The 144,179-nt window shown below is 33.2% G+C and overlaps 1 pseudogene; it reads right to left on the reverse strand.

Moving 5' to 3' along the window:
* Window positions 1-19,547: 19,547 nt before the first annotated feature.
* Window positions 19,548-94,387, reverse strand: LOC105862350 (small ribosomal subunit protein uS3 pseudogene; annotated as a pseudogene).
* Window positions 94,388-144,179: the final 49,792 nt, after the last annotated feature.

A 144,179-nucleotide genomic window follows, 5' to 3' on the forward strand; every position in this document is an offset into this window, starting at 1 on the left:
GAGAAAATATTTGTTTACTACACATCCGATAAAGGGCTGATAACTAGAATCTATATAGCACTCAGGAAAAATAGCAAGAAAAAAATCAAACAACCTTATTAAAAAGTAGGAAAAGGACATGAACAGAAACTTCATGTTTCTGTTTCACTTGTTAAAAAATTCTCAACATCTCTAATCATCAGGGAAACGCAAATCTAAACCACAATGAGATATTGCTTAACTCCAGTGAGAATGGCCTTTATCAAAAAGTCCCAAAACAATGAATGTTGACATGGATGTGGAGACATAGAAACACTCATACATTGCTGATGGGACTAAAGATACCTCAAAGAGCTATAAATTGAACTACCATTTAATCCAGCAATCCCATTACTGGGCATCTACCCAAAGAAAAACAAGACATTCTATAAAAAAGACATCTGAACTAGAATGTTTATAGCAGCACAATTCACAATTACAAAGATGTGGAAAAAAACCAAGTGTCCATCAATTCAAGTGGATTAACAAAATGCGGTATATGTATACCATGGAGTTCTACTCAATCACAAAAAACAATGGTGTTATAGGACCTCTCGTATTACCCTGGATAGAGCTGGAGCCCATTCTACTTAGTGAAGTATCACAAGAATGGATAAACAAGCACTACATGTACTCACCATCAAAATGATATTAACTGATCCACACTTATGTGCATATATAGTAGTAACATTCATTGGGTGTTGGGCAGGTGGGAGGATGGAGGAGGGGATTGGTTTATTCACGCCTAACAGGTGCAGTGTGCACCTTCTGGGGGATGGACACTGTGGAAGCTCTGACTCGTGTGAGGTAAAGACAATACATGTAACCTAAACATTTGTACCCCTATAATATGCTAAAGTAAAAAAAAAGAGCAGACAAATATGCCAAGAAAACTTTATTGTTTTAGCACAGAGGATCAAAGCCCAGTTTTGCATTATTGTACTTTGATATAGTTCAATGTTTAAAAAAAACTTATAAATAATTTCCTTGTAATGTTGGCCAGCTTGATCACAGATACATTTTTTTGATGAGAATTATCTTCCACAAACCTTCTAAAATTTTTTTGTCCATGCAGTTATTGTTCTATTGTTATTCTCATTTTGGAACATTCATTCTACCTTAGGACAAATACTACTCTTTTTTTCTACTTAACAAAGCAAAATAGTCTGACATTTTATAGCTTTATCTTACCCAAAACACATCTTACTTTCCTTGTACAGTTGCATAGAGAATTTAATTTCCTTATTATTTCTAGTAATTTTATTACATCTATTAATCAGGATTCTTAACTCTAGTGACTAATTTTCAGTGAACACTAGGAATCAAGCAATTGTGAACTGTCATACCAGCAATTTATAAATTGGCAAAAGTATACATAATAATTTCTAGAAGCATGTGCTTTCTCAAGTATAATTTGTCAGTATGGCATAAAACACGTTCACTAATGGTCCTAAATATCTTAAGTTTCTCTGTAATAAGAAACTGTAGAGAAAGCAAAATTTTATCCTCTTAGCAAAATTCTATCATCTCAGATTTTTTTGGCCAGGAATGAGAATTAAATTATTTCTGTAGGTTTCCTCCATTCTTGATTATAAGAATGTTAAAACCTTCTGGTACATCTAAAGAAGACATCTTTCACATGGGAATTTTATCTTACCTACATCTATTTACCTCACTTGTTTTTAGTAATTATCCTTCAATTCTCATAAAGATAAGACATTAAAAACTCATTATCTTCTTAAGCTATTTTTCTTGCTGTCAAATTTTGTAATGTTGTGATAATGTAAGTATTTTACTAAAAAAAAACAAGGCAGAAAAAGTTATGCATCTGTATATATATAGTGCTAAAAACTCTGAACACATGCCTATTTTAATCAAACCAACAATATCCTTATTTTCCAAAAATTACCCAAGACATGTGAACTTGAAAAGCATTTGGGTTTGTTCGTATTTTTCTGAGTGAATACTTTATTTCCAAAAGAAGTTATTTTTTTGTAACTCAATTAAATAGAAGTCTTTTACAATTTAATTTTGATAATTTCATAAGGACATAGAAAAATAACACACATATGTATGATACCTACAGACATATATAAACATATAGACAGAAACAGATCTTGGGCTTTCATTCTAGCATTTTACATGTGTCAGGTAAAATAATACAGGCTCACTAATTAATATAATAAAATTTTAAAGCAATTGGATAAACAGAAAATTTAAATGTTAATACAATCAAATTTATCAGTATTTCTCTTTAAGCTGTGCTTTTGTGTGTGGTTTAGAATTTTTTCACATACAGGTTATAAAAATAATTTCAAATATTATCTCAGTGCTTTATTGATTTGAGTGCATGGTGTAGAAGAAGAATCTTTTTTTTTTCTATTTGAATCTCTATTTTTCTCGACTACATTTAATAAAATATGTGTGCTTTCCCAGTTGCTCTATAGTTTCATTTACCATAAATAATTTATCTGTATATTCATGAGGTTTTTCTTTCAGGTTATCAGTTTGGATCCATTAGTTGCTTTGTATATTTTTGTGCCAATACCATATTTTGTTAAATGTTGCATTTATACTATTTTTATTTTGGTATTTACATATCAATTGCATAATTAAAAAGACAAAGAAAACCCACAAATTGATGAGATTTTGATTTTGATTGGATTGTATCTCTACCACAGTGAGTTGTAACCTTAAATGTATTAATGAGGAAAAAAAAGGTATTTCTGAGCTGGAAGAATTGGAGTTTGTATTAAGAAAAAAATGAGATGTTTCATTTGAAACCATAGACTTGGAACAATTATCAGTAATGACCACATCCTGGATAGGACTGTTGGACTGAGTGGTTAGGGTGAAATTCAGGTAAAGGTAATTTGATTCCATATAAGCGTAAAATTATTTTTTCTATATCTGTGAAAAATGATGATGGTATTTTGATAGGGATTGCGTTGACTCTGTAGGTCACTTTGGGTAGTATAGACATTTTAACAATGTTGATTCTGCCGACCCATGAGCATGGTATATTCTTCCATCTGTTTACGTCCTCTGCTATTTCCTTCTTCAGTGTTTCATACTGCTCCTTGCAGAGGTCTTTTACCTCTTTAGTTAAATATATTCCAAGTTACTTTATTTTCTTTGTTGCTATTTTGAAGAGAATTGAGTCTTTAATTTGGTTCTCACTTTTACTATTGTTGGTGTATATGAATGCCTCTGATTTCTGTGTATTGATTTTGTATCCTGAGACTTTACCAAATTTATTTATCAGATCAAGGAGTCTCTTTGTTGAACCCTTGGGGTTTTCTAGGTATAATATCATGTCATCAGCGAAGAGTGAGAGTTTGATCTCTTCTGCTCCCATTTAGACAGCCTTAATTCCGCTCTCTTGTCGGATTGCTGTAGCGAGGACTTCCAGCACTATGTTGAACAGAAGTGGAGATAGTAGTGGGCAACTTTGTCTTGTTCCAGTTCTAAATGGGAATGCTTTCAATTTTTCCCCATTCAGTATGATATTGGCTGTGGGTTTGTCATATATGGCTTGTATCATTATTAGGTAAGCCCCGTCTATACCTATTCCACCTCTGGGCATTTACTCAAAAGATCAAAAGTCACTTTATGAAAAAGACACATGCACGCGAATGTTTATAGCAGCACAATTCACAGTTGCAAAGCTATGGAAACAACCCAAGTGCCCATCAATTTATGAGTGGATTAATAAAATGTGGTATATGTATACCATGGAATACTACTCAGCTTTAAGAAACAATGGTGATATAGCACCTCTTGTATATTCCTGGATACAGCTGGAACCCATTCTACTAAGTGAAGTATCTCAAGAATGGAAAAAACAGCACCACATGTACTCACCAGCAAATTGGTATTAACGGATCAACACCTAGGTGGACATATAGGAATAACATTTATCAGGTGTTGGGAAGGTGTGGGGGGGAGGAGAGGAGGAGTATATACAACCACAATGAGTAAGATGTGCAACGTTTGAGGGATGGACATGCTTGAAGCTCTTACTCGAGAGGGGAGGGGGCATGGGCAATATAAGTAACCTTAACACTTGTACCCCCATAATATGCTAAAATTAAAAAAAATAAAAAAATAAAGGTAATTTGAATTAAGGACTAGCAAAGCGAGAGATAGAAGGAGAGAGAATTTGAATTAATAGGTGGAATTTTTGTTGGAATATTATTTTTACCAAAGGAGATGGTAAATGGAATAAATGGTTTGGAAACAAATGAGCCAATTTCAAAGTATTTGGCAAATTATAAACTATGACTGGAAGATTTATAGTTTGTAATTACAAAAAGTGTTAGAAAGTGGATAGAGTTGGTCTGAAAGCAAAATGGTGTTTAAAAGAAGAATAAAAGTAGCATTTGGTCATAAGGACAATGAGCATCAAATGTGGAGCACAGAAAAGTAACAATTTCTTCAAATTCTGACTTCTTGTTCAGTAAGACAAAGAGACTACTCAGTTAAACATTTGAAGAGGTAGAAAATGTGTTTACCTTTGAATAAAGAACAAATTGGAAAGGTTTGTTGTGTGGAGGGGGTACTCTGGGAGTGGATCAGAAAGTAAGAAGGATTTTATAATAAGAGAAATGACAACTTGAATTTCAAGCAAGGACACCAGGGATGTGAGATATGTAGGGTGGAATCATCATGAACTCTCTGGTGAATATGGAAAGCCTTAGCTACTACAAGCTTTTTGCTATGGCTAGAATATTCGAGGTTTTGAGAAAGCCCTAATGTCAGTGAAAAAATCAGAAACTAGATTAGTTGCCAGGAGTAATATCATATTAAGGGAACTTCATGCCATTCTGCTAAATTTAAATTATAAATTCTGCAATGTTAAAGTTGTTTAAGGAATATTGTTGTGTTTATACTTTTTTTGTCAAAGTAAAATATTAATATATATTCAATTCTATTTTTAAAAATGTATTTTGAGTGTGTATGATTATTAATACAAAAACCAGCCTCCCAAAGATGAAGCTTCATATACAGTAAAACAGTATATTCAAACTAGATATCACATATTATAATTGAAAATTTAGAAAAATGTTTTAATGAGTGCTGCAATGTTAACTTTTAGTAAAACTAACAATTCTGACTACCCACAAACTTGAAGGTGCTGAAGCTCAAACTAAAAATAAAACTAGTATATTATGGTACAAATTGAAAAATAAAAATAAAGAGACGTGGGAAGAGCTTCAGATAGAAAGATAAATGTGGCATTTCGACACTGAGTCTATTCTTGAACAATAGAATAATTATACTAAAGTAAGCTACAGAACAAAAGGTACCAAGGGGCAATAGGGATAAAAATAATTGAGGGAAGGTTTAGAAGAAGTAATGGAGAAATGATGGAAATAGGCATTGAAATGGTTAGATTCCATAAAAGTAGATAAAAATTAAGAGTGCAAAAGCATAGAATATTAGTTTAAATTTTTTTAAATATAAGGATTCATTAAAATGAATATATAAAAGATAGAGAGGTGATAATAGCAATAGGCTGCTTATTTTTTTCCCCTATTAATTCAGATACCACGTTGTCCTCATTTGCAAGTTTCTAAATTTTAGTCATTTAACCTAAGTTCTGCCTAGTTCAATTTTTAGTTCTTTTTTTGAGACAGAGTCTCACTTTGTTGCCCAGGCTAGAGTGAGTGCCATGGCATCAGCCTAGCTCACAGCAACCTCAAACTCCTGGGCTCAAGCAATCCTGCTGCCTCAGCCTCTCAAGTAGCTGAGACTACAGGCATGTGCCACCATGCCCGGCTAATTTACATATATATATATATATATATATATATATATATATTTGTTGGCCAATTAATTTCTTTCTATTTATAGTAGAGACAGGGTCTCACTCTTGCTTAGGCTGGCTTTGAACTCCTGACCTCAAGCAATCTGCCCACCTCTGCCTCCCAGAGAGCTAGGATTACAGGAGTGAGCCACCGCGCCCGGCCAATTTCTAGTTCTTTTATCCAAAACTTCTGGTTCACTGAGGCTTTAAAGCAAATGTGTTTATACATATGCATGCACACACCACATAGATGCATCTTTAAAGAGTTCTAGAATTATTTTGATCAATTTCAGACCATCATTTAATAATATAAGATGGAAATAATAGAAGGTGGAACATATGATTAAAAGAGGCATTTAGTCATTTATTTAATGATGTAGAAATATAGTTACCTAAATTAAAAAGCTAATATATGGAAGACTTATTAGAAGGTCATTTTATTTACACAAATTTAATCATTCATTCGAAAAGGAGAAATAATATAAAAAAGGGAGAAAAAATGTTGATTTAAAGACTGTGAGATGCTAGTTTGTACTTAACCAAATAAATCTATGCTAAGATGGAATTTGAGGTAGGAGACCTATAATGGTCACACAACAGGGACAATGGTCCCTGTTGCTCTCAATTGCTTTCTCAATAACAGCTTATTATAATGTAAGCAGCATGATGATGCATGGTGCCTTTAAGGTGTATTTCAAGAATTCTAAACATCCATTGAGTAGCCTCCAGAGCCACCACAAGAAAAAAGGAGAAGACAGAAAAGATCTGACTTTTATTTTTTGTATGTCTGCTTCAATCAGAGTGCTTACTCTTTCATGTTTTTCACCTTATGATTTTGTTCTTTGAAAGAGTATTTCTACATTGAAAAAAAAAAAGAGTGGAAAGAGTACCAGATTTTTAATGAAGACATTTTTTTTCTGAACTCAGGTCTAGATTTTCTAAATGTATAAGTTTTCTAGCACTATTTTTTTAATATAGAAGTAAATGATTTTTAACAATTTTTTGTTTACTTTCCACATATAGCTTCAAATTTGTTTGGTAAGCAATGCAAAAGTAACCATTTATATATTTTCTTACCTTTTTCAGATGTGTAAGGCCTACTTTCATCTACATGTGCATTAGAAAACTTCTATACTGCTTGAACCCATGTCCTTACTTTGCTCACACCATCATAAAAACTGGTATTTTTGTTGCCTATAAGGTCTGCCTTCCACATTTATTTCTGGGATCCAATCTGTTCAGTTTCAAAAATCAAAGAGCTCTAGATTGATTATATCATTTTCTCAGAATTTCTGCCTTTTTCATGTTTTTATTATTCTCTTACAAATTCACAGATCCCTTGCCTTTGTCTTTTTTTTTTTTTTTTTTTTTTTGAGACAGAGTCTTGCTTTGTTGCCTAGGCTAGAGTGAGTGCCATGGCGTCAGCCTAGCTCACAGCAACCTCAAACTCCTGGGCTCAAGCGATCCTTCTGTCTCAGCCTCCCAAGTAGCTGAGACTACAGGCATGAGCCACCATGCCCGGCTAATTTTTTCTATATATATTAGTTGGCCAATTAGTTTCTTTCTATTTATAGTAGAGACGGGGTCTCGCTCTTGCTCAGGCTGGTTTCGAACTCCCGACCTCGAGCGATCCGCCCGCCTCAGCCTCCCAGAGAGCTAGGATTACAGGCGTGAGCCACCGCGCCCGGCCCCTTTGTCTTTTTAACACATTCCCAATATACTCCAATTTTCCTCTTTGCCTAAACCCTAAATTTGTCATATTCGTAAGTATTGCACTCTGTTGAGTGGGGACACTGATCATAAATTTATCCCTTTAAGTTGTTCTTTGAAAACTGACTAACTCTTTGCATCATATTCCTATAGTTACCTGCTTGGTCACCATGTGATGCTGACCACAAAACTCCCCAGGTCTCTCCTATATGCTACTCATAGAGACTCCAATTTCTCCATATAAAAATTCTTTTAGTGGGGTTGGGGGCTACATGCTAGAGTTTCCTAAAGACTTTTTTCCTGCTCTTTTGTATTTATGTAGTCTCTTTGTCTTAACACTCTCAATAACCCATGGCCCTGGTCTGGGAACTTGCTCTTAAATTTTCCCCCAATTTTATAGCATTTCTGAATTCTATGTGCACACCTATTAATCATTGTTAAGATTAATTTTACTGCTGATATCACTCTCTGTCTATTCATTTTCTTACCAACTTTGGGCCCTAATATTCTCTGCTTTTGAATTCAAGGAGCAAAGGTGAGTCCAAGAGTAAGAGAAGTGCCAAACTCAATCTGTTAACAATCTGAATAATCTACTTAGACCGTATGTACAGAATGCAACTCTTGCTTCTAGTTTAACTGCTGCTGTTCAGGTCCAATCTATCACTTCTGTTTTTGAATGAATTGAAACAATAGCTTCTTCTCTTTTTTTTTTCTTTTCTTTTTTTTCTGATGCTTATAAGTTACTTAGCAATACTTCCTCCTGGACAAAGTAATGTTATTATATGTTTATTAGTATTGATGAGTAAATTGGCTGCTGTTACAGAAAATCCTGAAAATCTTAAAGGTTTAATTCAATAAAGAGTATTTCTCAAATCCAACACAATGTAACATCCCACTTATCAATCTTAATATCACAGAAAGAGAACATAGGTATTATATTCTTCCTAAAGAGATCCAATGAGAAGTATATAATACTATCGACATTTTTTTCCTGAATTTGCTTTTTTTAAATTTCAGGATATTTTGGGGGTCCAAACATTTTGGTTACAAGTTATGATTTTTCCTCACTCAATCCGGAATTACAGGCATGTCCTTCCCACATACAATGCTCATGGCATCCATTAGTTATGAGTTTACACACCCCCTACCCCCCAACACCCAATGAATATTACTATCATGTGAGAACCTTGGTGTTGATCAGTTCATACCAATTTGATGGCGAGTACATGTGGTGCTTATTCTTCCATTCTTGTGATACCTCACTTCAGAGGATTGGCTCAAGCTCTATCCAGAATAATATAAGAAGTGCTAGATCACCATTGTTTTCCGTAACTGAGTAGTGTTCCATAGCATACATAAACCATATTTTATTAATCCACTCATGGATTGAAGGGTACTTGGGTTGTTTAAACATTCTTGCAATAGTGAATTGTGCTGCCATAAACGTTCAAGTGCAGGTATCTTTATTATAGAATACCTTTTGTTCCTTTGGGTAGATGTCCAGTAGTGTTGTTGCTGGATGAAATGATATTTCTATTTTTAGCCCTTTAAAGTATCTCCAATTACTTTTCCACAGAGGTTGTACTAATTTGCAGTCCCACCAGCAGTGTAAGAGTGCTCCTATCTCTCCACATCCTCACCAGCATTTGTTGTTTTGGGACTTTTTGATAAAGGCTATTCTCACTGGAGTTAGATGATATCTCACGGTAGTTTTGATTTGCATTTCCCTAATGATTAGAGATGTTGAGTACTTTTTTATATGTTTTTTGGCCATTATTCTGTGTTCTTTAGAAAAGTTTTTGTTCATGTCCTTTGCCCATTTATTGATGGGGATGTTTGATTTTTTCTTTTTGATTTTCTTAAGGTCTATATAATTCTTATTATTAGCCCTTTATCGGATGTGTAGAAAGCAAATATTTTCTCCCATTCTGTAGGCTGTCTATTCATTCTAATGATAGTTTTCTTGGCTGTGAAGAAGATTTTTAAGTTGATCAGGTCCCATTTATTTATTTTTTTTGCTGTTGTGATTGCTTTGAGGGTCTTATTCATAAATTATTTGCCTAGGCTGATGTCTGAAAGAGTCTTCCCTACATTTTCTTCTAGGATTATTAACATTGTAGAAGATGTAAACACATGGGAAAAATCTACCTTGCTCATGGATTGGCAGAATCAATATTGTTAAAAATGTCCATAGTACTCAAAATGATCCACAGAATTAATGCAATCCCTATCAAAGTACCATCATCATTCTTTACAGATCTAGAAAAAATAATTCTGTGCTTTGTATGGAACCAGAGAAGACCTCGTATAGCCAAAGCAATCTTAAGCTAAAAGAACAAACTGGGAAATATCACCAGAGGTCTACCAGACTTCAAGCTTTACTACTACACGTAGAAGACTGAAACTGGATCCCCATCTCTAACCTCTTACAAAAATCAATTTATGATGTAAACAATAGGTCCCTAACTGTTCTCCTTGCTTGTCTTCTTGTTTCATAGAGTTTATTCACAGTATAAGTAGAGAGATCTCATTATGAGTCAGATTGTGTTACACCTCTGTGTAAAACTCTCCAGTGTCTTCCCAACTCACTCAAAAGTAAAGTTCACAGTCCCTGATATGATTTATGATCTGCCTCCCCTGTTAACTCTCTGAACTCATCTTTCTAATTCCCACTTTCAGCCTCCCACTTCAGCCACACTGGCCTTCTTGATATTCCCCAAATATACCAGTTATTCTCATTGATAACTTCCTTGAGTGGAGGAATGTTAGCATATATTCATATTACTTAAAAAGTTGCATCATTATAAGATAATTACATAGCTACGTTGGCTCAAAATTTTACTACATGATTCAACCACTTTCAAAATTATATGAGAAAAGTAAAAATGACTCCAATTTTAGGCTACACCATATGTGTTTTTGACCTTTGTTTTCTCCCTATCATTTGGCAAGTATTTTGAGTAATAAAATTAATTTTAAAATATGCTTTAGCAAAGTTTAATAAAGATGGTAAAACTATTGCTGGAGGAAAAATTATAAAATCTGTTTCACAGACAGAAATTATTTTTATATTATCTACTGTCAGATTAATTCCAATCACTCATTTCATATGAAGTAAGAGGAGAATAAATGACACATATAATCACTTAAATGATACATTTTATTCTATTTGTATGGATAAAATCAGTGTTAGATAGATTGCCATAACTATTTAGTAACCAACTTTGTTAACATTCATAGATAAGACATTAATTTTCCATTTTCTATGTTATTCAGTTAAGAAGTAAATGAAAGAACAGGGTGTATGGGCTTTGTAGGAAATCTTCCCAATTCTTTTGAACAAATGGTGATTCTTAAACATTATAAATGAAAAGAATTACTTTTGTCAAAATCAAAAATTCTTTGCCTGCTTTCTGCAGGGGTTTTCAATGTCATTGCATTTATAGAATTATCCACTTATAAAATAAAAGGAACATTATCTCATCACAGGGTTATTATATGGTAGTAATTTTGTTTAAAAAGAAAAGTGTTCATATGTGAAGTGAATTTCCTTCAATAAAGTTTTAAAAATATATTTAAAACTTCATATTAAGATGTAAAAACATTATTCTATGCAACACTTTTTCTTCCAAAAATTTCTATCCTACTTCTCCCAGGAGATAATGAAAAATTTCAGAGGGCAGAAAAAATTTTTTATAGATGCTGCAATGTTATCTAAATAGCCAAAAAATGTATTCCATTCAGAAATGAAACCTTTTTCTCTGTGGTACTTTGGTGCCTTTTGTGACATATCACATACTCCTTTGAATTACAGTTCTGGAAGTGATTGTTTTTGCATAATAACTCATCTACATTATTCAATTCACACTGAATCTCATTATTCAATAGTGACACAATATTCCAGTATAAAACTATGCTTCCTTTATTGACAGCATAGCTGTCAACTGATTGGTCATTAAAATTTTTGCCTATATTTTTGTCATATAATTAACTATGTTGAACACACATTTACATATTAAAATACACACTGTTTTTGGTTTTGTAGTTTTAGAATAAGTATTAAGAATCAGAGTGATGTCACCAAAATGGCAGAGTAGATGTAGCTGACATTACTTCACCTGCCACCACAGTAAAGCAAAAACTAATATTCACCCGTTTTTTTTACAAGTCACTTTGTTTTATGTATTTCTCTAATATATACCTTATATTTAGGTTTTGTTTCAAGAGCAAAATTTAACTTTTTTTTTGTCCAATGGGAGAATTAAGCCCATTTACATTTAATATTATAAGTGATATGTTTGGTATGAACACTATCATACTGTTTCATAATTATGTATATTTTGTTTTATTTGCTATGATTTTTTCTTCCCAAGGTGTATTCTTTGATATTTTTTTAAATGTTGGTTTTTAAAAAAGTTAATAACACTATTCTATGAAATACCTTTGTACAATGTCATATTTAATGTACTTTTAAGTCTCTTTTACTTAACCGTTTCATTATTTACTGATAACAAGTTTATCAGTTTTTTCTTAGTGTTCTTTAACAGGCACTTATAGACTATGCAACAATAGCTTTTTTCTTTTCTATCTTCTTCTACCACATCCTTTAATTTTGTAGTTGCATTATTTCTAGTTTGATACACTGTTACTTTGTTACTTTTGCTATATTTGGACATTTGTTCTAAACTTTTATGCACATGCATAGTTTGAAATATTCACCATCAGTTCTTTTGTTGAATTTTTGTAAGCCATCATTGTGTTAGATAAATCTCATCTAGGAGACTAGTCAGGAAGGGCTGATTAATACTCAGTTTCAGATATTTTGTATGCCAATAACTTTTTGTCTATAGTTTTGATATTTGAAAATTAGTTTGGCTAGATTCAGCGTCTAATGGTTTAGTAACTGGTCCTGGAAATATTTTATTATGGTAAATGATTATTGCTATCTTTGGTTGCAAATGAGTGCAACATTTTTCTATTTAAAAGTACAATTAAAAATCAAAGTAAGCTATGAGAAATTACAAAATCATTAGTCTGGGCCTAATCATGTGAAGTATCCTTACAACCTGATTCCCAGGCTAAGCTACTACCAAATAATCTGTTCTCTTAATATATAATTTAGTAATTCATATATAAAAACCTTTAAAATCATTATGTATTATCAAATGTTTTACCTAAACTTAAATTGTATAATATAAGGGCATTTAAAAATGTACTGTAAAATTTGAGGGGATCATCCTGTATAATAAAAATATAAATAAAAAATCTATTCTACAATACCTTATATAAAGTGAAGATAAAATGAATACAGCAGGTGGTATTTACTTTCTTTAAAGACAAAGCATTTTATTTGGTCAAATAAGTCATGGACACATGAGAAAATAATTAAAAATTATAATAATTTAAAATATGTAGATTAAATTGTGATTCCTGATATTAAACTCTAACTCTCTAACTTAACTTTTGTTCCCAAAACTCTAGTACAATGTAGGCATGTGGCAAATTCTCAACACGTTTGTATATAAGATAGAGGGGCTGATAATCACTCTCTGAAGTTAAAGAAAAGCAAGAAAACCCAACTGAACAAGCAAGTCCAACTGAGGAAGATATGAGAAGCAGGTATTGCTCAAGTTGGATCATGAAAACTAGGTTAGAGTTAGAAAAATAAAGGAGGAAAAAGACATTCTTGGTATGGGAAAAATTGTGACAATGTTAGACAACACTAGTTTTCTATCAAAATCATTCTGTTTTTCTCTACAGTAATAAAATTATAACTGGCCATATAAAAACTCATATTGAAAGTACATTTTAACCTTTCTTGTAGGTAGATGCAGCCACATTACTATTTGTCATTGAAGTATAGACAGACATGAAGTGTTCCACTACCAATTTTGCCTGACACTGAATATAAGCTCCTCTGTATCCTCTTTTCACTTTCTTTTACTTAGATGCTTAAAAACCTTAATGTGACCATGAAAATCAGGACAAATATCCTACAAAATGGTAGAGGAACAAAATAGAAGGCAACTGGGTCATTGAGTGACCATGTGTATTACAAATGCCAAGCAAGCCCATTCAGTACATGTGAAAATAGCATCTTTAGGCCACTGTGTTTTGAGGTTTTATTTTTATAGTGCTTTAAATGCCATGTTAACTAATAAACTGAACATTTAAAAAAGGGGAAAGGAGCACAAAACTTTATATTCTATGATTAGATTAGTTGGCTATAGTCTTGAAAAAAAGAACATAAATGAGTTGAATGCATGCAAATAATCTGTCCCATCACTTCTGGCAAATATCCTTTCAAAAAATGGATGGCAAGTTGACTTTTCTAATTTATAAAACCTGTAGATTAAGGTAGAAGCTATAGATTAAACAAATGTATAGACTCTGAAACATTGACTAAAGATTTTTGAATTTCCCCCTTCAGACTTGAGTTCACAATCCTACAGGCATAAATGAAAGAGGTAGAGCTTACTTTGTAAATTAACAGCATAAAATTCTTATTCATTTCCATAAATTAACAAATGTAGCACATTAGTTTAAACAATAAAGCATTCTGGGTCTGCTTTTCTTTGTTTTCTCTCTTTGTATATAGACATAATTACAGAAAATATTTCACTTTGTTTCTAACATTTCCTAAGGAAAAACAATGAAGCAAATGTTAACTATGAGTATCGATTGACAGGCAACCTTATTGTTGAGATGACAGCACAGCAAACACATCCTCAAAGTGGGTAGCACCTTATTAGCATCAACTGACTCTTACCATGTAGGAACTCAGGCTCAAATCTCAATTTTATATTGCTTTTTTCTCCTAAAATAATACAGGAATATGGGCTTTCAAGTGTAAGATTTCCTTATCTTAAATATTGGCAACAATTTGTGTCCCATAATTTTGTATGAACCCTTACTATAAAGACCAAATTGGCCATGTCCATAAGCCACATTTGGTTCACAGTCCACAAGTCTATACTTTTTGAGAACATTCCAGGAAGGTAAAAGCAACAAAAATAAAATTCTAAAAAGGATGATTTGGAATAAGCAAATACCATTTAATATGGAAGAAGATAAATTGTATATCTTGTGCACAAACTATTTATTACACAAATACTTTACATAGTTCATTTAATACTTACAAAAATCCTCTAGTACAATATTTTATCTCCATGTTTTATGGTAAGTGAACTGAACCTTAAAAAGCTAAGTAACATGATGGTTTTAGATTGTGTTAACCAAGAAGTAGATGCCAAATAAAGATGTTTGAGTGTAATTTGTTAATTTGGGAAATATTGTTATGAAGCACTGGTAGGGATGTAAAGAAGTGAGACAGGGAAAGGAAGGAAAGGAAGTCATTAGAGAATGGGATAATGAGCAGATTATCTGAGTATACAACTGGATAGACTATGTAGCCTCAGAATTGATTCACTCTGTCCCTATCTTCCCAAAAGGAAAGGAAGCTGCAGTATTTATCCACCACACCTGCCTGCCATTGGTTAAGGGCTACTCCAAGAACTTTAATCACCTGGTACTTCTGATGTGCCATCATGCTGCTGCCAGAGAACATCTCTATGGGCAAAGATAATCTTCAGGAAGAGAGTTACAGGTTTCTGCAGAATAAAGTTATAGATATGTATGGATGTCCTGAGTGCCAAGGAAATACAGGGTCCAAACCACATCTGCTTCACTTGACCAAATTGGCATATGTGTTTATACCAGGGATGGGAACAAATCCAGGGTGTGAAGTGAAGGAAATTAATAATAAATACTAGACTATAGGTAGAAACTGGAATGATATGGTATTATAGAATTCAAGAGTGGGTAGAATAAGAGATTTATAAAAATTAATGAGATCAAATAAATTGTATTAATCCATTCAATGCATTATATTTTCTTTGGGAAAATATCAAAAATTAAAATATTCTATACTCACATTGGAATTTGCAACTATCTTGAGTGTTAGGTTTCAATGTGTGAGTTTTAGGGGAACATAAACATTTAGACAATAAAAATAGGCTTTGAAAGCAGAGTCTGATTGTACATTTTTAACTAGCTCGGAAGCAAATGACCCTTGGCAAGCAACAAAATAACTTGCTACTTGCGCACTCATTGGAGGGAACAGGTGACATTCGCGTAGAACATACAGAGGAGAACGAGAGGAAAAATAAGTCTAGTAAGTTCAGAACAGTTGAAAGGCTTTGAACTATTACTATGCCCACACTGCTACTCAAAAAGCAGGTAATGTACTTTTTGTCTACTTTATAAAGCTAGCTAATCCATAGTTTCTTGAATTTCAACTTGGTCTTTCCATTAGAAAGATCTTTTAATCGGAAAAAATATAACTTTGTCTCAAGTCTGGGTTGCATGACCCATGAAAAAGTATCTAAAAGAACCCTAGACCTGTCAGAGAGATAACTGTTGCTTAGTAGCACATATTGGAGGACCACTTTAGAAAAGAAAGATGTATTGATGTGTGGAGCTAGATTTCCCAGAGAAGCAGTTTACATCATGCTCTGAAAAGTATTTATCTGGCAGTCAATAAATGACACTGATGATGGTGATCTGTTGGACTTACAAGAGCACCTGGAGGAACTATCATGCCTGACTGATAAGCTGAGAGAATACAGTGAGAAATAGAATTGGAACCATGAGAGCTCCACTTGATAAATTGCCCGAAGTTCAGAGTCCATGAAAAAAGATTGAAGTTACTGTTGGTGATTGAATAATTGGAGATTGCAAATAATACTGGAATTTCTATTTTTTCCACTTACTATTAATAAAGAGATGCTCCTTAATGAATACTTAACGTTTTGCTTCTCAAAATCTTTACTCTTATTTAGCAAATGGTGAGAAAAAATCAACCAAAAGCAAACTCATCTTAGCATAAAATGTTACCAATATAAAATGACTAAAATCACTATATATTAATATTAAGATATGACATATTAATATATAAAATGTTTTAGTAGAATGTTTTGGGGTGGTCATCATGAATGAAAAACAAAATGCAAAACCAAAAATGAAGTTTCTTGGAAGAATTGAATGTGGTATTAAATTAAGATTCATGGGATCTATCTATAAATTAGAGTAGAAGGTCTGACTTAGTAGTTTATCCTATGTATTTGCTATAGGGGATACCCTCAGGTATACTACTCTCCCTGGTATAAGACCTCATCAATTTGCAACTTGAGGCTATGTTAAACTCACCAATCTCAACAGAAAGAAAGAGGAAAGTTCTCACAAAGGCAAATTACATAAAACTTCACTAGAAAAAGGAAGTGACATAAGTTCAAGATAAAGCAAAGAGCTCAGGGAACACAGTGGAGAAGAGATTCATCTATAAATAAAAGCAGAAATGCTAAGTTGCCCCAATTTATTTTGAAACACTATTCTTTGATGATTGCCTATAAGCAGCATCTAGGTTTGACTCTTAATAGATTTACAGAACATTCTTTGCACTTATTTTATTCTATGTCTAATGCTGAATTTCAAGTTGCTGGATAACCTAGAGAAGCTTATTGCCATGGATACAGTAAGAAGTGATTGTTAAAATAGACTCTGAATGTTTATTTTTCTAAGTATTTATTTTGAATACTTATTTACAGTTTTTTATTTTCAATTTGCTTATGTAGTACAATTTCACCTCTCCATTTCCCTTTGTTTTTGCCACTTACAACAAATCAGAGGTTTAGCTATTAGAACTGAAATTGTGTCACTTAAAGTAGATACTGTAAAGTACTACCACTCACATTGGTGACCTTCATTGTTACATGACTGTCAATTAGATTAACATTGACATTAGATTTAACAAGGTAATAGAGAAATATTATCACAATAACTATATCCACTCAAGTAAAGGTTTGCATCATGAAAAAATTAACTATTTTTGATGTTTTATTATTTTGTTGAATTGCACTATTATAAAAATGCAGAGCTCAGTAGCAAGAGTAAAGTGAAAGTAGTAGGGATATTTAAATTATCTTGGAAGACACTGCCTCAAGTGGATTCCCTTCACTTTCCCCCATTTGTTGGGTATTTTATTTTCTTTATAGTTATTGTGACTGGTATTGAGTGTTTCATTTGGCTCTCAGCTTGACTATTACTGGTATAAAGCTACCTACAAAGAAAATAAAGTCCTTAGGAATATTCTTAACCAAGGAGGTGAAAGATCTCTACAAGGAGAACTATGAAAGACTATGAAAGAAATTGAAGATGACACAAACAAAATGAAAAATAAATTATGCTCATGGATTGGTAGAATCAACATTGTTAAAATGCCACATTGCCCAAAATGACTTACGGATTCAATGCAATCACCATCAAAATACCAATGTCACATTTTACAGATATAACGAAAAAAATTTTATCCTTAATTTGGAACCAAAAAAAGAGTCTGAATAGCTGAATCAATCTTAAGCAAAAAGAACAAATCTGAAGGTATCACATTACGAGACTTCAAGGTATACTACAAGCCAATGGTAACAAAGAGGGCATGGTATTGGCACAAAAACAGAGATATAGACCAATGTAACAAAACAGAGAACCCAAATACAAAACCGTCTGTCTATAACCAACTGATATTTGACAAAGCAGACAGCAACATACACTGGGTAAAAGAAGCCCTATTCAATAAATGGTGCTGGAAAAATTGGATAACCACATGTAGAAAAACAAAACTGGACCCCTAACTCTCATGCCCTAAAAAATTAATTCAAAATTAATAAAAGACTTAAATGGAAGGCACATAACAATAAAAATTCTAGAAGAAAATGTAGGAAAAACTCTTCTAGACATTGGACTAGGCAGTGGATTTATGACTAAGCCCTCAAAGGAAATTTTTTTTTTTTTTTTTTTTTTGAGACAGTCTCACTTTGTTGCCCAGGCTAGAGTGAGTGCCGTGGCGTCAGCCTAGCTCACAGCAACCTCAAACTCCTGGGCTCGAGCGATCCTTCTGCCTCAGCCTCCCGGGTAGCTGGGACTACAGGCATGCGCCACCATGCCCGGCTAATTTTTTTTATATATATATATCAGTTGGCCAATTAATTTCTTTCTATTTATAGTAGAGACGGGGTCTCGCTCAGGCTGGTTTTGAACTCCTGACCTCGAGCAATCCGCCCGCCTCGGCCTCCCAAGAGCTAGGATTACAGCCACAGCGCCCGGCCCTCAAAGGAAATTGAATAAATAAATGAGACCTGATTAAATTAAAAGGTTTCTGCATAGCAAATGAAATAATCCACAGAGTAAATAGACAACTTACAGAATGGAAAAAAATATTCACAAACTATACATCTGATAAAGGGCTAATATCCAGAATCTACAAAGAACTCTAACAAATCATCAAGAAAAAAACAAACAAACACACAACCCCACTAAAAGTGGGCAAAAGACATGAACAGAAGTTTTCCAAAAAAAATTTACACAAGTGGCCAAAAAACATATGAAAAAATGCTCAACATCACTAATCATCAGGGAAAAGCAGATTACAACCATAATGAGAGATCATCTTACCCCTGTCTGAATGGCTATTATTAAAAAGTGAAAAAAAAAACAAAAAACAATAGATGCTGAGAGAAAGGAACACTTATACATTGTTGGTGAGAGTATAGATTAGTACAACCTCTGTGGAAAATAGTATAGATATTTCTCAAGGAATTAAAAGTAGATCTATGATTTGATCCAGTAATCCTACTACTGGCTATCTAGCCAAAGGGAAAGAAGTCATTTTATCAAAAAGACACCCACACTTGAATATTTTCTGTAGCAATTCACAATTGTAACAATGTCATGAATGAATTAACAGAATGTGGTGCATATATACGCCATGGATTACTATTCAGCCATAAAAATAAATGAATTAATGTCTTTTGCAGCAATTTGGATGGAACTGGAGACCATTATCCTAAGAGAATTATCTCAAGAATAGAAAAACAAACACCACATATACTCTCTACTAATCTGGAATTAATCGATGGGCACATATGGGCATAGGGCATTTCATTTTTTGTGTGTGTCTTTGTACAAGACTTTATTAAATGTCTTTACAGAGGAACATCCAGACTCCAGATACAGCTGCCAAGGAGACCCTGTTATGCCGTGGGGACTGGCTGGGGCATGGCAGGCAGCTCTGGCTTCCCACCCTTCTGTTCCAAGATGGGGGTGGTAGGCAGTATCTCATCTTTGGGTTCCACGATGCTCACATGGTCAGGCAGGGGTTTCTTAGGGCCAATCTTACCAGTAGGGTCTCAGGGCAGCATGATCTTCACCTTGATGCCCAGCACACCCTGTCTGAGTAGCACATGGCACACGGCAGTGTCAACATAATAGTTAACAGGGTCCCCACTGTGAATCATAAGGCCATCCACAACCTTCATGGACTTAGCCCTCTCTCCTCGGAGTTTCCCAGACACCACGACCTCTTTGTACTCACTTTGTACTCACCCTACTGAGTACAAAGTTATTCTCATTTGTATCCTTGATTGAACACATGGGCGTAGGAGAAGTAAAAGTCATTGGAATCAAGAAGGAAAAGAAGGAAGGGAAGGGTAAAAACCTATACACAGGCACAGTGGACACCATTCAGATGGTGGGCACACTAATAGCCCTGACTTAAGCATTAAAAAGCTTCCATATAACAAAACATTTATACTTACTTAATATTTTGAGATTAAAAAAAAATTCAAGCACATGAAGTATGATCCATTAGCACTATGCCAAAATCATTCAGAACTTGAGAAATGTGTTTCATTATTTACTAATACTAATGTTGATAAAATATATTCAGCATGTCACTACTTATATAAGAACTATATAAATAGTTCTTATAATCTATAGCATGACAATTAGGTGAAATAGATAGAAAATGTACAACTACATCTGTATTATAAATAAACTGAGTTGTCCAAGATTTCATGTTAATATATGTAAAATTCAGAATTAGAATCTTAACCAGAGTCAAGCAATACACTTGGTTTAAGCTAATGAGTAAAAATCATTTTACACATCATTTAGAATCTGACAATACAGGCAGTGATACACATACTGCAGGAATGGATGTTTAATAATAAAGGATCATCTCCTCTTCAAGTATGTCTTTTCACTAAAACAGTTTCAAAATGTTTGATTTATCTTCATAATATGATATGTTTTCATCATATTAGAGTTTAATGCTTTTAGTTTAATGTCTGGCACATAGTAAATATACATTTCTGAATAAATGGATGGTTAGATGGCTGAAAGAAAAGCTATTGAATTGCCTGTCCAGCTGGATAACTGTATTCAATAAAAAAAATCTTGAGACTGTGGTATGTGGAATTATTATTGGATTACATAAATGAATAACGAAACTAATAAATTATTTATTTCATCTAAAGAAATTATAATCAAATGTTACAATAGATAATGGTGACTGTTAAAATTATTCATTTCTGGACTCCATTTCTCATAAAAAATTCAATATACATAGGTTGGGATCTAGGAATATGCACTTTAACATGCTCAAATTTATGCTAATATGGAATGTCTTTAAATTATGTTTTGAGAAATACACTAACTTGGTAGATACCCTTTTAAAAATTTCTGAGTAAGTCTATTACAGAATGAAGCAGTTAAGCTTTATAGAGTGTATGCATCTAGAAGCACTCAGTTGATTTCTGTACCCCTGCCAGAAGTCTTCTAAAGCCATTCGAGTATTGCTATAACATACAGATACTAAGGACAAAACCTCAAACTTGTGTAGAGTATTTGACATGTACAGGGCTTCAGAGTGTAAAGTGTAGCTCTTGCTTTAAAATGCCAAGGTTAAAACCTGGCTATCTCTTTTAGTTGTAACTCCTTAGGCACATTACTTCTTTCTTCTTCTGTTGCTTTATTTGTACGAGGGGAAAAAATAATAATATCTCCTTTTTAAGATTTTTGGGATAATAAAATGCATTGATTCTTGTCAAGCTGACACATTATAAGCTCTTAATCAGCACCATTTTCTCTCCCCAAATCTATGTTCTTTTCCTCCATTCCTCTAATTCCTTGGAATGCTATGATTAGAGATACATGGAAACCTTAAAGCTTAATAGTATTATAGAATGGATTAGCAAATCCCGTTTATTTTAGAAATAAGATAACATCAACTAAAGAGGTTGCTCAAGATCACACAACTAACCTGAGAGAAATAGAACTAAAGCTCTAAATAATGATGATCCCTTGAATATATATTTCAAAATATCTTTGTGAACCATACTAATTTCCTGGGCTTAACTCCTGAGCTACATAGGACAAGCAATATTTTTTTCCTTGGGAAGTATGTGTGGAATCTTCAGGTTCTAGAGTGAGAATGAGTTTTTATGCACAATAAAGGTAAGAATGCACCATAAGCCACCATTCCCATTTTCTCTAATAAACAGATATTTTTGTGCATTTATTTACTAGGTAAATAATAATTAATAGGGTATATCTCAGCCATTCTACTGAGTACAAAGTTATTCTCATTTGTATCCTTGATTGAACAGATGGTACAATACAGAAATGATGAATTTTTTAAAAAAGAAAAATTCTCATGAGAGAGAACTAATGACTAAAAATTCTCTTTCAGAGTATAGAATAAAAAATATAGAAGTTTGCTGTTCTGCATTTTTTCAGTCATTAATCATTTTAAAAGCATCAATTAAGTCAAATTCATTGATTATCAATGGAAATGGATACACCTCTTATTTCGTCAAATACTTAAAACACGTGCTCACCAAGTGTTATAGGCAATGTAAAGTCAATACAACAAGGTGTTGTAGGCAATGTAATGTTTATATTTAATAATGGATAAGCCAAGAAAATTGCCAAAAGTAGATTTTTTTTCAAGAATCTCATATCTGTGTCCCATCAGACCTACAATAATGGACTTTCTCTACTAAATACTCTGAAGAGATTTTAATCCAAGTCTTAAAAAATCATAGAAAAAACTACATGTATGCATAGAAATACAACAAAATTTTATTGCAGTTTTATCCTTTTTATCACATTATGTGAGGAAATAAGAAGAAAAAGAAATAAAATTATTAGATTTGAAATTTGAAACAAAAGTCAAAATCCTTCTACTTATGCCATTTTATAGAGTGGTAATGAAAGAATACACATATAGATACAATAGCAACTAATGTATAAATATATGTCTAACACCATTATTCACAAGCATTACAATGGATATGCTAGCCTTTTATATAATGAACTTCAGATTTTAACCCAAGATATAATTATGCTTTTTTAATATATGAAGAATATACTGTCTTCTATATACAGTAAGTCCTCATTTAATGTCATTAACAGGTTCTTGGAAACTGACACTTTAAGCAAAATGACATATATCATTTTATCAATGTTTGCATCAGTAAACTTATACAAACAAGATCTAAGTTTCTGTAGCATATTTCTGGTTGCAAAATATCAACAAACTGCTAAATAAACACATAAGCAATTCTAATATTCAACATTGAAATAAATTGAGCTATTAATATGCATGCATTTAAGAAACATTAATAAAAACAAGTAAGATAATTATCTCCCCAATTATTCCAGTTCTGGGTCATGATGGCTGTTGCTCAAGACTCCAGGGGGAACCCTCCCTGGCCAGGACACCAACCCACTACAGGGTGCACTCACACCCACACCCACACTCACACTGGGACAGTTTAGGCATACTGATTAACCTAACACACACCTCTTTAGAGTGAAATAGGAAACTGGAGTCCCCAGAAAAAATCATGCAGACATGAGGAGAACATGCAAATCCCTCATAGACAGTTGCTCTAGCCTGTAATTGATTTTGCCTCTCATCAATGTTATAATAAAATGATGTTGAACAAAATGATATTATTCAGGATCTTATGTATTTGAATAATGTTTTTAACAAAAAATATATTAGTTTAATTTATGTATACTATATATGATCCACTATATATATATTTAGCAATAGAGTAATACACACAATAAGTCTGCTATTATTCTTTGACTGAAACAAATTTATCTTTAGCCAAACATTAATAGAATAATCCTGATACAAAAATTAAAATCTTATCACCAATCTTCAACATTAGTTTTTCCAATGAAACTTATTATTGACATTCTAGAGTTTATATGGAAAAGTAGAAGCCATAAGCCAACACCATATTGATATAGAAAAACAAAGTCAGAGGACTACACTACACAACTGCAAGACTTATTATAAAACTGAAGTAATCAATATAGGGTAGCATTGCCAAAAGAGTAGGCAAATGATCAATGCAACAGAATAGAGAGCCCAGAATTTGTCCCACATAGACATAGTTAACTGTTCTTTTACAAAGGAGTAAAAGCAATTCAAAAGAGAAAGGAGAGTCTTTTCAAAAACTGGTGCTAGAGCAACTGGAAATTCACATTCAATCAATTAATCAACAAATCTAGGCACAGACCTTATAGCTTTTACAAGAATTAATTCAAAATGAATCACAGACCTAATGTGAAATGCAAAAATATAAGTATCATAGGAGACATCTAGGAGACTTTCGATTTGGTGATGACTTTTCCAGATATAATACCAAATGCACTATCTAAGAAAGAAAAAATTGGCAATTTTCACTTCATTACTATTAAAAATTACTGCTCTGCAAAAGGAACTATGACAATGAAAAGGCAAGCCATTAGCCCAGGGAAAAATATTTGTTAAATGATTTGGATTTGGAATCCAAAATATACAAAGAACTCTTAAAACTCAACAATATGAAAACAAACAACTCAATTAAAAAGTGGGCAACAGATCTGAACAGACACCTCACCAAAGAAGAGACACAAATGGCAAATAATCATATGAAAGAATTCTTAATATCACTGGTCATTAGGGATTAGTACATTAAAATATTAATGAGATATCACTCACATCTAGTAGGAAAGCTAAAGTCCAGAGCACTGACTACACCAAATACTGGTGAGGATGTAGAGCAAAAGGAACACTTGTGCATTGCTGGTGGGAAAGAAAATTGGTACAGCCACTTAGAAAGATAGTTTGGCAGTTTCTTACAAAACAAAATATACTTTTGCAATACAATCCAGCAAATGCACTGCTTAGTATTTACCAAAATGAGTTGAAAAGTCATGTCCACTCAGAAACTGAACATGACTGTTTACAGAAGCTTTGTTTATAATTATAAAACTTGGAAGCAACCAAGATGTCCTTTAACAGGTGAATAAACAAACTGGGGTGTATCCATACAATGGAAATTATTCAGTGATAACAATAAATGAGTTATCAAGCCATTAGAAGACATGGTGGGATTTTAAATTCATACTACTAATTGAAAAAAACAATCAGAAAAAAATGATGCATATTGTATAATTTCAATTATATTATGTTCTGGAAAAAGGCAACACTATGAAGACAGTAAAAAGATCAGTGAATGCCAGGGGGTTGGGAGAAGGGAGGAGGCACAAAGAATAGTTTCATCCATAAAACAATTCTGTGTAGAACTGAAATGATAGTCACATGTCATTATACATATACCAAACCCCTAGGATGTACAGCACAGAGTGAATCCTAATATAAACTATGAACATTAGTAATAGTAATGATCAATACACTCTTCTATTGTAACAAATATACCACATTAATGAAGATACTAATAATAGAGAAAACTGGGAAATGAAATGGCAGTTAGGGGGTACATGGGAACTCTACTTTCCACTCAATTTTTCTGTAAACTTTAAAGTGTTCTAAAATATAGTCAATTAAGTAAAAGAACAAAAAAAGTAATGTGAGAACTATTTTTAAAGAGAAACAACTATTTTAATCCTAAATGATGACTCTTATTAAATTCCTTAATTATTATCTATAAAATTTAAACAAAAATTAAATGCTATGGAAAGATTTCTGAACTACAAAATTATTCCTAGTCCTCTATAAAACTATGGTTAATGAAGAATTTTAGAAGAATTTGGAAACACACACAAAGTACAACAACAATGAAGAATTTCAAGTTCGGAGAATTTTTTCTAACATTCAGTAGAGAATATTAAAAATATTCTCAAAATCACTAGGATAGTTTGAAGGGATTAGTATAATTAAGGAAGCTTAATCAGTGTTAGAAACTTAAAAAAACACCTTGCCTCCAAAAACCTGATCAAAATGAGATATTTTATTGTTTTTTTCCCACAATTTCTAAAACTTTTTTTGGCAGAAAGCACATTCTTTGGAAATGACTATTCTTACTTTAGTTTACTTATTGAAGATTTTATTTCTGTTGCTCTAGGCAAACCAAACATATCTTTCTTCTAGGATAGGATTTTGACTGGATATAATCAACAAAAATAAAGCCTTCAAAACTGACTTCTGAAGATATTATTTCCTCCTTTATTTTTTTTAATTAAAAATAAGTTCTTCACACTATAGGTTTATCATTTCAATTGTAGTTCTTTGGAAATCTGAGGTATTAGTTGTTGCTTTTACCTCTGGATTTTGGTTCAGGCAGGCTCCTCCAATTCCAGTATTTTGGTGATCTGAATGTTTGTTGACCTGCAAGTCACTGTAATGTGATTTTATTACTTTACAGACTAATATGTAGTACCATTATAATGCCTTTGGAGCAGAAAATAAACATTTGTCTAGCTCTTTGCTTTTACTGTTTGAAATATGGTTCAATTACCTTCAGACTCATTCATTTTCTGTGCTCTTCAATGAAATGGTGTCCCATGTAACACCTGAACAAGAGTGAATTATTTTACCTCAGAAGATGAAGAGAAATAGTTATGCCCTATTGAACTTTTAGTATAAACCAACTGCTCCTTGAAATGCTTAATGATTACAGAAAAGACATATAAGGAATCACTAGACTAGATATCTCTTAGAAGAATAAATAAAACGGACAGATAAAAGCAAATTCAGTTCCTGGTTTTGCTGCTCAGTACTTAGGCTCACTCTGGGTTTGCATATCAGACATAGGGATGCAGAACACTAAGCTGGTGATAGCCTTTATCTGATACAAGACATCCATAATGTGTTTTTCACTGCAAATATCTCAGCAGTTGAAAATCTTCCACCTTAACAGAAAATCCAATGCAAAGGTTCATCTCTGCCCAACTACTAAACTTTATGATAAATGTGAGTTTAAAATGATATGAAATTTGTGTAACTGTCAGTGTATGTGTGTTAAGCTTCTAATATATGAAAATATGTCAGAAATTTCCTAGGGGCAAATATTTGAAGATTAGCTTTTCTTCTTTTTAATTTTTCCTGAAATATCTAATAATTCCCAATCCCTAGCCACACATCAGTTTTATTTTCTATAAAACTAGTTGAACTTTTAAATTTCCCTCTTCTTTTTAAAAATGTACTGATTATAATTTTTGTCTTGTTCAAAGACTCATATATCATCCTTCTTTCACCCATGACAAATTTTACTAGAGGGAAAGTGAAAGTAATTTTGACTTTAATTTTTATTTAAATGAATCAATAGATTTGGAAGTGCCAATATGGTTATGTAGTTTGGTACTGCTGAACTCTGTAAGTACTATTTAGACCATATTCTAATTTAGTGCTCCCTTCCTCCTTACCCCCGAATTGTGCTATGTGTAATTTCTACATCTAAACATAGTTGTTTTCAATAGAATTCATTACATGGCGTCAGTGCGGATAGAGTTATAAATCATCAGACACTGGGATCTTATTGAACACAAACATGTTTATTGGCATTTGGGATATAAAGCACCTCTCCAGTATCCATTTTCTCTAAGTTCCCTGGAATCATAACTGATTGACTTATAGCCAGCTGTAAGCCTCATTTTCCTATGAAGATTGGTAAGATCAATGGGATATAAAGAGAATCACCAAATTAGCTCTCCAAGAAAGTTCTTTGGAGTAAGATAACTTTTCTTCATGACCCTTTGAAATCTCTTTCTTCTCTATTGCTGTTTGAAACAGAGAAAATGACTGAAGCTGTAAGAGAAAACAGGTAACCACAAGATGAACTTGACAATGGAAACAATGCAGTAAAAATGAAGGATGTGAGAGAAAGAAACTGGAACATTAATGATATCATAGAGCTTTCATAGCAGTTATGGACTCTATTTTGGAATATTTTTACATGAGAAAAATATAAACCTTTATCTTTTAATGCAATTTAAGTTACTTTTCTAGGTATCAAATATAATTACCGAATGCATACTGTATTTCATAAGTTTGAAATATCTGAATCAGTTCATTATTTAAATTGTAAAGTAGCCAACACATATTGGGGAACATATAGTTAATCAGTAAAAATGAATGCTGATGATAAAATTGGAGATGAAAATTATTTTCAAGTAATTGTCAGCATGAAAATTTCCATATCTTAGCATAATCAAGACAGTGCTATAAAATCATTTCTAGTGCTGCCGTATAAATGAAAAAATAAAATCAAAAATATGTTTAGGTCTTCTACTTTTAAAAATTATAAACAACAACAACAACAAAAAAAACACCCTGAAAATTCTTTCAATTTGCTCTATTGTAAATCCCAGAGAGGTAAATACCTTGTCTAGTATCAAAACCAGTAAAAAAGCTGCAGTTCAAACATTGACCTGAAGCATCCCTGATGCCCAGTTTCTTTTTGTCTAATAATTCTTTTTGTGTCTTTGCTATAGCTTAAAGATGAACAGAATTAATAATGCTAGACTATATGTTTGATAGCACCCAATAAATTACTTTTCTTAGGGAAAATAACAAATGACTTTTATGAGGAAGAAATGATGATGATGATGGTGGTGATGATTCAAAAAAATCAGAGATATATTCCAAAATTCACCCCAAAATGTAAAGTTATAAAAATTACTAACTTAGAAAACAAAATCATAAAGCCTTTACTGCTTTTATAGTCTTTGCTTTTGATAAAAATTGACTAATTATTTAACAAGAGTGAATGTCACTGCATAATTTTTAAGTGTTAAAAAGAAACTTGGAAATAAATGCCTTGAGGCATGGTAAAAGTGTGTCAGCTGTGATCGACTGATTGCCCCATTTTTCCACACAACACTTTTACATGCTTCTCACAGTATAACTTTGCAGTACCCCACCCCTCCTTATCAAAGGGCAGAGTCTATCTCTTCACCCTTTGAATCTGAAAGAGTCATATGATTTAACAATAATTTTATTGTCAGCATGACATTTCTTAACCCCCAGGCTTCAAGGGACTTTACAAGATTCCAAACCCCCTTCCGAACTCCTCTGCCTTAACCAGGAGAACAAGCCAAGTCTATCCTTCTAGATGATAGATAAATGCCACTTGGCAGAGAGCCAAGTGGGGGTACCCAATAACCCCCAGATGCAAAGTCACCTGGCTGATTTGCAGCCACTTAAGTGAGAACACCTGAAAGAAGATGGACCTCTTCCCCTTCATCAATTTTTGAGCAGTGAATTATTGTTTTAAATTACTCATTTTTGGAGTGCTTTGTTATGCAGCAATACTGTAGCAACAAAGAACTGACAAACAGCCTAAAATGACTATATTATTTTGAGTTATTATACCTATGTATAAACACATACATAGGCATAAACATATAATATGAAACCTGTTTTGTTACTTTGGAGTATAGGTACCTACAAATATAAGGGTAAAGCATGTGGGTAAGACCTTCACTCAGTATTTCCATGTCCTCCTATGATGCATAGAATAGAGTAGTGTAATTGATAATTAAATGCTAAATAAATGAACAAACAAAATAAATTATTTTGGAGGGATTCTGTCATCTAGAGATTGACTGATATAATCAAAAGAAGTTTAAGAAATAAGTCATTTTTTGTTTCAGTTAAGGTATCAAGAGTGTTAAAAAAAAGTAAAAACTTTGTATTTTAATTTAAAAAATTATTTTAAATGAAAAAAAGAAATAAGTTATTTTTCAAATGAACTTAGAATGCTTTTAACATAACATTGATTTGAGATTTTGTTATTTCTTTTGTTGTTGCCTATTATGAAATCCTCCAGACATTGATTTATTTGGTGACTCAAATCATTAAATATTGAACTCATGAGTGTTATTTTTATGACTATTTTAAGTATTATTCTTACACCAGATTTTTTTATTGACTTCTGAAGTTCCTTAAAATATTCATAAAAGTAAACTTTCTTAGGAAAACCAAATTTGAGAATTCTTATTTCCTAGTTAACAATATATAGTAAGAGTTTATCTGAATATTATAATTCTGGGATATATCTTCTATTATACTACATGTATTTCCTAAAATACAATTAATTGATCTTATTTACTGTGAATTGAATGTAGTTCTATCTCCTGGGAATTTTAATTTGTAGATAATAAATGGGAAATTCAGGTAGGAGGTTTGTTGGTTTCTTATTCTTCCCTCCATTATCTTTACTTGAATTAGCGGAAGTGGATATTTGGTTTTCTGGAAATGTTTATATAGCAAGATGTTCCTTTTATTATCTGTTGAAATTTTACATTCCAGTAGTTTAATATAAAAGCTAATTTGTTTCTAATTATGCAGATTTCCTTTTTACATCCTGTAGCTTTGATAAACAGGTACATAAATTCACAACATAGGTGAAGTTTTAAAAAAATTGAACAGATGCTAAGATTGCAAAGCTTGCTATTAGTAAAACATTTAGGAAAAACATGGACTGCGCAAAGAGTCTACAACAAAGACTGTATGCATACAAAATTGTCTAAAAATATAAAGTTTCATTTATTACCAGATATCCTTGTATATATGTCTAAATATCATTATAGAAACATAATTTTAAATGAATAGCAAGTAAACAATAAAATATAATGACTATAAGGATTTGAGAATGGTGCAAGCTGATCGGAGGGCATTGAGTTATAAAAAGTAAAAAGGAGAGTAACATCAGGAAGATGGTGGATTATGAGTTCCTGGTATTCATCTCCCCACAAAAACACTGATTTAACAACCATATATAAACCAGAAGACCTATGTGGAAACCCCAGAATTCCGGGAAGCAGTTGCAATACCCCAGAAGAACCCAGCGCCAAGAAGGGCTACATTGAAACAAGGAAGATGAACAGTATCACTTTGCCTGTGTCTCCCCTACCCCAAGTGAGCATGCTACAAAGCCAGAAGATACCCTTTCGGTCCATGATTTCTCCTGCAGAGTAAGAAGAAATGAGATGTGACCAATGTCCCCAGCCTTTTGGGGGACTAACTGAGACACCTGCTCCTGTCTTGTCTAACCCAGAGTGCTGCAAGACATAGCATAGTTGGAATGCCTAGAACTTAAAAGAATAAACAAGAAAAAAACATCAAAAAATCCCATCAAGAAATGGGCAATGGAAATGAACAGAAACTTCTCCAAAGAAGACAGAATAATGGCCTGCAAACATATAAAAAAAATGCTCAACATCTCTAATCATCAGAGAAACGCAAATCAAAACCACAATGAGATACCATCTAATGCCAGTGAGAATGGCTTGTATCAAGAAATCCCAAAACGACAAATGCTGGCGAGGATGTGGAGAGACAGGAATACTCCTACACTGCTGGTGGAACTGCAAATTAGTGCAACCTCTGTGGGAAAGAATTTGGAGATACCTCAAACAGCTAGATAAAGAAATACCATTCGACCCAGCAATAGCATGGTTGGGCATCTACTCAAAAGAGCATAAGACATTCTATTACAAAGATATCTGCACTCAAATGTTTATGGCAGTACAATTCACTATTGCAAGATCATGGAAACAACCAAAGTGTCCGTCAATTCATGAGTGGATAATTAAAATTTGGTATATGCTCACAATGGAATACTACTCAATTCTAAGAAACAACAGTGAGCTAGGACCGTTTATGCTATCCTGGATTAGCCTTAAGCCCGTTATCTAAAGTGAGGTGACACAAGATCAAGAAAATGGGCTTCACATCCATTCTCCATCAAATTGGTACTGACTGATTAAAACTATGGTGCTCAAATGGTGATAGTGCTCACCAGGGTTTAGGGGAGGGGGAGATACACATCTTAGGCTTGTGGAGAGCATTGTGTGGGTGGTGGGGGGGAGGGAATACCTCTAACCCTTCCTAGGGAAAGGCAAAGATATACAATGTAACCAAAAGGTCAAGAAAGAAAAAAAAAGAAAACTTTTATCCGGTGGTGGGCAGATGGGAGGGGGGAGGAGGGGAAGGATATATACTTACAAAATATGTGCGATGTGCACCACCTGGGGGTTGGACATGCTTGATGTTTTGGCAAGGCTGGGGGAGCGGGGAGGAATGGCAGGGGCAATATATGTAACCCTAACAATATTTGTACCCCCATAATATGATAAAATAAAAGGAAAAAAAGAAGAACTGAAGGGAAGTATGAGTGACACTTAGTGGCTGGTGGGGCACACAGCAGCTGGCACGAATTGCAGCTGTCCTTGTGTATCCCAGGGTCTGGAGCAGCCCATGGCAGGTAGTGTGGTCCCCAGTTACCAAAAGCAATCTATGCCTTCAAGCTATTCCTATAAAATCTCGATGGAATTTTTTTTCAGAGATAAGAAAAACAATCCTAAAATTTGTATGGAATAACAAAAGACCCAGAATAGCCAAAACAATGCTAGAAAAAAGAATAAAGCTGGAGTCATGCTTCCTGACTTCAAAATATATTACAAAGCTTCAGAAATTAAAACAGTATTGTACTGATATAAAATCAGACATACACCAATGATACAAAATAGAGAGTGCAGAAATCAACAAATGCATGTTGGTCAAATAATCTCCAACAAGGGTTCCAAGAATACACAAAGGGGAAAGGAAAATCTGTTCAACAAATGTTGTTGGGAAAATGGATATCCACATGCAAAGGAATGAAATTGGACACCTATATTATATTATACACAAAAATCAACTCAAAGAGGGTTAGGCTTAAATGTAAAATCTGAAACTGTACAACTCCTAGAAGAAAACATAGGGCAAAAGCTTCAGGACATTGATCTTGAAATGATTTTGTGGGTATGACACCAAAAAGTACAGATAACAAAAGTAAAAAATACAAGTAGGACTACATCAAACTAAAAAACTCCACAGTGAATGAAATAATTATTAGAGTGAAAAGGTACTATAGAAGACCTAATAAATGGGAGAAAATGTTGGAAACTATCTGATAAAGATTAGTATCCAAAATATGTAGGGAACTCCTATAACTCGATAGCAAGAAAAAAATAACTTGATTAAAAATGGGCAAAAGACTTGAATAGACATTTTATTAGATGGCATATGAATGGCCAAAGCTACATGAAAATGTGCTCAACATCTTTAATTAACAGAGAAGTAAAATTCAAAACTGCAGTGAAGTATCAACATATACCTGTCAGGATTATTATTATTTAAAACAAAGATTTTGACACCAGGTGTTGGTGAGAAATTAGAATCCTTGTGCATTGTTGGTAAGAATGTAAAATAGTGCAGCCACTATGGAAAATAGTAGGGAGGTTTCTCAAAAGACTAAAAAAAGAACTACTATATGATCCAGCAATCTCACTTCTGGGTTTAGAGTCAAAAGAACTGAAATCAAAATCTTGAAGAGATATGTGTACTCTCATGTTCAGTGCAGCATTATTCATTATGCATTTGTTGGTTGATAGATACTATTTTTAAGATAAAGGAAATCTTACTCTATTTTCAGTTTGTTAAAAATCTTAATCATAAATGAGTATTGAATTTTATTTTAAAAATGTGTATTTATTGACTTACATAGAGTTGTTGTTGTTTTAATCCTTTAGAATATTCCCTTCTTTTCCTTGAATCTAGCAGTGGTTGAATGTATGCTTACCATAATGCAAATTTTTTGTTTATTTATTTTTAAACTTTCTATTTTTAATCATTATGAATAAATACTAGTCATATATATTTATAGGGTACATGCAATGTTTTCAAGGAGAACATTATATAAGTGAAATAAGCCACAATGCAAAATTTTACTTCATTTTATTTTTTAATCTTTCCTTTTTTACAAGAATTTTGGTTTAGGCAAATAGATATCAGTTAACAATGGGTACAAAATAATAGTAGAAAATATAGTATTGAGTATGTGGTATTTTGTATGCATTATATCCTCAAAATATTTTTCTTAGATTATATTATTGTTATATAAGACAATAGAGAGTTTTTGAATCAATATCATTTAAATGAATTTAGGTGTTTTTTTTTTAAACCAACAAATATAAGTTGGAGAAATACCCACATTTGAAATGAAATAATTCTGCTTTTTTTTCTGATTATCTTCATTTTTCTGATATAGACCTAAAGACAGTACTGTAGCTGAGGGCTATGTAATAAATTTTGTTCAAACTGAATATTGTCATTTGGGCAACTAAAAAAAGGAATATCAGTCTTTCCTGAAACTTTAGTAATGCTTAACGGTTTTAGAGAAGTATTTGAGAACTTGAATATCTTCAGCAAATTATTTTCTTTACCAAAAGTCAAAGTGATCATTTCTACTGAGGATCTGTAACATTTGAAGAAATATTCATTTTTCATTTGGCTAAAACAAATATTTTTATTTTCTACTGACTAAATTCATTTGAAAACATGTTATGTTAGAATATGCTCATTTAGTCATTTATTGTTTTTCCAGACATAAAGCTGTCATTGATTGAATAAATTTACCAAAACCAGCCTTGTTTTGGATGCTATGCAAATTCTGTAGGTCAAAGAGAGAGAATTAAAAAATTTTCAAATCAAAATAGCTTTTTTTCTGTTTATATATGGACATTTGAAAGTTACAAATGAAACTACAGCTCTAAGGATAAATCTATCATGCTTTTCCTCATTTTTCAAGAGAATTTGGAACCGACTTTGAAGCCCTTGAAAGAGTATTCAATGGTATTTCTCTCTCTCTCTCTCTTTTTTTAAAATTTCTTTTTGTACCCCCATATGATGAGGGTACAAATGTTTAGGTTATATATATTGCCTTTGCCCCAGAGTCAGAGCTTCAAGCATGTCCATCCCCCAGAGGGTGCACACTGCACCCATTAAGTATGAATATACCCATCACCTCCTCACCCTCCCACCTGCTTAACACCTGATGAAAGTTACTACTATATGTGCACATAAGTGTTGATCAGTTAATATCAATTTGATGGTGAGTACATGTGGTGCTTGTTTTTCCATTCTTGTGATACTTCACTTAGTAGAATGGGTTCCAGCTCTACCCAGGATAATACAAGAGGTGCTAGATCACCATTGCTTTTTATGGCTGAGTAGAACTCCATGTTGTACACATACCACATTTTATTAATCCACTCATGTAAAAATCAAACAACCCCATTAATAAGTGGACAAAGGACAGGAATGGAAAGTTTTCAAAAGAAGACAAGACTAATGGCCAGCAAACATGAAAAAATGCTCAATATCTTTAATCATCAGGGAAATGTAAATCAAATCCTCTAGGAGATATCACTTAACTCCAGTGAGAATGACTTTTATTGAAAAGTCCCAAAACAATAAATGTTGGTGTGGATGCAGAGATATAGGAACACTCATACACTGCGGGTAAATATTTCATTTTTTACCTCTTTATTTTCCTTCAGAATTACATTTTGAGTCAGTGGAAAATAATCTATTTTCACTCTTTTATACTAACAGGAAACCATTGCTTTTCAAATAAATAAATATATCTGTCATTTAAACATATTTTTGAAAATAAATATTAATTCTAATATTAAGGACTGAGAATTCAGTAAATATATACTACATGGAAACACAAAATTGCCATCATTATTTATCTGATTGTCTGGAAATCCAAGGGTTATATGCAAAATAGCTTATCACAATGCTTTGTTTTATACACTTTCTACTCTATGGAGATTATTTTGCTTTCCCAATGTGATTCATATCTGCCAATACAACATTAAGAGTAGTGCTGTACACAGAAGCTTAAGAAATAGTATTTTTAAAACTATTTAAATGAATACCTGTCCACTTGTGGTTCTGAACACTAAACATTTATCTACTATTTTATTTTATTTTTATTTTTTTATTTTTTTTAATTCAGGATATTATGGATGTTAGTAAATTTTCTGGCACCACCCCAATTATTTGTTACACATATATTATCCATGATTACAGTGTTTTTAATCCAAAGCACAATTAAAATAAAATATACCATATCTATATTCTAATGCATCAAATATGGCTATTTTCTCAACTTTTAAAATAGTATATATATATATGGTGTACAGATTTGAAATATTATGATATAATGATATGATATTCATATATTCTTTAAGGTATTTATGAATTCAAAAATCGAGAGTTAACTCACATCACTATATACTATAAAACATTTGATTCATTGCTATTAAAGTCAAGATCAAGGCAAGAATGCTCCTCACCAACATTACTATTCAGTATTAAATGGGGATGTTAATGCAATAAAATAAGATAAATAAATGAGGCAATAAGCTAGCAATGAAGGTATATAGTCATCATTACTTATAGATTGTGTGAGCCTGATTATTTAGCAATAAGTTCCAACACAGTCAGCTAACCAAAGATTTTAAATAATGAAAAAAATCTATAAGTGGCAAGTTAAAAAAATCAATGCAAATACTCAATATAAAAAAGTCAGTAAAGCATATATGAATAAAATGAAAAAAGTTTGTTCACTGTCATTAAAGAAAGTCTGCATAAATATACAGCCTTAATATTTTCTGTGTCAATGATTTCCACATTATCCTAAATTTACCAAAAATCACAATTATATAATTTGTGTAACTCAACACATTAAGTAGCAAAAATTAGCCAAGGAAGTTATGACGAAGATACCAATTTTGTCATGAAATTAATCATATTTTAATCCATTTATTTTCTACTACATTGTTTTTAATACTGTTTACCATTTATTTCTATTCTAGTTTTTGTATTTCTTACTAATATCTAGAAATTTTTCATATAGTATCAATAAGATATTTTGTCTATTGTAGAGTACATATTTCCTTCTACTCTATTGTTTTTTACTTAAATTTATTATGTCTTTCCTCCTGCAGATGTCTTTGATTTTCCCATGAGATTTTTGGATAGATTTTGCATTTTGCTTGGAAAAAACTTTTCCACTCCATAATTACACTATATGATATTTGTTTACTTTTGTTTTGAAAATTAATAATAATATTTTGGCCTAATACACAGTCCAATTATATGACTATTATACAAGTCTTGCAAAATACTATTAAGTTGAGTTTAAAATATTATATAGGCTTATTTTTGTAATATCACTTTTTGATTTCTTTACAAAAATTCCTTACATACAATTTTTGTTTCGTATTCACTAAGCTAAACTGTTCAATATATGAAAGCTTAATGACTATAAAATTCTCTTCGCAATGTGTCACAGCAGTATCATAAAATTTTATATAAAACTATAAATTCATTCAATCTTAACTAGAATTTAATTTTTTGCTCTTGCTTCTTAAAATGCCATTCTCTTTTTTTAATTCATGTTTATATGGATGAATAAGACTATCAATATTTTTCAGATATAATTGAATAGTTTCCAATTTTTGTGTATTTAAAAACCATTTATTTTATTATTAGTTCATTTTTATTGAGGTATAATTGATATTATAAAATGCACAGATCTTCAGTGTGTGGTCCAATGAGATTTTACACATGCATTTCTATTATTCAAGAAATGTTCCTTCGGCCCTTTCTTCATTAGTTTCACTGTCATCACAAAGTGATCACTCTACTGATGGTTTTCACCATAGATTAATTTTGACTGTCTAGAATGTCATAGTACTCTTGTCTCTGATTTTTTCAACTAACATGGTTTTGAGATTGATCATATTGCTACATAAATCCATAGTTTTTACCTATTTATTTCTGAAAAGCATTCCTTTAATAAGAATAAAGCACCATTTGTCTATTCAGTTTCCAACCCAATGGATATTTGCATTTTTTCTAATTCATTCTGTTTATTGATTTATTTTTTTATTAATATTACAGGATAAATCTCTAGCTCACTGCTTTATATGTTCCTAATGAGGAACATGACTGGCCAGCTGCTTTTCAGGTAATAGTTTAATTACCCTGATATTTGTCTCATGGGTCTAATTATACACAGTGTTTTTGTTGTTGCAGTTGTTAATTTTACACTTTGAATTTTTTCTGGAACTCCGAAAAGCATATTTAATCCCTTACAAATCTTTTGAAATTTATGTTGGCCTTTGCTTTCTTTGACTGATTCCTCTTTTCCTTCTACTCTAAGTAATTTAACTGAGAGTATGTATCCAGAAACAACTTAACTTACTAAAGGTACCTTTTATTCTTTTCTAATAAAATGCATTTTAGTAGTTTTTCTGCATTTTAATAGCATTTTGGACATGAGGGAAAGATAAAAATGTTTATCCTATTTGCTTTTCTAAACCAATAAACCCCCTCTCCTTTCATAATACTTGTCACTTTGTATTGCAATTATCTATTAAATTGTCTTTAATTTTTATTATTTAAAGAACTTAATAAGAGAAAATAATATTTATCTTAATTAAGCTTACTACCTGCACTTAGTACCATCTTCGTGCCTACTCTGTGCTCAAAAAATACTTGTACAACGAATATAAGGCAACATATATATAAAACTCACTAAAACATTAATAATGGTTATAAATGTACAACATAATTACATATGTTTTTAAATGTTATTTTCATTTTGCTTTCTAAATAGTTCTAATGATCAGGCAATTTATTTAAAATTTGAGAAAAAAAGGAAGTAATTACATAAACATTGTGATCACTTCAATACTTAAATATATGGTACAAACATTCATGAGAGGTCATGAGGAAAGCAATTAACAGTAACCAGATCAAAGTAGTGGGACCTTGGATGATTTCACATTATTCTTTGTACTTCTCAATTAATTGTGAGTATTCAACAACAATCCTTTTCTCCTTTCACAATGACAATAATATAGAACATAGAAGAAAACTGGCAATAGTTTGGTTTTATGCTACATTTATCATGCTTTAATAGAAAAAAAGCATATTTTCAGAACTTAATCCTTCAAAAGACAATTGGGAACATTCAAATGGCAATTTCTTTGTAGTATAATTTATTGATTTAGAGCTTTCAAATTATTACAGAAGTCTTCTTACTAATATTTCCTACTGGAAGCTGTTGTAAAGTGTGTACCTATGATAGATATGTGGCAAGACCATTGTGTGTGATGTAAAAGTCTAAGTAATTGATTAAATCAAAATTCTATTGACTTAGTTCCTTTTTTTGGAGAATGCCTGAATACATATCTATGCATTTTATATTATCGAATTTATGACATGAACAGAATGAAGACACTGTATTTGGCATTAAACATAGTGAAGCATAATCCCAATAATGAGGTATAATCCTTGTGTCTGTGATGACAATGGCTAACCTGTAAATTATTCAATCAAGTTTTTAGAAAAGACTGTTTTGAAGGATATTAGTGGTATCAAGCTAAATCCTACTCTGGTCTCAGTATATGGAACCCTCCAAAATTTTCTGACAAGTAACCTTATTATTTATAAAAGAGTAGTAAAGTATCTCCTGAAGTAGCTGTTGCCAGTTTAATATTGTCTTGTCTTAAACTGAAATCTACCTCCCTTTAAGTATCATTCATTGATCCTTGCCATACTTCAACTCTTTGAAGTCTGTTATAATGAATTTCAGGGGGAAAAATCACCTCTCCTATAGTAAGTCTTAAAATTTTCCATTAATATAAATGCCTAGGGTGATTATTTTATTTCCATACATATCTTTTCTTTCAAATATGAGATATAACTGGTATTTTTGACTTCTTTATAAATCTACATGGAAATTCTCTGTAAGAAATGTTATTTGGTCTTTGTTTCACTAAATATATTTTGTTGTTTGGTTTACTGAGTAAACTTGGTAAAGATGATCAAAATGCATGTATTTGTATGATAAAATCAATTTGCAAAATTAAACTAAATTATATTCTATAGTCTTTGTGATATTACACTTATAAGGCCATTGGAACTTGGCTTATTCTTTATTGGATGAGGCCACTGTCAGTTATTATTTATTCACTGAAACATTGGTTTCTCTATTGTGTATAATATTTAGCTTGTGTAAATAAGTATCTGAGACATATTTACTCGTTTTTAGTAATTTTATCCAACTAGCTAAGATATCTTAGACAAATGTTAGGCTCTCTAAATATAGATTTTTCTTTATATATTCCAAAAATATGCAAAAATATTCATACATTTTTATTTACTAAGAGAAAAATAAAAATTACCTTGGCACTTACTTTGTGCCAGGAACTGTTCTAAAGCCTTGACCTATATGTTAACTGTTTAATCAACACAAGTTGTGTGAGGTAGATGCTATTATCACTAACTAGAGATGGAGAAAAATAGGTTAAGTGATTTGTCGTGCATCTAGTAAAGTTTACTCTCTAGCAGTCTGGGCTCAATGTCTAAGCTTTAACCACTTCACAATACTAAAGGTTTTCAGACTGATTCCTGTAAATAACAAACAAACCAATTATGACCATTGTATAATCTGTTCCCTTTAGTCCCAGTAATTGTTTTAAATTTGAGGGTAATGAAATTAATTAATATATTTTAGTATAATAAATGGAAATTCTATTAAATTATTAATTCCTGAAATCAGAAAACTCCTCTAGGCAAATATACAGCCTTTACATTGTGAGCTGTGTGTTTACCTGCTTTTTCTCCAATAGAGTTTGTTACATAGAATTGAAAAATAACCTTCATCACCAAAGATTTGCTTGACTGTTTCATGGAGAGGTTAGTGTATTTCTGACAGGAGAAGTAAAGGCTCATTCTATACTGAGTACCAAGTATGATAGATATTTATACTATCTATCCATTATCTAAAGTGGATACATATTATGTAGCTCATAGTCAAGAAGAGTTTTCTAACATGCATATTCAAGTCTGATGAAAGATATTAGGAAGTATATATAAAAACTTTGACAATATTAATAAATCTTACTTGATATCTTTTGTTCTAGATTCTGCCAGGTTCTAATGAGAGATGCCTAGTTTGTAGGATAAATACACATTTTGGGGATGGTCATGATGGAGACTCAGACTTTTGGGGGGAGGGGGGGAAATGGGCATTTATTGAAACCTTAAAATCTGTACCCCCATAATATGCCGAAATAAAAAAAATACAAATTTTTTCAACAAAATTTTAATATAGTTGAATATTAAGATTAAAGTTTTCCACTTTCAAAATCATCAGTCATACTTCATATTTTCTATCATCTGATACAGTGAAGAAGCAAAGCTTATAGCCCTTATATTAATCAATTATGTAAACTGGATACTAAAACTATTTCAAATGGTTTTCGTGGTAGACAATGCAAACACTTTCATCTCTTTATTTCTTTAAACATATTACCTCTTTCTTACTGATTCAAGGAATTTTTGTTAGTGTTTACATAGTATTTTTTTCATACTTTTAATTTCACACTATTTTTAAATTTAAGATACATCCCTAGTAAATAGCATACATTTGAAGTCTTTTTTTCTGTTTGACAATCTCTGCTCATTTGGTTCTTCTAAATTTCATGTAATTACTGACACTATGGAGTTTAACTCTACCATCTTGTTATTGATTTTTATTTGTCCATATGTTGTTTAGCTCTTTTGTTCCTCCTTTTCTGTATTTTAGATTGAGGTGAAATTCCTTTTGCTTTCATCTCCACTCTTTGCCAACAATTTCTTGTTCCAGTTTTTTTTTGACGTTAGTTTTATTTTGTAATTTTGGCCATTGTAATGGAGGTATATTGGTATTCCTATGTGGTTTTAATTTTCATTTCCCTGATGACTGATGATGTTGAATACTTTTTTAAAGACTATTCATAAGTCTTGCTTTGTAAACTACATGTTCACATTTGGCATGTATTTTTATTTATTTTTCCCCCTTCCCCGACTTTGTATGCATTTTTAATTATATGCTTGTCTTTTTGTTATTTCGTGGTAGAAGTTCTTTATATATTCTGAATGCAAGTAATTTTGGGGGAATATACATTGTTAATATTTTCTATGTGTATGCCTTTCCTTTTTACTTTCTTAATGTGTTTCAGTGAAAAGTTTTCAATTATGTTAAAGTCTAATTTATTATTTTTATTTTGAGAAATGTATGAACATTGCTGAGATGTTTTTTCTTCCAGAAGATTTATATTTTTAGCTATTATGCTTTGATACATGACATTTTTAAAATTAACTTTTTATATTATGTGAGGTAGGTATTGAAATTCATTTATTTAAATGAATTAGTTATCAAGTTCTAACTACAAGCATTGAAAAAGTTTTCTTTTCTCCTTGGATTGTTTTAATGCTTATGTGGAAAATTAATCAGTCATAAAAGTGCAGGTCTACTGTTACATGCTCTATTTTGTTCCTTCATTCCAATCTGATTATTTTTATGTTGATGACATACTGTTTTGATCATTTTAGCTTCATATTAAAATTTGAAGTAAGGTAATATAAAGTTGCTATTTTATTTTAAGACAATTTCAATGATTCTTGGTTTTTCTGTAAGTCTTAAAATCACTTGAGCATTTCCGTTAAAAATATCCTTAGAAATTTTGATCAGAATTGCATTAAAGTTATAGATTAATTTATGAGTAATTGACATTTTGATATTCCGACATTAGATCAATGAGCATTGTCTCTCTCAGTAAAGTTCTATAATTTTCAATACAGATGTATTACATATACTTTGCTAAATTAATCCTTATTTTATTTTTGTTACTATTGTATTAATAAATAAAATTTATTTATTTCTATTGGTATGCATAAATACAATTGCTGCTAGCTTATAGAAATACAATTGGTTTTGTATATTGATTTTCATCCCAATGGTCTTGATAAATTCACTTATTAGTTCTAATAGTCTGGTTGAAGAGCATTTAGAATTTTTTTACATATGCAGTTATGCCTTTTGCAAGTAATGACTATTTTATTTCTGCATTTTCTACCTTCATATCTTTCATTTCTTCTTCTTGCCTTATGACAGGTACAATGCAGATACAATGAGGAATAGAAGTGGTGAGTATGGACATTCTTACTTTGTTTTTGACCTTAGGGGGAAAGTGTTTAATATTTCACCATTTATATTTGATGTTAGAAGTAGATCTTTCAAATAGGCTCTTTATTGGATTTAAGAATATTTTTCATATTTTCAGCTGGCTGATAGTGTTTTTTTTTTTAAATCATGTATGGGTATTGAAGTATTGTCAAAGATGCTTTTGTGTTCATCTATTGAGATTTTTTTTTTTTGCATATACAGTGACTTTTATCATTTTATTTTCAAATATTAAACCAAACTTATACTCACAGGATAAACTCTACTTGGTTATATGCTATGTTATCCTTTTAATATATTGCTAGTTTTATTTTGCTAAATTTTTGAGAATTTTAGCATTTATATTCATGGGATAAACCCCCACTTTATCATGACATATTATCATTTCTATTTTGTGGTGGATTCAATTTGATAATGTTTTAGTAGAAGACTTTTGTATCTGTGTTGATGGTGGGTTTTGCTCTGTAACTTTTTTCTTATATTGTCATTGTTGAGTTTTGGTATCATAGTTACTTTGGCTTCAAAAATGAGTTGAAAATGATATCCTCTGCTTATACTTTTTAAAATTATATATTAACTTGATTTGGAGAGGAGAGTAGTGCACTTCTTAGAAGTTATAAGTAAAACTGTGTAACCCTAGAGTTTTCCTTGAGGGTTTTTTTGGTTGTTTTTATGAATTGTTTTTCAATGTTTGTGTCAATATTGTCTAAGTTACCTAATTTATTGACAAAGTTATTTATAAATTTCCTTTGCCCATTTTTAATGTCTGAAGTATACATATTTCTATTTTGTTCCTCTTATTAGTATTTTGTGTTTTTTTTCTCTTTTTTCCTTATGCTGGCTTGGTAAATTTACATTATTTTTATTGATCTTTTAAAATAATCAACCTCTTACCAATTATCTCTATCTTTTATCTGTTTTTCTCAATTTTTTTATTTCCAGTGTTAGTATAACTGTCTCTCCATGCACTACTTTATCACATTTTGATATGTTGCATAATCTTTATCATTCAGTGTAAATATTTTGCAGTCATCCCTGTGATGTTTTCTGTAAACAATGAGTTATTTAGATGTGTATTATTTAGCTGGTAATATTTGCTGAAATTTATGAAGAATTATTTTATGAGCCAGCATGTAATCTATCTTGGTGAACAGTTTATATGCACTTGAAAATATATTCTTCAAGTGTTGAGTAGAATATCGAGTGTCTCTAAGATTCAACTAAAGCAAGAATTTTGATATTGTTATTCAAGTATTATAAATCCTTACTTATTATTGTCCTTTTACTCTCAACTAATAAGAAAGACATACTAAAATTCCAAAGATTTGTGCATTTCTCTATTCCCTATCCTACTTATATCTTTATTGTTTTATTAATTTTCAATCTCTGTTAAGACACACAGACACACTTATTGTGATTGTTCTATCTGCCTGATTAGTTGACATTTAATTATTATGAAATTTCATTTTCTATTTATGGCAATAGTCCATAGTTAAAGTCTATTTTATCAGTTATTCATGAAGCCAATTCAATTTTCATATGCTTACTACTTACATGATACAATCTTTTCCCCCTTTAACTGTCAGTCTATCTAGATATGTATGTGTAATTTGTGTATATATTTAGTGTGGCTTTTGCTTGTTTTATTATCTGCTAATTTCAACCTTTAAGTACAGGCTTTTGTCTCTATGTCATGAAATGATTGATATGACTGAATTTAAGCCTACAATTTTTCTCTTGTTTTCTGTTTCTCTTCATAAATTTATTTTTTCATCTGGAGTTATTCCGGATTTGTATTAATCTTACAAAATGTGTTAACATTAACAATTCAGCTAGCTCCTCCTCATTTTAGTAACATATGTTTGCTTGTGTCAGCCCCACTCCTCCTTTCCCCTTTATCCAAACCAAGCAATAGCTCTCAGGCAAGGAAGTGCCCACCAGCTTTTTATCCACTAAAAATGGCCCATCCATATCTGATACTTAGTTTATTTAGCCATCTACTGTATCTACTGCTCTTCAATAACATAAAATGAAAGCATCATTTTGTAGATTATTTTGTATTTTTTTTAATTACAGGAGATATGGTCTTTGATGACTTTCTACATTATAATCAAGTGATGCACTGAACTGAATACATGTTAGAACACATGTTATCTGATATAATTATTTCTTTATTATCAGATAGGGAATATCTTCTCTAGAATTTTTAAAGGCAAGTTTTTTAAGTTATATAAACAAACAGAGTAAAATAGGATTTAGAGTCAGACAGTCCTAAGTATGGTTTTTATTTTTTTATTTTTTCATTTTTACCTGTGAGATACGGCAATGTTAATTAATTGCAACCTCATTTGGTATTTCCATAATTCTATTCCTTGAAACCAATCATATATTGTTATTATAAAAATCAAATAAGATCTTATGTGTAGAACAATAATAGTTTCTAGACTATGGTAGATACTAAATACCAATGGCCCTTTTCATATATATAAATTTAAATATTCTGCATAATTTTTTATATTAAGATAGATACAAAAATATTACCATTTGTATAACTTAAAATAAAGTTATTCAAATTAAAGACGGCAAATGATTAATAATAGCAACAAAACTAACAAATATTTTAAAAAATTATATCTTTCCACAGATGAAAACTTCTCAAATTGTGTGTTTAAAATATCATTGTGTGTTTAAAATATCATTATTTAAATGATAATTTAGGGATTCACAAAACACAGTGTTTTTTGTAGTGTTTCATTGTACTGTTAATGAAATAGAAAGCAAAGTGAGTTATTCAAAAAAACATATGAACATGTTTCCTTAAATCAGGAAGATTTTTTTATTTTTCCCCTAGAATTAGTAAAATATTCAAGAAATTTGAATGTGTTGAAACCATGTATGTAAAATTTGAAACCTTCTGATATTGTAAATATACTATAATTTTTTTTAATTTCCTGTTTCTTTACAGTATTTTATTTATTTATCTTTTAATGTTTTCCTTGCGTCCTTTTTTCTCTAAAAATCTAGGCACTATATATTAATTCTCTTTAATTGAGAAAGAAATTTCCCCGAAAATAAATTTTATGTTTTTGAAACCATCATTGAGATATAGTATTATCATTATGGTACAATATATCATTATTTCACATATCACTGTTCTTCCCTCAACCTGTATTAGAAATAGTATATTCTCATTTCCTAATCATAAAGTATTTTAACTCCTAATTGATAGCTATTATAACACACTAAAATATTTTCTTTTAATTCTTCAGGTTGAAAATTATATTTATTTTATAAAAAGAAAAACTAATACATTGCTATATTTAAGAAAAAACAAACAACAGTTAACATTTGCAATGAGGAAATCAATCAATTAACACATATAAATAAGGGCTTAGCACATACTTTTATTGGGAAGGCAGACACATGTACACTTAAATTCTATATTTGCCTTATTTGGCCGGGCGCCGTGGCTCACGCCTGTAATACTAGCACTCTGGGATGCTGAGGCGGGCAGATTGCTCGAGGTCAGGAGTTCGAAACCAGCCTGACCAAGAGCGAGACCCCGTCTCTATTATAAATAGAAAGAAATTAATTGGTCAACTAATATATATAGAAAAAATTAGCCAGGCATGGTGGCCCATGCCTGTAGTCCCAGCTACTTGGGAGGCTGAGGCAGAAGGATTGCTTGAGCCCAGGAGTTTGAGGTTGCTGTGAGCTAGGCTGACGCCACGGCACTCACTCTAGCCTGGGCAACAAAGTGAGACTCTGTCTCAAAAAAAAAAAAAAAATTCTATATTTGCCTTATTAAAGCTTTCAGTGGACCAAGTACTTGAAGAACATTTGAATTTTACACACCTACATTTTAGAGTAGATATATAGTTATAATAAAAATTGCTGTTGTATTAAACTAATGTAATATTGTTCTTCAAAATAGAAACATAAAAACTATTGAAATGTAGAACTGCAATTTTTTTCTTCTACTTTCAACTCAATATACATGTATGTGTGCATTTGCATGCAGACACACAGAGAAAACCCTATAGTCACATGCAATATATATGTTTAAGAGCTTTATGACATCAGTGTAATAGTGAAGCTAGGATTATTCACTCTTTAGAACTTAGTTCAATTATATTTCTTTAACAATTTTGGAAGTGTATATTGATTCAGAAATATCTAAGAATACACAATATTAAAAATAATAAGCATTGCAGAATTAAAACTATAACATTTACTAATTATTAAGTTATACATATATATTTGCATATGCATCTATATGTTTTGCAAATTATAGTAGATATGTATGTGTGACCAGGTAATTAAGAAGCCTTTCTTTCAACTAATGTACTGGTAACACCCTCTGCTAGACAACTCTGGCAACTGCAGACTACCCAGGTAGGGTAGCAAAGTATTTGGAAGAAAGGCACAGCAGTTTCTTGACTTATTTTAAAACTGTGATTGTATAGCATCCACAGACTCATTAATAGGATTATATGTTTAACTTTAGAATGAGACAGATGATACTATTTCATTTGGATCCTATTTTGCCACCACTCTCTCTGCACTGCTTAGAAGCCACCCATTTTGCAGCTAGTACAGACAAGTAGAGCCAGATTCTGGCTCCTCGTTCTGATTAAAATTTTATTTTTCTTAGTTCTCTTATTTGTACTGTTTCTTTCCAGATTCATTCTGATTTCACTGCTTCTTAATATTAGTGATAATGTTTTGCATTATTCTCTATAACACTTTAAACTTAGTCTTTAAAATATAGGTGTTGTGTCTTAGTTACAGTACACTTTAATAATCATATTTCTGATGCTACAGCTTTTTCAATTTCTAAACTGAGGTATTATATAAATCTCTGAAAGAACAACTTCGAGAGATTTATTTCAAATTCAACAAGCATTTATTAATCTGCTATCTGGGGAGAGCAGCCTCTTTTGTATATTATTTCATTTATTCTTTATAACACTCTGTGACAAAAGCATTGATAATCTTATTTTTCATATTAGATGTCACCCTACTCTCCTGAAATTCTCACTGTATCTGAAAATCTGTGAGTGCTTACTGCTATGCTGGTGAGTGCTTATGTGGCTTTATGATTGAAAAGGGATTTTTTTAAAAGCTAACCACTGTAAGAAAATCACTCCTTCATTACTGAAATCTTCATTCTAGATATTTTGTTAAATAACTCTTGCAGCAAGTTGTCCACTGCAAATAAGTTTCCTAGCTGGGCTATTTTAATTCCTAATAGCAGCACTGTACTGATACGCTAAGTATTGTAAGTCCCTACTCTCTCCCTCTGTAATGGCTTTGCTGGGTTTTCTTGTCAATTATGATATACACAACACACGTGGAAACGGTTCCTCGTGCATGTATACAGACATTTGCACATAATAAAGGCCACGTTCATGCATGCACACACACTTTTTTTAAAAAATCAAAACGATTTGGATATAATGAGCTAGATTAGGAAATATACTGTCTACCTTAGACAAAAGCTGGCAGGAACTTGAAAATGTGTGTAATTGAGTTCAAATAGTTTGGGATTTAGAAAACGTGAACCTAGTGCAGAGACAGGTTGATAAATACTACAAAAAAAATTTAAGTCAACACTTAGTTTAAAATGGAACATACTCTATCTAGTTGGAGCTTATGAACAACAGAGCCATAATAAACCATATTCCAGATTTGGCCTAACTGGCCTAACTGAAATTTCACTGACATCTTGTGGGAGAAAAGAGAGTAAACAATGTCTACAGATCTTATTGACTACAAACCAGAGAAACAGCATCATTTATTAAAATGCTGGGAGGATGATAATGATGATGATGATGATAAACAAAATGGATAATTGTTTCTGGGATTTTGGAGGTCTTCCACCTACATTTTCTGCATGTGTAAAGAGAAAAGCAAGCATCTGCCATGCCAGATGGTTTATATTTGTGATGCCCAAGGGGAAAAAAGAGTATAGAAGACAGAAAGACATGCTCCTACTGATACTAATAGTTTAGTATTCAAATTATGCTACAAGCATCTTTTCTCTATAGGACATTAATGTTAGTATGCATCAAAATGAAATTTTAAAAATGAACTCTTAGGAAAGAAGCAGACAGAATTAAATGGAATTTTCCTTGTAGAAAATTCAATCTCCTAATCACCTGAGGGGTTTTACCAGTTCTAAAATAGTGTTATTTTTCTCAACTTCTGGCCAACTGGGCTTCAGAAAGGAAAGGTTTCCTGTTTGTCTTCACTTTCTATGTGCGTCTTCCTGATTCAAAGCATGAAAATAAGTTGACTGCCCCCTTATTTATTGACTTATTAATATCTTTCTAAAGAAGGATTGGTTTCATAAAATAATCGGGTACTATGTCTTCTGGCATGTAATCAACTCGGTACATCTTTTAATTTAAGTCTTGTATTTTTTTAGTGCCCTTTACATAGCACAGGGCTTCTGTAAGGATCTTCTCAAACAATGCAGTATTGATTACAAATCTCTTAAGCCATCCAAGAATGCACATGATAAAGCATAACAAAATGGAACATGATATTTCTTTAAACACCTGATGAGAAGAAATTGAAAAGAACATTGACCGAACTTGGTGAAGTCAGAACTGGACTTAGTGTGGTATCTAAGCCAAATAAATCCAATTATTATTAGATAGATTATCATATTAGATATTAGATTATTGCATAATTGTTCTGTTAAAGTAATATGGTTAAATCATCATAAGTCATAGTAGGTTTTCCTCTTGAAAAAACTGATATCCACAGTGAGTCATCCAAAGAAGCAAGCTGCCCAGACTGAGGCAGAAAATAAGGGACCAAAGGGACCAAAAAGTGGATATAGTGCCAGGGACAGTTGGGCTAGGTACTCTGGCTTAGAGAAGTTTAAAATAATTGCAAAATAGGAGAGCAAACTTGCCTTGGATGCATGGAGATAAGTTGGTACTAAGGTAATAAGCTGGTCTTGAAAGACACCATAATGAAGTAGCAACTCTAAGTTAATCACTTAACTGTCTTTTCCTACCATTTCCTAATGTCTTGAAAACCCTTTTAGCTCAGTCTCTACCGTGTTGTGAATTAAGGAGAAATGCCCGTTCTCTATTTGGGGCCAAGTGAATTCTTATTTTTCTTCTACTTTGTCGGTCTTAATGCACTTATTATGATTTATTTATTAAAGTCATTTTCTCACATATTGTCTTCAGATGAGTTACTTTGTCATGGATTTTCTGTCTTTTTGATGATCCCATTTATCTCTCATTTACTCTATAAGATGGATGATGTCTTATCTGCATATGAGATTTTAGGGTTGCAATCTGTTTCTCAATAGTGTGTTGAATGCACTATATTGTTATCCAGCTTTCAGGATTGAAGATAAGAGGTATAATAATGTCTGTTTTTCTCTTATAAAAACTGCGTCTTCTGGCATAAGGATTAGGAAGTATTTTTTCATTATAAAGAGGTTAAAGAATTTTAACCAGAATATGCCTAAATGTCTGTTCTCAAAAGTACAGATTATAACTGTATAAACCTTTTAATTCCTTGGACTCAGGTCTATCCCTTACTCAAGCATATTTCTTTCCATTATATGTTCCAATTTTCCTCACTTTTATCTGCCTATTTTTTTTCTCCTTCTGGAAAACTTATTGTCACAAGTGAGATTCTTGGGACTCATTGGCCACACCACTATTCCTTTGCTCATAACTTTAGCTTTTTTTCTGATTTTTAAGATTTTTTTTCAAAATCTCCTATTCTAAATCATTAATTCCAGTTTCAACAATGTTATGTTTATTTTGATTAAATTACTGAATGTTATTTTAGTTGGAGCATATTTTTTTAACTTTCAGGGCTACATTTATTTCCCTGCATGTATGTCTTCTTAAATTTTACACACACACACAGTGGGCCCTTTGTATGCACAGGTTCCACATCTGTGGAATCAACCAACCACATATGAAAAATATTCATAAAAATAAATAACTAAATAAATAATAGCAATACAACAATTAAAATAGCGCAAATAAAAAACAATACAGTATAACAACTATTTATGTAGCATTTACATTGTATTGGGTATTATGAATAATAGAGGTGATTTAAGGTATGCAAGAGGATGTGTAGTAGGTTACATGTAAATATTATGCCATTTTCTACAATAGACTTGAGCATCCACAGATTTTGGTCTCCGTGGGGGTCTTGGAACCAATCTTCAGTGGATACAATGGGAAGATTCTATACAGAGAGAGAGAAAGAGGGGGGGTGGTATTGGACTCTTATAAATGTTATTCTTACATAGGAGAAAAAACAGCTAAATCCATTAATTCAAGATCCATTAAAAATGTTGTACTGTGGCCAAGATGAGTGTTCTGCAGAAAGCAGTTGTCTAAAGTATTTATGGGATAGATTCAGGAAAGTTCCATTTTGTTCTGAGAATTATTGTGTTCAACTTATGGAATGTATGGGAAGCAATGTTGTGTTAATTGTGAGACAGAATGCAGAGACAGTAAGACTCGGGTAAAATTTTTGCTAAGAGTCGATTTGGGCTTATTAAGAGGAGAGGGAATATATAATTTAGGATAAAATCTTTGCACATCAGCAGCAATTTTTCATTTATCAAGGCTATTTTACACTCAATTCCCTACATAATCATATTATTAATATAGGGAAGACTAAGTCATACATTCAGCACCATTGTGACATTCTAGACCTCAAGGAGACCTATTGAACATTCCTCTGAGTGACTACAGATCCCTAAATACCAACTCTTCCAGGGACTCCTCTTTTTAATCCTGGGTTTGATGGCTCTTTTCTCTTGAATTGCTCAGTTTGCATTGAAGGGAGCCCTCATCAGTTCTTTCCACAGAGATCTCAACAGAACCTAAGATTTTGTTAGTAAGTATTTATTCTCCTGGATTAAATTGGCAAGTATTTTGAAGATGGGTATGGTGGGGAAGAAATGCTCCTATTCACACCAGGTTTAATAATATTTTCGGATTCAAAAATTAAGAAGTATATATATATATGGATTTTTAAGTAGTCAGGAAATTATCAAATCCCTACTTTGCCACTTATCTGACAAGAAGGTTGGCAATTACTTGCAATTTTTCATTTTTGTTATTATAATGATTTAAAAGAACTTACCAGGTATTAGTAAATTGATAGCATATATCCCACAATGTTTAGCTATAGAGATAATTAAAAAATTAATAATGATAACATGATAGCTATTTCTAATCCAGGAAGAAAATATGATCAAGTCATAAATCACATATTTTGTTAAACATTCCTGAGTTTCTTTGTCATGTGAAAATATAAGTATTTACTTTAATAAAGTACATTGCTTAAAAAAATAAAAATAGCAATTTTCACAATGGTGTCAAAGGTCCTAAACATAATACTAATATTAAAAATGTAAGCCATGAAAATAGAAAAAATGAAGAGTAACAAAATAAAATAAAATCCATCTTCTTATTTATACTTAGCATGGTTAGTATACAGTGCATGACACCTTTTATTTTGTCACATTAATGTAAAGTTGTTTGTAATGAAATGCAGAGATTCTAACTTAATGGATTCATTCTAGATGGGTGTCCAAAAGCTTTTAAAATTAAAGGAATTTTTTTATGAGGACAAATATACTATTTTATCTGTACAAAAGAAAGCAATAGATATTTACCAGACTTTAAGTGGCTACAATGAATCACAATTAGAGACACAGAATATTATAGAGTTTTGCCTTGAATTAATAATAAAGTATTAGTATTATTTTGCTAAAAATATATTGATATTATAGAGTAAAGCAAAATTGTAGTTAACATAAAGTAATTTTTCAGATATTTAAAAGTATGAACCTATTATTTAAATTAAGTACACAGATTTTTAATAGAGTTAAGGCCACAAAGTTAGTATTGTCTAGATAGGTCAGTAATAAATGTTTCACTATCCCACATTAAGCCTGACAGATATTTGTGAGAAATATGTAATGACTTTAAGAACAAACGGGTCAGAGTGAGTAGATCAGTGCACATTCACTACAAATAGGACTGTGATGTCCTACAGGTAGGCTTTTGGTATTTTCTTGCATTTTATTTATTTCAGATTATATTATATATTTTCTTTTTGAGGGGTGATTCTCATGTTATACTTTTTTGTTTCCCCAAGTACATACCTCAGTGTCCTGCAAATATTACCATCTTTTGTGATAGGCTGAATAATGACCCCCAAAGATCCCCAGGTGCTAACTCACAGAATCTGTGGAAGGTACTTTATAGATGTTATTAAATTAATGCTTTGAAATGGAAAAATGATCTGTGTGGGCCCTAAATGTAATTATAAGTGACTTTGAAAAAGTGAGGCAGAGGGAGATTTGAACACAGTAGAGATGAAGGCCACATGACAAAGACAGTAGGAAGCAGAATCAGAGAGAAATGATACTATACTGCTAGCTTTGAAGATAGAGGAAGGAGCCATGAGCCAAGGAATAGTGGCAGCCATCAGACACTGGAAAAGTCAAGAAAACAGATTTTTTTCTCCTGAAGATTCTAGATGGAACACAGCCCTGCGAAAACTTTGATTTTGGCCCAGTGAAATTGACTTTTAAATTTCTGTCCACTAGAATTGCAAGATAATAAAGTTGCCAAGTTTGTAGTAATTTTTTACAGCAGTAGTAGGAAACTATTAAACCTCCATTAACGTATGTTGTCAGAAAGAGGGATAGGAGATAATAAATTACATTTTCCTAAATAATGAGGACCGACTTGTCTTAGTCAGCTTGGGCTGCCTAACAAAATACCAAAGACTGGGTGGCTCAAACAACAGAAATTTATTTTCTAATAGTTCTGGAGACTGAAAAGTCCAAGATCAAATTTCTAGCAGAGTTTGTTTCTTCTGAGGACTCTCTTCTTGACTTGAGATGGCTGTCTTCTTGGCATGTCCTTACACGATGGAGAGAGAAAGTTCTTGTCTATTCCTTTTCTTCTGAGGATGCCAGTCCACCCTTACAACCTCATTTAACCTTAATTACAGTCGGCTGTCTAGATACAGTCATGTTGGAGTTTAGGGCTTCAACATAGGGATTCTGGTGGTACAACAATTCAGTCCATAGCATACTTTAAAACACATATCTGAGATTTTAAAGGCAGACTGGCAATAGGATCCATAGTATTAGTTTATACATAGGCTATGGATTTATTTTTAAGTGAGTTCCAAATACTTTTATGTGTAGCTCAGCACAACTGTTGAATAAAACTCAAATCCAGTAGTTATAATGCAATAAGAAGTACTATATTAGTGTATGAACAGACTTCTATGGATTAAAGATTGTTATATGAATTTTATAAAAAAGAACCTTCTGCATTTTATCACATTTTAATGTAATGGAAGTTAACTAAAACATAAAACTATGATTTGGAGATTTCGCTATTTATTACAGATTAGATAGTTATCTCATTAATTTGGAATTTCCACAGATATATTTATGTGCAAACAAATAACTTTGTCTTAGTCTCAGGTTCAACTTCAGTCTTACTTACTAATACCTGTTTTCAACAGTTCCACCTCTTAAATTTAGATTTTGCTTATCTGCTTCTATTTATTCATTCATTCAAAAAAATAATTAATAGATATTACACAGAGTTGAATAAACAGATAAACAGCACATGCTGTTAAAAATTCAAAGCTGAGGCCTGTTGTGGTGGCTCACACCTGTAATCTAGCACTCTGGGAGGCCAAGGCGTTAGGACCGTTTGAGCCCAGGAGTTCGAGACTAGCCTGAGCAAGAGTGAGACCCCATCCCTACTAAAAAATAGAAAGAAATTAGCTGAACAACTAAAAGTATATATGTATAAAATTAGCCGGTTATGGTGGTGCATGCCTGTAGTCCCAGCTACTCGGGAGACTGAGGCAGGAGGATCGCTTGAGCCCAGGATTTTGAGGTTGCTGTGAGCTATGCTGACACCACAACACTCTAGCCCAGGCAACAGAGTGAGACTCTGTCTCAAAAAAAAAAAAAAAATCAAAGCTCAAAGTCTTATAGACAAATGAGAACAAGGGAATCTATGACTGACTACCATGTGATAAATGCTGTGACTATGGTCCCCAACCCCAACCCCACCTGCACACAACTGCTCCCTATCTTACTGCTCAAACCCCAACCAAGTCAGAGCATAAGCATCAGACCCTCACAGGAGCCCGAAACCCATAGCAAACTGAGCATGCAAGGGATCCAGGTTGGTGCTCCCCACGAGAATACCACACCTGAAGATCTGAGGTGGAGCCCTGTTGGCAATGAACCCTCCCCAATCCATGGAAAAACTGTCTTCCATGAAACTGGTTCCTGGTGTCAAAAAGGTTGGGGACTGCTATGCTATGAAAGAGGGTTTAGAATGCATAATGGAAGCCCTTTTAATATATTCATGGAAGACTTTAATGAGACAATAAGCATGGGGTGAGTCTTTAGGACACGTGGTTTATTAGGCAAAGGAAGTATTCTATACACTGACATGAAGGCTTAAGAGGGATGGTATTATTTGGGAGTCTGGTAGCATTATGAAGGATGGATTAAAGGATGCAGTAAAAAGGAGAATAAAAACAGGAGAGAATGTCACTCTTTCTAGATAGCATATGTTACTTGATTTTTCTATGCTATCAAAAGTGACTTCTTTCCAGCCATAATTTTTTGTCTGAATAGATTTATGACCTTGGTTAAATTTATCTGGTCAGATTCATGAATTCTAGCTCCTGTAGACTGCCCATTCTTTGGTACAACCTACGATTATATCAAATCATTTTATTTTGATGTACACCCTGCTAGTAAGGGCAGATACAGCCAGAAGTTCAAATCAGTGTGAAGGAACACGTTATGCCTGAGAGGGAGGGTTGAGACTTCAATAGCTTAGAATCAAAATCTTGGGAAATTCATTGGTCAAGACATAAATTCCAAGGGAAATTTTCTTTAAATAAGACCAAAAAAAAAAAAAAAAAAAAAAGGATCTGATCCCCAGAAATGTGATTGGCAGGAACTAGGTCAGAGAATCCAGCACATAGAGGAACATATGATATATTTGGTGCTAGAGAGAAAGAGGCAAGAAACAGGCAGGCTGAGACATTCTACCAGATCTGAAGCTCTAGGGACCACTAAAGAGGAAACAGACCCAATCTCCCCTGTTCTGTGACAGCTCTTTGGTGTAAATGAATGTAGCGTACTTTGCCAACTCCCCTATTACTGATCAAGAGATATTGTAATCTGAACGGACTGAGGTGTCACTTCTTTAGGACAGGGTAGCACCAGCTCTATGGTCTAATAAAATATATTTTGCTCTTGAAAAAAGTTTTGATACATGGGCGATTATAGTTTTCTTTTAATTTCCACCCAATAAAGCGATGTCTGTTTTATTTGCTCAGAATCTTTTCTTCCTTGATGTTCTAAAGATAATTCTGTCTTTTGCAGCCTATTTTATGGGTTCTTATAATATAAAGTCATGACATTGTTCAGAGATAGCATGAGACAACTGGATATTAGACAAAATATTTTTTTTAGATCTGGTAAAATATAATACTAGAGATGATAAAATATTAGAGGTATCTACAATCTACATCACAATAGACACATAAATAAATTCCAGGTAAGAATGAAACACCAAATTCCTAAATCTGTAGTAGAAAATATAAAATAACACTTTCTGGACCTCATGGAAAAAATCCTTACAGAGACATAAATACAACCCCTAAAATGACATAAATACAAGATACAGATATAAGAATATATAGTTATATAGATCAAATACATATATAATATAAAATACATATGCATGACATATACAACTTTGAATGAAAATTAACAACAATTTTTGTCTAAGCCACTGACTAGAAAATATTTGCTATATATGTGCCATACTATTAGTTACTATGATATCTTAGAAAAAAGTTATAAAGAAAGAAACCCCAGACAACAAAATTCTAAGTTAGATGAAGATATTTTCTTAATTTGGTTTCCCTTGGAAGCAAAACCAGAGCCAAGAACTTGGGTACAATAGACTATTTCGGAAGTAATCCCAAGAAACAAGGGGGAAGGATCAGGGAGAGTGATACAGGGAAGAAGGGAAAGTGGATATAGAGGTCTGTTATGCAGGTTGATGTTACAGACACAGGCTCCATACTTTTGGGACTTCTGAGAAGCAAAGAAAGAGCCTATCATTTTTTTTCTATCAAAAGTACAGTGGCAGAATAAATACTGTACTGCATGGTGATCACAGTTGATGATAATGTATTGTATATTAATACTTTAAATTTGCTAAAAGAATAGATTTTTAATATTCTCACCACAAAAATAATGATAAGTTGGTGAGGTGATGAATAGGTTAATTAGCACGATTGAATTTTTCTATGATGTACACATAGATCAAAACATTACATTGTATCTTATGAATACAAAATTATTATTTGTCAATTAAATAAAAGGAAAAGAACCTGGAGGATCCTATTTCCAGCACAGGTGCCTAAACTCTATGTTATGAGGATTAGCCCTCAAGGTTAACTACCACTTTAAGACAGTGCTTGAGAACCAGCTGAGCCAGCTCCTTTGGCCTTCCAGAAGGCCCAGAGGTAGGATGTAGAAAGGGTCTTATTGTAGATTTGATGCTGGCTGCTGGTTGTGTGACTTTGCACAGAAGTCTTCACTAAACTTGCCTCTGATTAAATCATAGATGAGCCAAGTGTTTCTGATTGCTACTAGAGATGTCTTCTAAAGATACAAAGAGCAAATTTCAGAGGTGGAATCCAAAATAACTAATAAGTACACTAATACAATATGTAAACTTACTGTAGTCAGAGAAATAAAAATTTAAAAGAAGAAAAGATAACATTTAGCTCTTCAATATTAGACAAAAATAAAGCTGGAAAGTAACGGTTGATAGGAAATTGTGGGAAAATAGTAACTCTCGTGCACAGATGGTAGAAACGTAAATTGGTATAAGTACTTCCATTAAGAATTTTAATGGGAAACTGAACATTAGCGTACCTTATGATCACAAAATTATCCTTTATGTATACCTGCAAAATAACGAAAACTGTTGTTACCAGAAAAATGTAAATTAAAATACCAGGATTTACTTTAACAGTTAAAATGAAATAACATGTTTAAAATCAGGGTAGATTTCAAAATTATACTGTGTAAAAGCAAGTTTGATAGCACATAAAATATTATATTAATTATAAAACACATGAAAATGTGTTTTATACCACATTTTTATGAATTAAAACACATGAAAAACAGTGTGGTCTGTGTATGTTGTGTGTGTGTGTGTGTATGTGTAGAATAACTATAAAAATATGGTCTGGAAGGACCACATGATGGAAAAAAGAGAACTAAAATTAAGGAGATAAAAAATGAATTTCAAAGTTATTAATATATATAAAGTTTTAGGTCTTTAATAAAGTAATAATTGGATTTTAAAATGAAGCCAGTGTATCTCTTTTTTTATAATCTTGGTGGTCAGTATATAGGTGATGCCATTAAAGGTTTAAAATTGCAGACAGCAGAACCCATTGTAGCTAATAGAAAATAGAAAATATATATGTTAAATAATGTGAGTCATAAGAACCTATGTAGCAGGATCACCAATGTAGAGAATAAGCTTCATGGTCTCCTCAGCCAAGAACAGGTCCCAAAACATTCTGCCAAGCAACTTCATTTGAGAATGTATTCCTGGCACCCCAACACAGGTATACTGTGAAACCACACCCTCTGTCTCTCTAAACTAGATGAAATTCCACAACCTTCCTAAGGATGGAATGCAGCAGCCTCTTTTCACCTTCCTCTCTTCCAATTAAAATTCACCAAAGGTTTACCTAATTGACAGAGTCTTGTGAGACAATTCTATGGGACTACATATTTTTAAATTTTTACCCCAGGGAAGTAAATATCTCAATTATAATAAGGATGTTTAAAATATGTTAGGGTCCACAGATTCTGAACGTGATCAATTTCATGTGTTGCTATATCAGGCTGCACCATTCAAACTTCTTAGATGCATGATAAAAATGCTTTGAATTATTTTTACCCTGTTAACTTGCAATTATTTTCCTTATTTAATTCTATTGTCTTGAAAATAAAAGAGTGTTTGTATTAGGGTTCTCTAGAGAAATAGAACCAGTAGGATATATGTGTTGTGTCTATGTGTGTAAAACTTTACTCATGTGTATATATATGTGTGTATATGCACACACAACCTATTTATTCTGTTTGTGTGTGTGTATGTATTAATATATAAAGAAAAGAATAAGATAGGTTGATTTATTATAAGGAATTGGCTCAAATGATTATAGAAGCTAAGATATCCCAAATTCTATAGTTGGCAGGCTGGAGACACAGGGGAAACAATGGTATATTTCCAGGGTAAGCCAAAAAGTTTGAGAACCAGAAAAACTGATAGTGTAAGTTAAAGTCTGAAAGATGGCAGTGATGAGACCTAAAAATCTCATGTTTTAGTTCGCGTCTGAAGGCCCAAGAAAACCCAATAGCCCACCTTAAATCAGCCAGGCAGCAGGAGTTCCCCCTTACTTAGCTATTTTGTCCTATTCAAGTCTTCAATTTGTTGGATGAGGTCCACTCACATTAGAGGGGGACAATCTGCTTTACTCTGTCTACCAGTTCAAATGTTAATCTCATCCAGAAACACCTTGAAAGACACACTCAGAATAGCCTCTGACCAAATGTCAGGGCATCCTGTGTCCCAGTCAAGTTGACACAGAAAAATTAACCAACACTGTCTTTTACATTTTATTCTCAATTTTTAAAATACGGAAGGAATTTTTTAAATTGTTCATTATAAAATAAAAAGCAAATAATAAAAAATATTTGAAATCCCTCAATCAATAATAAATATTAACTTTTAAAACTAATTCTGTAGATAAATATACAACACTTTCAACTGTAATTTATTAACGATTTTATTCTTTAATTATATTTTTAATAAAATAACATATCCTCCCAGTATAGCATCATTTTAAAACATAAACATAATTTATCTTATGTAGTCCATAGTATTTCAGTGTATAAGTCCACCATAATTTAGCTAATTGACTGATCATCAATAGACATTTAAGTTGTTTTTAAATTATCAATATCATTCGTGTACAGCTGCTTAAAGAATATCATGGTTATCTTTCTGGATTTTAATTGCAAACAATAATATGTATGGTAAAAATGGTAAATAGTTTAAGAAAAGTAATTGATCCAGAATCTCCAGCAGAACCAAAAAGCTAGGCTAGGAGGCTACACAGCAAGAAGCAATGTTAAATGCTAACATGCAATGACTCTGTTGGGAACTGACCATTTTGACAATGGGCACAAACCCAGCAGATCACATTGCACGTGCTGAACGCACAATACGTCACACCCAACCTCTGCTAACCCTGAAATCCAGATGCATTTGTTAAGATCCTTTGACCAAAAATTGCTTTTACAGGACACTGCTTTTTTCCATGTTTGTGAAATTCCATGTCTAGCATGGGAGCATCTGTCTAGCAAGGATAATTTCACATGACCATGCCCTAATTATAAGGCAGTATGAGAAAACAAATTCGTGGCTTCTCCTTTGGCCACTCAGTGTGGAGAATCCCCCCATCTCCCAGTCACCAAATAGCAAAGAGATAATGGGTGTCCACCCACATAACAAATGCACGCTTAATTCAACCTGTTCACTGACCCTCATCAACCTCCCATGTTCATCCATATTTAACTTCCAAACAACCCTATATGCCCCAGATCACCTAATATAATATTACTGTTCCAGAAATCTTCCCATCTACCCTGATCTCCTTTCTTCGCCCTGATCTCTGATCCAAATGGCTGACCTGCTTGGACCACAACTCCCTTGCCTCTGATTTTAGGTTAGTTTGGCTCAACAGGGAGCCCTGGCATATCAAAGTGAAGGGTGAGAGTAAGCCACTAGGGGTATAGTCTCCTTGGTCTCTCCCTGGGAAGTTGCCTCAGGCTGGCTGCAGGTTTCAATTGGAAGTTAACTCTTTACATTGAAACTGTAATTCAATTCTAAGTGTTATCTCCTGGGACCCAGTTATTGCTGTTTCTTCTCCTCCTTTTGGTCCTGAGGTACTTACTGCACTATACCTTGCCTTTTCCCTACTTTCTGTCATTTCTTTGTCAGTAGTCCCCTTTCTCAACATAAGAATGTGACAAAAGGTATTGGTAAAAGTTGGTTGCTGTTAAGCTTCTTAAAAGCAATTCAGTTCAATAAGCTGATCTGGGAGTAAATTGCTATAGTTTATGAAGAAAATTTGGATAAGGAAATGAAGATAGCTAAAGGCAGATTTATTGAGAAACTAATGAGGCTTGAATGTTAGGACTCTTCGCATGGCTGGTCCATGCCCTATCCTAGCTGTCTTTAATCATCTCCAAAAAATAGAAAATGTCCATTTATTTTATCTTTTGTATAACTTATAATACTAATCAAATCTGGTACTACAGCAACAGGTAGACTATTAAAAGTTATGTTTTCTTCCTTAATGCTTTTCCCAGAAAGCTTTGAACATAAGGTTTTAGGGAGATTGACATTTATTTAAATACGACTGCTCATGTAATAAAGCATTACCCTCACTTTTAATGCCTTTTTTTCAGTGATAAAAATGATTGTCCCTCAAAACCTGCTTAATCACCTATAACTTCTTCAGAGAAAAATAGCAAATGTTGACCTCAAAACTACTAAGCTGTTTTTCTAATCACATTTGACACTGTAAAAATGCTATTCCATTTTATGAATAAACCTATTTAAATACATTATCTCCAAATTCTATATAAAATATATCTGATATGCAAAATATATTCAATTATAGTGCAAAAATTTAGCACAACTCATTGTATACATCTTAAAATGAATATACTTATGTCATATAATAAATATGTCACATCTTCCCAGAAAAATTTTAAACTATGCTAGCTGTATCAGCAATTGCTTCAAAGACTCTAAAGCCAGTTATATGACATATTACATTATATGTTATTGTAACATATACAAATAATAAAATTTATAAAGATGTTGAAAAAGCTCTTTAAGTGCTTGAGAAAAATGAGTATGTAGAAAAAAATAAGAGAATGAAAAGGACACAGGTAATATAACTTAATGACTTATTCAATGTCATTCAATCATGGTTTATCCAGTATGACTGAATGTGTAGCATCATATCAGATGCTTTTGTGTTATTGTGCTATTTCCTTGGCTCTCAGAAAAATAGTAGCAGCAACAGCTTATCTTTTATGAATAACATATAAAACTAAGTAGAACAATCTTTTTTGGTATCTCCTTTCATGGATCTGTTTTCTTTTTCAAGTCAATTATTTAACAAATGTAAATAAAATAAAGCAAACTTAGGATTAGAGAGTCATTTGGAGAAATCACACCAACATAAATCAATATATACATACACAAATACATAAATTCTTATTTTAATATTTTCTTTTTCTTAGAAAAAAGAGTATTTTTTCAGTGAAAGATTGCATTTCAAGAAAGAAAATGTATCTTTTATATCTAAAGCCTAGACAAGTTCATTATACATATGAGATCCATCACAAATGGCTGTAGTGAATACTTTTAAACTGAAAGTGTAATATGTTAATATACTTCCTTTGCTGTAAAATAATTTGTTTTGCCATCTGTGAAGTAGCATTATTATAAAATTTATAATCACTTGTAGTATTTTTGCTTAAAATAATTCTAAGAATTTTATTAGAACTTATCTTCAAAAATCTAAAATAATTTCAAAATAAAAAGCTTAAATGAATAGAATCAAATTAATGTATACTTTATTATTGAACACTCTACATTAATGTCCACATGGTATTATAGGCACAAATCAATACAATGTTTCAGTAATAACCACAATCTTATTCTAATTCAAGTGGCTTCTGACCATGTGTGTGATCCAGAGGAAATCCAATCCTCTTCATATTATATTGCAGAGAAAGTAAGATATAACACATAAGGAAAAGGCACATATAAGGTTAGAAGTCTAATGGTATTTAACTGTACCATCTGATTAGCTAACTTCCTTCCTTTTCAACAGTGATATTCCCCTTTGGAGGAGACTTACAGGTACCTGGTTCTTTTTTTGCTTTCTACTACTTTTTTGCCAACCTCCATACCTTCAGTATTAGACTTAAAGACTTCACATTTTCTCTAGTAACAATTTTTTTTCTTGTGGACCAAATTTCTCCAGCACCTCCATTTCTACCTAGTTCCACATGGGTATAGACTTCAAAGCATCTTCAGTAATATCTATTTCAAGTTCATCTATGCCATATGAGGATTAATACTGAAGAACAATAGCATTACATACCTCAATTATTAATAGAATGCAAAGTGTTTTCTCAGCCGGGCTATGCGAGGTAATCACCAAAAGCAATGCTCCATATAGTTAGTAATTGTGCCAAATTCAGTGAACTGTCTGCCTCCTGTGTAATGCGGTAGTCAAGCTTTCTCCTCACTGTCACTGTATTCTGTTTCCTACTCTTACCAGCTTGATAGCAGCTGCAGCACTTTTGACTTTTCCACAGAATTGATAAGAATCCAAATTTGAGGTTCTTCTCATTTTACCTCTTAGTGAATAATCTAAGTATTTATTTTGTTGTTTTATTTCAGCATATTATGGGGGTACAAATATTTAGGTTACATATATTGCCTTTGCCCCATCAGAGTCAGAGCTTCAAGCGTGTCCTTCCACCAGATGCTGTGCACTGCACACATGAGGTGTGTATATACCCATCCTCTCCTTCCCTCTCCCACCTGCCTGATACCTGATGAATGTTACCACTATATATGCACATAAGTACATAAGTGTTGATCAGTTAATGCCAATTTGATGGTGAGTACATGTGGTGCTTGTTTTTCTATTCTTGTGATACTTCACTTAGTAGAATGGGTTTCAGCTCTATCCGGGATAATATAAGAGGTGCTAGATCACCATTGTATTGAAAACACCAGATACAAAAACATAATGTCTTTTGCATTAATTTGGACTATATCTCAATGTAGTTGAAGACTATGCTCTATTTTTTTTTTATTTAGCCCTTACAGAATGTTTTCTCTACCTATATTTTTTAACTGGTAAATACTTGGCATGCTGTATCTTTTCTTCTTTCAGAAGACACACTGTACTGTTTTGCATTATCATTGACAACAGGGTACATTAGTCAATAAATTCTATATCTTTAATAAGCTAGTGGAGCCACCAATAGCACAAAAGGACTGTCAGACATTTAGCTTTGTTGTTCAAACATGGTTTTACCTTATCCATTTGGTTATAGCAGCAAATATATTTTTTTCAAATTTTATATTATCACAGGAAAAACAAAACACAATAAAACAAAAGAAGTCACCGTCTTGTTTCTTCTGAGGGAAATTTACCTGTTATAGTTTTGATGAATCTAAGGCATTATCATATATATTATTTCTAGCAATACAAAGCAATTTCTAAAATCTCTACTACTTCTTCATCTTCTTATTTCTGAGAACCTAAGTTTTAATAATAGTCAGCTCCTCAATTTCCTTTTGCTGTCTCAAGTTTTTTTGTATATTACAATGGATTCTCTCACAATGAGTTTATTCAGGAACTGAAAGCACATTCATGACTAAAAACTAACCAACAGCTTACTTGCTGAATATTTGTAAATGTTCTTGAGGGGAAAATATGGTTGTGATTGAGTTGCCAAATTTATTGTTTCTCTTGCTGATTTGGGCTCTTTATTTTATTTTATTTTTTTCATCTGCTTCAAAAATATTGCAAAAACAAAAATAAGAAAGATTAAATTGTTCCCTCCTGCCAAAAAATATATATGGCACATAAGCTTCTAAATGTGTGAACTAAAATAAAATTTTAAGGTTCACCCCCACCCCCCAGGCTGGCTAAATGGACCCCAAGGAATATCCTTAAACTACATTGCCTGCCAGGAAGAAGGAGGTCAGACATGCCCCCCTCCCTTCTTGGGGACATCCTTTGTAAGCCATTAATAGGCCTAAGGATATGTGAGACAAACGTGCAGGTCCTCAATTTACACAACAAATCTATGTCCCATGGCTTATCTCTGAAAACAGCTCCTTATATTGAAACATTCCAACCCTTTAGACAAAGCTTCATGTCTTTAACCAATTACAAGCCAAAGAATCTTTAAACCCACTTATAACCTATAAGACCCTGCTTCAAGATGGCCCACCTTTTTGGGCTAAGCCAACGTATGCCTCCCATGTATTGATTTATGACTTTACCAGTAACCCCTGTCTCCCTAAAATGTATAAAATCAAACTGTAACCCAGTCACAGTGAGTCCACTTGCTCAACGCTTCTTGAGAGTGGCTCCAGGTCATGGACCTCAAATTTGGCTCAGGATAAACTTCTTTCAAATATTTCAGAGTTTGGATTTTTCCATCCACAAGTGTATGTATACAAGAGATACTTCATTAGGACACAGCTGGTTTCCAACTTTATCAGATTTTTTTCATTCTGGTTACTTTACTGATCTTTTATTTACTGGTTTCTCATATTTCAAGAATCATATTTTCTTAGTCATTTTTAAAGAAAAAGTATACTTGTTTTCCTAAATAATTCCAAAGGATATCTTTTAAAAATCTATGTTTCAAAGTTCCCAGGCCCTACTAAAATTACTATATAGCACAACCAAAGGATTTTTTCTGCATGAAGGTGAACAAGACACTGATGAGATGTGATCATGCCACAGGTATGAGTCCATAACAGAGTGTGTGCCTGGCCCCTGCTAACCTCAGTTGCCTTGGCCTTGGCTAGGCTGCTAGAAGGCTCCTATCAGGTCTGCCTAGAATGATTCTAGTTACTCCCACCAGCCCTGGGCTCAATGTACCACTGTCTTTCTTGTATTCTTCACTGACCTGCCACCACTATCTCACTCAGCAGAATAGTTACTCTCTCTGTTCTCTTTCATATCTTAACATTTTATATGATTCACATAAAGGAGAATGGGAAAACCTAAATTCTTTACCTCGAAAGTCCCATCAACATTTTAGAACACTAAGTAGGATAGGAGATTTAGTTTAACAAAGCCTTGTGTTAATAGTTTCTTTCCTAGCATGCATGTTAACTACATGAGGAATCCAGACAACTTTTTTCTATAAGAACTATACTCTTTACTAAGGGCAGTAATCTAGCAAATGTATTTCTAATTTAATATCATTCGAATAAGTGCATATATATAGACATTAAAGGATAACAAGGTTTAATAAGAACAGAAAAGCTAGGCATTTAACAGAAATGCTAGACAGAAATATTTGATTTCTTCCTGCCCCTAGCACTAAGCATTGGCTCATTTTATTAATTCCATTAAATTCAGGAAGCCTTTGAATCTTAATCCAAATCAAATTAAGAAAAAAAATTAATTCTCAGATTTAAGAGATCTGTCATACAATCCACCATCTAATTTCCTGATGTGCTTTTATAGAGCATTTGACCAATATTAGTATGAGACTGGCTGATAAACTTTATTTTTTATTTTTACTTTTTTTAGACAGAGCCTTACTCTGTTGCCCGGGCTAGAGTACTGTGGCATCAGCCTAGATAACAGCAACCTCAAACTCCTGAGCTCAAGCAATACTTTTGCCTCAACTTCCTGAGTAGCTGGGACTACAGGCATGTGCCACCATGCCCGGCTAATTTTTTCTATATATTTTTAGTTGGCCAATTAATTTATTTCTATTTTTTGGTAGAGACAGGGTCTCACTCTTGCTCAGGCTGGTTTCAAACTCCTGACCTTGAGGTATCCACCTGCCTCAGCCTCCCAGTGTGCTAGGATTGAACCTTCTAAGTTCGCGAGAGCATGGATGCCTATGCATAACCTTCCTGATTCCCTCATAAGTCTTTACCACTTGAGGCTTCAAACCAGGCTTGAATTTAGTCCCCTCAGGCTCTGCTTTAAATCAAATCAAATGCTACATTTTTCCTTTCCTTATTGAAATCAATTCTCCCTGAAGCTAGGGGAGGACAAAGTTCTTTTTGTCTTTGCTTCCTCAGTGTGTCTTTAGTGTCTCTAAAAGGAAAAGAGGAGTTTAAAGAAAGGCATGGTATTTTGCACTGACCCTAAAATGCCCAATGTGGGAAAATACGCTGACTTCTAGTTCCTTCTTGTTCATAACTACTACTTCTTGTAGTCTAAAAAAAAAAAAAAGTCTTGTTTCGCTAAAGTAGTCCATCATTCAATTAAGAAAAATAAAGTAGTCCTGCTTCTTCTTAAGGTGTAGAAAGTCACATGAGAACTTTGTCCCCAATCCAACAAGTAGGAGCCTGGTCACCTAACATTGTTTTGACTTTTATTTCACATGAGATGCCCTTGTGTTATTAATGGACATGTTTAACTATATTTTTCTTGCAAATATAAATTTATCAGCATATCAGTTCTCTTTCTGAACAGGAAAAGGACAGTTTCATATTTTATCCAATAAATACATGTTTCATTTTTCCAAAATACCTTGTATTTTTTTGAATTTTAATTCCAAAATATTTCTACAAAAATAGTTTTATTACTAACTTTGAATTACATACACCTATATAGTTTGCCCCATCATTGTGTATAACAAACCACTGCTTTTTCCTTCAGCAAGCAAGAAAACTACCTGTCATACCTCATGCATTTAAATGTGATTATGATGTTTACTCTGAAGGCCTAGGTCTAAAATATTCTGCTTATTCTTCCATACCTATGGTTAGAAGCAAAGAATTCCCATGTAGCAGTCATATGACAGAAAAAGCCCTAACACCTCTCTTGGAAGAGTCAGGTAGTAATGCTTCTTGGACTGCAAGAGTTTGTGATGTAAGCAAGAAAAACTAAAATGTTTGATTGAGTCACTAAGAATTGTTTGTTTTGTTCTTTTGAGTTACTAAGATTTGCCAGTTATCCATTAATTTCAACTACTCTACTGTTTAATATTTCCTATCTTATATTACCAGATAACAGGCCATGATGAATTAGACTGTTATTTTTATTATTATTTAAATGGTAGCAGTATTTACCAAACACTATAATTTTAAGGGCATCCAATTAATTTAAGACACTATTGTTTGCTTAATCAAGGAACATGCAAAGAAGTAAAAATCTAAGTACTGATTTCTATTCCCTGCTTTTCTCTGGGAAAAAAAATCACAAAACAAACAATAAAGAAATATAAATTTTAGTACTGATTTTGAGACTAACTACCTTTCTAGTCCTTAGATTTAATATGTAATAGAAGAACATTTAAATTATACTCTCTGACTGGCAACTAATTTCTAATCTCTTATATACTATAAACTATTTTAAGCACTCCATTTAATGGTATGGTAGTCCCAAAAAACTACTTTTTAAGATTATTACCCATAAATTTTAAATATTTTAAAAATATAACTGGCATAAATTGTAAAGTCTTTAAAATATACTCTCTTCACAAGATAAAAATATAAGACATCAATTTTAATCAATTTTAATTAGAAATTTAGCCTCATATGCCATATCTTAGTTACTAAAATCTCCAAATATCTTTTGTTCTTGTCTCTTGACTTTTCTTTTGAATATATGCAAATTTATAGTTGATTAATCACTGCCTAGTGTATCGCTCTATACACTGTTTTTGCTTACCTAAATTATTCCATTGTAAAAAAGAATTAGTTGAAAAAGTCACTTTGCCTGAAGAAATACAATTTGTGGGGCAGTGGGAGTTCAAGATTGATGCTACTAAAAGAGCAGGCAAGCAAAACATTAAAGAATACTTCTTGTCAAATGTTCCTTGAAAATAAACTCTATAGGATACATGGGAATGTAGTTAAACAAAGAGATGCTAAGGGTAATTTAGCAGATTCTTTGAAGGAATGAGAAGTAGGCACCATTCTTGCTTTGTCAATTGTGTGGAATAACATTTAACTTGAGCCCCTGCTGAAAATGAAACTATTTAATTACATTGAAAAAAAGAGGAGAAAAGTTTTTTCTTTCAAGTTTCAGACTTACTATTTTGTTTAGAAGATTCAAATTGAAGAAAATAACAAGATAAAGAACAGGCAAAACCTATTCCTAAAACATTAATAAACCAATTCAAAAGTTATATTTAATTAACTTGAAAAAAATCAGTAAATACTATGAAAGTATTGTAAAGGAAAAGACACTACAGAAAAATGTTTTTTAAAGTAAAAACAATAAAATATAGCCAATTCTAACTCAAAATTTGATAGCATACTAAACCTTTAAAATATCTTTGCTATGTTTCAAGTTTATGATATCACACATTAGAATATAAGATGAAATTCATGCCTCTTATTCTGTTTTAGGATTCTCCCAAATCCAAATTATGGCAGTAATGTTACCTATGTCCATTACTGTTATAGGATCCCTGTGCTATAACTATATTAGTGCAGTCATTGAGCCTAAATAAAGTTTGTGTTTTAATACCTTCACATTTTGGTTCAGGTTTTTGATCTTCCATGCATATGCATGGATTTAATGCTTTACACAGACTTGTTAGTTAGTACATTTATTCTTCACTTAATTACTTTAATTCAACCTGAAAACCCTGATGCTAAATAAAAAGTTCTTAAATGAAAAAAAAAGTGTATATTTTTTCACTAATTTTAATGGGAAAAATATTCTCCATTCCATGACAAACCAAAAACAATATTCACATATAAAAAAATTAAATACATTTAATAATAAAAACTATTTAAAATAAATATATAGAGTCTGTACATAAAACAATATAATAAAGGTTTGTTGTATTTGTCAAAAGTGGAAGAGAAGACTTAATAGTGTGTGGTGATGGATGGAGGATGGATACAAGTAAGGTACTCTTTGCAAGGAACATTCTTCTTTATGTACTATATTTTTCATCACTTTTACAATTGTAGGGCTCATATCTTTTTAATGCTCAACTTGCACTTAAAGATAAAAGGTCCAAGGTCTGGGCCTTAAGGTTCTCCAGGCTCAGATGTGTAACTGAGTAAGATGAGTAAGAACCAGACAAAGAAGTTGAGAAGAAATTGCAAGTAAAATAGGAGTAAAACAAGGAGAGCAGAATATATGCATAATATAATACTAAATGGGACCTTTAGGAATTCTCTGACCAGGTATTGGGTTGTCTAGGCAAGCTGGTTTTGTTGCCATGTGGCTGATTTTATGAAGGATGAAAAAAAGAAAGAGGGATACGAGTAATTTTAAGTGCCTTTAGAAAAATATCTGATAAAAAATCCTTGTCTACCTAAAAGTATGATGTTAAAACAGCACATTTTATAGGTTTATTTGTGTACTTTGGGTCATTTAAAAATGGTAAAACTTTTGGTCCAGGTATGTATTTCTTTGTAACAACTCTACAAAAAATAGTGGCATTAAATAACAAAATTTTACAATGATTCCATATTCTGTGGCTCAGAAGTTCATAAAGAAAAATAAGGATGACTTATTTCTACTCTGTGATAATTGGGGATCCAATTGGGAGCACTTAAATGACTGACAGTGACTCACATAACTGAGGGCTAGAATCCTCTAGATGATTCTTTTGTAGTATGTCTTGTATATGAGCTCGGGATGACTCAGTGAATGGGCTCAGTCAAGGCTGTTGATGGGAGTGTGTCTAGTAAAGGTTTTCCATGTGACTTTGGCTTCTTCACAATCAGGAAACCTCAGGGTAGTTAGATTTCTTACATATGGCTGAGATCTCTAAAGTATTCTAGGAAGCAAAAAGAAACCTACATGGCCTCTTATGACCTAGACGCAGAAGTTATACAGCATTGTATCTGCTCTATTCTATTGGTCAATGCAGTCACAGCTTGCCCAGGTTCAAGAAGGTGGGACATAGACTTTACCTTTCTATGGGGTCATTATGATGAAAAGTCTTTAACCAACTGGAAAAAAGTGTGTGTGTGTGTGTGTGTGTGTGTGTGTGTGTGTGTGTGAGTGAAAATAACACCAAATATATATAATTTTAAAGTAATACATATTTTTACATTGCAGCCTTTATTTATTTGCTTTTCAACACTTAATGAGCAGAGACCAAGCTCTGTGCTAAGTGCTACATGATATGTTGATGAACATGACATGTGCATTTTCTGTCCTATTAGATTTAATTTTTGAAAGAAAAACAAACTAACAGGAGATAACAATAAAGGATGAAGTGATAAGTCTCAAAGTTCAAGAATAAATCCAAGACCTGAGTCTCAGAGTCAATAAGACAATGCCTGAGGAAAGATGGTATGGTACATAGGTTACAAATTAGATGGAAGGGCAGAAAGAGCAAAAGCAATGATAGGGCAAACATCCAGAGAGCAGAAGCTCCTAATGTCTGTAGGATGAGGCTCATGAATCTGCACTTACTTCTGTGCTTTTAAATTTAATTTGACACCCTCTTAAAGGAGGCTGCCTTTTTCTGTCATTGAAACCACTGAAAAAAGAGAGGGTTCTGGCTGGGTTGCTGGAGTCTGCAGTATTGTCACTGTGGCATCAGGAAAAGTCAGGAGCTGACAACATCTCTGTACTGCCTGAACCTCTTCCGATTTTTAAGCAGTACCTCTGAAAAGGAGAAATTAATATTAAGGCCACAGCAAGGAATGCAGAAAAGGTTTTTAGACTGCCAGCCCTAGCCATACAGCTTGGAGGAAACTAATTATCAAGATGATAGATAACAAGAGCATTACTAATATAAAGTAAATTCTCCAGAATAGGAATTTAAACTCCAAGGTCCTGAAGCAGTCAAGATTCTAGAGTAATATTATAGGCAAGCAAAATCTTTCATCAAATGTTTTTCTAAAGAAACAGATTAATTTTTATTATTCCTTCACCTTGTCTTTCCTACCTATGTAATATCAACCATATGAAAAACAAATCCAGTACCCTGGCCAGGAATTTCCAAGAGACTCTTAGTTCTCAGTTTTGCTTCTACCTTATATCTCTGAGTTTACTCCACTATTTCTGGTTACTTCTTTGCAGCTTCTTTGATTAGAACTTCCTCAACTTTCTGGCCTCAAAATGGTACAGTTTTGAGTTCTGACATTGAACTTTTTCTGCTATCAACACTCAGCATAGGTTATCTCACTCAGTTTCATGGCTTTAATCACCATCAATAAAATGCTGCAATATGTCTGCACTCATATTTATTACTATACTCATATTTATTACAACACTATGCACAATAGCAAAGTTATGGAATCAACCTAAGTGTCCATCAATGGAGGAAAGGAACAGGAAGTGTGGGATATTTATAAAATGGAATACTATTTAGCCATAAAGAAGAATAAAATCGTGTATTTTTCCAACAACATGGATGGAACTGAAGGCCATTATCTCGAGTGAAACAAGCCAATCATAGAAAGTCAAGTATAGCATGCTTTCACTCATAAGTCAGGCCCCAAATGTGTACACATGGACATAGAAAGTGGAAGGATAGAAAATGGAGACTCAGAAGGCTGAGGAGGTACAAGAAGGTAGATGATTAGAAATTAGTTAATGAGTACAATGTACATTATTAAGTGATGGATAACCTAAACCCCCTGACTTGACCACTACACAATCTATGCAACAATCTATGTAACAAAATTGCACATATACCTCATAAATGTGTACAGATTAAAAAATATAACATTTTTAAAATATAACTTCAAAACAGGCATGAATATTGATTCACCTCTATCTAAACAGTGCAGATCACATAGTATCTCTGCAAGATCTCCATTTTATAGATATACAAAAACGAATGGATATGAATACAGTGAAAATGAATTCCTGGCTGGGAATGTCTAATGAATAACAAATATATTTTTGGCTATTATCAGCTATTAAAGTTTATTAAAATTCTCCTTGAAGATATTTCTACTCTTCATTCATTAATTTACTATTTGCCCCAAAGTTCTCTGGATTCTAGTAATGAAATGCTTTTCGAGAGCTTTACTCAAACAATCATATACCTAGAATAAACTCATTATAGCCTATACAGACAACTATGTAGCATCAATGTCCATATAAATCTTAAAGTTTTCATGTCTGCTGACTAAAATTCTACTTGATCACACACAAAAATATCAGCGGTTGTGTAAAATGTTAAAATTATACCATGGTTATACAAATGTATTCTTCTAGAATACATAATGCCCCAAATTCAACATGACAATGCTAAATGAAACCCCCAAAATAAATTAAACTGATCATTAATATACAGATTCACCCAAAGAATAAGTTGAATCTATGCATATAATTCAAGACATTTCACATATGACTGAGATAAATGCTAAGCACAGTGAGCACTTGTTCATTTGGCTATTGTTGGAATGAATAGTAATTTTTCAAGATATGACATTGGACAGAGTTTCAGAGGATTTTAGTATAAGCCTCATTTTTGTATTTAAAGGAAAAACAGACCCTGTTAAGATTAAACCTGTTCAGTTTTGTGCACATAGTTTGAAACAGAGTCACATGCATTTACAATTTTTTTTTGTATGGCATTTTATTGTTTACAAAACACCTCTATGTTGTTAAATTTGAGCCTCCCAACAATTTTGCTCAATATCTAGGTATAATCATGTTTAAGAAACTCATTACAAACAAATATTCTATGCATTATAAAGGTTAAATATCTTGGAATAAGCTACCTCACACATACAAAAGTGCCAGGACTTGAATCCATGACTTCTAGTGCCAAGTCCCATTTTTAAAGAAGCAGCCAGGTGTTTTGAAACAAAAAAACACATTCATTTTACTCTTAGATAAAACAGGTTCATGCCAAAAATGACCATAAGAAAGACAAAAATGTATCAACCAATGCAACAAAGTTATAAGTGATAATTTCCTTTTGAGATTAAAACAGATATACTTCATAAATTACTATGATAATTAAATTAAGCAACAGCAATTATTTCAAACAAATAGCTCTCTATTCAATCCCTTTTTCCACTACACAGATTGCCTCTCTGTGGTCTCCTGCCTTGGGAAGAAGAGTGATGAGTAGGATTTGAGAATTGATGACTTAATAAGAAAATGTAATTAAAGATATAGTACAACAACATAGTTTTGGGAGGCATCTTGTAATTTTATCATGGAAAAATAGATTCCTTGCATAATACAGAGACTCTAAACAATTCATAGTTAGGCTGGAGCTTTTGTCCAGGGATGCCAGCAAAGAAGTTCCACCAACATACAAGATAGTTTTTATTTGACTAGGAACTCAAGGATTGAAAGAATCATGTATGTCCTTTGTTCGAATCCTGAAGCATGAAGAATGCGGAGCCTCTGAGTGCTGTGACAAGATATGAAGTAGCTCCAAGAGTCAGGAAAGATTCCAGTTTCTTGCTCTTAAGGGAAGGAACACCACTCATTCTATAAGATGGTTTAAAGAGAACCCCTTCAAACTCTGAATTGTTCAAAAGAATGAGAGCTGCTCAAAGGGCAATAAGAAATATCAAATATGATAGGAAGTATCAAGTCTCACTACTGATTAATACATGAAATCATTAAATATTTTCTACATATAAAATATCATAACATTAAGATACAAATGAACCATGTATAAATAATATATGTATATATATGCATAGGTTAATGTTCTTAATGTATAATGTGATTTATAAATATTAGAAACATTATTTCCCTAATAGGAAAAAGATTTTTCAATAGTCAAAATATCAAAAAAGTAAAAATATTATTCAAATGATACAATATTATATCTTCATTAAAATTATAAGAATGGTGTGATTACATAGACAATGTAAATTATAGGTAATTTTAAGTAAATAAGACATCATAAAATTTACCATTTCATCTCATATATATATATCCAAAAATACATTTGTATATAAATATGCGTTTCTATAAGCATATGTTTGAAATTTCATGAGTGTACATACATTATTGGGAAGAAATATACAAAAATGTTAATAACAATAATTTCCAGATGTTGATTTGTGGATTTTTGCATTTTTTCCCATAATTTGAATTTTTGGTTAAAAAATCAATTAAATATTAGAGGCTTATGCCATTTTTAAATATTTTATAATAAGCATGTGTTACTCTTTAGTCAGAAATGTATAAGTTATCAAAATACATCAAAGAACATAAGGCATAGTTCAAATATAGATTATTTTCTTATACTGAATGATAAGTATTACTTTAGTTATATTCAATACTATTAATGAAAATGAGAAAAATAATTATGTATAACATTTGTGGTGATATTATGCTAGAATAATTTTATTTTGCAAAAGATAGACTATCATGTGTTTTAAAACATGACTAGCCTTCGGGGCTAGTTAAAAAGCTGGTAATGAGGAAGACTTCTTAAGTATTGTCACTTTAACCAAGTGAATTAGATAACAATCTTTTGATGGTTAAAAAAAAATTAAAAAAATCTAATGTTATCAAACAATTTCAGAACAATAGTTTAAGAATTTGAAAAATAAGACATTACAAAGACCAAAAGTAATAAAAGGCAAAATAGGTAAGTTAACAGAACTCAAATGCTCCAATATTCAGTCACTTTTTTCTTCTATAGAAATCTCTCAGTTATTAAAATTTGATACACTGAATGGGAATCAGATTCCAGGGGATTACACTGACAAAAGCATTTAGAGGAACTCGGAGTGGAGTTGAGCAAATGACATGATTGTATCATTAGTACATGAATTCTAACTATGAAGCTACCATGATGTTTACAAGAATGGAACTTAAATCCAAGGTAACTTGTATTCAAATTCATGCATTAAAAATACATTGGCTTGGATTATAAATCTTATTTCAAAATATATTTAATGCTGTGTATTACAACATTGTGACACATCCTTCAAATTGACCCTTTGATTTATACCCTGTATAATCATACATTTTATCTATATATAATTTACTTACACATGTAGTTTAAAGACAAATGACTTACAGGATCTTTTTTGATAAATGATACGTTAGGTTTTCTTCATTCAAAGTAAAATAGGAACTTGAAGTCACTACCTTGCTTTAATGTGTAGCATGTTTAAAGTCTCAGTGTTATGTATGCACATTGCCTAAAAATTTACAATTTTGTTTTTACTTTATACTCTGCCTTTATTCCCATCACTATTATTACTAATACCCTATGTTTTACCTCTAAATAAAAATAAAACAAAGATCAAAAAGTTTAAATCATATTCTTAAGACACAGAAACAATAAAGTTGTTTCTAAAGTCAATAAACTTTAACTTTAAAAAGATTTTGTTTGTTTTATTTTTTAATCATATATTTGCTATACACATACTACCTTATATTGCTATTTTCCAAGTACCAGCCTTACCATACACCTTTTTCCTTTTGTTCTATTTCCTCATCTGTATAATGAAGGGGATTTTGTTTTATTTTATTTTATTATGAAGCCCTTGGCAGTTTTTTAATAAAGTTATACATGCACCTATCACATGACCCAGATATCTCATTCCCAGGCATTGATCCACGTATTAGTATCTTATGAATGCTATTACAAATTATCACCAACTAGACAGCTTAAAAGAACCCAAATTTATTATCTTACAGTTCAATAAGTCAGAAGTTCTGCACACATGGCTCTCACTGGGCTAAAATCAAGCGTTAGCAGGGCTGCATTTCTTTCTGGGTTTTTTCTTGACATTTTTAGCTTCTAGAAAATGACTGTATTCCTTGCCCCTCCTTTCTTCAAAGCTAGCAATTTGAGTCAAGTTCTTCTCAAGGTGCCATGTCTCTGGTTCTCTATCTTATTTTATTTTTAATTGGGAAATAATAATTATATATTTTATGGAGTACAGTGTGTATCTTTACATGTATACATTGTAGAAAGATTAAATCAGGTGAATATACATATCACCTCAAATATTTATCATTTCTTTGTGGTGAGAATATTTAAAATCCTTTCTTTTAACTGCTTTAAAATGTACAATATGTTATTATTAACTATTGTGACCATGTTGTGCAATAGATTACCAGAACTTATGTCTTCTAACTGAAATTTTGGACCCTTTGATCAACCTCTCTCTCCTCCTCCTCTCTCCTCCCACCCATCTAAACCATCCCCCATGCCTCTGGTAGTAAGATATACCACCAAGGTTGTATAAGTACACTACATGATGTTTGCATAAATTGCCTAATGACAGATTTCTCAGAATAAATCCCTGTACCATGCCTCTGGTGTGTAGTAAGATATACCACCAAGGTTGTATAAGTACACTATATGATGTTTGCATAAATTGCCTAATGACAGATTTCTCAGAATAAATCCCTGTCATTAAGTGATGCATGTCTGTAAAAGATCAGTGATTTCCTTTCTACCTTTCCTTTCTAAATTCCAATGAAACAAAAGGCGGAAAACTATAAATGGAGAAGGAATTGTTAGTATGTAAGCATAAGATGTATCTTAAGTTTAGGTTCTCTTCTATAACAGAACGAATAATTCCTCAGCCAGTAACATCACAAATATTTCTATGTTATTAGTGCATGAATATGGTACAAACACCTTAAACAACTCCTTAAGTATTAAGTATATTTATAGTCATGGAATTTTTCTTAGATAGAAATCTTCCACATATGTTAATGAGAGCTTAAGGATTTCCTCACGTGATTATTTTAATAAAGGCTTTAAAAAAGAAACAAAAATTATGTTCGAATTCAAATATTTAATTTTCTTATTTTTAATTATGGGTATACAAAGTTGTATATATTTATAGGGTACATGTGATTTTTGATACAGGCATACAGTGTGCATTAATCAAATCAGCATAATTGAGGTATCCATCACCTCCAGTGTGTATCATTTCTTCATGTTAGGAACATTCCAATTCCATGCATTGAGCTATTTTAAAATATATAATAACTTATTGTTGACTATAGTCACTTGTTGTGCTGTCAAATACTGTTCATTCTATCTAACTATGTAACTATATTTTTGCACCCATTAAGCATCCTCACTTTATCCCCCAGTCCCAGTTACCCTTCCCAACCTATTCTTTGTCTTCATGAGATCAGTTGTTAAATATTAGCTCTCACATATGTGAGAACATTCAAGATTTATCTTTCTGTGTTTGACTTATTTAACTTAACATAATATTCTCCAGTTCTGGGACCCATATGGTTGCAAATGACAGGATTTCATTCTTTTTATGGCTGAATAATATTCCACTGTGTATATGTACCACAATTTCTTTATTCATTCATCTGTGGGTGAAAACTTAGGTTGATTCCAAATTGTGCCTATTGTGAATAGTGCTACAAAAAACATGGAAGTGCAGATATCTTTTTAATATACTGAATTTACTTCTTTTGGATATATATTCTCAGCAGTGGGAATACTGGGTCATATGGTAGTTTTACTTTTAGTTTTTTGAGGAACCTCCATACTGTTCACCATAGTGGCTACACCAATTTACATTCCTACCAATGGTGTAAGAGGGAACCCCTTTTCCCATGTCCTCACCAGCATTCATTATTGCCTGCCTTTTTGATAAAAAACATTTTAACTGGGGCATGATGATATCTCATTGTAGTTTTGATTTGCATTTCTCTGATGACTAATGAGATTGAACATTTTTTCATATATCATTTGGCTATTTGTATATCTTCTTTTAAGAAATGTCTATTCAGACCTTTTACCCATTTTTAAGCAGATTATTTGATTTTTTTTCTTTTTGAGCTGTTTATGCTCCTTACATATTGTAGTTAATAATCCCTTGTCAGAGAGGTAGTTTGCAAGTATTTTCTCCCATTCTGTGGATCATCTCTCTTTTTTTTTTTAATTTTTATTTTCTATTGATTTATTTATTTTTTTATTTTGGCATATTATGGGGGTACAGATTTTAAGGTTTCAATAAATGCCCATTTCCCCCCTCCCCCCAACAAGTCTGAGTCTCCATCATGACCATCCCCCAGATGGTGCACATCTCACTCATTATGTATGTATATATCCCCCCTCCCCCTCCCACCTGCCCAATACCCTATTACTGTAGTACCTATATAACCACTTAGGTGCTGTTCAGTTAATACCAATTTGCTGGTGAGTATATGTGGTGCTTGTTTTTCCATTCTTGGGAAACTTCACTCAATAGTATGGGTTCCAGCTTTAACCAGGAAAATTTAATATGTCACCATTATTTCTTAGAGCTGAATAGTACTCCATGGTATACATATACCACATTTTATTAATCCATTCTTGGATTGATGGACACTTGGGCTGTTTCCACAGCCTTGCAATTATGAATTGTGCTGCTATAAACATTCGAGTGCAGGTGTCTTTTTTGTAGAGTGTCATTGGATCATTTGGGTAGATGCCCAGCAATGGGATTGCTGGATCAAATGGTAGAATCACTTGTATCACTTTAAGGTATCTCCATATTGCTTTCCACAGAGGTTGAAGAACTAGTTTGCAGTCCCACCAGCAGTGTAGGAGTGCTCCTCTCTCTCCGCATCGATGCCAGCATTTATTGTTTGGAGATATTTTGATAAAGGCCATTCTCACTGGGGTTAAGTGATATCTCATTGTGGTTTTGATTTGCATTTCCCTGATGATTAGAGATGTTGAGCATTTCTTCATATGTTTGTTGGCCATTCTTCTGTCTTCTTTAGAAAAGTTTCTGTTCAAGTCCTTTGCCCACTTTTTAATAGGGTTATTTGATTTTTTCTTCCTAATTTTCGTGAATTCTAAGTATATTCTAGTTATCAGCCCCTTATCGGATGCATAGGATGCAAAAATTTTCTCCCATTCTGTAGGTTGTCTGTTTACTTTCATGACTATTTCATTGGCTGTGCAGAAGCTTTGTAGTTTGATCATGTCCCACCAATTTATTTCTGTTGCTGCTGTTTTTGCCTTTGGGGACTTCTTCATAAACTCTTTGCCTAGGCCGATGTCTAGGAGAGTGTTTCCAACTTTTTCCTCTAGAGTTCTAATAGTTTCATATCTTAGGTTTAAGTCTGTTATCCAGCGTGAGTTGGTTTTTGTGAGAGGTGAAAGGTGTGGGTCCTGTTTTAGCCTTCTACAGGTGGCTATCCAGTTTTCCCAGCACCATTTATTGAAAAGGGATTCTTTTCCCCAGCGTATATTTTTGTCTGCTTTGTCAAAGATTAGATGGCTATATGAGGATGGTTTTATATCAGGATTCTCACATCTGTTCCACTGGTCAATATTCCTATTTTTGTGCCAATGCCAGATTGATTTAATTACTAAAGCTTTGTAGTATAGTTTGATATCTGGCATATTAATGCCTCCCATTTTGTTTTTGTTGCCTAGAATTGACCTTCATATTCGGGGTCTTCTTTGGTTCCATACGAAGCGTAAAATTATTTTTTCTATATCTGTGAAGAATGCTGATGGGATTTTAATAGGTATTGCATTGAATCTGTAGATCAGTTTGGGTAGTATAGACATTTTGAAGATATTGAGTCTACCGATCCACGAGCATGGTATGGATTTCCATCTGTTTACATCCTCTGCTATTTCCATCCTCAGTGTTTCATAGTTCTCCCTGTAGAGGTCTTTTACGTCCTTGGTTAAGTAAATTCCTAGGTACTTTAATTTCTTTGTTGCTATTGTGAAGGGAATTGAGTCTTTGATTTGGTTCTCAATTAGATTGTTGTTGGTGTATATGAATGCCTCTGATTTCTATGTATTGATTTTGTATCCTGAGACTTTACTAAATTCATTGATAAGTTCCAGGAGTTTCTTGGTTGAATCCTTGGGGTTTTCTAGATACAATATCATATCATCAGCAAACAGTGAAAGTTTGATCTCTTCTGCCCCTATTTGGATACCTTTGATTCCATTTTCCTGTCTGATTGCTGTAGCCAAGACTTCCAGCACTATGCTGAACAGAAGTGGAGATAGTGGGCAGCCTTGTCTGGTTCCAGTTCTAAGTGGAAATGATTTCAATCTTTCCCCATTCAGTATGATGTTGGCTATGGGTCTGTCATATATGGCTTGTATCATTTTTAGGTATGTCCCTTCTATGCCTATTTTCTTAAGTGTTCGTATCATGAAAGGGTGTTGAATTTTGTCAAAAGCTTTTTCTGCATCTATTGAAAGAATCATGTGGTCTTTGTTTTTGCTTCTGTTTATGTGGTGAATTGCATTTATAGATTTACGTATGTTGAACCATCCCTGCATCCCTGGGATGAAGCCCACTTGGTCGTGGTGGATTATTTTTTTGATAAGTGTCTGGATTCCGATAGCTAAGATTTTGTTGAGAATTTTTGCATCTATATTCATTAGGGATATTGGTCTGTAGTTTTCTTTTTTTGTTGCATCCTTTCCTGGTTTTGGTATCAGAGTAATATTTGCTTCATAAAAGGTGTCGGGGAGGTTTCTGTTCTTCTCGATGTTGTGGAATAGTTTCTGCAAGATAGGTACTAGTTTTTCTTTGTAAGTGTGGTAAAATTTGGGTTTGAAGCCCTCTGGACTGGGACTTTTCTTTTTAGAGAGATTTTTAATTGCTGTTTCTGTTTCAGCTGTTGAGGTTGGTCTGTTCATGGAATCTATTTCTTCCTAGTTGAGCCTAGGGAGGCTGTGTGTTTCTAGAAATTTGTCCATTTCCTCCACATTTTCCAGTTTGTGTGCATAAAGATTTTTGTAGTATTCATAAATTGTATCTTGTATCTCTTTGGGATCAGTTGTGATATCTCCTTTTTTATTCCTGATGGAGCTTATTAGAGATTTCTCTTTTCTGCTTTTCGTTAGCTTAGCCAATGGTGTTTCAATTTTGTTTATTTTTTCAAAGAACCAACTTTTTGTTTTATTAATCTCCTGAATAGCTTCCCTGTTTTCAATTTCATTTAGTTCTGATTTGATTTGTTGATTTCACTTCTTCTGCTGGATTTGGGGTTGGTCTGTTCTTCTTTTTCCAGCTCTTTGAGTCATTTCATTAGATTGTCTATTTGTGATCTTCTTGTCTTTTGGTTATAGGCATTTATGGAGATAAACTTTCCTCTCACAACTGCTTTAGCTGTGTCCCAGAGGAGTTGATAACTTGTCTCTCCATTGTCGTTTTCTTCATAGAATTTTTTTTATTTCCGCCTTGATTTCTTCATTTATGAAGTAATCATTTAGTAGGAGGTTGTTTAATTTCCACGTTTTTGTGTAGAAATGTGAGTTTCTGTTAGGGTTGATTTCTACCTTTATTCCACTATGATCTGAGAAGGTACATGGTATGATTTCTATTTTTTTAAATTTCTTGAAATTTACGTTGTGTCCTAGGATATGGTCAATCTTAGAGAATGTCCCGTGAGCTGATGAGAAGAACGTATATTCAGTGGATTTTGGGTAGAATGTTCTGTAAATGTCAGTCAGACCCAATTGTTCTAGAGTTTTGTTTAAGTCCATTATTTCTTTATTAATTTTCTGTTTGGAGGATCTGTCTTGTGCCGTCAGTGGGGTGTTGAAATCTCTGGTGATTATGGAGTTGCTATTAATCCATTTGCTTAGATCCAGTAAGGTTTGCTTTATGAAACTAGGTGCACCTAAGTTGGGTGCATATATATTTAAAATTGTTATCTCTTCTTGTTGAAGTGTGCCCTTCACCATTATATAATGACCCTCTTTGTCTTTCACTACTTTTGTTGGTTTAAAAACTAAATCGTCTGAAATTAGAATTGCCACGCCAGCCTTCTTTTGGCTTCTATTTGCTTGGAATATTGATCTCCACCCTTTTATTTTTAGTCTATATGCATCCTTGCAGGTTAGATGTGTTTCCTGAAGACAGCATATACTTGGCCTGTATTTTCTTATCCATTCAGCCAGCCTATGTCTCTTGAGTGGAGAGTTTAAGCCATTCACATTTATTGAGGGAACTGATAGGTAAGGTAGATTACTGTTCATTCTGTTGCGTTGCATGTTGTTGCTATGATTTCTGTCTTGAGCCATTGTAATATCTGTCCTTTAATATCTTTGGGTTTTGGTTGTTTTTATATTCATGGGTTATTATTATGATGTTCCATGCGTAACGCTGTTTTAAGTACTTCTTGTAGGGCTGGTCTTGTCTTGGTGAATTCTCTGAGCCTTTGCTTGTCTGAGAATGTCTTTATTTCTCCTTCATATACGAAGCTTAGTTTTGCAGGGAATAATATTCCAGGTTGGGCATTGTTTTGTTTCAAAAGAGTGAGAATGGAGCCCCAGTCTCTCCTTGCTTGTAAAGTCTCATTAGAGAAGTCTGATGTTATTCGAATTGGCTTTCCCTTGTATGTTACTTGCTTCTTTTCTCTTACAGCTCTTAGAAGGGCCTCTTTAGTTGATACTTTGGTCAGTCTGATGACTGCATGTCGTGACGTCTTCCTGTTTGTATTGAATCCCCCAGGGGTCCTCTGAGCTTCTTGAACTTATATATCAAGATTTTGAGCAAGGCCTGGGAAATTTTCCTCTATCATATCTTTAAATAGCTTGTCCAACCCTTGAGTGTTGTCTTCTTCCCCTTCTGGTAAGCCTATGACCCTCACATTAGGTTTCTCCACATATTCCCACATCTCTTGTAGGCTTTGCTCTTTTCTCTTGTTTCTCTGCTCTATTTCTGTGACTGATTTATTTAATCGGAGGGTGTTATCTTCAAGCTCTGAGATTATGTCTTTTGTTTGATCTACCCTGTTCTTGAGACTTTCCACTGTATTTTGTAGTTCCTTGAATTGATTCTTCATTTCCAGGAGTTCGGTTACACTTTTCTTCATGGTGTCTATTTGTTTTTCCTTATCCTGGAGGCTTTTTGTGGTTTCTTTGTGTTGGTTATTGAGTTGTTGTTGCAGCTCGGTGAGTGTTCTTATGATGCACATACAAAATTCCTCTTCTCTCATATTGGTTGCCTGATTTGGGTTGGTGTCCATTTCTAGGGGGCTGGTGCTCCTCTTTGGGGGTGTGTTTTCCGTTTGGTTCTTCATATTTCCTGAGTTCCTTCTCTGATTTCTTCCCATGTCGATCAGTTGTTGTTTCTTTCCTTTAGGTTATTGTTTGGGTATTCACACACCTTGTTTAGTTTCTGAGCTGTTAGGTGGTGTCTGTGGGTGAGGTTGGACCACTCACTGTATATTGAGTCAGTGGGTGCCGTGGAAAGGCTGTGCAAGATGCTGTCCCTGTCAGTAGGTGCCATTTGCTTGCAGGTACAGGCTATGCTGTTGATTTTGTGTCCTGTTATCAGCTCTTGTTCTGGGCGGAGCTGGGTTGGGTAAGCCTGCCCTCAGGCAGTTAGCAGGGGTCAAAGTTCTGTTGTCTGCTTCCAGGAAAAGCTGTCAGGGCAGGGCTGGAATGGTCCTGCTCAGCCAGAAAGTCTGGGTGTGGCGGTGGGGCTGTCTGACACCTGCAGTCAGGAGCAGGCCTGGCTTCTTTCCACCCTCCCCAACTCCGCAGCTACTCCTGGGCCTCTGCCAGCAGGCCAGACCACAAGCCACCAGGCCTCCCCGGACTGAGATGCCAGTGGGGAGGTTCCCTGCATAGGAACCCCACCTGAGCTGGGCACATGGTCTCCTCCTGGGAGGAGGGTTGCCCTCTAGGATGCTGATCCACCCCTAGAGGCACACACACCTCAGTAGGCTGTTCACGTATAACCCTTTTGTGCCCCGGGCAATGCTAGCCTTCAGTGCAGGGGATCTTGTCTGCAGGTCCGACCTCTGGGTCCCAGAGTTCAAACTGTATCCCCACCAGGGAGAGGAGTTCCGGTCCCAATTCACCCACAGGTAGCCCAAGCTGGGTCTATGTCTCTCAGCCTCTGAGTCCGGACCGTTTCCTAGGGACACCGTGCCAGCAGCACCTGGGAGGGCTGGCGGGTAGGGAGCTCACAGTCTAAGTTCCCCTGAGTCAGCTGTAGGGTCCCAAAAGGGAAAGTCCCATTCCCTGGAGGTGCCTCTGGCTGGTGGCTGTATTGTCTCTCTGGGCAGCCGTGGGTAGGGTCGGCGGAGGGGAGGAGGAGGCAATATGGTGCCTGCCACGCGGCTCGGGTCTGTGCACACGGAGGTGCCAGGAGGAAGTTGGGAACCTGGTGCCACGTCTGCTACAGGCTCACAGCTGGCTGGCAGCAGCCGTCTCTGGGCTGGCATCCGCAGGTCTCTCCACCCGCTGGGGAGCCCACCAGCAGTCCCAAATGCAGGGGAGGGGAAACAGCAAATCCACCTACCCTTGCCGCTGGTCTACTGCCCCTCCGGTGGTCTCAGCCTCCAGTTCTCCTCTGCAGCCTCCTCCCGTGGAGTCTCCCGGGGTCCCAGGTACCCCTCCTTCCAACCCTCGTCCGCTGTATGCTCGTCTTCTTGCTTCTTTTTTCTAATTTCTGCTAGAATCTGTCTTTTCTGCAGAGACACTCTGTCTGGCAGTGTTTCTTGTCCGCCATCTTGCTCCACCCCCCCCCCCCTGTGGATCATCTCTTTGCTGTGCAGAAGCAGAGGCTTTTTAGCTTGATGTGATCCCATTTGTACAATTTTGTTTTGGTTGCCCGTGCTTTGGGGATATTTCTAAGAAATCATTTCTCAGACCAATGTTCCAGAGCATTTCCCCAATGTTTTCTTTTAGTAGTTTCATAGTTTCAGCTCTGATATTTAAGGATTTATTCATTTTGATTTGATTTATGGATATAGTGAGAAACAAGGGTCTAGTTTCATTCTTCTGCATATGGGTGTCCAGTTTTCCCCACACCAGTTACTGAAGAGACTGCCCTTTTCCAAATGTATCTTCTTGGTAATTTTGTCAAAAATAGGTTCACTATGCATGTATGCATTTATTTCTGGATTCTAGATTCTGTTCCATTGGTCTGTCTGTTTTTATGCCAGTACCATGCTATTTTGTTAACTACAGCTCTGTAGTTTGAAGTCAGGTAATATGATTCCTCTAGTTTTATTCTTTTTACTCAGGATAGCTTTGGCTATCCTGGGTCATTTTTGGTTTCATGTAAATTTTAGGTTGTTTTTTTTCTATTATAACTGTGTAATAAATGTTTTTGAATATCACTAAGGCTTTAAGTAGGATTTGCCTTTCATTTTAAATAATTAGCAAGAAAGAACAATTGTTAATATCTAATCCTGTCAAATCCAGTTTAGATATACCACACATGACCAAAGTGGTAAATAGTCTGGTCCTAATTACAAGTCAATAGTTACTATTTCCCTCACTAGATTTCTTCCTTTGTTTACTTTGATGAATAGAGAAAAGCCAACCTAGGAGTCGTTCTCAGCCAAGTAGCCAGAATTAGTTTTAGAATTGCCTATTGGTCTCTCCTATTTATGATTTTCCTAAAGTTGTATCTGTGTCCTTGTTGCACTACCATCATACTGCTTCACTGTAGTATCATTCAAAACTATATACGAAGTATATTATTTGGGAATCTGTTAAAAATAATTAGGCAATCAATTGCAAATTTCAATTTTAGCACAATTATTCTCAAGAAAGAACTCTTATAGCTAACTTTCTTCACAGTATTTAACACTAATCCTTCTATTACATTTTTTAAAAGTATAATTTTAAACAGCAAAGAACAGATGGAACAGAAAAAATAGTAATTTTATACTGTATCTTTTGATTTTAGCAGTTCAGATATGATAAGATTTGGTATGGATTTAATCTAGCCATCCAACTGATTGATTGGTTAATTACTATTAGCCCTATTAAGTGTTCTGTGAGCTTTTTGAGTCTGCTGTCAATAATTTGGGAACATTTTCAGTCATTTCTTTTTGAAACATTTCTTCAACCTTATTTTCTCTTTCTCCTTTATAAATTCAAATTACACTTAATTTAAATGGGTTGATACTGTTCCGCTGGTTTAAGATGTTCTGTTCTGTTGTTCACTCTATTTCTTTGTTTTCCAGTGTGGATAATTCCTCCTGACCTACCTGCATGTGCACTGATTCTTGCTCAGCTGTGTAAGACTACCAATAAGCCCATTGAAGGCATTTTTTTCTGGCTGTCACTGAGGTGTTTTTTTTTTTTTTTTTCGTCATTTCCATTTGATTCTTTATTATATTCCCCATATCCCTCCTGAAATTACTCAATTGATTTTGTATATGTTCTCCCTTTCCTATAAGAGACTTTAACATATAAATAACAGTTCTTTTAAATTACCTGTCTGACAATTCAAACACCTATTTCAAAGTTGAGTTTGGTTCTTATGATTTCTTAATGTCTCTTAGGAATGTGTCCTTTTGCTTGTCCTTTAACACGTATGAATGTTTTATTGAAAGCCAAGCATCTTGTGTAGGGCAATAGATACTGCAATAAATATATTTTATGTCTTGAAATAGGCATGCTTTTTCTTCAGCTTGTATTTAGTATAGGGGCTAAATTAATTTAATTAGGAGTTGGATTGGGTTTGTAGTCTGATATTGCTATAGTTATTCTCAGTGTACCACAAGCTTAAAATCTTGGAATGATTCCCTGTTTTTAAGGTAGGGGATGATTTACCAGGTTTCATTTTTCCCCATTGTGTACTCCAGCCTCAGCTTTATGTCTTCCCATTACACTGAGACTCTGAGACAGTCTGGCTGTAACATTGCATGTTACTTGGAGACTTGTTAGTCAGATGGTATGGGTGGACATTCTCTGTTATTCTAATTAAAGCATGGTCTGGAGCATGCATCATGTTCTTGAATCTCAGGATTGTCACCTTCCTCCTTTTTCTCCCTTACATAAAGTTCTGAGCTCTTATACTATTCTTACTCCATCCCCAGAGGTAGAGGGTGATGCTTTATATTTCTAGTTCTTATTCTATCAGCAATGAATGTTCAGCATCGTCCTAAAGCCAACAGTGTTTTCTGCCATTCTCCCCATAAAATAAAGGTTTTGTTCAATAAACATGATAGGATATGGGATTTCAGGGAATTTGTGTGCCCCTCCTGATGTAACTGTTCTTTCCCTCTGGCCAGCACCATGAGGGGACCTTCTCAGAACTCATCCAGTCTTCTTTGTGAGTACTCAGTGGGGTTTGGGAAGGAAAAGCCTGCAAGGAGGTTCAGAATCCCTCTATATTTGAGAAACCCAAAGGTTTTATCCTCTTTTGTCAGTGAATACTTGACCTCCACCATTTCAGCAACCACTCTAGCTAAATCCAGCTGTGTCTTTTCCAGGAAAGTATAAAGGCAAATAAAATTTAAAAATAAGAGATGTAATTTTCCCTGTTGAAAACAAGGCAAGAGATCTTCCATCTCTTTTTAGAGCATTTACTTTAGAAAACTTGTAATCGTAAGTTATTTCTGTGTCTCTTTGAAATGTGTGTAAATCTTTTTAAAAGCTAAATAAGCCTTTAGCCAGCTTTATGACCCAGGAATGTCTTTCTGAAGGACCTAAGAACCAGTTTTTTGAAATGTAATTACCAAGGAAGATAGAGTTTCTTTCTCCCAGTTTCTGTGGGATTGTAGGAATCTAACTTCAGAAAGGGTTCTCTTTCATAAAGATAGGAGAAATTTATTTTTCCTTCCAATAAAGGTAATCAGCCAAAACAGATTCCCACCCCAACTACCAAATGAATTTAGGATGAACTACATATGACAAATGGCACTGCCAAGTCTTCTTATTTAAGGACTAGTTATTGTTTATCTTGAGAATATGTATATGATGAGTTCTATCTGCTTGCTTTTATAAAGGTTGAGATTTCTTTCTGTCTTTGCAATTTCTTGGCAGCTTGCCTGTGATTAATATCAAATTCTGGCCTAATGCTTAATCAATAATAAAATTCTTTTCTTTCTCTTTTACCTTTGTAGAGAGGTTTTCTGAGAGGGGGGAAGATTTTGTCTTTAATTATATTGTCCCAACAAATCTAGGCCTCATGTCCAGTCATTCCTTGCCGGTGATTATCTTACATTGACTTTTTGGCCATTCAATTGCTGTGTGACCTCAATACTCTGATGGAGTCAATAAAAGTCATGAACTTGCTATTTGTCTGACTTTTCTTAGAATATTAGGAATAAAATTACTTTAATGTCTTTTTGATTCAATTAATTGAGAGAGAAAGGAAAAATGGGTGGAAAATTGTTTTGAGCTTTAAAAAATAGGGCTTATTCATTTTTGTTCTAGTACTAGAATTTTGTACTGAAATTCTAGCTAAAAAGCAAACAGAAATCTCAGCCACATGACCAGAATTCAGACTATACAACCAGGCCTCACAGAAAGAAAACATATTACATAAATTGATCCCAGGACATTGTTAATGATCTAATGTGACTTTAGGAAAAGGATTACCTTTTGGAACCCCAGCGTCAGACACTGTTACTTGATTCTTTTTCAAATTGTCTGTATTTTTACCTCTGTAGAAGCTACTGGCCCCAAACCTGTTTTATCTGCTGGATAAATATTTTTTTCTACTTTGCATTTTTCTTTCTTTATTAAAAATATATGTTAATATGTGTGTGTGTGTGTGTGTGTGTGTGTGTGTGTATATATGTGTATATATATATATATGTGTGTGTATATATATATACACATATATATGTATATATATACATATATATGTGTATATATATATATATATACACACACACACACATATATATATATATGTATATATATATATATATTTGGTTTACTCCCATCCTTGAATGGACATTGTTCTGCTATACTGTGAACAAAACAACCATATTTCTGCCATACTATTCCCTTTCATTTTTCTGACACTGGCTAATTGATTATGCCATTTCTCTTATTTAATTTTTTTTCTATTCACTGGTTCCTTTCATTTATACAAACTTAATTCTCTCCCATTGACAAAGAAAACGTCACTTTACTATATGGCTACCTCCAGCATTACATTGCCTGTTTCTAACACTCATTTAAAACTTTCCAAAAGATTTAGTTTTCAGCCCTTGATAATCTTTGATGTCTATAATTTCTTGTTATCTCAATCCTCTGTAAACTGGGTACTCCCCAAGGAAATATTTATCACTAAGATTACTATTACCTTCCTTTGGACACTTCTCTGCTGTTATGTTAAGCTCTAGTGTACTATTGGACATTTCATTTTTCCTTTTTGAATCTGGTTTGCCTCTCAATTTTTGAATACCACTTCCCAAACTGTTTTGAGACTTCTTTTTCTATACCTGTTCATTATAGTGGTGTATTATCCAAGAATTTCCCCTAGAATTTTATCTTTCATTAATATAAAGAGGCTTTATGTGCAACCTTAGTCATAACTTTGTTTTTATTAAAACATTATATTCTGATTGACATTCAATCTAACATTCCATTCTTGATTTTTTCTCCTGGAACTTATGACTCATGCAGCTGCCTATTAGATAGCTGGTTTTGGATGTCCTATAGACCAGCAGTCCCCAAGATTTATGGCACCAGAGACCAATTTTATGGAAGACAATTTTTCTACAGACTGGAGTGAGGGGGAAGGGATGGGTTTGGGTTGATTCGAGCACATTACATTTATTGTGCATTTTGTTTCTATTATTACATTGTAGTAAATAATGAAATAACTATGCAACTCATCATAATGCAGAATCAGTGAGAGCCCTCAGCTTGTTTTCCTGCAACTAGATGATCCTATCTGGGGGTGATGGGAAACAATGACGTTCAAAGTATGTTGCTTATGTCCAGTCTACTCCATAATCTCATTTTGGTTACTGTCACTGCAGAAAATCCTGTTCCACAAAGATAGTATGTTGGAAATATAAGGAAGCTGTCCAGTGCTTTTGTGGCAACCTTAGGATATTCCACCTTGACTTTAATCCAGAATGTAAGGATATTTGAAATTGTCTCAAACATACTTTTAAGGCCACTGTCATTTGTTATCTAAAGCAGTTAATCCTCTTCTGGCAATGACAATGTCGATTCACCTGGCTTATTCACAAATGGGTCGCAGATCCATTTCTTCCCAGTTCAGGGGGCTTCTGTGGTTGGGAAGTAATGCTCAAACTCTTTTGAAAGCTGATATACATGATCATGCACCAGCTGGGAGAAAGAAGGCCCTGGCTCAGCTTCTTTCAAAATGCTTTCTAATGTTTGAAACGTGTCAAAAATGCTCACTTGTTGCTCCCACAATTCCAATTTCGCTTTGAATGCAGCCACTTTATCTGCTGACTTGAACACAGTTGTGTTCCCCCCTGAAGAAACAGATTGAGTTCACTGAGCAGGTTGAATATGTCACACCAGTAAGCAAGTTTTGTGACCCATTCTGTGTCACTGAAATGTGCTGCCAGTGGTGACTGTTTTCTAAAAGAAATTTCTGAAGTGGCTCTCATAACTCAGAAACTCTGGCGAGTGATCCACCTTTAGAAAGCCATCTCACTTCTGTGTATAAGAGAAGACATGTGTGCTTTGCGTCTATCTCCTTTCCTCATAGAGCTGTCCAAACAGATGTTAGTTAAGGGCATGTACTTTAATGTGGTTGATAATTTTAATCCCATCCTGCAAAACATTGTTCAGTTCAGGTGACATTTTTCAGCTAACCAGAATTTCTCTATGTATTACACAGTGTGTACCCTCACATTCAGAAGTGACCTCCTTGCCACAAGTAGTGAAACCAGAAAGCCGTCCAGTCATGGCAGCTGCTGCATCTGTGTATATACCGACACAAAATGACCAATTCAGTTTCCTGATATGTACTCATTCATGGACTTGAATAGTTCTGCAGCTGTGGTGTTGGTTGGCAACAAAAGTGCACATAATATATCCTCATGCACATCCTCCTGAAAAACATATCTCACAAAAACAAGCATTTTTGCCTTGTCTACATTGGTAGACTCATCAACTTGGATTGTGTACCACAGAGGCTCATTAATTCTCTCTAACTAATATGCCTCAATATCCTCTGCTATTTCATCAATTCATCTAGTTTTGGTGTTGGCCGAAAGAGGAACATGTGCCACCTTTTGAACTGCAGCCTCTTTTAAAAGTTAATGGCAAATGTCTTTAGCAGCAGGCAGGATCGACCCTTCACCAATAGCAAAGGGCTTCTTAGCTTTAGCAATGTGATTAACCACTAAGAATGATGCTCTCAGTGTAGACACATTTGATGAAGTGGTGGCCTTTAATAATTTCTTCTGTTCTTCATTTTTTTTTCTTTTGAAAAATTCCAAAGGCTTGTCTTTTAGTGCAGGGTCCTTGGCATCCACATGGTGAAGCAGTTTGGAAGGTTTCATGGCTTGCTGGATAGCCAGTTGCCACATATTATACAAAGTGGGCTTGGAGAATGTGAATCACCTATTGCACTGAACCTGCAATTTAAGTAGGACTAAGGAGGCAAAAGGCCTCTACAGGGAGAACTATGAAACACTGAGGAAGGAAATAGCATAGGACGTAAACAGGTGGAAGACCATACCATCTTTGTGGGACTCTTGGTATTTTCTTTTAAATACAGCTTTCATTTTGTTGGCAGTATTAGAGTCTCCTGCTGTCTCATCACTGGGTCTTTCCCCCTTTTCAAAGAAACTCTCTAGCGACATTTGTTTTTTACTTGTTTTTGCTAGGGTTAGTGTGTGGCCTACCAAAACTGTCACTGAGACAAGTGTGGAGTGCAGGAAAGAGGTGCAGATGGAAGTGGTAAATAAAATAATAGGTGGGTCATGCGCAGACTTAAAAGAGTGCTGGATTCTGACTTAAAGCCTGCCACCAGATACAGCTCTACAATTGAAGTAAGATGCTCACTTGCCACTGTAACACCGACCACCAGATGCATCTTAATTGTCACTTGCCACTCACTGAGAGGGTTTTGATATGAGTCTGCAAGTAATTGATTTATTATGGTCTCTGTGCAAACTATATTATGGTCTCATTAGCAAACCTCTGCTAATGATAATCTGTATTTTCACCTGCTCCCCAGCACTAGCATCACCTCCTCAGCTCCTCCTCAGCTTATCAGGCATTAGATTCTCAATAGGAGGGTGGAACCTAGATCTCTCACATGTGCAGTTTACAGTAGTGTTTGCATTCTTATGAAAAGCTAATGCCACTGCTGATCTCAGGAAGCAGAGCTCAGGCAGTGATGTGAGTGATGGTGAGCAGCTGTAAATACAGATGAAGCTTTGCTTGCTCACCTGCCACTCACCTCCTGCTGGGAGGCCTGGTTCCTAATAGGCCAAGGACTGGTACCAGTCCATGGCCCAGGGATTGAGGACTGCAAGATTAAAAGATTTAAACATTAAAGAGAAGAGGAACTGTGTATGTGCAAACAGAAATATAAGCATACTAACTTTTTTATTCTGTAAAAGACGTTAATTTTCTTTGTACATTCTTCCTTCAAGATCATCTTTGGTTCAACAAACTTGCAAAGGACAGTTTGTTCATTAGACTTTTAAAGGAGATTCTGAAGAAAAAAAAAACCCCTTTTTCTGAAATTAGATTTCCCTTTACATGTGTGCTGTTTTATTTTAAGATATGTGCATTCTTTTAATATGTGTTCATTTGTAGTAACCTTGTATGTTCATTTTATATATTTTGTGTTTGAGATTGATATGCTCTGAATTACAAATATCTGCCAATTGGACAAATTTGCAGTGCAATTTAGGCTTCTTAGTCACTGGAAAATTTAGTTTGTTACAGTTTGGCAAAAACAGAAGGTTTCTCTCACTTGAGTCTGTAGTACTTTTTATTCTCTTATTTGGAATGCAAGTAGTAATCCTCATGAATATAGTTTTTATTTGAAAGAAAACCCTCATAAAATTAAATTAATTTGATGTTATATTGAAAATGAATTTTCAAAATTAGAGATTATATGTTCCTTATATTGAGCTCCATTTACACAGATGAGATTTACTGAGAAGAGTCTTATTTTCATATAATTTTTGGGAGTTCCTTTCTTGTGGTTTATATGCACTCATATAATAATCAGAGTAAATTTTATATCTAATGATAGTTACTTAATTCAATTATCTCAAAGAGATATTTTCATTGAAAAAAATCTTAAACTCTTGTGGTATGAATTCATGTATAACTATATTGTTTTATAATACAGGGTCATTAAAACAGCCTCAACTTTTTAGAGCCTGCAAATCTTTAACAAATCTGTGGCTCCAAAAGTGTTTTTTAGACTGAAGTGCTGCATGGGTGCCTGACATTCCTGAGACATTGCTCTTAACATTACCAAGCAGAAATACATGTGGGACTGCCTGTTTTTGGACTAACCATAAATGTTATAAAATAAATGATTAAACTTTACTAAATGTTTAACTTTTTTTTTTTTTTTTTTTTTTTTTTTTTTTTTTTTTTTTTTGAGACAGAGTCTCACTTTGTTGCCCAGGCTAGAGTGAGTGCCGTGGCGTCAGCCTAGCTCACAGCAACCTCAAACTCCTGGGCTCAAGCGATCCTTCTGCCTCAGCCTCCCGAGTAGCTGGGACTACAGGCATGCACCACCACGCCCGGCTAATTTTTTTGTATATATATTAGTTGGCCAATTAATTTGTTTCTATTTATAGTAGAGACGGGGTCTCGCTCTTGCTCAGGTTGGTTTCGAACTCCTGAACTCAAAGGATCCGCCCGCCTCGGCCTCCCAGAGTGCTAGGATTACAGGCGTGAGCCACCGCGCCCGGCCTAAATGTTTAACTTTTTTAACTTCAGAAAACAGAGTGAACATAAATTCTATTGTAAATTGCAAAGAACCTGCACTTTGAATGTAATTAGAACTGACAAGAGTAAAAAAACATATTCAAGACAATTTTAGTCTTCTGGGACAAAACTTGATGACAACTAGACACGGAGAAGAAAGGTTTTTATAAAGTACAAAAGAATCTGTAGTATCAACTTGAATCTGACACCAACAGTTTGTATTATATCTTGAATAAAACATCATCTCTCAATTTAGTTACCACACATTCTTCCCCCTTTGTGAACATACCTCACAGGTTTTTTGTTTGTGTCTGAGCTCTTGAAGTATTGTTTTCTCACAGGTACCATACCCTCTTCTCAATATGTACTGCTTGTTCCAACTCTCATATCTATTTTGTGGATCAGAGGGTTAGAATGACTACATACAATTGCTCAATACATTGACTTTTGTAATCTCTTCTCCTCCAATAAAGCTCTTTTCAAAATATCAATCAATAAACGACCATTTATTGAGGAAATACTTTTTTATGATTATAACAAACGCTATGAAGGTAAGTGTATATTAATAAATGTGTGTGTAATAGTAACTTCAAATATACTGCTTTGCTAATATTTTAGCCCAGTAAATACAATAAATAATTGTTGAATTTGGTGTAATCATATTTTCTGGTATTATCTATCCCCAATATGAATTTCAACTAATAAAATGAGTTTGCATTGGTGAGATAAAAAACATGGTAATCCATGACACAGCTGAATTAAATTATTTCCTGGAAGTGACTACACATCCTAATTTATCTGGAGGGAGTATCACTTTCTTCTGAGGAAATAAGAAATGGACCAATTTTTCTAGAGATTTTCATACTGCAATACCCTTTACAATTTAAGAATATGATATAGACTCTCTGGAATCAAAGGGCTTATATATATTCAATATATTTCATTCCACAGGAATTCGGTGAGTGCTTACTGCTTCAAATCCCTACTATCCCTGCTTTGAGGAACAGGAATGGACTCTGATAGTCTCTGCAGAGTCGATTCAAACCTTCGTAATATTAAAGAAACAATTTATTTTCCAGTATAAATGTGTTTTCCTTTTTGTGAATAGGAAACAAATCTCCAAAATACACAAGAAAAAAACAAATGAATAGAGCCTCAATTACCCTAATATCAAGTGCAAATTAAAAATCTCCAAAAGTAGGTGATAATTAAACCATAGGAGGGACTTCAGATACTCCTTGGAGTTGATCAGCTTAAGCCAATAAAGGCAATAAACAATGTTACAATCATTTCCAGGAATGAAAGGAGAAAGAGTCTTCCCAGACAAATATTTGGAAAAGTCTTTATTAGACTTACTAGCACATTTATTTTACACTTTGTAATTTTTACATGTTTATTCAAAATTTAATTATCAAAATTTGATAATTCAAAATTTGATAATTATCAAAATTTGTTTATTCAAAATTTAAGTATCTTAGTATTGATTAGTGTAACATATGGACACTCTAAGATTTCTGTTATATATCAGTAGTTCAAAAATGAACTTTAAATAATAAACCCAGATCAAAACTAAGGGTTTATTACTTGAAATTCTTTGAAGAAATTTCAAGAATATTATTCACAAATTTGACATAAAACACATTTATTTTAAAATACATTGAAGTACTAAAGGTCATTTCAAATTTTTGGAGGTATTTAAAGACTTTTCCTCATAAATATGTGATTATTTATATAAACATATATAAAAATTGAAAATAAAACTCATACTTGAAATTTGTATAAGTATCCATAAATTATTTATTCTGTAAAGCCCAGTCATAAGTTTTATTCCTCCTTATCTTTTACATAAATGTATATAAAATAAATTCAGAAATATGTGTTGTATAATTTAAAAACAAAAATGTAATACTTTAAATGAAATGGATTATCCTGAATTTTCTAATTGTCTTTATAATAAATAAGAATTTTTAATATAATTTTAAGTAATAGAAATAATTGAAAAATACCAATAAATTTTACTATATTAAAAAATTGCAACTTTCTTTATCAAAATTCACCATACAATACTGAGAAAGCAAGCCACAGAATGGGAAAAGATATATGTATATAATACATCAAAGGGCAAAAGTGTTGTGTCCAGATTATATAAAGTACCCCTTACAAAGTACTAGAAACTTTCACACTAACTAATAGAAAATTTATCCAAAGACTCTAACAGGCATTTCCCAGCAAAAAATAGTGAAATGCCTAATAAACATTAGGACAGGTACTCAGCCTCATAGTCCCTCAGAGAAGTATCAGATAGAAACTTAGTGACATACTAGTACACACTTTGCATTGTGGCCACAGGTAGAACTAGTGGCAGGACCAAGTATTAGCAAGGATGTGAAGTACATAGAATGCTCATGGTCTTCTGGTGGAATTGTGATCGGTACAACTACTGTGGCAAAATCGGAATAAATTGAAGATAAGCATAGTCTGTATTCAATACTTTCACTATTATGTACGAAGTCATAATGTTGCTTCACCACAGGGATGCATTCTGAGAAATGTGCTGTTAGGTGACTTCACCCTTGTATGATCATCAAAGTATACTTACACAAACCCAGATGGTATAGCCTACTACACACCTAGGCTATATGGTATTGACTACTGTTTCTGGCCTACAAACCTATACAACATGGTACTGCACTGAATACTATAGGCAATGGTAATACAATAGTAAGTAATTACATATCTAAACAGATATACACACAGCAAAGACACAGTAAAATGGGTCCACCATCATATATGAGGTTCATTATTGACCAAAACATTCTTATGCAGTATATGACTGTATTAAGACCATATTAAAATATACAAGTAGATACACCTTTCTAAAGGTATTTGAAGTGAATTTTTTTAAGTATTTATTTATGTTAGTGGTAACATTTGTTGTGCTTTCCTTTATTACTTCATATTCTACTGACCATAAATACTCTGACCGTGAAATACTAGACTGACCTATTGGTTTGAATTCTGGGGCTTTGGGATTGCATGGACTGACTCTTGAAACATTTTTCAATAAGCAGAATGACTTTCCTAAGCAAGTGTTTGTTGGATAGTACACAATCTATCGCTTTACATCTCCTAATTTTTAGAGTTTCTATTTGTTTGGTTATCTCGGTTACAGTATCCATGCCTGCTATTTTTTATTATTTAAAATATGTTTTGTGAGACATGTTTGCAATAAAAAACTACATTTAGTAGCATATAAGTTATAACACCTCTGTACATCTCTGATTGACATCTTTTCCCTTTAAAGGGCTATGTAGCCATTTCTGACTAAGCATAGCATTTTGCAGGTCTCTGGAGGAGACACACCCTTTCTTTGAGAGGATGAGTTACTATCAATTTGCATCCACATGTGACTTAAACATACCACAAAATATCTAAATCTAACTTTTTGAATATTTACATTTAATACTTGCACTGTCTTGGTTGAAACCCATTAATGGCATTCTTCTTTTTTTCTTGATAACTCACTCAATATTATAACATTACAAAATTAAAACCATAGATGGTAGTTGATTGTTTTAACCTTCATAGTTTTGTAGAGAATTAATCAAAAATTTTTCATATTAAAAATATTACTGTTTAAAATAATTAATTTTATATTATCCTTCTACAACACATATAAGCCTTGTAACATGAAAGACAGATGCCAAAAAATTTCTATTTAAAAATATGCATCCAGATGGAGAGTTAATTATTCCAGGAAACTAGAATAGATTAATTACTTTGGTTGAGTATGAAATTTATATATATTCTTTATGCATTGGATGACTAAAGTAAAAATAATTGGTTATACAAGGTTATGCTTGGTAGAATAAAACATATAAATTCTATGGGGAGATATTTCCACCAGTATTTATTTCTAAAAGGAAATTATTATGTGCATGTTCTAAAAGAGACACTAGGAAGCATACTGAATGGAATATACCTTAGCTATATTGCAGAAATTATATCCACTTACCTGTAACATGTGTTAGTATTTTTATGAAAACAAATTAATTTAGGAAAAGGACATCAATTTTGCCTTTACTTCTTAGTAGCCTGTGCAATGACATTGCTTAAGATTTTGAGAAAGAGGTTGGGGCCAAGATAGCAGACTACAAGCAGCCCCCATATTATGCTCCCAAGGAGAGGATGGAAAGTTGCAAGTGGATCCCACCCATAGATAAAACTTCTTGAAGGGAGCATTGTGAATCATCAGAGAAGCAATGGAAGACATTCAGAATGAAGGAGATGGAGACAGGGAGATCTACTTAGCAAGAATGGAAGGTACCTGGGGGAGGCATCCACATGTGGGGAAGGATTGGAGATGGCCCCGGGGCTACAGGCTACCCCTGTGGACACAACAACCAGAATTGTGAGAGGATCTCATCACCATGACAGACTTCCAGACCAGTCAAGGAGCTACTTGGAGACTGTGCAGTGACATTACACCAGAAAGCTAAAACAGCAGGGCTCCACTGGCTTCTGCTCCCTGGTCACTGCAAATGACACTATTCTGAGCTCTCAGGTCCAGAGCACCAGGTCTACACAAGGCTCAGCTTTGCTACAATCATCTCTACATCACTCTGCCATGCTGGAGAGAGAAGAGGGAGAGCAGAAGCTCTTGCTTACCCTGTGACTAGCTGCTCCCCCCATCAGGAAATTCCAACAGAGTTGGCACTACCTATGCCACATGAGAAGCCCCATGGACCCATAAAAACAGCCTCAGCAAGACTTGCACAGGGAGATAATTCCAACCCCCAGTGGGATGGCCCCATGGCCCAACCTTGTGGATCCAGAGTTACCAGCCAGCACCATGGCCCTGGCCCCAGTGCTCGCTGTGCTCCTGCCCAGCCCTGCAGCCCTACTCCTGCACACTGCCTGGCCTGGCAGGACCTGCCTCTCCATGATCAAACTCTCACCAGCCCTTCTAGCTTCATTCAGCTATTACACCTGGACCAAGTGGAGTGAATATTAGCAACCCTCACATCTGTGGCCACCAACTAGATAGTCTTGCCTAGCAGCCACTGCCACCTCCATGGGGAAACCTGTTCAGAGCAATCTCCTACAATGTCCTCCTCAGTGGAGAAAGACTCATCCAGCCCCCAGGCCAAGCTTCTAGCACCAGCCGGGGACCAATCTACCACTTCACACAAAGATCCTCCAGCACCAGCATGGACTGTGACAATCAGAGGGACAATAGGACAATAAGGAATAGCTAACATACTGGCTATGAGTGCATCTACCCATCTCCTGCTGGGCCAATCTTATGGAGTAGGAGAGAAAAGTGCCACCTAGGGACTTCTCTCTCTATTCACTAAGTAGCAGAATTCCCCAAACAAGGAGAATAAGTACACTACAAATCTATCTTCTCTGAGCTGAAAGAAGAGGTTTCAGATGAGAATAAAAAGAACATGGGCAACATGCCAAAAACAAGCTAGTTCGAAATTCCCAAAGGATCACAATAGAGCTACAGTAACAGATTCCAAGCAAAAGGAAATTGCTGAAATGTAAATAGAATCCAGAAAATGGATAGCAAAAAAGATAAATGGGATTGAAGGGAAGGTTGAAAAGCAACACAAAGAGCCCCCCAAAATATTACAGAAGATGAAGGAAAAAAATGAAAAAGTCATTAAAGAGGTAGACAATATAAGAAAAGATACAACAGAACTTAAAGAAATGAAAGTCATTTAAAGAATTTCAAAACACAGCAGATAGCTTCAACAATAGGCTAGACCACACAGAAGAAAGAACCTGAGAGCTTGAAGACAAAGCTTTCAAACTAACCCAGTTAATTAGAGGCAGAAAAAAAAAAAGAAGAAGAAGAATGAAGTACTCAGAAAAATATGAGACTATGCAAAAGAAGCTAATGTAAGAATTATGGACATCCCTGAGGGAGAAAAAGAAAAAGCAAAAAGTGTGGAAAAGCTATTTGAGGAAGTTACTGAGGAAAACCTCCCTGGTATCCCCAGAGATTCAGATATCCAGATACAAGATGATCATCAAACATCAGGAAGATTCATAGCAAATAGAACATCTCAAAGACACGTAGTCATCAACTTAGCCAAAGTCAAAATGAAGGAGAAAATTCTACAAGCTGCAAGACAAAAGCAATAATTAACCTACAAAGAACAACCCATCAGGCTAACAGCAGACTTTTCAGCAGAAGGTCAAATTATCCCTGTTTGCTCATGATGTGATCTTGTACCTAGAAAACCCTCAAGATTCCACCTAGAAACTCCTAGAATGGATACATAACTTCAGCAAAGTCTCAGGTTACAAAATCAATGTACACAAATCAGGAGCATCTATATCTAATAATAGTCAAGCCAAGAGTGAAATCAAGGCTGAATACAATTTGCAACAGCTACAAAGAAAATAAAATACTTAGGAATATATTTAATGGAGGAGAACTACAAAACACTGGTGAAAGAAATTGTAAATGACACAAACAAATGGAAAAATGTCCCATGCTCATAGATTGGTAGAATAAATGTTGTTAAAATGTCCATAGTACCCAAAGTGATTTACAGATTCAATGTAATCCTTTTCAAAGTACCAGTGACATATTTCACAGAGATAGAAAACATAACTGTTGGCTTCATTTGGAACCAAAAAGACCCCAAAGAGCCAAATCTTAACTAAAAAGAACAAATCTTAACTAAAAAGAACAAATCTGGAGGCATCACAGTACCTGACTTGAAATTATGCTACAAGTAACCAACAGAACATGGCACTATTATAAAAGTGGAGGCATAGATCAATGGAACAGAATAGATAACCCAGAAATAAAGCCATTTACCTGCAACCAACTTATCTTTCACAAAGCATACAACAATATACACTAGGGAAAGAAAGCCCTATTCAATAAATGGTGCTGGGAAAACTAGGTAGCCACATGCAGAACAATGAAATGGGACAATTTCTTGTCATATCCAAAAATTAATTCAAGATAGATGACTTAAATATAAGCCATGAAACCATAAAAATTCTAGATGAAAATGTAGGGAAAAACTCTTCTATATATTGGCCTAGGCATAGAATTTATGAATAATACCCCAAAGGCAAATACAGCAATAACGAAAATAAATCAATGAGGCTTAATTAAATTAAAAAGGTTTTTCACAGCAAAGGAAATAATCAGCAGAGTAAATAAACAACTTACAGAATGGGAGAAAACATTCAAGACATGAGCAGAAAGTTATCACAAGAATATAGAAATGACTGCAAACATGAAAAAAAAACCTTAACATCATTAATCATCAATGAAATGCAAATTAAAACCACGATGAGATATACCACATTACCCCTGTCAGAAAAGCCATGATTACAAAGTCAAAAGTAAGGTGGATCAAGATGGCAGACGAGAAACACCGCCAGACAGAGTGTCTCTGCAGAAAAGACAGATTCTAGCAGAAATTAGAAAAAAGAAGCAAGAAGACGAGCATACAGCGGACGAGGGCCCAAAGGAGGCGAACCTGAGACCCCAGGAGACTCCACGGGAGGAGAGTGCGGGAGAGAACTGGACGCTGAGACGACTGGAGCAACCCGGAGACCAGCGGCAAGGGTAGGTGGATTTTTTTGTGGATTTGGCGTTTCCCCTCCCCTGCATTTGGGACTGCTGGTGGGCTCCCCAGCGGGTGGAGAGACCTGCGGACACCAGCCAAGAGACAGCCACTGGCAGCTAGCAGTGAGCCTATAGTGGACGCGGCACCAGGCTCCCAAATCCCTCCCGGCACCTCCGTGTGCACAGACCCGAGCCGCACGGCAGGCGCCATATTGACTCCTCCTCCCCTCTGCCAACCCTACCCGTAGCTGAACAGAGAGACAATACAGCCACCAGCCGGAGGCACTTCCAGGGAACGGGACCTTCCCTTTTGGGACCCTACAGCTGACTAAGGGGAATTCAGACTGCGAGCTCCCTACCCGCCAGCCCTCCCAGGTGCTGCTAGCACGGTGTTCCCAGGAGAATGGTGCAGACTCAGAGGCTGAGAGACACAGACCCAGCGTGGGCTCCCTGTGGGTGAATTGGGACCAGAACTCCTCTCCATGGTGGGGATACAGTTTGAACTCTGAGACCCAGAGGTCGGACCTGCAGACCATTCCTGTGCACTGAGGTCTAGTACTGCCTGGGGCACAGAAGGGATATACCTGAACAGCCTATTGAGGTGTGCGTGCCTTCAGGGACACATCAGCATCCTAGAGGGCAACCCTCCTCCCAACAGGAGGCCGTATGCCCAGCCCAGGTGGCGTTCCTGTGCAGGGAATCTCCCCGCTGGCATCAGAGTCCCGGGAGGTGGCATGTGGTCTGGCCTGCTGGCAGAGGCCCAGGAGTAGCTGCGGAATTGGGGAGGGTGGAAAGAAGCCAGGCCCGCTCCAGATTGCGGGTCTCAGACCGCCCCACCCCCCACACGCAGACTTTTTGGCTGAGCGGGACCATTCTAGCCCCTCGCTGACAGCTTTTCCTGGAAGAAAAACCAGAACTTTGACCCCTGCTAATGGCATTGGTGGTGCCTGAGGGCAGGCTTACCCAACCCAGCTCCGCCCAGAACAAGAGCTGATAACAGGACACAAAATCAACAGCATAGCCTGTTCCTCCAAGCAAGCGCCACCTACTGACAGGGACGGCATCCTGCAAAGCCTTTTCATGGCACCCACTGACTCATTATACAGGGAGTCGTCGAATCTCACCCACAGATACCACCTAACAGCTCAGAAACTAAACAAGGGGTGTGAATACCCAAACAAAAACCTAAAGGAAAGAAACAACAACTGATCGACATGGGAAGAAATCAGAGAAGGAACTCAGGAAATATGAAGAACCAAACGGAAAACACACCCCCAAAGAGGAGCACCAGCCCCCTAGAAATGGACACCAACCCAAATCAGGCAACCAAAATGACAGAAGAGGAATTTTGTATGTGGATCATAAGAACACTCACCGACCTGCAACAACAATTCAATAACCAACACAAAGAAACCACAAAAAGCCTCCAGGACCTAGAACAAAATTTCACTAAAGAAATAGACACAATGAAGAAAAGTTTAACCGAACTCCTAGAAATGAAGACTCAATTCAGGAAACCACAAAATACAGTGGAAAGTCTCAAGAACAGGGTAAATCAAACAGAAGAAAGAATCTCAGAGCTTGAAGATAACACCCTCCAACTAAATAAAACCGTCACAGAGATAGAGCAGAGAAACAAGAGAAAAGAGCAAAGCCTACAAGAGATGTGGGAATATGTGGAGAAACCTAATGTGAGGGTCATAGGCTTACCAGAAGGGGAAGAAGACAACACTCAAGGGTTGGACAAGCTATTTAAAGATATAATAGAGGAAAATTTCCCAGGCCTTGCTCAAAATCTTGATATACAAGTTCAAGAAGCTCAGAGGACCCCTGGGAGATTCAATGCAAACAGGAAGACGTCACAACAAGCAGTCATCAGACTGACCAAAGTATCAACTAAAGAGGCCCTTCTAAGAGCTGTAAGACAAAAGAAACAAGTAACATACAAGGGAAAGCCAATTCGAATAACATCAGACTTCTCTAATGAGACTTTACAAGCAAGGAGAGACTGGGGCCCCATTCTCACTCTTCTGAAACAAAACAATGCCCAGCCTAGAATCCTATTCCCTGAAAAACTAAACTTCATATATGAAGGAGAAATAAAGACATTCTCAGACAAGCAAAGTCTCAGAGAATTCACCAAGACAAGACCAGCCCTACAAGAAGTACTCAAAACAATGTTATGCACGGAACACCATAATAAAAACTCACGAATATAAAAACAACCGAAACCCAAAGATTAAAGGCCAGATAATACAATGGCTCAAGAGAGAAATCAAAGCAACAACATCCAACGCAACAGAATGAACAGTAATCTACCTTACCTATCAGTTCTCTCAATAAATGTGAATGGCTTAAACTCTCCACTCAAGAGACATAGGCTGGCTGAATGGATAAGAAAATACAGGCCAAGTATATGCTGTCTTCAGGAAACACATCTAACCTGCAAGGATGCATATAGACTAAAAGTAAAAGGGTGGAGATCAGTATTCCAGGCAAGTGGAAGCCAAAAGAAGGCTGGCGTGGCAATTCTAATTTCAGACGATTTAGTTTTTAAACCAACAAAAGTAGTGAAAGACAAAGAGGGTCATTATATAATGGTGAAGGGCACACTTCAACAAGAAGAGATAACAATTTTAAATATATATGCACCCATCTTAGGTGCACCCAGTTTCATAAAGCAAACCTTACTGGATCTAAGCAAATGGATTAATAGCAACTCCATAATCACCGGAGATTTCAACACCCCACTGACGGCACAAGACAGATCCTCCAAACAGAAAATTAATAAAGAAATAATGGACTTAAACAAAACCTTGGAACAACTGGGTCTGACTGACATCTACAGGACATTCTACCGAAAATCCACTGAATATACGTTCTTCTCATCAGCTCATAGGACATTCTCTAAGATTGACCATATCCTAGGACACAAAGCAAATCTCAAGAAATTAAAAAAAATAGAAATCATACCATGTACCTTCTCAGATCACAGTGGAATAAAAGTAGAAATCAACCCTAACAGAAACACATTTCTACACAAAAACGTGGAAATTAAACAACCTCCTACTAAATGATTACTTCATACATGAAGAAATCAAGATGGAAATAAAAAAATTCTATACTCCTACACTGCTGGTGGGACTGCAAATTAGTTCAACCTCTGTGGAAAGCAATATGAAGAGACCTTAAAGCGATACAAGTGAATCTACTATTTGATCCAGCAATCCCATTGCTGGGCATCTACCCAAAAGATCCAATGACACTCTACAAAAAAGACACCTGCACTCGAATGTTTATAGCAGCACAATTCATAATTGCAAGGCTGTGGAAACAGCCCAAGCGCCCATCAATCCAAGAGTGGATTAATAAAATGTGGTATATGTATACCATGGAGTCCTATTCAGCTCTAAGAAACAATGGTGACATAGCACATCGTATATTTTCCTGGTTTAGAGTTGGAACCCATACTATTAAGTGAAGTTTCCCAAGAATGGAAAAACAAGCACCACATATACTCACCAGCAAATTGGTATTAACTGAACAGCACCTAAGTGGTTATATAGGTACTACAGTAATAGGGTATTGGGCAGGTGGGAGGGGGGAGGGGGGAGGGGGGTGGATATATACATACATAATGAGTGAGATGTGCACCATCTGGGGGATGGTCATGATGGAGACTCAGACTTGTGGGGGGGGAGGTGGGAAAGTGGGCATTTATTGAAACCTTAAAATCTGTACCCCCATAATGTGCTGAAATAAAAAAAAAAGTCAAAAGGAATAGATCCAGGCATGTATTATATGTAGAGAAGAAAGAATTCTTATACACTGTTGGTATGACTGCAAATTAGTGCAAACTCTATGGAAAAAACTATGTAGATTTCTCAGATAAATAAATGTAGATTTATCATTTAATTCAGAAATCCTACTGCTAAAAGGTATTGTCAATTCATAATTGATATATGAAGAAAGTATTGGTGATTAATGACTTCCATTCCTTAAAAATTATCCAAATTGCAAAATTGGACCACTTTTCAGGTCTATCTGAGAATGCTTCAATAAAGAAAACAGCAATAAAACTTAAAATGAGAAGTAATCTATATCCATATTAAGATATTAGAGCTTATGACCATAAATATCAATATATTTCCTGTCACAACATTGATCACATAAACACTTGCATCCTGTCCCTGTATTATACCCTGTTGCATTCTTATAAAGAGTAGTTTTGTTTTGTAATATTCATAAAAAATAGTATATGTAGGTGAGCATATTTAGTCACATCATATATCCTTTTCTAATTTAATAGAAAAAATTTTTAAAAACACCTTTTGTGTGATTGAAGAAAACAAAAAACATTAAATTATATGGAGATTTCAGGTAAAATTATATTCTTAGCACATATTTTTATTCATTATGTATATTTGACAAAACATCTTTTAAGGGAAAAATTTGCTACATATTTTGGGCCTTAAGGTATGAAAAAATAACCAATGTAAATTATATGAAATTCTGTCAATCACAGATTTGAACAAAATGCATGTACATGATTGCTCATGTAGCATTATTTACAATGGCAAACAATGGAAACAGAATACATGTCCAAATTTATCAACATTTGAAAATAAACCTAGTGAAATATTTAAAGAAAAAATCAAGCTATAAAAATATATTTATAATATAATATTAAACTTATTAAAACATGTTTGTGATTGTTTACAGCATTTGTTTACAGCATAAACTGTTCACAGCATAAACAATTATGTTTATGCTGAAATACACCAATATACTGACACGTATTTTACCTTATATCAAAGTTTATATATTATAGTCTAAATGTATTTAGACTCATTTAAGAGTAAAATTTATTGATAGTGTTTTATTTGTATTGTGTTTCTTGTGGTTAAATATATTCTTTAAATTTGCTACAATAGATATATATATTTATTTAATTTTAAGGAAGAAATTCCTATTTCTAAAATATATTGTCGACTAATTTTGCTATATATTTATATTTTCTACTTTAGAATATTAATTATGACATTGAAGGCTATTAAGAGCATAATTTTATTCCATTATTAGAAGTAGAGATCTTTTCCTCACTAAAGCTTTTGCTTTGATCAATAGTATTTTTTTCTCTAACTTTAAGGGAAAACTCCCCAGCACTTTGCAAAGTGAAAAACTTACCTCTAATAATACTTTCAAGGAATATAAATCCTTTTCTCTGAATCACTGTATTTCAAATTTTGTTGATTATAAAGTTTATAAAATGTCATTGACAACTATTAATAACATAGCAATTGGTTATAGAGGGAAATTCATTGACATTCTTATACCTGTAATAGTCACCAATTGAAAAAAATAATTTCAATAAAAATAATATGTAAAAGCCAAAGATGAATAAGCCTAGGACAAAAACGAGAAACTGTCTCATCCGATTTATTATTGCATTCACGTATTTCATGGGAAGGAACAACAAACCCTTTAGTGCCAGGGTCCATGTTTCGAATAAATCTAACATAAAAATATATATCTCTTATAAAAATAAATATTTCATTTTACCGTCATGCTGTAGGTATATATTAAAGATGTATATATTAATTATAATAAGTATCTTATATTCACAAGATTCTCTTCTCAATTGATTTGAACAAATGCTTGTTTCAGTATCCTTTTGACTGTGTCGAAATAGGCTTATAAAATAAGGAGCATTTTAATTTCAGCTCAAGCAATCATTCTACATTATATATTAAACTAACTTTATAATCTCAGATTTATAAAAATATATCATGCTCTATCTTTCATTGGTTATACAATTAACTTTTATTCCAATAATTGATATTTTCTAATTTTGATAGAAGTTGAAATATTTCCCTTATTATTTGGCCAGAAATAATTATTTAGATTATTTACTTACTACATGAACCCTATAATTTTTATTATTTTTCAATTTTTTATTTTATTGATTCTTTTTATATCTTTAAATGAATTTTAAAAAATGAACAATTTTAGGGTTTACAAAAAATTGTGAATGTACTACAAAGAATTCCCATATAGTCTATACCAGTTTCACCCAAAATAACATTTTATATTAGTATGACACATCTATTACAATTAATGAACCAATATTGATACATTATTATTAACTTAAGTTCATAGTTTATTCTGATTGAATTAGCTATTATCAGGTATTGTTTTTCTGTTCTAGGATACTACTTATATTTTTTCATTTTTCTCTTTGCATTTCAGTTTGGATGTTTCGATTGCATTGTGGAAAGTTCATTGATTATTTGGCCATGTAGCATCTACTGATAAATCCATTGAAAGTATTATTTAATATCGTTTCTGTATTATTTTTATATTTTAAAAATTTCTATGATTACTTTTTAATTCATATTATAGTGTTTTCATTTCTCTGCTGTAATTACCTATCTACTCTTGTATGTTGTTTTCCATTCAATTTCTTATTCTATTAATCATAGTTATTTTAAATTCATTATCTATTCACTTCAAAGCCTGCATCATATCTGAGTCCAGTTATGGCATTTGCTTTTTCAAGTCTGTATTTTTGCTTGCCTTTTGGAATGCTTTGTAATTTTTGTTGAAAGTTGGGCATCTTATTTGATATTGAGTACATGTGGTGTTTGTTTTTCCATTCTTGAAATACTTCACTTAGGAGAATGGTCTCCAGTTTTATCCAAATTGTTGCAAAATATATTAATTCATCTTTTTATGGCAGAGTAGTACTTTATGGTATCATTAATCCATTCACGAATTGATGGGCACTTGAGTTGATTCCACATCTTTGAAATTGTGAATTATGCTGCAATAAACATTCGAGTAAAGGTATCTTTTTGATGAAAAGTATTCACAGAGAGAAGTAAAGCTCAGTGGAAATCAACCAGGGGGAAGGAGGAGGAAAGGAGGGGCAAAAGCCTATCTAATGGGTACAATGGGCACTATTTGGGTGACAGGCACATCTGTAGCTGTGACTTAAGCATTTCAAAAGGGATTCATGCAACCTAAAATATTTATATCCCCTTAAAGTTTTGAAATAAAAAAAGAAAGCTAGACATCTTGTATTATATACTATACTAGGAGCTCAGATAGATAGACCTTTATTATGAAGTTTTATATTTATCTGTGTAGGAATTAAACTGTGTTTAATTTGTGGTAACTCTTGATACAGTAGCTTCACATTCCTCTAGTGTCCTTGTTTTTGTTTTCTTTTAAATTTGAATTTCTCTAAGTTCTCTTCCTGAGAGTCTGTGCCTTGTAACAGTAGTAGCTGTAATCTACTGTTATTTTTCTTGGGTCCCTCCTGATGTGGTGGCAAACTGTGGAAGACAGAGAGCATCAATAATCCTCTGATTAAATCTCAAGTCTTTTATTTTGCCTGTGGCTTGGGGCTGTGAATTTTACATGTGTGTTTTTTTTTTTCTTTGTTTTGTTTGTTTGTGTGTGTGTGTGTGTGTGTTTGTGTCTGTCTGTCCCTGTCCCCTACTCTCTCCCTGGCTTGAGCATTTCCTTTCTATTTCCATGCCCTGACCTTCTTGACTATGTTTGATATTGTTTTGTAGGTGACACAAGAGGGCTGGAGGGTGCTAGAGTAAAAATAATTTCCTTCCCCTACCTGTGATAAGGTTCTGGCAAAATATTTTCCCCTGGAAATTAGGACTTTGTTTTCCAGAATGCTCTTGTTTTTTTCAGTGATTACTCTCCTTCTTCATGTCAAATTCATGGAGAGATCTTTCTGAGACTTTCAATTTAATACCTGGTAGTAAAACCCCACAAATGTGTGGGGCACTTATAACATTAGTCTCCAGGAGTTTGTTACTCTCATGTTAGTCCACATCCAGCTTCCACCAATTCATCAAAACTAATACTTACGTGTTACTATCACTTTAGGATTTTGGCAAGCTTCTGCTCCAGGTAAGTAGATATTTGCAGTGAATTCTGGATTTGTCTAGATTTCTAAGTAGTCAATTTCCCTGGTACTTTTTTTTTTTTCTTTTTTGAGACAGAGTCTCACTTTGTTGCCTGGGCTAGAGTGCCGTGGCATACGCCTAGCTCACCACAATGTCCAACTCCTGTGCTCAAGCAATCCTCCTGCCTCAATGTCCTAAGTAGCTGTGACTACAGGCGGGTGCTACTATGCCCAGCTAATTTTTAGTAGAGACTGAGTCTAGTTCTTGCTCAGGCTGGTCTCGAACTCCTGAACTCAGGCAATGCTTGCTCTCAGGGTCCCAAAAGTGCTAGGATTACATGAATCAGCTACGTGCCTGGCCACTTCTGTTCTTTTATAGGTCCAAGAAAATCATTGAGTTTTTACTTGTTCATCTTATATTTTTTCTTACTGTATGGTAATAGATAGAAGTAGCCACTTTCAACCACTTTGCATGACTGAGCTTAAACCCAGTTTGCTGAATCCATTAGTTTTTCATCATTTAACTACTTTTATATTACACGTGAAGTATAATCAATGAATTGGGATTATGGTTACTTGCATGTTAGCCTATAAGATAAAGTTTGCTTGCTTCACTTTGTTTATAATAAAAATATTCAGAAGATGAGTGTCATTTCTGGGTAGGAAGCTCATCAATAGTACCCCAAATTGATTTTATGCAGTTATTAAATCCTGCCCATTAATTCTATCAAGAAATTTTTACTAAGTACTTGCTATTTATCAGGTACTCTCCTAAGATCTAAGGATAAAATAAAATGAATAAATTATATTGCTTGTCTTCATGCTATAACCACAGATTAATCATAAACACAGATAATTATAAAACCATGTCTTATAAAAAAAGGGTGTTAATGGAATACAACCGGCTAGAAACAAGCCAAATATGGGTAAAGGTGAAATCATGCTGAATGTGGTATTTAGAGTGAGATGTTACAATACTGCATTAAAAATATTCAGACAGTAAAATGATATCTTGGGTAAGTATGTGAAGTAGCTTAACTCAATCTACTTTATCAGAACTAGGAAAAAATGTTCGATTTTATATTAGTAAAATATTTCTATATTGTGAAAGAAAGGTACAGAAATGATTATATAAAGGAAATGCTAGTAGTTGACAGATTAGATGGGGACTAAATGATTTCTGTCTTAAGGAATTTAAGTCTAATAGCAAAGATAAGATCTTTAAACGGATGACTGTCATTTGTTTGTGAATTTACTCCTTCTAGAAAACATGAAGAAAAAAATAACAAAAAAAGGGTGTAACTTCTGTTAAGTGACAAAAATGTGTTTCTTCCTACTTTAAAATGATAGTGCATATGAGAAGTACAAATTGGTGGTCTTGATAATTAGAAATACAGGAAATTATTTCTAGTTGTAGAAATCAGTGAAAGCACCACTGAGAGGGGCTCAGTAATTGGGATACCTGTGGATATACTAACAAATAATAATGGGAAGAGAGGAACATGCAGGGTAAGAGACGCTATTTTGAAAATGTCTTTAGTATTTATTACACCAAAATTTTAGTGGCTAACAAAAATAAGGGAAAATACTAAACGAGTATTATATTTTGTCATTAATTCCTCCACCTTTTGGCAGTGTCCTATTACTACATTTTATTATAATCCTTTTGGTAGTTTTCAGTTTTTCTTATTTTCATGAGACTCATTGAAAGACTTCCAAGTAGTTAAAAAATCCAAGAGTCAAATGTATGATTATCTGACTAATTTTACTGAAATTAGTTATTAGATACATTTATCATGAAAAAATAAGAAAATAAATGGCATGCTTTCTATATTTGAAATGAGATAAAGAAAGAAGAAAAAGAGCAAATTAACTTAAATAGATTTTATGCTAAAAATTAGTATTAGAACTAATCAGTCAAAAAGCATCCCCAATAGATTCTTGATTAGTTCTCCTAAGTATAGACAGAAGGGAAGGATAATATATCAACTGCAAAAGATTTTTAGCATTTAATATTTTAGCATTTAATATTTTAAATGTCATGTTATTTCAATTTTATTTTTATACCTATTATCCACTGATATAGAGGTTGATATTTGTACAAGACATTCGGATATATAGTGGTAGAAACCTCCATGATGTACTTACGAGTAAATGCATTTGGAAGTACATTATGCAAGTAAAGTTAAATTTCCTTCTTGCACCAATATAGCTCCATGCTACAAAGATTTTCATATAGCTCTAAAAATGTAGTTTTTTTTATATTCTATAAGAAAACCCTCAATTTTAGCTATTTATTATTTATAATGTTTTATGAAAAGTCATTTTAATTGTAACTGCAATATTTGAGAAGTGACTTAACTTGGCTGTACTTAAAGATAAGCAGCATCATTTTTCTCTTAGAAAATAATTTAGTTAATAAAACTATAATGTTCTTAAAATAAAATTTCTTCTTTAGAGAGGAAATTAGTGAATTTTGTCTCATAGATATAAGACAGTTATTTAGAAGAGAGACCTTATTGGGGTAATGAAAGCATCATGAATTTTTATCATGGATTTTTTATAGTGAAGATTTGAAGTGAGTGAAATTTTGTGGTAACATACATTTATTTTGGCTTCCTGTTGCCTGATTTTTGTTGTTGCAATTGTTTAAATATTTATATCATTAAAAACTGAGATAATCTCGTCTACTTTTACCTATACGTAAGCCAATTTAGAAATATTAGAATATAATATATGTAAATCAAATTCTTCAGATTCTGTCTATACTCTTTGTAACTATAATTATCTTCAATGATATAATTAACTTATTAAACACCAGACAAATTCTCAAATATTTCAATTATTGCCGGAGACAAAATAGCCTTCTCAAATAAAAATCTAACCATTCAGTAAGATTTATTATATCTTACTATTAAAATTTTACCATTCAATAAGATGATAACATGTATCATTCAATACATTTTACAAGATCTTGCTATGTTCATGATGTTACTTTCTTTATATGCCATTTTATACATAACTACTGTGGATTTTTTAGTGTCGAATAGAAGTTGAGACAGTGGTAATTTTAGTAAGATTAGATGTTTCAGGTTCCAGATGTGAGAATCTTGTTAGGATTGGTGTAGCAAAGGCTTGAAGTATGTACTATAGGTTAATGGAAATACACAGACAGACACCAGGATGTGCAAAACATAGTGGCAGAAACAGTGTACTATTCTCATATGCTATGGCTCTGGTAAGAATTTATGTTCAGGAATCTTTGAGAACATATAGTGCTGCTGCTCCAGTTATGAAAGCCTATAATGTTAACCCATTCATGAAGGAGTATTTCATTTCCTAAAGCTGAGTAAGTTTCTCAAAGGATAGATAAGACCTAGTGAACTATCCAGACAAAGAAGAAACAGAGTAGAATTATTTTTCCTGCAGTACCATGCTAATTTTATTTAAAAGAAACACATTGTTATAAAATATAACACTCTGAAAAAATTTTTCTTGTGATATAAAAATGGTATATAATTTAGTATGTTTTAGAGTTGTAACAACAAAAGTTATTTTCTATGAAGATATTTTAATAAAAATTTTATGTATACATTATATAAATAGAGAAATTTGACATCATTTAGAGGAACCGATGTTTGAAAAGAATTGACCATTGCTTAAGAGTAACAGTCTTTTCTTTACTATCACCATTAGGACTATACATTTCTACACACTCATCCCATTTATTAGCCACTCTTATGATAAATAAAGCATATGACCCCTTCATCAGAACAGCAGGCTCTCATAAACAATATAGTAACAGGGCTTATTTGTTTTTCTTTTTTTATTATTTCAGCATATTATGGGGGTACAAATGTTAAGGTTACATATATTGCCCATGTCCCCCCCTCCCCCTTGTTTTCTTAAAAATACAAAGTAGAAAACTTTTATAAACAATAATTTATAGAAGTGTAAAATATAATAAATACCTGGAAAACTGTTATAAACGATCAAAAACTGTCATAATCAATAGTTGTATGCATAGCCCAAATTGTACTAGTCAATTAATAAAATGAAATATCAATTTTTGTTTTCTTAACAGTAGTTTAGGAAAATGATCAGTGCTGGGCAGGTTATCAAATAAGAAATTAAGAAACAGTGCTTATCGTTTGGTTGATTGGTTTTCTATTAACAAAAGTATCAGAGTAGTGAGTATGAATACCTATTACTGGCAAGATATAACTAGACATCTTCCGAATATTTATCACATATGCAAATTTTCAGTATGTATAAAGATGAAAGCTCATCCTTAGAGAATCAGTTGATTTGTTAACAAGTGTATTCAGTAAAACCAAATTCACTAAGGTTTACTGATGTATTCTTCTCTTTTGTAATTGAGAAAGGAAACAGAATTGATAGACCTAAGGAAAAATGAAACAAATAGGACAAAGGGGGCACTCTTCTATGTTACTGAAATAATTCTCCTGAAGTCTGTCTATTTGCTCCTTATCACTCTGTTGAATAAAAACAGCCAAGGAATAACTCCATGAAAGTGCAATAAAAGAATCATACCCACTGAGTCTTCACTTGTTAAGATCAATCGTAGTGATTCACTGAAGCCCTGTTATGAAAAGAGATGACCAATAATAATTATCCACAATGGGAGAACATTTGATCATTTATTTTATATTGTATAGGTAAAAAAAGAAAGTCTATCATAGGCAATTTGTTTCTATTTTATTTTTAATTATAAAAGCAATATATTCTAGAATCATATAATTATAGTATGCATAGAGAAACAGAAAAATCACCTACAGTGGGTGTTTGCCACCCATTTTCAGGTGGCAAACAACTTTAAAACCTTGGAATTATCTTTTATAAATGTTTAGATAATTTTGGTTACCTGAGTCTGTCAGTTTATCTATCTGTCAATCATCTATCATTTGCCTATCCATCCATTCTTTCCCTTTTATTTTAAATAATTATCATAACAAAGATTTTGTTACATAAAATTAGAATTTATTAAATAGTTTCATTGATTGCATGTTATCCATCACATAAATTTTCTCACAAAAGTACAAATTGTGATGGTTTCATATTTTTGCTATATTTTAAAAGTAACAATTAGCTGGTAGGTAATTATTTCTAAATGCAATACTTTGTTGTGGATATTTTGTCTAGATATCTCATTTTATTTCTCACCAAAAAAGCCTTTGAATGAAGCATTAATATAATCTCCATTTCACATCTGAAAAAGCTATGATACAAAACAGCCAAATGATTAACTATGTCAAAATGTCTCCCCCCAAAGACATTCATACCCTAAACCTTGGAAGCTGTGGATATATTACATTATATGTCAAAGGAAATTTTCAGATGTGAATAAGGTCATAGACCTGGAATTAGAGTTATCCAAGTGGTCCTAATTGATTTACAGGAGCCCTATAAACTCTCATGCTGTTGTTAAGTAGGGAAGGAGAAATTAAAACGTTTCAAAATATGAGAAAAATTCAACCTACCACTGTTGGCTTTGAAGAAGGAGGAATGGATAACATGAGCCAGGAAATGGAAGTGGCCCCTGGAAGCTGAGAATGACCCTCCTCCTACCTCCTTTCCTCTACATTCTGAGAAAGTTACCCTAGTTAGACTTTTATGCTACTTTTTAATACTCCACAGTGTGATTTCTGTTATATATTCTTTAAAATGAAGATTATATTCATTATTCCATGTTTTTTCTCTTTACTATTTTCTTTTTGCTATACCTGAATTGCCATGTCCATATATTCTTGTTTCATTGACATGTATTTTTATTTTATTAGTTTCCATTTCTCTTTCATCCTTTTAAATTCCATCTAGGATACCAAACATTTTTTTTAAACTATCCTTAAAATTGAATCATATTTTTCAGAGAAACAGACATGATAGTGAAAACATTTTTCATTTCAACTATTTAATTCAAATAATTAGTCAAAACTTCTGTGCAATAAAAACATTAATGAAGCTAAAATAACATGTAGAGGTATGCTTTCCAATAAGACTTATAGAAATCAGAGGCCTTATTTTCTATTAAGCTTTACAAATATTAATAATTTTAAGGGGACAAATACTTACAAGAATGAACCCATACTTGTGGATGGGGAAACATGCCAAATTGAGAGTGCATTATTTCTTCAAAATTAAAATAACTAGTATGTTTTATGTCTTTTGAATCTCTTTTCTAAGGCTTTAGAACATTATAATAATGGCACCAGGATAATGGGCTCATTATCCATAGGAGCTACTTACATTTGTATTTGTTTCCAATAGTCACAGAGTATCACAGTCTCTGTGGATTACTTATGAATGCATATCATAGGTCTCACCAGAGGCAAATGATTGTGGATAGGTCAATGCAAATACATCAGTGAATCTCAAAATATCTTCCTCAGTATCAGTAAGTAAGAAAATATTACTTTTTGCAGGATAAAGAAATTAAAGACAGCGTTTCTTTCAGTGTTTCATTTTACTTCCATCTGTAAGAACATACTTAACATCTTAGGTCAATGCATGCACTTTCCTATCTTTGCTCCCTAGCATGTAGTCTAACCATCTGTTGAGTTTGATTTATCCATTTTTCTAAGCCATATTATATGTGCAGGATGTTTGTCATTCCTTCTCTTCCTCCTGAAATAATCTTCCCTTTTGGTGGTCAAAATGAGGCAATAAACCTTTTTCCTCAGTAAATTTCTCCTCTTTAAAGGCGAATTTAGCTTGAACTTGGGGTCCAGACAAGTGTCAATGTTGGTCCTTCAAATATATAATTTGTATTCTGAGTTATAGAAAAGTCTAGATTGATGCTGTCAAAAAATATAGAGTGAACAAATCTCTGAGCAAAAAGTTTTGTTTGGAAATATACAAACAATAGAATTGCAATTCATAGCACACACTCAGACTAGGGTGCCATCTAATATGTCTGGAGAACAAAGGGAAAGACTAAAGTTTTATTGGGGAAAGAGGAGATTATGTTCGCCGTTTTGAAAGCTCTGATTAGTGAGTGGTGGCAGTTGTTAGGTAAAACTTGTAATGTTAAAGTCATAGCAGACTGATTTGTTGGACTGGATTAAGAGACAATGTGTCAGGCAAGTGCCTTTGTATAAGCAGCTAGCTATCCTTTTGCTGCTAAACTGTGGTTTGGAAAAATTTCTTGTGATCATTTCTTGTTATCAGGCAAACCTGCAAGAGAGCCCTCTCTTCACCTCCCTTCATGGCCTTCCTTGACTCCATTATGCCAGGGTTTGACACAAGTGATTCCTTTTTTAAACTGACAACTTTTACAATTCAAATTCCCCAAAGATCTATATACAGTACATCGAGCAATAGGAGGAAAAACTAGATGAAATGACAGAAAATAAAGAAGAGAAAAATATCAGGTGTGTGTGGCAAAAAAAAGAGAAGAAAAACATAAAATAGCAAGGGAAAAAGCAATAGAAAGAGATGCAAGCAGTAAAGGGGTAGGGTGCTGGAAGGTAGGTTTAGCTGTTGTTTTCTGAATAGGAAAGTAAATATAGGCATGTGTCACTTAACAGTGGGGGCATATTCTGAGAAATGCATTGTTAGGCAATTTTGTCATGAGAATATCTTTGATTGAACTTACGCAAATATGGATGGTATAGCTTACTACACACCAAGATATAGCTTTATGCTCCTAGGCTACAAAATTGTACAACATGTTACTGTATTGAATAATACAGGCAATTATAACACAATAGTATTTTTGTATGTAAACTTATCTAAACATAGAAAAGGCAATGTATTCTATGGCACAATAGCTATGGCATCACTAGGCAAGAGGAATTTTTTAGCTCCCTTATAATCTCATGGGACCATCATTGTATGTGCAGTACATCATTGACTGAAACGTCATTATATCATGCAAGACCATAGTAGAAACTATTTCTCCTTTCTGAATACAGAGTCAAATATAGTCACTGTCCTCTTCTAGATAAATCCTAAGCCACCATAGGAGATAAAAAGAGAAGACTAAAAAAGAAGTGCACAGGAAGGTATAAATCTTCATATGTATACTATGAGGGTGTAGGGAAAGGGAACTGTCAATAATTTAACTATTTGAGGCTTTAGGTATTTCTTAGCCATCAAGCCACTCTTCCTTGCAAAAGAACATACTAGATTTTCACAGTACAAATGACTTTGGGAACTTTCAGTCTCCCTAGGTATGGAGATTATGATTTTTAAAAAGACTGGAGAAATTCTTTGGTTCTTTGCTGTTTCTATTAACCCATAGCATTATTTTAATAAATGCTATAATACTAACCTAAAAAATAAAAATAAATAAAAGACTGGAGAAATATATAGCCAATAATTTCTGAGCAGGAAATGGACCTGAAAGAAGATGGAAGACCAAACACTTGGACTAGGGAGGTAGTCACTACTCAAGTTCACTTCCTAGTATGATTATTAATAAACCCTATCTAGTCTCCACTAAAACTGCACCAAAAATCTGGAGTGATTGCTATAAAGACCAATAGTTCTAACAGACCTGACTTTGTATAATTCTAATGGAAATCATTTATGAGAGGAAAGCAGTTCTTCTATTACATTATTTGTACAAAACACATGCTGAATAATGGTAATTACATCATCAGAAAGAGCCAACACAATATCAGTAGCAGAGAGTAAATTTAAAACTTAATATATGGCAGCAGAATGATACAAAATTACCATAGCCTTTATTTTTGGCCTAGAGATATATCAGTGTAGTTTTAGAATGAAGGCAACATAGCCTAATGAGAAGTGAGATGTCTAAAGAGAATAGTAGTAACATTGAGTGAAAAAATCCTAAAATGTCTATTGTATTTTTCCACATTTAACATTTTTAAAGTTAGGATGCATCATACACTCAGTGATATTTTAAAGTTGGTGGTGGTCAGATGGCAGTTATGGAAAGTCTGTTGCCTGTTCATGCATGGAGTTGATTATTTGTCCTGTTGGTATAACAATATATTTGCAACTCCTTGTTATAAAGTCTGAGATTATTAAAGAAACACAGGAAAGAATATGAATCTTAGTTTTCTGAAAACCTTTTATTAAGACTTCCAGTAAAATTAAGTAAGTGTCAGTATCAAAATATGTAGAGAGGATATCAGTGTCTTGGGAAATTATCGCAAGAAAGAAAAGTAGAACACTATTATAGGAAATATAGTATCACCAATAGTACATACAGAATTATACCATGTGTATAACATGGTATGTGTATATGTATGTATATGTGTGTTTGTATGTAAATGTATGTGTATACACACACACACGAAGTGGTCAAAAGATACAATTCTGTCATATTGACATTTTAAGTAAAAGACACTTGAAAAACAGGCAGATGTAAAAAGATCACTTTGACCTTCATGCTGTTTCTTAAGATTAGGAGATGAAATTTCCCTGAAAGACACTCTCCCTATACAAACAGGAAAGGCAGCATCCTCATTCCCAAGGACAGAAAGTCAAAATTGAGAGAATTCTGTACAGATTTGTTAAAATAACTCCTATCTTTTAAGCCTTTCTACATAATTTAGTTGCTTCTTCACAATTTGCTATTCTTTGTCCTATTCAGCATCTCTGTATAAATAATGGACTCTAACTGTTTCTTTGGGTCTTCATTTCTTTATGAGGGCTCCTGTGCCATGTTAAACTGTTATTAAATAAATTATTATGCCTCTCTCCTGTTAATCTACCTTATGTTTATTTAACTTTTGGACCAAGCCAGGACTCTAAGAGAATAGAAATTTCTGCATATATATATATGTGATCCAGAAGAGTAAGACTCTCAATGTGAAAAAGCAATAAGAATACCCTAACAAATACATTTTGTTTATTTTTTATATGTGTATGAAATTAATATTGTGGAAATATCTGTGTAAGCGTAAGAGTTCTTTCAGTAACTAAAACTTCTAAATTACGAAAAATATTTTGGTTGACAGTACTTTTTCTTTTATACCAGGATATGAAGTAGGGTATATGTTACAATCTAAGGTACCTTAGAGTTGCTGAAAAAAAAAAAAGATATTTAAAAGTACTAGATGAGTAATGTGGAAGGTCCATTATTATTGTTGAAATAAAGTAGGAGATCTTAAGAAATGAAAAATATTTCTTTACTAGTTGAAGTGTAGCAGAGAAAACAACATGCGCAGGAACTACTTCAAAGTGCTTAAGCAGACAAGGGATTTTAAGGAAACAGAGATACTCTGAAGACATTTGAAAATATGTACTAAATATTCGAAGAACAACAAAAATACAAAAACTTCAAGTTCTCAGGCATACAGGTTAATAGCATTACATTATATCTGCTGGCAAGAGCAAAAATAAAAATTAAGAAATGGGAGGGAAAAAGGACCACGGTAGTTCCCTTAATAAATTTGTGTGTAGTTATTTCTCAGGAATTTAGCTTTTACTTGAGACTAAGTGGAATTTTCAAGCTGAAGTGAATGAAAATTGGGAAAAAATATTTGTGAACAAGGAAATTTACAAGAGTTCTGGAAAATATAAATTTTCAGAATAGAGGCCAATCCACATGATAGAAGAGACAGTATATCTTTTTAATTTACTATTGTATACCTAATACTTAGGAGACTTGGAAACATAGTAGACATTTAATGAATATTTAAATATTTCTTAGTGAATTTAGAATGAAAGAAAATATAAGTGAAGTCAGTATATAAAATAAATATTAATATTAATGGCTTGTGGTATGCGTGCATGCATGCATTATAGTTGAATCAAAAGTTTGATATTTGTTATCCTAGACATCAATGGAATAGATAAAGACATAATTATATGATTCATAATGTCAGTCAGATAAAGGAGTAGGAGGAAGAAGAGGAAAAGGAAAAGGAAGAGAAAGAAAAAAGAAGGGGGGAGAAAACTCTTCATCAAGAGAAGAAAAAAATGTTTTTAATTCTATATCCTATAATTCTATATTCTAATTCTATATTAATCCTAAATAGCAGGGTACCTATTTCTCACTCAGGTTATTATAAAAAAGACATTGTGTGATTTGGAGAATGGTATTCCCAATAGTATTAACAATACATACTTAAATAAGTTTCATGGAAGTATTGTTTGAAATATTCCTCAATTTTTGCAAATGGTATGTCGAAGCATAATTCAGTAAAATCTATTTTATAGTATTGTGAATGATTCTGTCTTCTTATATTTCTCCTTCTTAGTCCGGATTAATGCAAAGATCAATATTATTCTATTCTATTTATTTCTTTAGAGTTATTTAATGAAAGATATGAGAGAGGTAGCAAGCAATAGATGACTAGGTTCTGGCCCTCATAAAACTTGTAGTGTAGCATGTTCCCAGCTATTTTTCACTGAACAATACTGGTTCATGTGACATAAAGAGATGTTCCATGAAAACTAAGACAAACAAAAAACAGAATAAATTTAAATCAATACACATTTGGAGGATGATATAAAAGAATAAATGTTTATAAAGTATACACCAAATCAAGGTATAAATTATTTAAAAATTAAATCATTTATGCAAATTCAGCTTAAAGAATATTTCTAAACATATCATTTCCCCAAGTTGTAATAAGAAAAATTATTTTATTAATATTATTTTCTAAGATTTTTTCATTGACTCAAACTTTTAAATAAATAATTTTCCTAAATTTATGTAAGATTTATCATTTTATTTAAATCTTACTTTAATATTCTTGTGTTAGCTTTATTACATGTCATATATACTAAAAACCCTGCCATTTATAGCAAAATTCCAGTATTAAGAAAGTTGGTGAGAAAGTGATTCTGTAAAGTGACATACAAATTATACAAAATTTGAGAAATATTTAAAATTATTCTTCAATGATAATATTGAAAAAATGGTTTTGTATTTCAACTTTGTAGACTAGAATATTCAGAAAATTTAAAATACATATACATATATAAAATGATTAACACCATTTATATTAGAATGCTAAAATACCTATTAAAATATTCTATGAACATATGCATTGATGGTCAATTATATAAATAAAATATGTGCTCCACAACTGTAGAATAACAATAACAATAAAAATGTACTCAATTTTAATTGTTTTTATATTTTAATGATGTTTTCAACATTCCATTAAAACATTACTTACTGGTTGGGCATCACGGCTCACACCTATAATCCTAGCACTCAGGCTGAGGTGGGAGGATCGCTTGAGCTCAGGAGTTCAAGACCAGCCTGAGCAAGAGTGAGACCCCATTTCTACTAAAAATAGTAAAAATTAGCCCGGTGTGGTGGTGCACACCTGTAGTTTCAGCTACTAGGGAGGCTGATAGGAGAGGATCGCTTGAGCCCAGGAGTTTGAGGTTGCTGTGAGCTAGGCTGACTCTGTCTCAAAAAAAAACCCCAACAAACAAACAAAAAATTACTTCTTGTATTATACATATATATACTCTGATTTTAAGAATAGTATATTCATTTTTGGAAAACTTCACAGGTGATATGACATACTCATTTGTATTCAAGATATTTGAGGATCTCATTTTGATAGGAATAAGTTAAATTTTCTCCTTTGTGTTATGTCTTGTAGACCTAAAACGATTATCTTTCTCTTGTCTTTACTGGCATTCTTTCTCTGTTCTTTTACCTTGGATTTTTGTAAAGGATGTATTCACCTTCGTTTTCTTTTAAGTTTTGACTATGCATTCCTCTACATCTTTGTTGTCACATTCCTGATAGTTCTTTGTGGTTCTCTTCATCTAAATATTCTATTTTATTGAGCTCTTAATCTTTTAAACCTATTCCACTGACACCATCTCTTTTCTTCTTCTCTTGGTATTCCTTTTTGCTGTGGCCCTTGATCTTTAGGTTTTGTTTCCCACTTTATCAAAAATGCCTCGTTGTCTTGCTTTGTTTTTATGATTGAGAATCTAAGATGAAAAATATTTTTATAGTAACTAGAAGAAAGTTGTCAGGTATTTATAACTTTTTAATGAAATATACTAATGCATTAATTAGTTTAGTGTCACATTCAATTTAATTATGAGGTATTCTTCTATGTTCATTGAAGTATTTCACATGAATAACAAATCTACTTCATCATGTACTGCCTTCCATAGGAAAGCATAAAGATTCCCCAAAGCACACTGGGAGTAGGGCATGCAGTTAATTAATAGTTGCCGATAGTATGACGAGAAAAGGGAAGGGGTTAATCTCCTTATTTATATAAAACTTTCTTTTTATTTCTTTGCAGTCTTGGACTTGAACATTTAATACTGTCAATAGCTCTAATGGCAATATTTCTTAAAAGCAATTCATAAATTTATGAAATAATATTGCTAAATTCCACTAATTGTATGTAATAAGAAACCAAAAATCATTTGGGGTATATAAATCTCAAGCAGTCTTAGAAGCAGAGAGAAGTAAGCCACAAAATATTAAAGTAAGTCATACAATGTTAACATTGCAGAACAGAAGAATTACAGGTTACACCATTTGACATTAAATGCTTTGAAACTCAGGACCAACAACTAGAATACAAAGCAGGCATATTATTCTATAAATGAAATACATATTTCTACATGTGTATATATATATATATATATATATACACACACACACACACACATATATCTGACATACTATTTGCTAACCACTATGCTAGATATTGTTAACATACAGTAGCATAATAAATGATTTTTACTTTGGTTCCTTTGTATTGCCTTCAAATTTAAATTCATATTCACACCTTTGTGGAAAATCTCCCTAAAAAAAAGGCTCTGTGCTATGATCTGATACCCAAAGATGAGGAAAGCAGAGTGCTTGTTGCTATAGGTATGTAAACCCCAGAGGGGAAAAAGGCACAGACTCATAATGTAAACTGTGAACAATGCTGTATTGAACAGGAAGGCATGAAATGTTTGGGGAATGGTATAGGCCAGGGAGACAATATATATAGCTATAACTACCCATTTGTAAAAGACTGAACAATTATACAGATAAATAATTTATGGCAGTCTACTAATTTTTTATTAAAGAAGAAGAAATTTTGGTGGGGGGAGAGACAGTTATCGGCTCAATTTTGTCTCCCCCCATTCATACAGCCCTAACTCCCTGTATTTCACAATCTGATTGTATTTAGAGAGAGAACTTTTAATGAGTTAATTAAGTTACAATGGGTCTTTAGAGTGGGCCCTATATGACTTGTCCTTTATAAAAAGAGGATATTAGAACACAGAGAGCCACCAGACAAGCACACACACAGAGAAGATCCTTGTAAACACTCAGGGAGGACACCATCTGCAAACGAAGAAGAAGCTTGGAAGAAACCAAATCTGCCCACAACTATTTCCAGTCCCTAGAATTATGAGAGAATAAATTTCTGTTGCTTAAGCCACCCTGTCTGTGATATTTGGTAAGGCAATGCTATTAATAAAAACTAAGACAGGCCTTTATATAAACTTTTCAAAAAGAGTTTCAGCTTTTGTCTAATATTTTAACCATTGCTTTTACATATTTTGATTCATATTTTTGATAACCACAAAGAAATTTTTAATATGAAATAATAATACTTTTAATATATTGTTGCCATCATGATAAACTTTTTTCCCTCAAAACACACATTTGAACTCTTTGGGGGGGAAAGATTTTCAGTAAAATTGTGTTAATCTAAAATGTATCATTAGGCATTTTGTGAATAAAAAATGTATTTTGTGTTCAGGGACATGAATTTTTAAAGATTTTTGTTTCAAGTTCAGCAGAGTTCACTTACATTGTTTTATTTTGGGTTCATTTTTTTTTTCTGATTCATTCAATGCCTCAGGCAAGAACCAGATTTCTTTCTTGTGCTTTTAAGCTTCTGTTTAAAGGTGAGTAGTGGTCAACTATTAAGGCGAGATATCACATATTACTTATTTATGTAATATCCACAAATCCTAGCACAGGGCTTGGCATGGTAGTTGTGCATACTGAACTGATTTGAATTAGTGCATATAGTATATATGTGTGTGTGTCTACCTTTTCTGTTATATTGTCATTTTTCTTTTCTTTAACATTTTTTTACCAAAAGACATAACATAAATGGGAGGATTAGTGCAACAGAGTTTAATCTGCCAATTTATGTTATGTCTTTTGGTTAAAAAATGTACATAAATAAGTATTCCTAAAATGCATAGGCTGGAAGATGTCATGTAACATTGTCATAAAATCAATGCATTTGACTTTCAGATTTCTATTTTAATGCTACTTTTTATTGAACTTATAGTATATGTCAATACCGTGATGAGTGCTTTATGTGCACAAATTCATAAAATCACAACATTATTCTTCTTGCCTTTTGATTAATTTTTGACAAATATTTTCCAACATGGTATATGCACAAGTTCTTGTTATCTATAAAGCAATTACAGTATGGCTATAAACGATATTTGTATAAGAAATTTTTTTGTGTGTTTTGTTTTACTCATGGACTTGATTTAATACAGTGAAAGGATACAAAGCATGTGGTAAAGTCTGGGAGAAACCAGGCACAAGAGTCCAGGAGTCTTCTCTGAGAAGTTATCAGGATGTGCTTAATTCCCCCAATATCAAATTTTGACAACACATATGCAGCATTCTCTACCAGTTCTCATTAGAGACTCAGTAACTAAGTTTCTTATGGAAGCTGGTCACATACATAGGCATCCTCTTTCTAATATGTACCAAAATTCCAGACTCTCAGAAGGAAAACAGCTGTTTAGCATAAACCACATTGTTTGTTCAAACAGTTTAGCACAGTGAGCTCCTCTTGTGAGTTAGGGAATGGTGGGAATCTTCCCAAATTCAAGTTCCCAAATGCCAGCCAAGCACCAGCCTTGCAAGTAGGCTTTCCTAAGGATGGCAGTTTCATACCAAAATTTTTCTTCACTGCAGTCATAGTCCCAATTGAATTTTTGGTGTCTTCTTAATTTTTTTTATTTCAGAATTTTATGGGGGTACATAGATTTTGGTTACATAATTTGCTATTATACAGTTTGAGTTGAAGTTATAAGTGTGCCATTCAGTTAATGTGCCTTGTACCCGATAGGTGTAAATTTACCCATCCCCTCCTTCTCCCTCCCACCTACTTGAGTTCCTTTGATTTTTACTTTCATATGTGCACATAAGTGTCGATTGATTAGTTCCAATTTAGTACTGAGTTCATGTGGTGTTTGTTTTTCTATGTTGTTATAAAAGATACTAGATGACCATTTTTTTATATTGCTGAGTAGTGCTCCAAGGCATACATATACCACATTTTATTAATTCACTTATGTATTGATAGGCACTTGGGTTGTTCCCACATCTTTACAATTGTGAATTGTGCTGCTATAAACATTCCAGTACAAATGTTTTTAAAAAATAATATATCTTTTATTTCCTTTGGGTAAATACCTAGTAGTGGGATTGCTGGATCAAATGGTAGTTCTACTTTTAGCTCTTTGAGGTATCTCCATACTACTTTCCACAGAGGTTGAAGTGTTTGCAGTCCTACCAGCACTGTAGAAGTGTTCTTTTTTCACTGCATCCACACCAACATCTGTTGTTTTGGGACTTTTTGATAATAGCCACATTCACTGGAGTTAAGGGTGATATCTTATTGTGGTTTTGATTTACATTTCCTTAATAATTAAATATGTTGAGCATTTTTTCATGTGTTTGTTGGCCATTAGTCTATCTTCTTTTGAAAACTATCTTTTCATATTCTTTGTCCACTTTAATGAGAATATTTGAGGGTTTTTTTGCTGATTTTCTTGAGCTATTTGTAAATTCTGGTTATCAGACCTTTATCGGATATATAGCATGCAAATATTTTCTCCCATTCTCCCATTCTGTAGATTGTTTGTCTCTATCAATTGTGTCCTTGGCTGTGCAGAAGCTTTTTAATTTGATCGGGCCCCATTTATTTATTTTTGTTGTTGCTCTGATTGCTTTTGGGGTCTTGTTCATAAATTCTTCACCTAGGCCAATGTCTGTAAGAGTTTTCCAACATTTTCTTCTAGAATTCTTATAGTTTCATGCCTTAGGTTTAAGTCTGTTATCCATCCTGAATTAATTTTTGTGAGACGTGAGAGGTGTGAATCCTGTCAGTCATGTACATGTGTCTATCCAATTATTCAGGTACCATTTATTGAATAGGGATTCTTTTCCCCAGTGTACATTTTTGTCTGCTTTGTCAAAGATCAGATGTTAATATTAGGATGAACTCATATCTCTGTTCTCTGTTTTGGGAATATCATAGATCTATGTCTCTGATTTTGTGCCAGTACCATGCATGCTGTTTTTCTTACTATAGCCTTGTAGTAGAACTTGAAGTCTGGTAAAGTGATGCCTCCCAAATTATTCTTGTTACATAGGATCCATTAGCTATTTGGGGTCTTTTCTGCTTCCATACAAGCACAGAACTATTTTTTGAGGTCTGCAAAAAATAAGGTTGGTGTTTTAATGGGGATTGCATTGAATCATTAAATCATATTGGCTAGTATAAACATTTTAACAATGTTATTCTGCTGATCCATGATCATGATATGTTTTTCCATCTGTTATATCCTCTGCAATTTTTTTTGTCAGTGTTTCATAGTTCTCCCTATATAGATCTCTCATATCCTTAGTTAAATATATTTTTAAGCATTTTATTTTCTTTGATGCTATGAGGAAAAGTATTGCATCTTTGATTTGATTCTCAGCTTAACTGTTATTGGCATATATGAAAGCTATTGATTTGCATGCATTGATTTTGTGGTCTGAGACTTTGCTGAATTCATTTATCAATTCCAAGAGTGTCTTGGTTGAATCTTTGGGGTTTTCTAGAATTTTCTATCAACTAGAGATGGAAATAATGGAACTTTTGCAACTCCCCATCTCTAAAAAAAAAAGGGGTTCCTGGAGTAGATTACAATCTATATTTAAGTGAATTTTAATGTTGGTTATTCAGAGAACCAAAAAGAGTGTGCTGAGGTAAATTACTGTGAATTATATAATATATAACAAATTATCAAATATTAGAAAGGGGTCCAGGAGGTATGCTATATAAAAGGGAAAAGAACAACAAGAGAGTCAAGGAGGGGTAAATAAATAAGAGATGAGGCATAGTAAAACTATGAAAATCATTAAGTATTAATTATATATTTATTTTTGTTCAGGTTGATGAAACCTCAGTGTCTCCTGTGACCCCCAACTTTGAATAGATTCTGCCACATAGCCTGTTTAATAGTCTGTATTTGTTTTGGCATTTATTGGAAAATAAAATTTCTGTAGTAGCATCACATGGAACAGGAAATGTTGCTCCAGATCCAAATATAATACAAAAATTAAAGTCAGATTAAAGTCATAAGTTCTTATGTAGATGTGACTCACAAACAAACAAACAAAAAGCACCTTAAACACCTTCCATTTACCACCAATCTCTGGAGAGATTAGGAAATTATGAAAATAAGAAAGTTTCTTATGAATGAGATGTAATTCAAAATATTTTGTTCAAATATCAAAGGAAACTTCATTGGAAACCTTCAAAATGTGTTACCAAATTTATTAAATATTTTTTCTTTTCATCTCCTATATTCAAAATATTTAATATGTTATATGAGTTCCAAAATATGTGGTGGGACTTTGACAAGCTTAATATGGGGTTTTATCCTTATAATGAATATAATTGAAAGTCCTTGAAAAATGGAAACAGGAGATGTAATGTGATCTGATTGGAATATTTCACAGATTACAGAATGAAACACCTATTGCGAGGAGGGTTAGAGTAGATTCTGGGAACTCATAACATGGTAGTTCAGTAGTTGCGGTAGAGAAATAATAGGGGCTTGGACAATATTGATGAAAGTGCTAAATTCTCACTATAGGTGAATGTGTGATGTGTGTGTGTGTGTGTGTGTGTGTGTGTGTGTGTGTGTTTCAAGGCTGTAAAGACTAGTAGATAAAACATACTAATAAAAGAATCAATAGGCATTAAGGAAAAAAAGACATGGAAATAAGACTTTAAAGATAAGAATTAGACATCTGGTTTCAGCTTTGACAAATAAAGAATTTGGGAGTCATCACTTTCATCTTTCCAATAAGAAAAATCTGAACTGAAAGTCAGCAACTTTTCTTGAAACCATCAGAGAACTGAGGTTTTCAGGTTTTCTTGCAAAGAAGCACCTTATAATCTGTAGAGATGGGAAAACCCAGATGGTCACATCTTAGATCTTATCTGGAGCAGAAGTTAAGGAACCTGCTAAGGATAGACTAGCAAGAGAACAAGAAACTCCTAGGACCATAATTTTTGGGGATGTCTCAAACTTCCATGGGTTTACCTCCAGGAATCCTATCAGGTTCTCGTGGTGAAGATATGAAAAATATACCCTGTAGTTGTGACAGAGGAATGGAAAGAGTAATCATGTAAAATATGTGCAGCGTCATCTTTATAACACAAGAATACTATGCAGAGAAAAGACTTGGCCATTGCCTTATCATAGCTGGGGGAAGAAAACTACTCCCGCTTCAGTCTCTTCCATAACTCTTGTTTCACCTAACGGGAAAAATACACATAAATAGTCAATAGAATGTAGAGCAAAAGGAACTCTCATACATTGATAGCCATGATAAAATGCAAAATGGGAGAGATGCTTTTGAAGGTAGTTTGGCAATTTCTTATAAATCTAAATATAGTCTTACTGTAGCCCCTAGCAATCACATTCCTTAGGTATTCACTTAAGTGATTTCAAAAAGTATGTCCGCACAAAGAAAAAATGCAGAAGGATGAGATACCTCCCATAAAGTTCTGCATTTTTTCACATCTTGTATGCTTTTAGGTAGCCTTTAAGGATGAAGTATGATTCTTCCTCACAGCCAGTTTCCATGCCTACAAATGTTTCCTTTCTTTCTCATTTCCTCAGATATTTAGCTCAGCAAGATATCTATTATCTCTCATGTAGTCAACTCTTCTTTTTCTATTAACAAGTTCCTCAAATTGCAAATATCTTCAAAAGATATTTATCCAATAAAACCAACCATCCATGAAAGCAAATGATAGCAATAATTGACACACATATCCTCCTCATTTTCCTCCATGGCTTGTTTTATTGCATTTTGCCTTTCTCGAAAAAACAAAAAACCAAAAGAAACTACTGACAATGTTCTCACTTTTGTCATCACTGGTCTCTGAAGTTCTAAGATCCATGACTAATTTATTCCTTATTTTAGTTGACCTGAGACTTATGACATCAGTTCTATTCTCTACTTTAATTTTTTTTCCCTCTTGTTTATCAAACATCATTCATTAGCTCACTTTTATTTACCAAGTGTCTACTCTATGTCTACATTATTCTAGGCAATAGACTTTACATTATAGTTTAGTAAGGAATATAAATGATAAACCAATAATACAAAAAAATAAATTCCCATTACCTATATTCAGATAATGATAATTGTTATGGTGGGAAAAAAGCAAGCTAAGATAATAAAAAAAATGACTAAGTGAAATTTTAGCAAAAATAGTCAAAAAATAATTTTCTCAGAGGTATATTTGAGCAAAGATCAAGCCATACAAAGAAACATGCTATAGATGTTTAGGGAAAAAGGTATAGCAAATTTCAAAATATAGAAGCAGAAACACTCAGAATAATGTAGTAATAAACAATAAGAAAGTCAGAGTTGTTGGGGTCAGTGACCAGAGAGCCTGGCACAGGGTGTTGGAAGAAGAGAGGGGACTAGAGTGAGAGAGAGAAAAATGCCAAATGATTGCTGGGACCTCAATTAGCAGGAACACAAGAATCTATTGTATTCTGTATGGTACGTGAGTGAAGTGATGTGCTAGAATTCTTTTAAAAGATCATCTTGGCTATACTCAAAATTGACCATAGAAAGAAGAGAATAGAGATAAGCAGGTGAGTTTGGAGGCTGATGCAGTAGCCTAAGTGAGAGATGATTGTAGTCATGGTGGAAGGACTGAGATATTTCCAACTTTATAATTTAAGAATATTTATTTTAAAGTCATTTTAATTACTAATCATTAAGAAAGTTTTAAAAATTCTATAGGTAAAAACATTAAACAAGCTATATAACACTGTAAATCTGTAACAGGGAAAATGTGACAGAAAGATAAAATTAAAAATGAATCTAATTTAGACATATTGTCAGGCACATTATTTTTTAAATCAGTAATTGTACAAAATAAATAAAGCAAATTCTATTTTTAAAATATAAACTAACAAAATGACCTAAAGAAGACAATCATTACCCAGATATAGTTAATATATTTTCATTTTTTGCTTAAGTGTGGTTAATAATTAAATGAGAGTAATTAAAGTGCTTTTGGATAAAAATATTTGAAGCATGATATGAAATTTTTCATTGTCAATTGTGAGAAATTTTTCTGTAATATAGATATAGGATATATCTATACAATATATCCTATAAACTTGAGAGCCATTATTTCTCAAGCTTAGGTCAAATATACTGCTCAAGTTATTAAGAAAATTCCCCCAAAAGAAGCTCTTTTAGAAACAGATGCAATAGAATAAGGGAGTATTTTCACATTCATAGGGTAGTATAAAATAAAGATTAAAGAACATCTTTTACTTTCAGAAATATGTACAATGGTAAAATTATCTAAACTTATTGCTTTATTTTCTGTTAATGTGAAATAGTTTAATATTTTCCTTATAACACATAAAATTGATTTTTTTCCTTAGGCATTCCTCTTATTATAACAAGGAAGTATGAACTAAAAATAAAATCCTAAGCTCCTGCTAACTGAATGGTCTCCTCTTGGCCAAGGGAGCTCCAGAAACACCTTTAAACTGAGTTCCCACAATTTAAAATGGGCATGATTTCCCTTCATAAATATTCATTTCCCCTACAGCTTGTTGAACATGTATATTGGATCCACCATTCAGTATAAAATCTTGTTCCTTTTACCTGTCCTTTGCAACACATGTGCCTGGCTCTGGTGGCCACCCAAGCAGTTCTACCCTTTATGAGAACTAAAGCTCTCCTTTTTCCAAAGTATAAAACTGGGTTTTGGTTGTTTTTTTTTTTTTTTTTTTTTTAGTTAACAGAAGCTAACAGTAGTATGGAATTTCAGAGTAAATACGTGAACTCTTGAATATATTTTTAACTTTCTCTCCCACAAACTACTGTCCTAGTGGGAAACTTTTATGACTTTTTAAATAAATCTTTTCAGAATCATCTGATTTTTCCCATCACATGGAATACTTTCCCACCAGTCATTATTCAAGAAGTATGAACCAAGGTATTTTATTAAATTTCAGCCTTATAATATAGAATAGAACTACCGAAATATATCCATTATTGATTTGAAATTTGAGTATTAGAAATGACATGACTGATTAGAGGAGCACTATTGAAGGCTGCATGATGTGACAGGAGTTGGTAAAATTAAATTGTCTTCACCTTTCTTGCCTATATTTTTCCAGAAAAAAAAAATTCCAGCTAGTTATTCTGATAAAATTTACTTCTTTTTAAAATAAATGTGCTTGCATGCATATATGATTATATTCATAGATACACATATATACACATATATATTTTTCTAAGTTAGAAATTAGGGTAACTATGCTACAGAAGAAAATGTAGCTACTTTTTATTACTGTGTTCCTCTTGTTAAAATCCACTTCAGGCTTCTTTTGACCACTCCACCAAATAGCAAATTCTTAACTAAAAACTCATGGGTCCACCAAAACACCAGGTGTACTAAATAATAAGTTTAGAGACATTTTCAAAAATGTTTAATTTCAGTATTTTAGCAATTTAATTTAATGAAAATTACTAAATCCAACAAATCCCATGCTGGGAATAAACTCTAAATATATTTGTTTTTATGAGAGGAAAAAATCTCTGTAGCAAAGAATTTCTTGTAAGCATCTTGGACATTTCTTGGATTTAGTTTATCACTAATAAATACTTTAATCGATGTGCTAACAACTTTGTATTATTTTATGCAGACCTCTTTAAAACACAAACATTAATCAAAATGAATTTTTAAAAGTATAATTAATATTGTTTACTGGCTTACAGTATTTCCAGCTTTAGGTTATTGTATATATATTGTTCAAATTGAGTTCATTGAACCGTAAAGTGTGGGTGTGTATCTGAAAGCTGTTAGAAAAGACTTTCTGTATAAATGCCTGCAGGAGCAATCTGTTCATGTTCAAAATAGCATCCCTGTTACTTGCCCTGTGGTTCGAGGTATGAGACATATGGACTCCATTTCTATGTATATCTGAGGATGTAACTCAAGTCAAAATAACAGTGTTTCTTTCCCCTGTTTATCATCACAAATATGAAAAAAGTGTGTAATTTTTTATTTTATAAAAATATTTTAAGCCCAGTTTTCATTTGGTATTTCATTGTATACATTATAGTCAAAAGAGAACGTTGTCAGTTTAATGTTTAAATAAATTTATATTTGTTAATGTTTGAAGTACTTTCTAATTGAAATTTTATAAAATACATAATGATAGTTAAATAAATTTCGGGTTATTGAAACAATTCAGCATTTCTGCAATCATATTTACTAATACTTCGATAAATTTATATATGTTTTGATATGATTATAAAAATGGAAGGAGCTAAAGCTTTCAAGTCTATTCTCATTTTACCAGAACAAAAAAGGTAAAAAATTCATATTTTACCAGAAACAAAGAAACCAATAAACAAATAAGCAAAATATAGGTAGGCCATAGAAAAATTAAACATTCAACATCTACATATTATCTACAAAATACATTTATCTCTAAATGACCAAAGTAAACACTGACCTCTGGTAATTTAATTATATGGACAGCTCACATAAATTTTTGCAAATTCTGTAGAAGAGAAAGGGAGAATTTGCTTTAATTGATATACACTTCACATAGGATATCTAATGAAATCTCATGTTTTGATGTTCTCATTTAACAGAAAAGAAATTGATAGGCTAAGAAAAGACTTTTAAGCTTCCAATTAATTTCAGTCTCCTATTAATTGTGATGGCGAAGTTGTCTGGCAGGGACAGCACCTGCTGCAATGGGGAAGAAAGCCCAGGAAATCAGTGTTCTAAGGTTTCATTTTTAATATCTTCTAGTATGATTTATTTGAAGTTATGTTTGTTTCTCTTATCAATGGACATTTTCTAATTTCCTGATGTTCTTTTATTCTCTTTTCATTTTTCTTGATTTCCTATATATTCTGTGTTTTATTACATTCAGTATCATTCATCTAAAATGTAAACATTATTGCCCTACTCTCTAAAGTTCTTCAACATTTTTAATACTTTGATTAGCATTGTTATTTATATAAATTCCTTTCATAACCCATCTTAATATTGATTAACTTCTAGAACTTGAATTTTAACATTGACTTTAGCCAGAGAAATGTTTTATCTGAGAAAATATTTACCAGGTTCTTGATACATGTCACATAGTAATTACGTTACTTTTGTGTAGTTAGTACCATGAATATTTTAGGAGTTTATTACATAAAAGCCATATCATAAACACATTGCTATACCCTGGAATCCGATGAGTCACCTGACTAACAACTAAAATCATAAATCCTGCAGATGAAAATAAAATAAATATTTGTCCCACTGCAAAAAAAAATTGGACTTCTAGTTCCAAGTTTCACATACAAGGATCATGTAAGCCACCATTCCATCCTATCAACAAGTGGAAAGCTGAACTGACTAAAAAATCAACAAATCTTGAATCAATAAGATAGGTAAGGTCACATCTCACCATTGTTGCTCCCAAGAATGTAAAGACAGGCAATTACAGAGAGTCATGGCTTACCAAAGCAGAGATTCATGATCAGAAACCACCAAGGAAACCAATTCCAGGGTAGGAAAACTTGAACTGTTATTGATGAATTGAATTGCTGGAGGCTCAGTCCAGACAAGTCTGAGAATTAAAAACTCCTTGAGGACCCAGTCATGGTAGGGAATGGCATTTTGTGAGTTTTTCATTCAGGAACTCGACCTGGAGATAAATATTTCTCACAGTGAGTATTGGAGAAAAATTCTCTCCTGCTTCTGGCAAGGAGAGAGGAAAGTAACTGTTTTGAAATACATCATTCTATTCTTCTCAATAAAGACTGCTCTCGGGAAACTAGTTAACCAGACCCTAACTTGCTAAGATTTTATCAGAGCCTAACTGACCTGAGGTAAGAAAAATACTCAACTCCAGCCCCCTCTAGCCAACCTGTCCCACCTAAAGGGGATGAGGGGGACTGAGACACACTTGGGAAGTTGACAGTCCAGAGGCATAGGCTCAGTAAAACTTTGAGCCTTAATCACACACCTTACCACCACATTATTAATGGCCCATTGACAGAAGTTTATTTCACACATTGTGTCCAGCTATCAAGAAAAACATTACAAAGCATGCTAAAAGACAAAAAAAAACAATTTAAAGAGACAAAGCAAGCTCAAAAACTAGACACAGCAGTAATGTTGGAATTATCAGACCAATAATTATAAGCAATTGGGATAATATGCTAAAGGATCTAATGGATAAGGTAGATAGATGGACAACATAAGTAGAGAGATGGAAATTCTAAAGAAGAACCAAAATGTGATGCCAGAGATCAAAAATATTATAACAGAAATGAAGAATGTATTTTGTGGGCTTATAAGTAGACTGTGCATGAATGAGGAAAGAATCTCTGAGCTTGAGTATATCTCAATAGAAACCTCTAAAACCAAAGAAAGAACAAAGACTGAAAAAAACATAATAGAGGATCCAAGGACTGTGGGGACAACTACAAAAGATACAACATATACATAGTGGGAATAACAAAAGGAGAAGGAACAAGGAGTGTTCAAAGCAATAATGACTGAGAATTTCCCCAAATGATTGTCAGACAACAAACCAAACACCCTGGAAACTCAAAGAATACCAACAGGATAAATGCAAAAAACAACAAAAAAACAACCTATACCCAAGCATATCATTTTTAAACTATAGAAAGTTAAAGACAAAGAAAATAAATCCTGATAGAAGATAGAGGAACAACATCTTACCTGTAGAAGAATAAAGATAAGAATTACTTGTAACTTCTAAGAAATCAGACAATCAAGAAGGAAGTGAGGTAAAATATTTAAAGTGCTAAAAGAACAAAACCATCTGCCTAGACTTCGTACCCTGCAAAATAATCTTTAAAATATGAAGAAGAAATAAAGACTTTCACAGACAAATAAAATTTGAGGAATATGTTACCAATAGATACTTTGCAAGAAATACTAAAAGTTTTTTTCTCAAATATTGTCATCACATAGAGATGCTTTCCTTTACCATTCAATATAAAATTAGTCTCCTATTTTTATTTTCTAATAATTGTATTATTCATTAATGACACATCTTTCTCAGTTCTGTATACTCAGTTCCCAATATTAAAAAATACAGTTCTCAGTATTAGAAATAATTTTCCATAAAAGGTAAAATCATAACTCTGCTACAAAAATATTAAAATGCACATATGTTGAAGATTTTATTTTACTCGATAATCAATGAAGGAACCAGACAGAAGTTATATCAGTTCAAAAGAGAATCTGTAGGACATACACATTTATATTTCAGTAATATCAAAACAACTATGGGAATGGAGGCAAAACTGGCTTTGCACAGGGTAGGAGGAAGGCACTAGACAAGATAGAATTTGCATCACTATCCATTACCTACTACTAGCAGAGTTGCAGAATAGCTAAAAGCAAACACAACAACAACAAAAACAGTGAACAAGACCCCTAGCAGCTAACCTGGAAGTGTTTACTGTATGCAGACAATGGATAGGTTTCATTGAAGCACTTATTGAGAGATTACTTCTCTTATGGGATAGTCTGAAAGTGACTCTATATTTGGAAATATTAGAAAATACTTTTTGGCTAGTAACAATAATGAGTTTACATATGAAGATTTTGATTTTCTATTTAAGTTTTATGAAAAAGAAAACAAGTTTCGTAAATTTATATTAAACCAACTGTAAACTACACTAGATAATTTAGAAATTAAAATAAACTTTAAGAACATCATAGTGCTTTTTTTTGGTAATTATACACTTGAGCTACTAAATTAACCAATCATAGAGCATTCTCATTTCTGAATTTATTATGTGAGGTTGTAAAATGTCCTATTGTTTTTGTAATCTAATTCACATACAATTAATTCACTTGGAACCTAAATCATCCCAATTATTATATATTAAAAAAATATATAATAAATTTATGCTATGTACTATACTGGGTAGAAAAGTTATAGGTGGAAGAAAGAAAAAAGACAAATGTGAAAAATAATGACAGATCCAACTATATATAAATATTTCAGTTTTCTTCTAATTAGCCTTTCAAAAGTGGGAGTAATAATAAATGTTATAATTGGAATGGATATTAAGTGTTAAGTACTTATTTCCAATTTCATTCTAAATTTAATTTGATACTGAGGTGATTTGCCCAAAGGCACATGGGCATTCTGTGATAGAGCAAGATACAAACTCATCTCTGTCTGCTTCATATCTCTCCTGGATTTACTTTCCAATCTAATACACTAAGAAATACTTAGAGCGTTTGAACTGAGTCTTGGGTAATGGATTAAATTTTAATAGATTTCAATAAAAGGGGGTGGAGAAAAAGATTTCAATAAAAGAATGGAGGTAAGATTTAGGTCACAATACTATTATGGTCTTCTTATAATTGGTATAAAGCTTCTAGTCTGTCCATAATCCTCCTTAAAATTTGGTCAAAAAGTAGAGGAAATTGTTAATGTCATTCCTGCCTAGAAGGTATTATATATAAACACTGTTTTAAGCATGTATAAACCTAATACTTATAAAGCAGTGTTCAAGAAAAGTTTTGCTAATTATTTGTGAAAAGAGTATGAATAAGGTGTATATATATACACCATATATATACACACAAATAAAATCTTATTTGTTAAAAGTATAATTTATTATATTAATGGAGTATACATAAAATATTTTGCATAAGTATATATAGTCTTATTTGTTAAAGTATAACTTTCAAAAAGATAAATCATTATTCTTCAAATAAAATGAACTCTTTAAACTCATTGATTGATAGGAGAATCAGCAAAATATTAAAATCAGTTCAAAGTGCATTAGGAAAAATAGGTATATATGAGTAATTTATTGATGAGTTAGATAAAAAAAAACTGATTATCTGACAAGGCCATAGAGTACAACTTTTAGAATATTTTGTTTGATCAAATAGAAATTATTTTTAACTCTACACAACAAAAATCTACATGCTAAGCTCATCTCCTTCAGAGTTGTAAAATAGCCCACACAATAGAAAGTCAAGCCCAGAATGTACTTGAAAACACTCAGTAATCTCCTTTGCCTATTTCTAAGCTTCGGATAATTTTTTTATGACATAGTCCAATAACAGTTCATGAAGAAGTTATTATGTGCAATTTGATTCAAAGTGTAGTCTGCAGATGTCTCTCTCTGTGTCTGCCAAGTAAACTAGGACTCATACTTCAAAACATCTCTCTCAAATTTGACCTTTTCACTAAATCCTTCCTTTAAAACTGCCCCCTCTTCTACCTTCAATATGATAGTTTAAGGTATTTCTTTGTGATCACATACAAATTTTTGTAGTTTTTTTATTTTATCATTTACTTTGTGTTACAGTTTGTTGAGACTGGAATTAAAATTTATACATCATGTATTCCAAGTCTCATATGCTTGTGCATAGTTTGTAATTTTTCTGTTATGGAAAGCATGACTAGACCCATTTCTAGTTGAGAAAATTCATGAAAAACATAGCTAAATAGCTTGATAGTTAGGCAACTAACAAGATGGATGCTATAAGCAGATATAAATCTAGAGATGACGGGTGATGATGATAGATGATAGAAAGATGGATTTATAACTAATTCATGTCATATGCATATACTGTGTCAATAAGGAGAAAATTTACAGTCAAATTTTTTATGTTGACATTATAGCCAGTTCTAAAGAACACTTTTTAAAACAATTTATCTTCCCCAATCCCCATTGCCTTAGGACTACAAAAAAAAAATAATGCTTATTTATGGCGTCTTATTTATGTAAACTAGCCAGCATTTGCAATTTAGTAGGCAATTTATTAAATTATCTTCCCAAATGGATAATGTAGAAATTTTTGGAGTTCAGTGGACAATATAATTTAGAAACCCCATTCAATTTTCCTTAAAACAGTGTTTTCCTTTCTTAAAAACAAAGGTATACACAAATTATATAAACACAAACAAGTCAGGAGAGGTGCTCTTATCAGGGGCAAGTACATAAAGTTTTCCCTGAGCATTAGCAAAATTTTCATGGAAAAAATCTTCTCTCTCTAAGAAATTCTTGCATATCTCAATCAAATTTCATCTTTGGCTGCCTATTTAGAAGGCTAATCATGACTGAAAGATAATATATCTGCATAGTAATAACTAAGCAGTGATTGATAAACAGAAAAATTGCAAATCATTAAATGAAAACTGGGAAAATCTGGCACATCATTATCTTTATAAGAAAGGAATTAGTTCTTGATTTTTACTGGATAGAGAAATAATAGATTTAAATTTAAAGGCTTTACCAGAACATTAGCTCAACCAGAGAGGAATAACATGCATCCCATTTCAGCCCATTTTAGTTTTTCTTCCCTCCCTTAAGGGGGAAAACTGAGACATATTTGCTGAGATTTAATCATTAGATTATAAAATACTTCCCCACCTTAAACCTTAGGACCACACTGAGAAGACTTCAGTAACAACTGGAGATTACAAGAGAAAGAGCTGCAAAATGCAGACTCTGTCTACAGAAGAGTTATCATGGAAATCCAAAAACAATGGAGACTAAATAAAGGACACTAGAGAAATTTGAAGCCTCTGGTAACTTTAGCTACAACAAAAATTAGCTACATAGCACAATGCCTAACCAGATTAAATTAAAATTTCCTATTACCCAATATATCATATCAAGAATTCAACAAAAATTTATAAGGCACACTAAAACAAACAAACAAACAATTAAAAACAAAACAGTCTGAACAGGCAACAACAAAAATATTTTAACCAGACCCAAATATGACACAAATTTTGGAATTATTGAACAAGGGATTTAAAATAATAGTTAATATGTCAAAATGTTATGTACTGCATCATTCTATTTATATCACATTCTTGAAATAAGAAAACATAGAGAACAGAGTGGTGGTTGAGGGTGATCATGGATGGATTCAGGTGAGTGTGGTTATAAAAATAGCATGTGGGAGCTTTGTAATGATGGAATAGTTTTGTATCTTGACTGTGGTATAAATTAGGTACAATTAAATACACACACACACAAATGAATATACGTAAATCTTGTGAAATTTGAATATATTTTGTTGATTGTAAAAATGTCAGTTTTTGAGTCTGATACTGTACCATAGTTGTACAAATGTTATCATTTGGGGAAACTGGGTAAAGGATACATGGGACTTCACTCTACATTTTTTTTGTAACATTTTGTGAATCCATAATTTTCTCAAAGCAGTAAGTTTTTAAAAAGCTAAAGAAAATACATGTGGCAGTTTTGTCTGTTTTGTTTTTAGATATCTTTTTGTTTCTTTGGAGCATTGGATCACTAAATAGAATCTACAGCTTTAAGTATGGATAAAAAGAAATTACTGTCTTACTTTTATTATTAAACACACATACCAGTCATTGAAGTTGTAACTGGTTCTCTGCCTTTTGAAAATGGAATTGGTAAGGATCTTACACTTTCTAAAATAATAATCCTGTGACTAGGTTGTCATTTTGTTTATTTATTTATTTATTTATTTTTTTGTAAAATTAAGTATAAAAAACTGCAACATCCTCTTTTGAATATCTTCAATAGGGTCAAGATCTTACTATTAGAGTATGGATTTCATTTTTGTAAGAAGGCAGTAGACAAGTATATTCAAGGGGGTGAATAATATGGCTTAACAAATTCTGGAGATAAATACTAAAAACAAACTTTAAAAAGTCTCAAATTTGAAGAAAGTAACATTTTCAATGAACATAGAGCATTTATTATAAATTTTTTTTAAATATACATTATTTCTATGTAAAAATACTGCTACATGTGTTTAGCTCAATGGCTAACACATTAAAACCTTCAAACGCTTTGTAAGTATAGATACTGAATTTTCAGAAACTATATGTACACAGCCTTGATATTATTATTTTTTGAGTCATTTACTGGGATTCTGAGTCATACAGGAATGGTTCAGTGGTAGCTACATATTCTTAATTTATATGCTGATCTCAATCTACCCTTTAGGTTAATCTATTACTTTCATCCGTCTTAAACTTAGTATGCAGCCACACAGAACACATGCTCTTTTATGGTTCCAGACATTTGAATTGTTTCCAAATTTGGGGGAGTAATATTCTTCTTTTTCTATTCATGCCCATAGGGCAAGTGATAGTCCAATTATCACTCAGCCAAAATTGAAAACTGGTAACATTTTGCATATCATTATAACTATTATAATTATATTTAATACTTTTCTTTCAATTCTAATATCGTCAGGTACACATGGCAAAGAACGTTTTGTTTATTTTTATATCTCAGGCCCCAAAATTTTTCTGGCAAATGGAGTTGTTCAAATGTTCAATCAATTAATAGATGAAATGCAAAGTTACCACAAATATGTAGTTTTACATAACAGGTTTTAAACTTTATAGCTGTGCAGCATTAATCTATGAAACATTATGCCAATCATTATTTTTAGGGCAGCCTGTACAGTATTATGCTATTAAGTAATAAGGTAAATGTCCTACAATTTTTCATTTGAAAAATGCTCTGTAATTGAGTTGTTTTTGCTAATGTCATATATTTTCTTATTTCATTACATGTCTGTGGAGAAAAGGGACTATACCCATTTTACTTTGTGCCTTGGTTTTGTAAGATAAAGTAGGACAGGATGGTAATATTCCCTATTCTGAAGACAGAGTAATTTTGAGTAAATGGATTCTGATTTAGGAAAATGGACTCAAATTTTATATGTGACCTTAAACAATACTCTACATTCTATGTAAGATTATTTTTTACAAAAATATAAAAAACTAGAGAAGAAATAACCTACTTTTTACTATGAAAAATATATTCAATGGAAAGAAAAGCTAATCAAAACAGCTAATTATTTGACAGTCTTGAAAACTTATTGCCATAAATGCATGTTCTATATTTCCAAGTCTTCATCCTATTCAACCTTTTGTTAATATTAAAATGTCTTACATAAAACTGCTTAAATGGGAGCATTTTTATGATTTTGTTACTTCAATTTGGAGAGACAATATATTTCATGGGCCCATAGCTCTCAAAAATATTTTATAGATTTTTATTTCTACTCGTATCTAGCACCCTATTTGCACATGTGCATGTTAAGTAGCTCCAGCAACTAGACAGCTGAAATGAAAATCCCTCCTCTTAATTGCCTTTGTTACTTTATTAAAGATCAGTTGACTATATTTGTGTGGGTCTATGTCTGGTATGTATTCTATTACATTAATTTATTTGTCTATTCTTTCACCAATACCACACTATCTTTATTTTTGTACCTTTATAAAAGTCTTGAAGTTGGATATGGTCATTCCTCTGACTTTCTCAATAATGTGCTATTCTGAGTTTTTGCCTTTCCAGGTAAACTTTACAATCAGGTTGATGATATCCATAAAATAACTTACAGGGATTTTACTGGGATTATGTTGAATTTATAGATCAAGTTGGGAAGAACATCTCAACAGTATTGAGTACGCCTCAATAAGAAAATAGAGTATCTCTCCATTTATTTAGAGCTTCTTCAATTCCTTTTTCAGTGTTTTATAGTTCTCCTCCTATAGATGTTATATATATTTTGTTGTATTTACACATAAATATTTCATTTTGATGCTAATGTAAATGGTGTTTTTAATTTCCATTTCCAATTGTTCATTGCTGGCATAAAGGAAAGCAAATGAATTTTGTATGTTAGCGTTGTACCTTGCATATAGTCCCTTATTAGTTCAAGACTAATCAACTTTTGTTCATTCTTTGGGCTTTTCTACATAAGCACTTATGTCTTCTGTGAACAAAGCCAGTTTTATTTCTTCCTTTACAATCTGTAAAACTTTTGTTTCTTTTTCTTTTCTTATTATATTGACAGGGACTTTTAGTATGATGTTAAATAAGAGTAGTGAGAGAGAACATCATTGCCTTATCAATTTTTGAGAAAAAGCACATAGTTTCTTACCACTGAATATGATATTAGAAGTAATTTATTGGTATGTCTTCTTTATCAAGTCAAGAAATCCCCCTCTTCCTAATTTGGTGAGCATTTTGATGATAACTAGGTGATGCATTTTGCCAGATGCTTCTCTTGAATCTAGTGATCAGATCACAAGATTTTTCTTCTTTACCCTACTGAAATGATGGATTTCTTTAATCCATTTTATTTTATTTTATTTTATTTTATTTATTTTTATTTTTGAGACAGAGTCTCGCTTTGTTGCCCAGGCTAGAGTGAGTGCCGTGGCGTCAGCCTAGCTCACAGCAACCTCAAACTCCTGGGCTCAAGCAATCCTCCTGCCTCAGCCTCCTGAGTAGCTGGGACTACAGGCATGCGCCACCATGCCCAGCTAATTTTTTCTATATATATTAGTTGTCCAATTAATTTCTTTCTATTTATAGTAGAAACAGAGTCTCTTGCTCAGGCTGGTTTCGAACTCCTGAGCTCAAGCAATCTGCCCGCCTCAGCCTCCCAGAGTGCTAGGATTACAGCCGTGAGCCACCGCGCCCAGCCTTTTAATGCATTTAAAAATGTTGAAACTTCCTGGAATAGCTGAAATAAATCCCACTTAATTATGATGTACAATTATTTTTATCCATCAGTGGATTCAATTTACTAGCATTTTGGTGAGAACTTTTACATTTATGTTTATGAGGAATTTTGGTCTATAACTTTCCTTTTTTGTAACATCTTTGTCTGATTTAGGTATTAGGTTAATGTTGGTCTCATAGAGAGAATTAGGGAGTATGCTCTCTGTTTCTATTTTATGTTAATAGAAGACATTTTAGAGAACTGGTGTCATGTCTTCCTTATAAACTTGGCACAATTCACCAGTGAACTCATCTGGGCCTGGTGTTTTGAAACATTATTAATTATTGATTTAATTTCTTTAATAGATATAGGCCAATTCAGCTGATCTCCTCTTTGATTGTTGAGTTTTGGTAGATTATGTCTTTCAACAAACTGCTTCATTTCATCTAAGCTATCAAATTTGTGAACATTGAGTTGTCCATAATATTATTATCCTTTTAATATCCATGCTATCTGTAGTGATGGCCAGTTTCATTTCTGATATTAGTAATTTGGGTGTTCTCTTTTTTTATTCTTAGTATGGCAAAATTTATTAATTTTATTGTCTTTGTGAAAAATCAACTTTGATTCTAATTTTTCTAGTGTTTATCTGTTTACAATTTCATTGATTTCTATTCTTATTATTGTTTCTTCTCTTCATTTTGGATTTAATTTTATTTTCTTTTTCTGGTTTCTTTAGGTGTAAGCTTAAATTATTAATTTTATATTTTTCTTTTTTTCTAATATATCCATTCAATGCTATAAATCTCCCTCTAAGCACTA

Source organism: Microcebus murinus, chromosome 5 (genome assembly GCF_040939455.1).
Source record: "Microcebus murinus isolate Inina chromosome 5, M.murinus_Inina_mat1.0, whole genome shotgun sequence".
NCBI classification, from domain to species: Eukaryota; Metazoa; Chordata; class Mammalia; order Primates; family Cheirogaleidae; genus Microcebus; species Microcebus murinus.